Genomic DNA, 111,261 nt, shown 5'->3' with positions numbered 1-111,261 from the left:
ATCCCAGGTTTGATTCCCATCAAAGGCACATGCCTGGGTTTTGGGCTTGCTCCCTCAGTAGGGGGCATGCAGGAGGCAGCCGATCAATGATTCTCTTATCATTGAAGTTTCTTTCTCTCCCTCTCTGAATTCAATAAAAGTATATTTCAAAACCAAACCAAACCAAACCATGCAATTCCTGCTATTTAGTCAGGGAACTGACCTCTTTTCCTTTAGATTGTCAAATTAAAACATGACAAAAGCCAATACTACAATAGCTGTCCAGTGTGAATGAATAAAATTATACATATTTTTTGTCAGATTGGAAAAATATATTTTTTGGTGCGACACAGAATTTTCGTAGTTAATGTGTGCCATGAGATGAAAAAAGTTGAAAATCACTGGATAAATGTAGTGTGGCTTTGTAGGAAATTGCTTTTTACAGATGCATGTTGAAATATTAGGGATGAAATGTCATAATTTGTCTAACTTACTTTAAAATACTTCTCCCAAAATAAATGAATCAATAGATGGAGGAGGGAAGAGGCAGAAGTCCTAGTATGAAGGGTGCAGATCATGACTATTGGTCAGGCAGACTTAGGAAGAAATTTGAACTCCTTTCAGAGGCCTCCTGAGGCCTGACCTGACCTGAACTTGCTTGTGTCTGTCCTCACCTCCCAGCACTCTCCCAGTTACGCTCCATCCACACAGGCCTTCTTTCAATGAGCCAATTGCTTTCCTTCCTCCAGGCCTTTGCACTGCCCATCCCTTTCATCTGGCATGTTGTCTTTTATATATATACGAATTTCGTGCACGAGGGGGGGGGGGTGTCCCTCAGCCCAGCCTGCACCCTCTCCAATCTGGGACCCTTTGAGGGATGTCCGACTGCCTGTTTAGGCCCGATCCCGGTAGGAGATCTCCTGCTCTCTCCAGCTCTGTGGCTGCTGCCATTTTTGTTGGGATTTATTTTTCTTCTATAATTGAAATTTTGTAGCCTTAAGCAGAGGCCTGGGCCGGCAAGGGCAGGCGGAAAGCTTGGCTTCCTCCATCACCGGGGAAACCCAAGCTTCCTTCCTGCTCTCTGTGGCTGCAGCCATCTTGGTTGGGTTTATTTGCATATTCACTCCTGATTGGCTTGTGGGTGTGGCTTGTGACTTGAGCCCAGTAGGATTGGGCCTAAACGGGCAGTCAGACATCCCTCTCACAATCCAGGATTGCTGGCTCCCAACTGCTCGCCTGCCTGCCATCCTGATTGCCCCTAACCACTTCTGCCTGCCAGCCTGATCACCCCTAACCATTCCCCTGCCAGCCTGATTGATGCCTAACTGCTCCCCTGCCAGCCTGATTGCCCCTAACTGCCCTCTCCTTCAGGCCTGGTCACCCCTAACTGCCCTCCCCTGCAGGCCTGGTCACCCCTAACTGCCCTCCCCTGCAGGCCTGGTCACCCCCAACTTCCCTACTCTGCCGGCCTGGTCACCCCTAACTGCACTCCCCTGCAGGCTTGATCACCCCCAACTGTCCTCCCTTGCAGGCCTGGTCCCTCCCAACTGCCCTTCCCTGCTGGCCTGATTGCCCACAACTGCCCTCCCTTGCAGGCCTGGTCCCTCCCAACTGCCCTCCCCTGCTGGCCATCTTGTGGTGGCCATCTTATGTCCACAAGGGGGCAGGATCTTTGACCACATGGGGGCAGCCATCTTGTGTGTTAGAGTGATGGTCAATCTGCATATTACTCTTTTATTAGATAGGATAGAGGCCTGGTGCATGGGTGGGGGCCAGCTGGTTTGCCCTGAAGGGTGTCCCAGATCAGGTGGGGGTTCCCTTGGGGCGTGGGGTGGCCTGGGTGAGGGGCCTGTGGTGGTTTGCAGGCTGGCCACGCCTCCCAGCGACCCAAGCGGAGGCCCTGGTATCTGGGATTTATTTATCTTCTACAATTGAAACTTTGCAGCCTGGAGCGGAGCCAAGCCTTCTGCTTGCTCCATGGCGGCAGCCATTTCTGTTGGGATTTATTTTCTTCTATAATTGAAACTTTGTAGCCTTAAGCAGAGGCCAAGGAAGGCCAGGGTGTGCGGAAAGCTTGGCTTCCTCCATCGCCGGGGGCAACCCTAGCCTCCTGCTCTCTCCAGCTCTGTGGCTGCTGCCATTTTTGTTGGGATTTATTTATCTTCTATAATTGAAACTTTGTAGCCTTAAGCGGAGGCCTGGGCTGGCAAGGGCAGGCGGAAAGCTTGGCTTCCTCTATCGCTGAGGAAACCCAAGCTTCCCTCCTGCTCTCTGTGGCTGCAGCCATCTTGGTTGGGTTTATTTGCATATTCACTCCTGATTGGTTTGTGGGCGTGGCTTGTGGGTGTAGTGGAGGCATGGTCAATTTGCATATTACTCTTTTATTAGATAGTATGGCCCTGGGGAACTGGGCCCATGCCTCTGAGAAGCTACTTCCATAACTCTGTGGCCAGGGGTCAAAGAAGTCCTCACATCCCTAGGGAAGCAGGCTGCATTCCAGGAGGGGACATGCCCACTGAAGTACCTCCTCCAGGAGGATACCATTAGGGGGGCCAGTGAGAAGCCTCATACCAGGAAGTGGGACCATCATGCCTGGAGGGGTGTCCCTCAATCCATAGGTGGGGAAGGACCCCCCCCCCCCCCATGGCCAGGTCTGTACTGGGTCAGGGCCCCATACAATACTGGCAGTGGCAGTAGCTGCAACTGCCTCTTATTTAGAGTTGGGATGGCCCCACGGACTGGCCTGGCATGTCCTGCAGGGACCTGGGGCATGGGAACATCAGCTAGGATTCCTCTGCCAGCAGCCCTACCAATGCCCGGGCCCCCAATAGCTCCAGCAAGTGGCACTAGGGCAATGCCAGCATTTTTGGGAGGAGGTCTCTCTACTGTCACTGAGACCAAGTCCTCCCTTTGAAGCAGCTCCAGAATGAGGACTCACTTCTCTTTTCTTTTTGCTTGACTTATTGAATTCATCTGTCACATAGGATCCAATTCATATGCTTGTCGAAAACCTTGAAGGTGCCAATGAAGATAGTACCATTTTGTAGGGCGCACCTCATCCTGTAGTCCACAGCCGTGTTGGTGGCTCCGATTCCCCTAGCATGTGCCATCCCCTCTTTGCTGGCTACTTCTGAGGTCTCCGCCTGTCACTGCAGAGGCCCTGCCCCCACAGAACCATCTGTCGTGGGTTCTGCTTGCTCGCCTGTTCTTTGTTGCTTGGCTGCATTTCTTACCCACAGGCGGAAATGATTCTGTTTATAAGTTATGTGCACTGGGTCCCCAGGGCCTGCGTTTACCGCGCACCTGCGTGCTCCCTGCGCACATCTGGCAGGAGCCTCTGCTTTGGGACAGGGATGTGTTTCAGGCTGACCTGTCACTAGCCTGGTGACGTCTCCAGCCACAGACAGCTGCGCCGCAGGACCTCGGACCTGATCCCGGATCCCGCAGGCGCCACCCGCCCAGCCAGGTGACTGCCCCAAAGCCTTTCCTACACCCCGACCTCCAGCTCGGGGACCCCAACCCCAACCCCAACCCGAAGGCCTAGGCCCCTGCCCGAGGAACTACATTTCCCAGCGGGCGCTGGAGCAGCAACCAGGTTCGGATGTGCCCTTCAGTACGGCTCCGCCCCTCGACTGAACCCCCGAGGCCGCCGGCTGGCGGAGCGGGGCGCGGGGCGCAGGTACCCCGGCGGGAGACGGCTGGGGGGGGGGGGGGCGGAGTGTACCGCAGATGGAGAGAGGGCGGGATCTGGCGGCTCTGGGGAGGAAGGCAGCCGGGTGCACCGAGGACGGGCGGCGGGAGTGAGCGGTGAGGATGGGGAGCGGGCCACAGAGTGCCGCCCTCAGCGGCATTGGGAATCGGGACCTTCATCTCTTCCAGGCGGGAACCCTCTCGGTGCCCGGCCCCAGGCGGCGTGAAGGTGTGGGAGGGGAGAGGCGTCCGCCTGGCTGAGGGCCCCTCTGCCCGACCACCTCTGCGTCCGGGTGCGGAGGGCAAGCGGCCAGCTCTCCTCCCCAGCCGGGCGGCCGAGGGCGGGGAGAGGAGGGGAGGTCCCCCGGGGGCCAAATGCCGAGCGGGCGTGTCCTGTTCACCCGGACCTTTGGCCTGGAGCTCTGGGAGACCTCCCAGGCGCAGACGGACCCAGACCACCGCATCCCCTCCGTCCTGACGCGCCCTCGGCCCCTGGGCCGCTTCGAACGTGTGTGCCCAGCGCCCAGCGCCCAGCGCCCCGGTGCGGTCCCGCTCATTGCCTCGGGGGCTGTGGCCTCAGAGGAGGGTTCTGAGCGGTGGGCGAACAGGCCTGGCCTTCACTGGAGGAAAGTGGAGGTGGAGGCAGACAGCTGACCGCTTCAGGTCGGAGTGCCACGAAGAAAAGAGAACGGGTCTGGTGGGGGTGGGGAGAGGCTGCTTCGGAGGGTGGCGGGGAGGGTGGCTCAAGTGACTGAAGGGCCAGCAGGGGAAACGGCGGGGATGGAAAGGGCGGTGCGCTTGGAGCAAGTGAGTGAGGGGAGCCTGGGGAGAAATGAGATGACAACACGGGCCCAGGAAGGATCTGGACTTCATTCTAAAGGCGGCGAGGGCTCATGGGAGGTTAATAAAGGCAGCCCTGCTCTCCCAGCCTGGCCTCACCAGTGCCCTGGGCTTTCCAGCATTTTCAGTCGGGGGCCAAGGGCTGTGGCCAGGCCAGCAGAATTTTCTGCCAAACCCAGCTCTCCGTGATCCCCTCTGATCCAGGGTCCTCCTTTGTAAAACGGGGGTGATGAATCCACCTCACAAGGTGCTCACCTGTTCTAACTTGCAGCCACCCTCCCCGCACACAATGCCTGAGGGCCCCGAGCTGCACCTGGCTAGCCGGTTTGTGAACGAGGCGTGCAGGGGGCTGGTGTTCGGAGGGTGTGTGGAGAAGTCACCCATCAGCCGCAACCCTGAGGTGCCCTTTGAGAGCAGTGCCTACTGCATCTCAGCCTCAGCCCGTGGCAAGGAGCTTCGACTGACACTGAGCCCCCTGCCTGGGGCCCAGCCCCCACGCGAGCCACTGGCCCTCATCTTCCACTTCGGCATGTCTGGATCCTTCCAGCTGGCACCTAGCAATGCACTACCACCCCATGCCCATCTGCGCTTTTACACGGCTCCTCCTGGTCCCCAACTCACCCTCTGCTTCGTGGACATCCGCCGCTTTGGCCACTGGGACCTCAGCGGCGAGTGGCAGCCAGGCCGTGGGCCGTGCGTCTTGCTGGAGTATGAACAGTTCAGGTAGGTGAGGGGCAGGTCCCAGACCCTTCTGAGCCTCCATCCCTCCCTCTGTAGACCAACACAGTGTATTTCCCTGGGGCCAGCTCCCGGAGCTAACGGATGTGAAAACCCGAAACTGGTACGGGAAGCGGTAGGGGGGAGGTGAATAGGTAGGCATGCCCTGAAGACATAGTCACTGTGAGGGCTGAGGCTGGATCAGTGCCCACACGGCTTCTTGGTGCCCTCATGAGGCCCTTGGAAAGGTAGAGGTTTTTAACATCAAAGAAGGGAGGCTGACCCGGAAGGAAGGGTTTCAAGGTGGTGGGGAGGGAACTGCCTAATGACATGGTTTCTGAATCCGGTTTTGTGGTCTCCACATTGTCTGCCCACTGGTCTGTGTCCCATGGTCTCCTCACTGTCTTCTGCCTGTGGGAGGGGTAATAGCCCTACCTGGGATGTGAGGCAGGTCACTTAAGATGGCAGTGTCAGCCAACTTTTCTTCCTCTAAAGAGGCAAATGGGTATGAGTCTCTGTTCTGTGCCAGGCCCTGCTATAGGTGTTGGGGGTACAGCAGAGATCAAGGGCTGAAGTTCAGGCAGGGCAGGGAGGACAAGGAAACAAACTAGATTAATTCATATAGACACATTTCTAAAAAAAATCCAAATCCAAGAGGGAGAGAATGACTTCTGGCCAGGAAGGGGGGGAGGGGAGGCCCATTAGGAAAGATCACGTTCTCCGAGGTGACATTGGAGCTGAGAGCCAGCCATGCAAAGCTCCAGAGCAGGGGTTCCCAATGTGGGGCACACAACCCACAGGGGAGCAACTTGATTTTTAAGGGGGGGCAACTTGAGAATGAGTTATTAACAGTGAATCTTTGGCATTTCTTATGGTTCTAGGGGCCTCATATACAACATATAAATATATATTGACACATTTATGCATTTCATTTCTCTATATTTTGAAACGTCATTTGCTATTTTTATATCACTTCATATTATTATTTTTAAAACCATTTCTTAGTGATTTCTTCCTCAGTACTTCAACTGTCGTTTCATTCTTTTATTTTTCTTTCATGGATGCCATGTTCTTTGGAAGCTTATTTAGAACGAGTTAGCGGCCTTTAGGCTTCCTCCACGGGAATACTAAGAATTATGTCACAGGGGAGGTACCAGGATTTGAGGTGCTCAGGTGGGACATGGCTAAAACAAGGTTGGGAAGCCCTGCTCTAGAGGAAGAGCATTCACAGGTGCAAAGGCCTGGAGCACATCTGGTAGATCTCCCTTCCTTGGGGACTGTCCACCTTCACTTGACCCTTAGGAGACTTAGCTGCCCACTGAGGCGGGTCAGGGCATGTCTGGTGCCACAGGAGGCAACTGACTCCCGGCCTTCCTCGGCAGGACCCCAAGTGCTTCCACAGGGAAACATCTGTGGCCCTGGATTCCTCCGCTCACCTCTCCTGGGAGTCATCCCACAGGCTAACTGTCAGCCGGCTGAGGTTTCTCGCACAGAATGAGCATCTTAGTTGTTTTCTTGTCCTATAGCTGGGGAGCCCTCAGGGAGCTGGTCACCCAGGCTAACCTTCTCTTTTCTTTACTCCAGAACTGTCTTCTGGTCCCCTGTTTCATATGCTTCTCAGGCCCATCACTGAGTTAGTCTTGCCATGAGCCTTTTCCACAAAGAAACAAGATACATTTCTCCTTCACAGTGGTGAGGAGAGATCCATGACCCTTAGAGGTGGGACAGGGGTTGCTGGAGCCCTCACTCCCACGCACTTGCTGTGTGAGATAGTACCAGCCTCATTAAAATCTTCAGGTCTTGAGAAGAATTGACCCTTCAGTGTTAACTCTTCATATCTAAACATCCAGAAGTCCTAGCTAGGGAGCTGTAGACTGTAGGCACACCTGAAGTCCTGTGATCACATTGCTTTCAAAAATGCCTGGAGTCTGGTGCACTCTGGTGGCATTCACACAACAGGTAAGACTCATGTGTCCCCTTGAACTCGTTGCTTTTGTAATGAATTAAAATCCCATATTGTTCTCATTTAACAGATAGGGAAACTGAGGTTATCCCTGCCAAAATAGCACTGAGGCTTGGAAAAAGGGAACTGGGACTCCCAATTTCCTTCCCCTTATACCTAGGAGCAGGTTCTCCCAGTTCCTATCCTTTATCCCATGGCAAGGAGGGGGGATGGGAGGGCAGAATGGGTGTCATGTGCCCAGGCTGTGTCCCTCCAGGGAGAATGTGTTACGAAACCTAGCAGACAAGGTCTTTGACCGGCCCATCTGTGAGGCCCTCTTGGACCAGAGGTTCTTCAATGGCATTGGCAACTATCTGCGGGCAGAGATTCTATACAGGTTAGCATGCAGGCCATGGACATGAGGGCTGGGTTAGCTGGGTGCCCACATTCCCCACTGCTTAGCATGGTTCCCTCTTTCTACCCCACTGTAGGCTGAGGATACCCCCCTTTGAGAAGGCCCGCACTGTTCTGGAGGCACTGAAGCAGCACAGGCTGGTGAGGGTGCAGGGGAGGAAGGCACACTCACCTACCAGTGAGGCCTGATAGGGTATGGGCTGGGGCTGGTGTCTCGTGTAACCCAAGCAGGTGTTAGTTTTCCCTTCTTACAATGTGTGTGTGTGCATTGGGGAGGAGGGGGATGAACCATCTCTGAGTCCTGCCAAGCTCAGAGGTCTGCTCCCGATGGATCAGCTGCCTGAGTGGCCCTGCCCCTTTTCCAGAGCCCTAAGTTGACCCTGAGCCAGAAGATCAAGGCCAAGCTGCAGAACCCAGACCTGCTGGAGCTGTGCCACTCAGTGCCCAAGGAAGTGGTCCAGCTGGGTGAGGCCCGGAGCCAAAGATAGCCGACTACCTCTGTGCTGGCATAGTGTACACCCCGGGACGGTTGCTGCCCTTCTCGGGGCCTGGTTCCCTGCCTGGGGAATGGAAGTTTGTAGACCTAGTTGTTGCTAAATGGACTAGGCCTCCTCACTTGTCAGGTGTCTGTCCTCCAAGCTGCCCACGAGGCAGGCAGGGCAAGGATTATGAACCCCACTCCAGGATGAGCAAGCCATGGCCGAGAGGGGAAGAGGTCACACAGCTGGAGAAGGGAGAGCCTTGGCCCCTGACTTAGTCCATCAGGCTCCCTCTCCTCCCAGCCTCAGTCTGCCGTCTAACCTCTGTCTGGCTCCTCTGTCCACAGGCGGCAAGGGCTATGGGCAGGCGAGAGGGGAGGATGATTTTGCACCCTTTCGAGCCTGGCTGCAGTGCTATGGCATGGTGGGCATGCGCTCCCTGCGGGACCGTCACGGCCGTACCATCTGGTTCCAGGTTTGGGTCCTAATGCTCACAGCAGTAAACAGAGATCCCAAAGAAGCAGGTGTGGCGGAGACCTGGGGGTCACAGCCAGGCAGGTGATGGGGTCTTTACCTAGAACCCCACGTGTCACACTGTCCCCGAGGGTCTAAGCCTTCCCTATGTGATGCCCCTCCCCTCTGAATCACAGGGTCCCAGCTGGTAGAGCAGCCCAAGGCAGGGTGGCCTTGATGTTGGCTCTGACCTGGCAGGGAGTGGGCAGTGAGAGGCTTCCTAGGGGAGGATTATACTAATCTGGAAAGATAGGTGTGAGTCCTGCTTCTCCAGGGAAAACAACCCCTGTCCCAACCCGGCTGACTCCTGAATATTCCCTGTTCCATTTTAGGGGGATCCTGGACCTCTGGCACCCAAAGGTAAGGTACTCATAATAAGTTAAGAAAGCAGAAAGGATATGTTGCCTGCAAGGGTTGCAGCCGTCTCTGGTCCCCACTCCAAGAGTCACCCCAAAGTGGGAGTCTGGGGAAAGTGCCCAAGGCCATAGGACCTTGCATCCCCAGCATCAGTGTCCTTCAGGGGGCAAGTCCCATAAGAAGAAATCCAGCGGAGCACAGCGGGGTCCTGAGGACAGCGTGGAGGTATGGCTCCCTGCTCCTAACTCCTCCCTGGAATCTCCCCTGCCCTGGCCAGACCTCCCAAGCCAGACTTTTGGACAACTGCCTTCTGTTGACAATGGGGGGTGATGGTGGGTCCTAACCAACCTCTGAACTGCTCTCTGAGCATCTCAGGAACCTGTCTCTCTATCCAGGACCACCCTCCCCCAAGCAAGGCCCCTTCCGGGACACGAAGGGCATGGAGAGGCCTTCCTGAGCAGACAACAGCTCAGCAGCCTGAGGGGACCAGCCTCCAAGACCCAAAAGTCCCCCCAGTCACCGAGAAAAGGAAGAGGAGAGGTCGAAGGGCCAACTCAGGTGGGCCTTCCTGAGCATTTTCCTCTGGAGATGGAAGGGGCACCACCAAACGGGCTTTCCAGAAGGAAAGGATGGCAGTACGGGCAGAGGTTACTTGTGGACACATGGGGGAAGGAAGGCTGTCTGGGCAATCTTCAGCCTGGGGTCTGAGTTGCCACCTCTCCTGTCCTCCCCACAGGCTGCTGCAGGCCTTAAAAGATACAGACTGACACCCCATCTCTGGAGCCTGAGGAGACCCCAGACTCTTAGCAGGAGGATCTCCTCGCTTGCACCTATCCCTTCCTGCTGCCTCGCCCTGGGTCTGGGCGCTTGTGTGGCTTCTAGAAGCATGCAATAGGTTAGAGGGTCTAGATGCCTGTGACTTTGTGGCTCTTCTCCACAGAACGATGATGTTTTTCATTGTATCCACCACCCCCATTTTTTTTTCCCAGTCCCCCCCCCAGCCCATCCCCACCTCTCCCCCTCCATCCCCATTGTTTAAGCCCATGTGAAAAAGGCTGTATTTTTAAAAATATAAATTGGTAAACTTCTTGGGCTGGCTGCAGAGGGTCTGGGATGGCCAAGTTAGTTAGGCCTGTTGTCTGGCCCTGAGTGTAAGAGGCCAGCTCCTCAGCCAGGCAGACTGGGTCTGTCTCAGTCCTCCAGGCCCTGGCTCTCATAGGATAGTCTGCCTCTTCAGGGACAGCCCCTCAGGGGGGGTGCAGAGACCCGGCTCAGGAAGCCCAGGCTCCATAGCTCCTCCAGTCCAGGATTCCTCAGGGCCTGGGGTTGCTCCCCAGCCTGGCCAGACTAGTTAGTGCTCCCCTCCTGGTGGGGGCTAGTGGAACCCACCCAGACCCGGGCCTTCTTATCTCATGCTCTTATCTTGTGGTCATCCATAACCCCACTCAACCCAGACCCTGCTGCACACACTGATCACCTTAGATTTTGCCTTTGCCCCCAAATGCCCAGGAAAGACCTCTCCTCACAGCCGTAAGGACTGGCCTTAAGGGGAGAGAGCAGGAGTTACCAGCAGGGTTCCTGAGCCAAAGATTTATTGTTGCTTTGGGCTGGAAAGGCAGTCCCCAAAGCCTTCCACACACACACACACACACACACACACACACACACACACACACAAATCCCACCCTCAGAGACTCAGTTCGGTGGAGGTTGCAGCTTGAGCCACAGAGACTGCACTTGGAAGGGAGAAAAGGGGAGTTTCAGGCCAGTGTCCCTAAGGGGAGGTGGCCAGCTCCAGGAGGTCACAGCTGCAGAAAACGAGGGGCCAGGAGGACTCTGAGGGCAGGGCTCCTCTCTCCTGAACTGGCAGTGACATTTGCAGCCAGCAGTCCACAGGGCTGCCGGGCCTCACACAGCCTGACCTCAGCCTGCTGAGGGAAGTGAGCGGTGGGCAGGGCCAAGGGTGGACCCCGCCCTACCCTCTCCCACCCCTTGCCTTCTGGATGGTCTCCAGCACCACCTGGGGGAAGACACAGGGAAGGCACCCCAGGCGGCTGTGGGCGCCCCAGCCTGGCCCGGACAGCAGCGTCAACAGCAGGAAATGGAGGCTGCAGGCTGCTTGGATAGGAGCCTGGGCCAGGGCCGGAAAGGAACCAGTGGTGCAAAAGGGGTTAGGGGCGCGGAGCTGCTGTTTCCCCCACTGACTGTTTGAAAAACCGAGGTTTGGAGAAGAGCAGAAAAGGGGCAAGGCAGCACTCACCCTGGGGCGGCATCATATATGTGAACTCACGGCGCCCCATGTCAGCATGGCATCAGGGCCTCAGGTGCCCACAAGCTGTGGGGAAGGAGGGAATGGGCCGGCTGGAGTGCTGGCCAGGGGAAGACCACACCTCCATGCCGGCTCAGAGCCTGGTGGGCACACCACTCAGCGAGAGGCTGAGGACGCTGCCCGACTGATGCTCTGTACTTGCAGTCATTGAGTAGGCCAGCCCAAAGCTGTGCTCCCACAGGGACATCCAGCTGTGGGCCCATACCTAAGAGCATATCCCAGGCGCCTCTTTTACTCCCATCACTAAAGTGGTAAGCTCTGGGACCCCGGGACTGAATTCCAGTTCTCACAATAGGAGGCCCTGGACACCACCCAAACCGTCTATGCCTCAGTTCCTCATCTGTGAAATGGGGAGAATAGTATTTAGCCCGCCAAACAGGCACAATATCAAACTAAACATAAAGCATTTAGCACAATGCCTGGCACACATGTTAGGAACCAGCAAATATCGCTCCTCCTCAACCCATTCTACACAAAGAGTCTCTCCCCAGCCAGGGAGAATCCAACCCCCTCACCCCACCCATGTCAGACCTCAAATCCAGCCCAGTCCCAAGAGGTGGTATAGTGGGTGGGACGCTGCAGATGCCAAACTGAACCTCATAGGTGGCCTGGGGGTTCTGCATACAGGCAGGGAATCCACCTTCAGAAATGTGTGGGCTTCATGCCAGGGCCCCTGAAGTGGGGGTAAAGGGTGCGGAGAGGGAGACACAGGCCCAGGCTAGCCCCTCCTAACCAGCCACACCCAGGAAAGGCAGCCACACCCTGTCCCCTGCTACTTCGGTGTGGAAGTGGACATGGGGCAACCAACGTCCAGGACCACCTCCTGGCTGAGCTGGCGGAGGGCTGATCTGCAGTAGGAGCCAGGAGCTGCCCCCCACACCGCCCTCAGCACTCACTGCTGGGGTCCCTGCCTGGCTCAGCACTGGCTTCCTGGGGGATATGCGTGGGAGGTGCTGAGCTAGGTCCAGCTGATGGAGCGGCCCAAAGGCCTGTATGCCCACCCCCATCATGTCCCAGGTGGTAATCCATGACGTCCCACGCATCCCAGTACAGGGGGACATCATCAAACAGCACAAACTGGTTTCCCACAGTGCCCTCGGCAACAGCCTCCCTGGAAGGAGATGGGGACTGCAGCTTTACAACATGACCTTGGTTTCTCTAGATGTTCAAGGTGGGGTGGGAGGTGGGTGAGCACGGTTAGGGGACAGGGATGCCCCCAGCCCAGCCTGCCCTGCTCCACGAGTGGGTCCCAGCCCAGAGCCACAGGTGGGCTGTTGAGGACAGTGTTGTGGCCAAGGGGGCAGGGCCTGGGATCCATCTGCCAGACGGGGCGAGGGCAGCGAGGGGCTGGCACCTGCACCAGGGATGTCAGGCAGCCGGGCGGGTCCAGCCTCACCGTCGCCCAGAATCACAGAACCATCAGTCTTGGCAGAAGGGAGCCTTGAAACATTTGGCAGGGTTTCCACAACCAGCCCCGCCTCACCACTTACTCCAGCCTGGGGAGCTCAGAACCGCCATGTTGTTAAGTCCCTTCCCAGCCCTGCCCCACCTGGACATGCCAGCACTCGCCTCTTGCACAACAAACACAGGCTGCAGGGGCTGCAGTGAGGAAGGGGCAGGAGCAGGAGTATAACCCATACTGGGCACTGTCACCAGGGCTAGGGATGAGGCCTGGGCATCAGTGCAGCCTCCCTGAGTTTTCAGGAGCCTCACTCTGGGATGGGGGATACTGCTACTGCTATTCTCCCGCCTGGGGCACCTCAGGGCAGAGATCCCCAGGAGAGTGTCCCCAACTCTCGGTCTGGACTCCTGCTGTGGTAGCGACCCCTCTCCCCAGCTCCCACCCAGGCTGTGGGTCCCGCCAGGCCTGGGCAGGGCCAACACTTCGGTGGGCTTCCAAGGCAGGGTATTTACAATGAGGAGGCCCTTGGCACCTGGCTCCCCAGCTCACAGGGCTGCAGCCAAAGCACTGAGCAGTGTGTTGCCATGGGAACGGATGTCTAAGGAGAAACGGGTTGGTCATGAGTGGGCAATGGGTCTAGGATGACCTGAGTGTCCCATAGGAGAGAGCAGCGGGAATGTTCTCAGCCTAACCTTTGTAGTGGCACATGGCTGCTTCTGCTTCCAGTCACCACATCACGGAACTCGTTCAAGAGCAGGAGTATGCAGGGGCCAAGGGCAGGGATGGGGAAGGCCAGGAAGGTGGGAAGAATGAAGGCTGGGAGGGGCAGCCAGAGGTTTCTCGGGTGAAGTCAGGTATGTGACGGGGGCAAAACCAGGCTGACCTCCAGAGGCCCTGCAGCTGCGCTGCCAGGTATAGAAATTGGACACTGCAGACTAGGGCCAGACTGCTGAGCAGCTCCGTGTCATGCAGGATGCGCTCACACTCCCGATTCCCATTCTTGATCTGAGCCTCAGCCAGCGAGGAGGGTGAGTCTAAAGTCTGCTTAAGTATCCCAGAATACCTTCCAAAGCCCTCCCTGGTTCAGAGCCCCTGATGGCTCCCCAGGGCCCCCTGGATAAAGCCTCTTGTGGATGACATGTCCCAAACACCTCCCTCCCTCAGCGCAAGTCTCCTCTAGGCTCCTGACCCACCCAGCTTTTGCTCTTCTCTCAGCTCCTCCTTAAAGAACAAGCCTCCTCCCCCAGACCTGGGGGTGGGGGTTAGGGGAGGGTCTGTCCTGTTTCCTTTACGGACCCTCTACAGAGCAAGGGCACACTCTCCCTGCTCAGCTGAGTGACCAGCTCCTGACCTGGGCGGGTGGGTGGTGTAGGTGCCATTATGCAGCTCCCAGAAGAGCTCTTGGACGCATGTGCACAGCTGCTTCGAGTCGCTCTCCAGCGCTGAGAACAGCTGCCCCGGAGAAGACAACTGCACCCTGAAGAGAATGTGAGCCTGGGTCTCCCAGTCTTGGGGGGCCACATGACTCACCCTTGACCCACACCAGAGCAGACAAGAGGTCCAGCCCCCAAAGAAAGAAGCACCCCAGAATGTTCAGTTTACAAAGCCAGCTCTGGAAGCCCCAGGAGACTTCTCTCTCCGATGAGTTTAAGCCCCTTCTCCCGCCTCACTCCCAAGGCAGAAGTTGGGAGGAGGCCGTGCACCAGGATTGGGGCAGGACAGGCCCAGTGGAGGGATTGGGCCAAATGGTTGGGCAGAAAGAGGGGCTCAAAGCAAGGGCTAAGTTAGCAGCTCAGCGAGGGCTATTAGTGGGCCAGGCCTTACCTGGGCAGCCATCTGTATTGTATAGCCGCTTTAAGTGGTCCACCATGATCTGAGGGCGCCACCACCTCCATCCCCAAAGCCGAAGAGGAAGGCACTTTGGTTGGTCCGTCCTTTGTCCCGGTTTTTGGCCACTGTCTTTAGTACTGGAGAGACAGGGGCAGAGAGCATGGTTCTGTCTAGGACAGGACACCCAGCCCTCTCCAGCCTACCTCCCTGCCCCACCTTGGTCTCTAGGTACCCTCTCACCTCCTCCACACTGCCCTCCATCCCATCTGAGGTGGGAAGGGGGCCAGCACACGGGAGCCATCCAGCCCTTCCCAGAAAAAGGTAGGGTGCTGCGGGCAGGCAGAGGGGGGCTAGTGGCAGGGCTGAGGCAGAGGTGAGCCTCCCAGTCCTGCCCTGCCCCTTGTGTGACCCTGGAGCAGGCACACTCTATCGGGTGGGGGTTGGGCGATTTGTCCAGGACTCCTGAGTAAGCCTAGGGAGAGAGGAATGGGCCAGGTGGGACCCAGGCCCACTCTAACGTGACCCACTGGGTCTGCTCACCGGGAAGGAGTTCACCAAGTTCCAGTTCCGTTTTGGGGCCAGGACGTGTCTAATGCCACATCTGCGCATGACCTGGGGAAGCTGTGCTGAGCAGCCCAGTGTGTTTGGCAGCCGGAAGTGCAGGAAAGGGCCTCTGAGGCACAGGAGCCAGGGCTTTTGGCAGAGCAGCCCACGCCTCAGTCCCTCACTTCTCCGGGTTAAGCCCATCTGCCTGAAGCATGGCAGCTTCCAGCCTACCTCCGAGCACATCTGCCCAAGCTCCTGCAGGAAGTTCTGGCCCCGCAGGAACTGCCGCACCAACGCCTCTCCACGGGGGAGATTCCCATCCTGGCAGTGAGAGAAGAGGGGTCAGCCAGGGTCAGCACCAGATGGGGAATAGGCAGGTGCTTAGGTCGACCCCATGCCTTAGGAGAAGCCATGGCTCTGACCCAGGAAGTGTCTGTCTCCTGGCTTCAGATCCAACCATTTATGTGCTGCAGGGACTTCTGTGCTGGGTTGTGCAGACAGCCCGTCACAGTGCCTGAGACCCTTCTCCCCCTTGGAGGCCCAGGGTTTGGAATTCCGAGGACTAATAGTGCTGCAGCGGAGAGGTTGTGCAGGGTCTGCAGGAAGCCCTAGGCTGAGGGTATGCAGACTGCTCTGACCATCTCCACCCAGGTGCCTCCAAGGGCACAAACTGCCCATGGCAGGCAAACTCCGGGAGCCAGGCATACAGGGCAGGGTAGTAGTTCTTTACCCACTCAAGCTGCTGCGCCTGTGAGGCAGATGGGGCAGTTGTGCCAGGAGTAACAAGAACCCTACCAAGGGCCAAATATCTGGGGAGCCGTGGGCAGCTGAGTCCGGGGAGACCCTCATAACCTCAGTTAGACCTATTGGGTTTCTGGTGTCTCCACATTACTGTCCCTCTGACCTGGGAGCAGGAAGAGATGACCTTGGGGTTCTGCTCCATAAGTGGCACAGCTGGTACCCAGCTCCGGGCACATTTCTGCAGTCTCTCTGAAGGGCCAAAGCCAGGCTAGATGGAGAGGGGGACAGAGGATGGAGAGGGGGAAGAGGATGGAGGGAGAGCAGCAAGGTCCCCAGCTCCACATAGATCTCCAGCCTCACCTGTCCCCCAGCACCCTGACCAGGCCCAGCCTGGGTCTCTAGGGTCTTCCTAGTCCTCCCATCTCAGGCCCCTTTTCCTGCAAAGCCCTGTGACATCCCTCCTGAGCTATCACTTCAATCAGGCCTGCTGGGTGGCAGTAGGGGTGGGACAGGAAGGCCAGGAGAGCTATCAGGTTAATTTTACAGGTCAGGAAATGGAGGCCCCAGGCCCTACAACAGCCTTGCCCTTGAGGTTTAGACACCCTTAGAGAGGATCCTATAAGAAGCATCAAGAGTTAACCCTTTCCCCAACACACACTGATGGATATCTCAGAATAGAGTGCACAGCTCCCCAGATGGATCGTGCCCGGTCAGCTGTCCTATATGAAGCACTCAGCCTCTCCTTTCTTCCAGTCCAGAGCACCCCCCCGCACCCCCCCTTCCCCACACCTTGGCATGGCAGAGAAAGCCCTTGTTCTGTGGCCCAAAAACATCACAATCAACACCTTAGGGAACTTGTTAAAAAATATGGACTTCCCATACACCTCACAGACACTGAAAACTCACCAGGTTCAGAATTGAACACCTGACCCCACCCAGAAAACCACCCCTACACTTAAGCCCCCACCTCTATTACTTCATCCGAGGCCCAGGAGGGGCAAGAACTTGCTGAGGTTTACACAGTGCTCCCAGGCAATGTCAGGGCTTCAAGGTCACTCCTGCCTACCCCTCAGCCAACCCGACCAGCTATCCCCCTACCTGTATCAATGTGGCAGTGCCCATGGCATGGATGGTATGCTGGCTTTTACCTCCACATTGGACAAAGGACTTGGAGGCCAGATCCTGGGCCATCAGGAAGGTTTCGGGCTGGGCAGGATCACAAACATTCACAATCTGATCGACTGTGTACAGGCCTGGAAGCTGCACTGGCTGTCTTCCCCAAGGCCCTGCAGCAGGGTTGTCGCTTTTTTAAAAAATTTAATAAATCTTTATTGTTCCGATTATTACAATTGTTCCTCTTTTTTCTCCCATAGTTCGCCTCCACCCGGTTCCCACCCCACCCTCTGCCCTTACCTCCCCCCCCCCACTGTCCTCATCCATAGGTGTACAATTTTTGTCCAGTCTCTTCCCGCACCCCCCACACCCCTTTCCCTCCGAGAATTGTCAGTCCACTCCCTTTCTATGCCCCTGATTCTATTATATTCACCAGTTTATTCTGTTCATCAGATTTTTATTCACTTGATTTTTAGATTCACTTGTTGATAGATATGTATTTGTTGTTCATAATTTTTATCTTTACCTTTTTCTTCTTTTTCCTCTTCTTAAAGAATACCTTTCAGCATTTCATATAATGCTGGTTTGGTGGTGATGAACTCCTTTAGCTTTTTCTTATCTGTGAAGCTCTTTATCTGACCTTCAGTTCTGAATGATAACTTTGCTGGGTAGAGTAATCTTGGTTGTAGATTCTTGCTATTCATCACTTTGAATATTTCTTGCCACTCCCTTCTGGCCTGCATAGTTTCTGTTGAGAAATCAGCTGATAATCGTATGGGTGCTCCCTTGTTGGTAACTAACTGTTTTTCTCTTGCTGCTTTTAATATTTCTCTTTGTCTTTTGCTCTTGGCATTTTAATTATGATGTCTTGGTGTGGTCCAATTTGGATTCCTTTTGTTTGGGGTTCTCTGCACTTCTTGGACTTGTAAGTCTATTTCTTTCACCAGGTGGGGGAAGTTTTCGGTCATTATTTCTTCAAATAGGTTTTTAGTATCTTGCTCTCTCTCTTCTTCTGGCACCCCCATAATTCTTATGTTGGTACACTTGAAGTTGTTCCAGAGGCTCCTTACACTATCTTCATATTTTTGGATTCTTTTTTCTTTTCACTTTTCTGGTTGAGTGTTTTTTTGCTTCTTTGTACCTCAAATCTTTGACTTGATTCTTGCGATCCTCTAGTCTGCTGTTGGATCTCTGTATATTATTTTTTATTTCAGTCCGTGTGTGTTTAATTTTCAGTTGGTCCTTTTTCATATCCTCGAGGGTATCGCTAAATTTATCGGCGGTTTCTAGAAAATTCTTGAAAAACCTTATAACCATGGTTTTGAACTCTATATCCAGTCGTTTGCTTTCCCCCATTTCTTCCATTTGTGAGCTGTTTATTTGTCTCCGCATTTTCGCTGCTTCCCTGAGTTGGTAGAGTAGCTTTGTGTGCTAGGTGTCCTATAGGGCTCAGTGGCTCAGCCTCCCCAGTTACCTGAGGTGGACACTCTTGGTGCACCCCTTTGTGGACTGTGTGCACAGCCTTGTTGTAGTTAAGTCTTGATTGTTGTTGGTATCACTGGGAGGAATTGACCTCCAGGCCAATTGGCTGTGAGGATCAGCTGTGTTTATGATGGGAGAACTTCTGTGCTGGAGACACCCTTATGAGATAAGACTTGCAAAATTGCAAAAGCCTCTGTGCTCAGCTTGGATGGGGTGGAATCTCTGGGTGGAGCAGACAGCCTTGGATTCCCGTCAGCCCTGTCCTAATAGGCCCCTGTGTCTCAGTGTACCATGGTACTCGCTGCAAGCCCCTCTGAGAGAAAGCCGCCCTCGAGTTTCGCTTGCTGTCAGACAGTCCAGTTTCTCCCCGAATGAGTCTGGGTTCCCAGAAACTCGCCTGGAAATGGAGTTCAGCGCAGTCAGGAGCTTCCGTCTCCCTCCTGCTTTAGAAAGCCAGCCGCACACTCAGCTGCCTGTGCACTCAGCGGTCAGTGCTCTCTGCACGCGCGCGCCTCTGGACCTCTGCCTTCCACAGCTCCCCCGAGTCTCAGTGTGCTTTTTCTTTTCCTGACAGTCCAGATTCCATCTCCCTCCCGCTTTAGAAAGCCAGCTGCGCACTCAGCCGCCCGTCCTCTCCACACGCGCATTTCTGTACCTCAGCCTTTTGCAGCTCCTGTGAGTCTCAATGTGCTTTCCTCTTTCCTTCTAGTTGTAGAATTTCCACTCAGCCAGCTTACCTGTGGTTCTGGATGGTGTCCGTTTTGTCTTTTAGTTGTAGTTTTGGTATTGTTGTGTGAGGCAGCAGTTTAGGTGTTTACCTATGCCACCATCTTGGTTTCCAGGGTTCTGTCTCTTAATACCTGTCTCAAGCAAGCGGAGTCTCCAGAACTAGGCCCTAGCTAATCTCCCAAGGGTTCTCAGCAGAGCTCTTTCCTTCCTCCAACTCTTTGCCCCTGCTGTTCCCTCTGCTCAGAACTGTTTCCCTCTTCCCCTTTACATAGAGAAACCCTACCAACTCTTGAGCAGGCAGAAACACTCTCCCTATTCTGCATTCCCAGAGTCCCAAGTATTTGACTCAAGAAACAACCTACCTGGAATTCTAGAGAGTGACCAGGTAAGGTGGGGTGTTGAGTACCTTGGCCATGCCCAGCAGCAGTTCCAGATCCACCAGGAGCTTGTGGATATCCCGGTGGAAGGCCAGCTCAGCCTGGCTCACCTGGAACATCTTCTCTGGGTCTGGGTCTGCAATCATGGTGCCCTTCCCGGGCCTCAAGAGCCCAATGCAGACGACTTCCCCATAGAGGGTCGGCCTACAAATATGGGAGGCAATAGTAGGCCAAGGGACTGGCAGAGACCTCTGAGGGCTTGGGGAGGAAGGACAGAGGAGGCATCCAGATGACCCCTCCCCATTTACCTCCAGGATCCCAGAGTATGACAAGTTCATATACGAGAGGGTCACAGAAGCACCAGCCTAAACCCATATGGTGATGAGAGCTCTATTATGGTTAGCAAGAACAAGCAACTCATTCTGGAACTGTGTGATGCTACTGTTTAGCCTTTTGTTACCAAAGCTGTCTTTACATAGCACTGCCGTGGTCTCAGAACCATCTCTGCACATTAAAAACATGTTTTGCCCAGCCAGTGTGGCTCAGTGGTTGAGTGTTGACCCATGAACTAGGAGGTCAAGGTAGATTCCAGTCAGGGCACATGCCCAGGTTTGGGGCTTGATTCCCCATAGGAGGTGTGCTGGAGGCAGCCGATCGATGATTCTTATCATTGATGTTTCTATTTCTCTCTCCATCTCCTTTCCTCTCTCTGAAATAAATAAAAACATATATAAAAAAAAGAGAAAACATGTTTGGATTTCCCAGAGCAAAGACCCATCAGCCAACACAGAGCAGGCTGTTCTTTGTAGCATCATATTGGGCTCTGGCACTGTTCTACTCAGTCTTCAGAGACCACAGATGACTTGTTTGGGGAAGCTCTTCCTATTCCTCCTCCCACTCCTCTCCTAAGTCTAGAACAGAGTTCTCACATTGAGCTCCGAGGGTTTTCTCTCAGAGTCCCCATCAGTTTTGCAATTGTATAAATATGTAGGTGTCCTCTTGCTGTAGAAGACCACATTACTCACCATCATAGTCCCAGTGTCTGGAAGAATCAGACACACAGTATTCAGTAAATATTATAACATGAAATCATAATGTTTAAGAAAGTTTTTAATGGTGTAATAAATGTTAATATGGAATGAAAAAATTTAGGATACAAATATCAAGGAAATATAACCTAAACTAGTAAAATATACACCTGGAAGAATTCCTGAGATAAATACTGAGATATACACTGAGTGGCCAGATTATTATGATCTCTGAACGCATAATAATCTGGCCACTCAATGTATATCCTATATAATAAAAAGCTAATATGCAAATTGTCCCCTCGACCAGGAGTTTGACCAGCAGGCAGGCTGGGCAACCGCCCATGTCCCCTCCCTCTGGCCAGGCTGGCCGGACCCCACCCATGCATGAATTCATGCACCGGGCCTCTAATATATATACACTGAGTGGCCAGATTATTATGTGTTCACAGATCATAATAATCTGGCCACTCAGTGTAAATAATGGTCATTTCTAGGTGAGTGGGATAATGGGAGGTATTTACTTCTTTGTACTTTTCTGTATTTACCACAAGGCGGCAAACATTTTTACAGCCAGAAGAAAACAAATCCTGCTTTAAAAAAACAAACACTGAAGATTTGAGGATGGTTGTGTTGGGAGTAGGTATGTTTCCAAGACCATTCTGGGCTTCAGCTCCCACTAATGTGTCCTCCCCCACTGGTGTCCCACAACCTTGGTCAACCAGTGCAGGGATTCACTCACCTCCACGGGTCTCCTTTTCCTAGCCTCTCAATCAGGACGTAACTGATCTTCTCCCCTTCTTTGGTCAAACGTGGTGGGAGTAGAGTGAAGGAGACAGGGCCTGAGGTTTTTGGACCGTTCATGTTAAACATAAGCTAAGGGAATTCAAGACCCTCCACTCGGTCTCCAGCTTTGGCTTCTTTTCCAAGGCAAGGCCAAGACTGATAAATCAAGGACCCTTGGTAGCAAGTGCCCCATCCCCCATGGCAGCCAGCACCATGACCACGAAACAGCACCAGCAGAAAAGCCCCTGGTCTTATGAGATGGGTCTTGGGCAGGCATCAAGAGACCTGGGTATGGCTCCCAGTGTCCTCTGTACCCTTGAATAAGTATCAGAAGGGAAATTCTAGAAAGTCAGGGACAGGTTTGAATCATTTCCTGCTATGTCCCCATTGTGTAGCATAGGGCCTGGCCCAGAGAGGGCATTCAGGAGACATGTGCTGAGCCAACAGAGGGAGGGAGAGAGGGCTTTGCCATACAGGTAGGAGTCCTACCTGAGACTGAAAGTCCAATTGGAATGGAAGATGTGCAAACTGAACAAGTGAACTAACCTCTATGTATCTCAGCTTAATCTACAAACAGTTATAAAGACCAACCACATAGGATGATAAAGATACTGTTAGATGCATAAGCAAGACAATTAATAGTGGTTATATCTGGGGAATTGGGATGGGGTAGAGGGGAGATATTTAAAAGTTTCCCCTCATCATATTTAATAAAGAGGGAATATGCAAATTGACTGTCACTCATCACAAAGATGGTGGCGCCCAGTCCTCTCAGCCCCACCTGAGTCCCCCAGTCCCGGGGGGGGCGGCCGCTGAGAGCGGGCAGAATGATTGGCCTGGCAGAATACTTGCTTCATCGCCCTGGTGACAAGGCAAGCGTTCCAGCCCAGCTGCAGAGGGTCTCTGGGCAGGCCAGGCCTGGAGCAGCCGGGCTGAATGCTTGCTTCGTCATTGCCGCTGCAGAGACTCTGACAGCAGGGAGGAGGAAGTCCCACCCCCCCAGAATGAGCCAGAATCAGCTGTTGGTCAGACAGCTCTCAGCGGCCTGACAGCCAGGACTCTCATTCACCTGCATCTCAGACCATGACAGAAGGGAGGTGGGACTATGTCTAAAGAGCAACTATTGATACAATATAACTCTGTAGCCGAAAGAAGCCTGTGTTATTGTCAGAAAAATGTCTGAAGACCAACATGTGTCTAGATGTTGAAAGAAGGCGGCGCCTGCGACAGAATGTATCTGAAAAGCTACCATTGGCAAATTGTAGCTCTGAAGATGAAAAAAACCGGTGTCATCCACAGAAAATGTCTAAAGACCAACGTGCCTTTGAAGTTGAAAAAAGAATATGTCTAAAGAACAGTCATCAACAAGTACTACCAGAAACCAAGATGGCGGCACAGGTAAACACCAAAACTGCTGCCTTGCACAACAATTTCAAAACTACAACTACAAGACAAAACGGACACCATCCAGAACCACAGGAAGGCTGGCTGAGTGGAAATTCTACAACTAGAAGGAAAGAGAAAAGCACACTGAGACTCACAGGAGCTGCAGGAGGCAGAGGTACGGAGACGCGCGCGCCGAGAGGGCGGGCAACTGAGTGTGCGGCTGGCTTTCTCAAGCGGGAAGGAGACAAAAGCTCCCGACTGCGCTGAACTCCAGTTCTGGGCGAGACTCTGGGGACCCAGACTCATTCGGGGAGAAACTGGACTATCTGGCATCGGGCGGAACTCGAGGGCGGCTTTCTCTCAGAGGTGCTTGCAGTGGTTACTGCGGAACACTGAGACCCAGGGGCCTATTAGGGCAGGGCTGGTAGGAAGCCAAGACTGTCTGCTTTGCCTGTGGCTCCGCCCCATTCAAGCTGAGTACAGAGGCTTTTGCAATTTTGCAAGTCTTGTCTCATAAGGGTGTCTCCAGCACAGAAGTTCTCCCAGCATAGACACAGCTGATCCTCACAGCCAATTGGCCTGGAGGTCAATTCCTCCCAGTGATACCAACAACAATCAAGGCTTAACCACAATATGACTGTGCACACAGCCCACAAAGGGGTGCACCAATAGTGTCCACCGCAGGTACTGGGGAGGCTGAGCCACTGGGCCCTATAGGACACCTACCACACAAAGCCACTCTATCAACTCAGGGAAGCAGCCAAAATGCAGATAAAGGGCAGATAAAGAGCTTCACAGATAAGAAAAAGCTAAAGGAGTTCATCACCACCAAACCAGCATTATATGAAATGCTGAAAGGTATTCTTTAAGAAGAGGAAAAAGAAGAAAAAGGTAAAGATAAAAGTTATGAACAACAAATACATATCTATCAACAAGTGAATCTAAAAATCAAGTGAATAAAAAGATCTGATGAACAGAATAAACTGGTGAATATAATAGAATCAGGGGCATAGAAAGGGAGTGGACTGACAATTCTCGGAGGGAAAGGGGTGTGGGGGGTGCGGGAAGAGACTGGACAAAAATTGTACACCTATGGATGAGGACAGTGGGGGGGGGGGAGGTAAGGGCAGAGGGTGGGGTGGGAACCGGGTGGAGGGGAGCTATGGGGGAAAAAAGAGGAACAATTAATAATCTGAACAATAAAGATTTATTAAATTAAAAAAAACAACAACTACTACTACCAATACTGGTAGCAACTGCCTTCTCAGCGAAAATGGAGTACATGAGGATGCAATTCTCGAACATAGTTGTGGTGGAATGACTGTTAGTTGTGAATTTTGCCTATCACTAAATTTCTCTGCTGAAAAACCATCTGATGGAAAATTTACTCGATGTTGTAGCAAAGGTAAAGTCTGTCCAAATGATACACATTTTCCAGAATACCCAGCATATTTAAAAAGATTAATGACAAACGAAGATTCTGAGTTAAAATTTCATGGAAAATATTCATTCCATAAATAGTTCTTTTGCTTTTGCCTCCATGGGTGCAAATATTGCATCGCCATCAGGATATGGGCCATACAGTTTTAGAATACACGGACTAGTTTATCACTGTACTGGAACTTTACATCCTTTGGATGGTGTTTCTCGGAAGCAGAGGAGGGCAGTTGCGGGGGACCAGGCCTGCAGGGGAGCAGTTAGGCATCAATCAGGCAGGCAGGTGAGTGGTTGGGAGCCAGCAGTCCTGGATTGTGAGGGATGTCTGACTGCCTGTTTAGGCCCAATCCCTGTGAGACATCCCTCGCGGGGTCCCAGATTGGAGAGGGTGAATGCTGGGTTGAGGGACACCCTCCCACCACCCTCGCCCCCGCCCCCCCGCCGCCATGCATGAAATTTGTGCCTCTAGTTGTATATATTATACATAATAAAGAACTGTTTATTAAGAGCTAAAGAGATGTGGTCTACAAAGCCACTAGTCTGGCACCTAGCAGAGGGTTAATAAATGGAACTGCTATACTTATTATTATGATTAGTAACCACATGCAGCCTAGAATGAGAAGGTGGGCAGCCTGGCTGGTGTGGTTCAGTGGTTGAGCATCAATTCTCAGTCAGAGCACATGTCCAGGTTGTGGGCTGGATTCCCAGGAGGCAACTGACTCATGATTTTCTCTCATCATTGATATTTCTATCTCTATCCTTCTCCCTTCCTCTCTGAAATCAATAAAAATACATTAAAAAAAAAAAAAAAAAAGGTGGGCAGTCAGTGGCAGGGTTGGTTTAGCACTAATGTTGTGACCCAAACACCATCCATTTAATTTCCCCTATATGAAAGGACCTAATCAAGCACAGGGGCCCAAGCAGCAACCTCCCCAGTCCTGAAATCCTTCTACCACTCTGCAGGCAGAGCCACTCAGCCAGCTTTAACTTCTCGAGACCAGAACTGAACGTGGCTATGCCCTCCCTAGGGCAAGGCTCCTTACCTGAACTGGTTCCCCATCACTTTCCCAGCGAAGGTGAACTTCTGACCCACCCATGCCTCCAGGATGGTCAGCTCCACCCGGAACCAGCAGATCCACATCTGCAAGAGAGCCACTTAGATGGGAGCCCTTGTCCTTTTGAAATAGTACTTTCTCGGATTAAGGGTCATTAGGGGCTTGAGGCTTTCTCTATGCATTACAAGGTAATCAGATTTGATGGACAAGAAAGGAGTAAGGTGAGGGAAAGAGGCAGAGCCAGGGGTCTGTGATCCTTCCTTGAGTGCCTTTCCTAAGGGATGTCCAGGGACTGGGAGAAAGGGGGAAATGAACTCTTGCATTAAGTCTGAGGGACCAGGGACAGACAATGGAGGTGTGGCCCTTAGAAGTGAGCCAGCCCAGAGGGGCGCCCACTGGCAGGGCCCTGCCTCTGGGCGTTACCCACGTGGGTCCAAAGCTGTCGCCGACCTGCTTAGGGTGGAAGTCCTGCCGGATCGCCTCCTAGTAGGGAAGCTTCTCAGCGTCAGGAAACTGGAGAGCGTGGCCACCGGGCAGCTGTCCCCGAAGAGCCTGGGCACGGAGGGGCCAGTGGGCAGGCGCTCCAAGTCAGCTTTCCACCTGGCGGGTGGAATGCAGGGTCCTCCGATCCACCTTGGAGATGGCCGTCCCACAGCACAGCCTCCCGTTCCGTCCTCCCGGCCATGCCGTCCACAGGGGGCGGGCACTTGATCCCGCAGTCCGGTGGCTGTAGCTTGGGTTTAACCACAGAAAGGAAGGCTGAGGCCAGCTGGCGGCCTGAGAGAGGGGCCACACCTGCCACAGAGGTTACAGTTGTGGGTAGAGTGGTGACACGAATTCCTCCGCCCGCTCCAGCACAGCGCCAGTGCTTCAGGGTTGGCGCTGCGTCACTGCCGCCCGCGGACGGCTGCAGGCTGCTTCCTTACAACAGCCAGGCTCTCTGGGAAGCCCAGCTGCTCGGAACTCTGAGTGGGGCACTGACAGAAGTGCTTCTTGGGGCTCTCCTCTGTCACGTCTGGACTGGTGGGCCACTTGGCAAATCACTAAATAAAATGGGAAGTCTGGCCCTGACCGGTTTGGCTGGTGGATGGAGCGTCGGCCTGCAGACTGGAGGGTCCCGGGTTTGATTCCGGTCAGGGGCATGTGCCTTGGTTGCGGACACATCCCCAGTGGGGGTTGTGCAGGAGGCAGCTGATGAGTGTTTCTCTCTCATCAATGTTTCTAACTCTCTCTCCCTCTCCCTTCCTCTCTGTAGAGGGTCAGTGAAATATATATTTTTTAAAAAGCGAAGTCTGACGCTTAGATTCTCCAAAAGCTCTGGGACATAGATATGGGGACCATTAGACACAACAGATCACTTGGCATCAGCACCCTTTGGCCCTCCAGTGCCAGCCTGGCCTCTGGCTCCCTAGGGCCACCATGTATGGACATGGTGTTGAGGGCTTTGCATCCCAGTAACATCAGCTTCCTCTATTATCTTATTTTATGTACATGACTGTTGGTCATCACCAGAAACTCTGGAAAAGTTTTGATTTGAGATAGCACGTTAATCATAGCATTCAAGATCCTAATAGAATACTGTATTTCACCACACAGGACTGACGAGTTGAGAGAAGCCATAATGCCAGACACCTAATTTCATTTTCACATTACCCTAGTAGTCCACTGGCAGCTTTTTTTTTTCCTCCTAAGATGGCCAAGGGAGTTCTTGTCTATAACATCATTAAGAAAATATATACACAGCATTAGCCCTGATATTTTAATGGCAATACTGACCAAGTCAAATTTACAACATTTCAAATGCAAACTACACAGAAGGGTGACTGAGTACATAATACCAAACATAATCCTAGATAATAAAAGGCCAATATGCAAATCCACAGAACCGTGTATGACCAGTTGCTATGACAGGCAATGACCACCAGGGGGCAGATGCTCAATGCAAGAGCTGCCCCTGGTGGTCAGTGTGCTCCCACAGGAAGAGCACTGCTCAGCCAGAAGCCGAGCTTGGCTCACTGCTGGTGAGTGCAGTGGTGGTGGCGGGAGCCTCTCCCACCTCCACTGCAGGTGGGCAGTAAGGAGAGAGGGGTCGCGGACTGCGAGAGCCCCAGACTGCGAGAGTGATGTCTGACTGCCAGCTTAGGCCTGATCCCCAGGGTGGGGCGGGGGTGGAGGAGATCAGGCCTAAGCCGGTAGGCGGACATCCCCTGAGGGCTCCTGGACTGCGAGAGGATGCAGGCTGGGCTGAGATCACCCCCCCCCCCAACCCGGCCTCTAGTTTAAAATAAAGATAACTTGCCAGCTATAATACAGGCTGGGTTTAGAACTTGTAGCTCAGATGTCAGAAGACAGAGGGACAAAAATGCTGTTTGTGAAAACCATGTAGTGAAACTCCCCCTTCTTTTTGGTTACACTGGTAGGTTCAAGGTTTTCTCCTGAACTGGCTCTGAAACCTTATTCCCAACCTGCAAGCAAGTGCTCTGGACATAACCCTGTGCCGGGACAGCAACAGCTGGGCCCCATCTATTTCCCCCGTAATTCCAAGTCAACATGATCTTTCTTGAGTGAGCAGAGGGGGACAGGTGTGTTAATTGCTGGGAAAACCTGAAGATTTCCCATCCCCAATCAGTACTTAACATTCCATCTCCAAGTCAGATCCTGCCTCAACTTCATCCTAGAATCTCCTCCCACAAGGCTCTTTTGCTACCAGACATTTCTGGGTTCCACCTCCTGTGTTGTCTCCCCCCTCACCACTCCCCACACACATACACACAAACAAAAAATCAGAGAAGTCTACCATGTATTTTGAAAGTCCAGAAGCCAAAAGTTTGTGGGATGTGGAAGTGTGTGTTGGGGGTGGGGGATGTGGATTTTTAATAAAAAAACAAACAAAAAAACCACTGTTGGTTACTTTGCAACTATGATTAAGGTAAATGGTTGCTGGAGGAAAATCCACCCAGAAGTCCAGGCTGACCACATAAAAATCCTTATCACCCAGGATTAAATGTCTGCCAGTTTAAATTCTATATATTCCATTTTCAGTTTGTAATGAAATGTACCAAATCTCCCTCCCAATCCCACTTATACCACACGCCTTATACACACTTCTTTCAAATACTGATTTGGTATTTAAGTTGTTCACTCTCATTTCTACTAAGGATAAGAAAAAATATAGAGAATTACAAATTATATAGACAACTCACTCAAATATCACACATGTCTAAACAGTTGAAATAAGGGAGGGGGAAAATATGTATTGAAAGAATAAAGTATTCTGCTTCAAAATTTTGGAATATTTTGACTTAAGTGAAATTGATTGCTAACTAGAACAAAAGCCTGTTGGTACCCTGGATAAGGAACTGCGCCTAAATCCCTGCTTCATAATTGTTCTCTGGTGAGGACAAGGGACTTGGGTTGCAAGTTTATTCCTTAAGAACCAAACTTTATTTTTTTTAAAAAAAGTTTTGGGGCAAGGGAAAGACAAGTTTTACACAAAAGTACTACAACCGTAACTCCCTTTGGTAAAAAGTGTAATAAATGTCTTGCACACCTGTTCATAGGTACTAAATCTGAAGTCACACAGAACTATGGTACACAAGAAGCTAGAGCAGTTATGCTAGCACATCAAAGCATATTTCTTTTAATAAAAAATTGACAGTATGTACATTATTTACAAAAAAGAAAATCCCCGTTAAAATTGTGTGTGTTTGAGAGAAAGAGTGAAGCTGGTGGATGGCACTGGGGAGGACCGGTAAAGAAGCAGGTACAAAATAGTTCCTCGGGAGCTAAAAAGAACTGATCGAACTTGTTGAGGTTGATAAACAGAGGACAAAGTAAAAGGGAGGCAACAAGGGATTCATCAGGAATCAAATCCACAAGATGATCAATCCGAAAGCCAAACTGTGGGTCCCACATAAAACCTAGTGGATGCTCTAAATGTGCTTGAGTGATCAGGAAAAAAAAACAAAAAACACATCCAGTTTTGTTCCCCCGCCTTTTTTTGGGGGGGGGGGGGGCGGGGAGAAGAGGAGCATTGACCATCAGAGTTACAACCCATTTGAGCATTGAGTCCTTCCCTAGTTTGTCAACGTATAACCCATCCAGCCAAGGTTTGAATAGCACCTGGTTCCCTCTTTGAAGGTCAGGCCCCAGGAGACTCCAGTCTTAGCTCTGCTGGTGTGTGCAAGCAAGCTGTGTGTTTATGCTTAAGTGGATTTCCTTCCCCTCCAGGATCCTAAACCCTTGGGGAAAAGTTCCAGAGCACAGACAGATCAGGTGGCCATGTCCCAGAGAGGCCCAGTGAGGCTTGAAAGGCATCTTCCTCATTTCTTCAGTGTGTGTGAGGGCACACGAACCGCACCCCCCTCACACACACACCTCCTTCAAGTTATCTACTCTGGTTTCGCAGTTATGGGGTTTTGAACACTGTGCCATATTTGACACGGTACTTGTTAATGTTCACAAAATGCAGAGTCTCTGTGTCACAGGTGGTGGTACAGGGTACCAGGCCCTCCAGCCCCTCACCCATGAGCCACTTGCTGGTCTCCGCTGCCATTTCACGGGGCACGTGCTCCTTGGTCCACTTATCTACCCAGGCCTGGAACCTCTGATGTAGCCTCTTGCTTACACGCTCATGGGACTGCAAAACAGAACAAGTAAAAAAACAAAACAAAACAAACAAAAACACCCATGAACTAGGACCAAAAGAACACAACCCTTCAAATACAAAGCCCAATTTTCTCCTAAAGTAGCAAAGAAAAGATGTGGCCTCAAGTCTCTGATACCACTGGTTAGTGGGGGGAAAAACACACAAAAAAGTAGGAATCTATGTTTAAAGAAGAGAACTGAAAGAGGTTAAGAACACAGAGAACGTAAGGAGTTGGAACCCACTGAGCCGCCAAAGAAATGCCAACACAGGTTCTGGGCAAAACAAGCTCAGTGTTTCTCAATTGTAGCATTCATTAGAATCACCTGGGGAATTTGATAAAAATACAGATTTCCTTGTTTCTCTCAATCTACATTTTAACATCAGCAACCCACCTGATTCTATTTTTTTTTTTTAAATAATTCTCACCTGAGAATATTTTTCCATTGATTTTTTTAGAGAGTGGAAGGGAGGGGGAGAGACAGAGAGATAGAAACATCAATGTGAGAGAGAGAACATCAATTGGTTGCCTCCTGCATGGGTCCGACCAGGGCCAGGGATGGAGCCTGCAACCGAGGTATATGCCTGTATGTGCCCTTGACCAGAATTGAACCAATGACCATTCAGTTCTCAGGCCAACACTTTAGCCACTGAGCCAGGGACCAGCGGATTCTAATATACCCCCAAGTTAGACAGCTGTTGGTTATTTCTATCAGCAGCATGGCAATCCACTTCTAAATAACATGAGGCTTAAAGGGCTTAAAACCCTCACAGTATTACCCCCACCCTGTCCAGCAGAGTACCAAGCATAGCGATCTCCAGTGGATCCTACCTATGCATCCTGTAAATATTTATCAGTGCTCATATAAAAGACAGAGGACAAAAGGATGAATTAGGCCCAGCTCCCCAAATAATTTGAATCAGAGACACAGATACATAGCACACAGTACCATGAGATAAGTATATTAAACTGTCCACCCAGCATCTCCTACTTGAATGTTTTATTGCCCTATCAAACTTAAGCAGTTCAAAACAAAGTGCTTGATCTGCCCCTCAAAAATGGTAATCTCTTCTTAATAACAGATATATTCCTAAACTTCCCACTTATCGAAGCAAAACAAACAAAACCAAGTAACACAAACCACACCAGGCATCATCCTTGATGTTCTTTTTTTTCCTTACCTCAAATGGGAATCTAATCATTACTGTCTGACAACTCTATCTCCAAACTGTATCTCCAGTCTGTTTAATTCTTATAATTCCACTGCCACCTTTCTGCTAGCCCAGGCCACCACTGAATCTCATTTGGACTACAGCAGTCCTTTTGTGTAGTCTCTGCTCTTCCAACTTTGTGCCACTACTTTCCTCATAACAGTCCAAGCCATCTTTGTCACAACAACCCAATGCACTTCAAACAAAATCCAAACCATGGCCTGTAAGACTAAGCAATGTGGCCTCTATTACCCTTCCAACTTTACACATCCCACTTTCCTTATGGCTCAGGCCACACTGATGGTTTTAGTTTTTCACATATTCCTCCCTCTCAGCCTTGGACTTGCTTCCTTTGCCTAGAAATTAGGTCTTAAGCTTCACCTCCTTAGAGAGATCTCTCCCATAAAAGATGGGCACATCACTTACTCTTGGTCACTTCACCTAGCTGCTTTCCTTGATAGTGAATATCACACTGCCTTCCTTATGCACTCTACTTCATGGCTGTAGTCCCAGGGTGTGGCTCAATACCTGGTACATAAGTGTACCAGGAAGCTTTCACTATTGAAGCAGTACATGTAAATGGGTAGCCTTCATATAAGCACTACCACTTGAAAGTAAATGCTGGGAATAGCTTCAATGGAAATGCCACCAGCTGTGTTGGGTTGATTTGTGCCCCACCTCCAAATTCATATGTTCCACTCCTAACCCTCAGTACCTCAGAATGTGCCCTAATTTGGAAATAAGGTTGTTGCAGTTATAATTAGTTAATATGTTAGCAGGGTGAACCCATAATGCAATATGACTGTGGAGGAAAATTTGGACACACACACGCACACGGGGAAAATGCCATGTGAAGATGAAGGCAAGTATCTACAAACCAAGAAATATCAAAGGGTGCCAGTTAACTACCAGAGCCCAGAGGAGGCAAGCAAAGCATTCTCCCTCACAGCCCTCAGAAGGTTTGAACTGCCAACACTTTTAACTTGAACTCTGAGCTTTCAGAACTCTGAGACAACAAATTTCTGTTGTTTAAGTCACACAGTTTGTGTGGTACTTTGTTATAGCATCCTCAACAACCTAATACACCAGTTTACTCAATTCTTAAATCCCAGTGGAGATGTTCATAAAGTTAGAGAAAAAACCAGCAGCCTCTGGGGTAGCGCTGGTCCTGGCTGGGGAGAGGTTCTCACCTGATGAGCCCGGAGCAAGGCAGTCCTCCGATACATGTAGTCCTCAGACTTGATCACATACACCATCTTGTAGGAGTTCAGCTTGAACCTACACTCCAGTTTATCCAGGCTATCCACATTCTCCATGCTCTTCTTGCTGTTTCCTTCCTTCCCTTCCTTTTCTTGCTGCTCTCGACCACGCTGACACTTCCGGATCCGCCGCAGGTTCCTACAAAGCAGAAACCATGAATGATGAGAGCTGGTCCAGACAGATTTCCATGACTCCCCTAAGAGTTTTCCTTATTATATGCCTTCACGGCACTCATCACAATTTTAGTTACGTATCAAAACTGTCCAATGATTTCACTATAAAAAAATATTTCAGCTGCAGGGATAAACAGAAAAGCAGAAATCTTCAACCACCTCCTACCCCTAATTCTTAAAAAATCCCGCTTGCCTTGGCAGAGATAACCTCCGTCAGCAGTTTTGCTTTGAAATCTTCTAGGTCTCCTTGAAATAACATATGTAATCACTTGCTATGGTTCTGCTTTTGGAATTTGTTCAAGACAAAATAGGATCACACTATAAATACTATTCTATTATTCTCAACTTTTCACTGACTCCCATGAAGATTTTTTTTATTTCACTACATACAGAATTGTCTCTCTTTAATGGCTACAGAGAAAATGTGCCTCAATTTACCATTCCTTAACAGAAATCAATCAGGGGTTCCTCATCTGAACCAGAGCACAGAAAATTATTTAAATGCCTACTTTCTCAATTATTCCAAAGATGGAACGTAATTAATACTATTCTACATACCTAGGAAAAGAGATAAACATCAATGGGTGCCTTGGTAGGTAGGTAGAGCTTAATTATCTCCAACAATAAGCAGAAAAAGGTTGTTAACTAGGCAGTTATATTATTTCCAATACTTTATTAAAAGTACCGTTTCAGTGAGTATTTCTGTATACATGTATCTCTGTAGGACAGCAAGTTCTCTGATCCAAGGACCCAAACTCTTTTCAAGAGGTAAGATCAAAGCTTTTTTCATAATACCAAAACATTAACTGCCCCCGTTTACTGCATTAATATCTGGCCTCACAGTGCAAAAGTAATGGTGAGTAAAAATGGTGGCAGCAAACTATTCTTAGAAATCTTGCATTCTTCTCTGGCCATGCACTGGCAATTAAAAAGAAAGATGGCTTAACTTAAGAACGCCCTAATGAAAAGTAACTTTTTAAAAATATGTTTTTATTGATTTCAGAGAGAAAGGGAGAGAAACGTTCATGATGAGAGAGAATCATCAATTGGCTGCCTCCTGCACGCCTCCTAAAAAGGATGAAGCCCGCAATCTTGCATGTGCCCTGACACAAAATCTAATTGTGACCTCCTAGTTCATGGGTTGAAGCTGAGCCTCATTAGCTGGGGGAAGAAATAACATTTTAAAATTAAATCCCAGCCCCTCAATTCACATCATTTTAATATACTGTAGGTAAAATGGGAACTACACAAGAAGCACCTTTGTGTGTGAAGTACAATGAAATCTTTGAAGAAAGGCACTTGAGCTCTGCTGAGTTGCAAATGGATCACCAATTTTACCTGAAAGAACTGACTAGTCAGTCTAAGATATATGCCACATTTTTTTTTCTCATAAATGAACAACGGAGCCTGGCACTTCAGGGAAAACTACTACATGTATTTGTTGTCAGTAAGATTTAAGCTTTCAAGTAAAACTTTGAATTTTGGTAAACTGGTGCTTGCCACCATGAGCTGAAAGCTTCCCATTATTTAAAGAGTAGAGGCCCGATGCACGAAATTCATGCAAGAGTAGGCCTTCCTTCCCCTGGCTGCTGGCACCAGCTTCCCTCCAGCCACCAGCAGACACCCGGGACCCAGGCTTCCCTCTGGCAGGCACCTGGAACTTGGGCTTCCCTCGCAGCCCCAGCTTCATCTGGAAGGTCGTCTGGAAGGACGTCCAGTCTAATTAGCATATTACACTTTTATTATTATAGATGTATTTGATGAGGTCAATGACAATATTACTAAATGTGGTTTTTTTTAATATTGTAAAATGAAAATGTGTAAACGTCTGGTAGGTCTGCATAACTTAGTAAATTACAATTTTCCAAATAACCAATTGCATGAAGTTATAATGCATGAAAAAGAATCAGACTACAAAATAAACCAATGGTTTGACATAACTGTATGAAAAGATCATTGACTTTCATTGATATTGTAACTAATCTTTAAGAAACTACTACCATATTTTCCAGCGTATAAGACGACTGGGCGTATAGAAGATTTTCCTGGGTTAAAAAGTCGTCTTATATGCCAGAAAATACGGTATACAGAAGCAGATCTAAGAATCCAGCATGAAAAAGTTTTGCAAAAATGTAATGCAATGCCACTCTTTCAATAATTTTTGTTTGGAATAGCTTTTCATTATAAAATTACTACTGGCTCGGTTAATGGATTTGTACACATTGAAAGGAAATTAATTAGAAGAAAGATTCATGAGATAATTACATTACTGCAAAAAATTACATGTCAAAATTGTATCTACATATATAAAAGCCTAAGCGAACAAACAACTGAACAACTGGTCGCTGTGATGCACACTGACCACCAGGGGGCAGACACTCAATGCAGGAGCTGCCCCCTGGTGGTCAGTCAGTGTGCTTCCACAGTGGGAGCACCGCTCAGCTGACCAACCCATCCTGGTGGCCCACCAGCCCAGTGGCAGCCACTCACTCCCCAAGTCCTGCAGGTCCAATCTCCAGAGAACGGGCCAGGCACCAATGGACTGGGGCCGCTGGCACGATCCCTACAGCAACGCCAGCCTCCTGGAAGTCGGCCTCAGGCACCGCAGCCACTTCCCCTCCCTAGACACTCCACAAGGAAGAAATGATATAAAAGTGGTCATCAGGTAGCTCCCAACAACCGGCGTGAATGTCAATGAGATGGATCTGGATCCTGGGCAGGCAAGGGTGTACCACTGCCTGCCCGGAGGGCTGATTGCATCCTGCCCCCCTATGCCCTCCTTGGGATGGGTGCCAGATGCAGGGCTCACGGCTGGTAAGCGCTGCTGTGGCCATGCAAGCCTCTCCCAATTGGGACTGACTGGGCGCGAGCCCACGGCAGGTGCAGTGGGGCCAGGATGAGCAGGAGCGGCAGGCAGGAGTGGAAGGCAGTGTTGGACTACCGGTTTCGGCCCAATCCCATAGGCCACCCTGCGGGACCCCACCCGTGCACAAATTCGTGCCCCGGGCCTCTAGTATATAATATAGTATTATAAAATTAAAATACAAAATATTTTAATATCGCTATTTGCCCTTTCTCTATAATAAAAGTAGCAGAGATGAAAAAAAATTAGTAAAATGTATATGAAAATAATATGTAAATTTATTAATAAACAATATTCTGTTGATGACATTGCTTTCTTTCGGCTTCAGAGGCATGTTGTGCCAATAGCTGATCTTCAGATATATTTTGTCAACGCCACCGCTTTCTTTCAGCTTCAGAGGTTCATTGTGCCAATAGCTGGTCTTCAGATACATTATGGCGTCGCATGCAATTGGTGCCAGCGAGAGCTTTATATGTATCGTGCGTGCACAAGTCAATGTTTATTTTTCAATTGCCAGTGCGTGACATATGTACCGGCCAGACGGTCAATCAGTCACTTAGCCTTTTAAATATATAGATTTCTGATAACATAATGTGTTTAGTATTATTGTTTTTAAATGAATTCATTAACTTTTTAAACATTCTCAGTTTTAATTTCTAACGTGGTAAATGTAACTAGATATAATCCATATAAACAAAAGCTTTTGGAGGTACTCAATCTCTAAAAGTGAAGAGATCTCAAAGCCAAAAACACTGAGAATCTTAGCTATTAAGGCAAATTATTAGGAACCAAAGTTCTACGGTAAAGGTCCCATACATGAACAGCTCTGACCCCAGAATGATTGTATCAATTTATATCCTTCCCCATGGAATATGAAAATGCCTCCCTTCCCTGCACCGCCTACAATGTGTGTTACAAATATTTCTAAAATGTTGCTAAACACACGAAATGTTTATTTTCCTGTGTCAGAAGCATGGAAACTAAGTCTGTTTTGTTTGCCTGGCACAGAGCAGCTGCTTGGGGTCTGCTCAATGAATCAATGGAAAAAAGAAACGGGCAGAGCCCTTCTGCTCACACTACCATCCATGTTCTGATTAGGACTAAGCCTGTAATACTGGGATAACATCTTTCTGGAAATGTAAAGCATGAGATTTCAATTAAAATTTTGGGAAGGAAGAAAGCCAGTCTACTACAGCAAAACCTACTTTCTACTTTTGAAACTCTTCTTCAACCTCAGATAGAGGACCAGCATTACAACCTGCCTACATATGGGCAGGGTGAATTAAAAAGATTCTGTGAAGCGAGTTAACAAAGCAGGTCTAAGATCACTATCCTTTGAGAGGCCTGCTTATAAGGTTGTCCCTTGGGATATTGGATTTTGGGAGCGTTTCCACCATTCCCTAAATGATAAGAGTGGCTCTCTCTATATAAGCTGTTTGCTCAAAATATATGGCTTATGCTGAAAATGTGCTTTCCTTCTGGAAATCTGGTACATGCTAGGCAGAGGATGCCTATATGACTAGCACCCAATAAAAAAACTATGGCGCTGAGAGAGAACCTAATGAGCTTCCTGGGTAGACAGAATTTCAAACAGATTGTCACAATTCATTGCTAGAGGAATTCAGTGTCCTGTATGACTCCAATGGAAGAGGATTCTGGGAAGCTTTTGCCTGGCTTCCTCTGACTTTGTCACAGATGACTTTCCCTTTGCTGATTTAGCTTTGTGTCCTTTTACACATTCAACGTAATAAGGGAAGTAAATTGTCACTGATTCTCTAAAACTCTCACTTCTCTGATGCTTTGGCACGAGCTCCAAGTAAGCTTCTGTTTTAACAGCAACACAAACCTTGATTAGTGCCCTCAGCAGAAAGAACAATGAATAGAGTAAGTGAAAAACAAGAATCTGAAAAGACATTTAACTTTCTGTTGTTTAACCAAGCACAAGTGTATCCTGCCAATGTATGACTTGGTTCACTTACCTTGGGAGAAACACTGGTTTCCGTGCCAGATGCTCACGAAGCTCAGGAGAGGTAGTATCAGAATTCATGTATCGCTCCACATAGTCTGACCAGCGCTAGGATTATAAACACAAAATAGGAGTGGGAAGAGAGCAAAAACCTGAGCTCTATCCTCCCTCATCAGCAAATTACATTACTAAAATTTCAAGATCAAAAAAATATGTTCCCATAATGACATGCTTGTTACTTGGTATTGAAACACAGCTTTGAAAGTCTGTTAGATCAGGTATTTTCCACCTTTTTCATTCAGGGCACACATAAGCTAATTACCAAGATTCTGTGGCACATGCCCTGGCAGGGTGGGTGGGTTGGAGCATCATCTTGTACACCAAAAGGTTGTGGGTTCACTCTCCGATTCAGTGCATATGGGAGGAAACCAATTGATGTTTCTCTCACACATCAAAGTTTCGCTCTCTTTATATCCTCCCCCCAAAAAATCAATAAAAAAATATATCCTCAGATGAGGATTAAAATAAAAAAATAAAAATTACAATTCTGTGGCATACCAAATAATGTATTTTTTGCCGATATGACAAAAAAGTTAGGTATAATTTTGATTCACTCACACCAGACAACTATTATTATCTTGGCTGTCATTTTTTAAATTTGACAATCTAAAGGGAGAGGTCAATGCTCCTAACTAAGTAGGTATTGCATGTTTTAAAAAATGTTGTGGCAAACCAGTTGAAAGGCACTGCGATAGATAGCAAAACCCAGTTTCTCTGAGATATTTAAAAGTTACCAGAAGTCATAAATATGTATCAGATGGCTTATTCACAAGTTTTATTTCCTAACAGAGCGTTTTTGTTAAATAAAATATTAGTGGCAAATGTCTGAAAATCAGTATCTTTCACACTAAAATCTGGACTTCTGGCATCTCTTTAAAAAAATTTAATGATTTGGCAACCATGAACCAATATTCCCACAAAACAACAGTCTCCCTTTCATATTCCCCCAACATCATACACGTGGCTTACATCTTCATTAATATTACCAGTTATACCCAGGTATGATAACCAACTCACTCTGTCTACTCTGTGGAGGTTGAGAACTCCTGGCTTCATCTAATCCAATAAAAAGTAAACATGACACAAAAAAATCAAGATGAAACAGGGCAGATGCCACTTCATTTGTTGTTTCTTACATTTTAGGACAAAAACAGGAAAGTTGCCAACCATGAGGTTTCCTCAGAGGAGATGGTTTTACTGAAAGTAGCTGAGACTGCCATCAACCCCAAATAGCTACCTCCAGATAGCCCTTCTCTTCAGCTGAAGACAGGGCTGGAATGATCTGTTCTTTAAAGAGCATCAGGTCCTGACCCTTAAGCAGACCTACGGCTGTCTTGGCCTTCTAGAAGACAATCAATGAGAAGTCTCCCAGGACATGACCGCTCCCTCAGCAAAGCTTCTGCAATATACTTGTCATACCTCAGCTTCTACAGGGTCATCTGAGTTCTCCTCTTCTGTGTCCAAAAGCTCAATAGTCAGCTGAACCTGGCCTTGGCTCTGAATGAACATAAGCTGCAAATAAGAAACCTGAGTGTAAACAAAAGACCATCTCCAAAGCTATAACCTAGTTTCTTAAGGGTTGAGAGGCAATAAAGTCATACAACTCTGTTCCAATGGTAAAAATGAGGAAGACAAAAACTTAGAGGAGACAGGTGACTAAAAAGGCAAAAGTTTAATCTTGCTACCAGCAAAATGAAATGTTAGTGCAAAAAGCACCATTTTATATTTCATACTTCTTAAATTAGCTAGAATAATCAATGTCAATAAGAGTGCTTTAAAGTCAGAACTATACAATGTCAAAGCCATTTCACTTGATAATCCCATTTCTAGGACTTAACACAAAGATGTAAACAAGTCTACAGTATCCTATATAATAAAAGCCTAATATGCTAAGTGTCTAGTCGACCGGTTGGCCGTTCAACCAATCAAAGCGTAATATGCTAATGATATGTTAAGGCCGCTCAACTGCTGGCTATGCACTGACCATCAGGGGGCAGATGCTCCAACTGGTAGGTTAGCTTGCGCTGGGGTCCGGCTGATTGGGACTGAGTGAGATGGGCCAGACAGCGACGCCCTAGAGCCCTCCCGTGGTCCCTCTCCGGCTGGCCAACCTCCCACGTCTCTCCCCAGCCTGCACCCTTTCACAATCCAGGACCCTTCAGGGGATGTTGGAGAGCCGGTTTCAGCACAATCCTGCAGGCCAGGCTGGGGGACCCCACTGGTGCATGAATTATTAATGCACTGGGCCCCTAGTTTTAAAAAAGAAGGAACCTTCTCAAACCAAAGTGAAGATGAAAACATGAACACAACCAAGAGGAGCAACTTCATTTCCATTGCAATGAAGATTACCCGAGGTATCACACACACCACGGGGGTAAGGAACACAAAACATTGATGTATTAAGAAGTGATCTGCTATAATAGTATTAGTCATATTAGAAGTTCTTCAAAAGCAAGTCATGCATTGCACAAAAGAACTATCAAATGATGATGGCACATGAATCTCCCCTTTCAGAACCCTAGGACTCTCACTGTCCTTATTCTAAGGGATTGCTGCAGACAAGGTCTTGATTCAAATCACATCGAAGATCAGCACTTAGAAGGAAGCTTGAGAATAATTTATTTCAACCTCTTTGGTTTAGATAGAAAAAAACCTAAAATTCAGAGAGTAAATAAACAGGACTAGAAGCCAGCTGTGGTTTCTGATTTGTTCTGGAGAAGCTTTAGAAATTCCTATCTTCTAGTAAAACTTAAAACATGACAAGAACATAATATATACACAAATACAAACAAAGTTACTTCTAAAATAGATGTGAGAAAAAAACCTGCCTCCAGGACTATGCTAAACCCCTCTGCCACTAGGATGACCTAGTGTCTAGATTAGTACTATTGCTCTAAGGAAATCACCCTTCAAAGTGATACTGAGTAGGCAGTCTACTCTCTACATGCTTAAAATTGAACTCAATTTCATCCCAAAAGGCTCCTCCACCTGGATCCTGTTTTGCTAGGCCCTTCCCCATGCGTTCACCTGGCTCCCTCACCTCTGTAACCACTCTCCACGCCTTAACTAGCTTCATTATTAGACTGCTCACACCTATTACCCAAATTTGGTTAACTGCCTCCAGGAGTAAACTCGCCTCTGATTCCTCCGCATCTTCTCCCTCAGTGCTACCAAACTGTCTTCCTGAAAACTCAAATCCAGTGGGATGTTTAGTCCTTAATAATGCCTCACTGCTCATCAACCACAAGAAAATCCAAACCATTTACTTACTAAAGATCCTCTACCACTTGGACCCCCTCTGTCTTCATGCCTCTTCCACCAATATCCTCCCTATACTTCATTTACTCAACACACAGTCACTGAACGTGGTTCCATGCTCCAACTCCCTCTCCCACCCTGTGGGAATAACAGTGAAGGCCATCTGTAAGCAGACTGTGAGACCTTGGGAACCTGGCTAGCAACTCAATCTAAGAAAGGTCAAAGAGAAACTGCTTCTGGATGTCAGCCTGGATTGTAAACAGCTAGTGTTTCAATCTCACAAATCTTGTGCATACGTTCCTCCCCGTTGCATGTCCTGTTCCTCTGTTTTCTGTACTCTATGAAAACTGTACTGGGAAAGTCTGGGTGGTGGCAAAACAATAGCACCGACCAGCTACCCCTGGTCGGGATTTCCTGGGACAACTTCTTTGGCAGTAGCCGGTGCAGCAGTAAACTTCACTGGTCAGCCACCACCAGTGGGCACAGAAGTCCTAAATGCCCATGTCTTTCATAGCTAGCCATTTCTTTGGAATCCACAAACAATACCTAAGATTTTCTGGGACTTCAGCACTTTGCATAACACAGGGGCATGCTTAAAAGAGAACATAATTGCTTGTTTGGAGAAGATTAATTTAGTAAAGTAAATAGAAATATAAGCACCTAAGTAACCACAAAGGTACTATTTTAGAGACATGAGCAATATGCTGTGAAAATAAATAATTCCTCTTGAGTGAGCTGAGAAAGATTTCACACTTCACTGAAGTGACCCTCAGCTGGGCACCGAAGGATACAGAAGATCAATCAATTTCAGAGAAATTCTGAGAGACAACTGTATTTTAATAAGTACATAAAAAGAACTACAGCCGAAACCGGTTTGGCTCAGTGGATAGAGCGTCGGCCTGCGGACTCAAGGGTCCCAGGTTCGATTCCGGTCAAGGGCATGTACCTTGGTTGTGGGCACATCCCCAGTGGGGGGTGTGCAGGAGGCAGCTGTTCGATGTTTCTAACTCTCTATCTCTCTCTCTTCCTCTCTGTAAAAAATCAATAAAATATATTTAAAAATAAATAAATAAATAAATAAATAAAAGGAAGCCTCCATATTCTTTAAAAAAAAAAAAAAAGAACTACACCTTCCTCCCCCCCAAAAAAGGTGAAATGTACAAATAAGCAATACATAGTATGGCAACAGTAGGAAACAGGGAAATAAGAATTTAAGTAATTAATTTTCTAACCATCTAACTGGAAAAAAATAAAAGAAGTTTGATAAACCAATTGACCAAGGAAATCAATGCTCTTATGCAAGTGTACACTGGTACAGGCTAACATTTTAGAGAGTGAAATGGCAATATCCATTAAAATAAAAAATTTAAAATATGTATCTCTTTGACCAAGTAATTTCACTTGTTTTGTCTCTACCCTAGGTAAATACTAACACATGCACACAAGGATACAAGTACAAGATAATGCTGTTCAATGTAGCCCTATTTGAGATAGTTAAAAAGAAAACAAACAAACAAACAAACAGTTTAAATGCTCACCCATGAGAGAATGATTTTTTTTAATATGGTACATTTATACTATTAAGTATGATACAGCAATTAAAAAAACTGAGCTAGATCTATATAAACCAAAATAGAGCAATTCAAAGACATATTAAGTGAAAAAAGCAGGATGTAGAATATGCACAGTCTAATATGTTTCTACATATACATACACATGTATGTAAATGCACAGAAAAGGGTCTGAATGAACATAGAGAGAGCTAAAAATGCCTGAATGTAGAATGTACATAGGAAAAATAAAGGGAGAGGAGGCTGAAGGTGGGTGGGAGTGGTGGCAGAGGATTTAAAGGGCTGCTTATGGTAAGCTTACTGCTAACATATTACATTTTATTCTCTATGTACTAGTAAACATTTTAAAGAAGAGGATCACTGTGGTGACACAATTTTCCTGGCTACAAAGCCTTTCTTCCTGCTATTCCCCCTGATAATTATTCTTATCTATAGGTCGAATCTGTCTATTCCTTCATAAGGCTCAGGGAATCTCTTCTGTAATGGGAAAGTCCTCAGGTATTAGAACATCAGATCTGAGGACTGCACTGAAAAACTTGCTCCCAGTTCTTTGATTCTAAATTAAGCTAACATTACTGGTACTGAATTAGAAATGAAAACAACTGAAAGTAGAAGCAGACAACAAAGTAAAACATTTGGGGTCAGATCATCTTTCTTCCCTGTTCAGCCAATCACAAACCTTAATCTAGGTCACCTGACCCTGCTCTTCTTGTGTGTAAATATATATAGGCTTTGCTCAACTATACACATTTATTACATAGCTGCAATCATAATACACATACTTTTATTTGCTTTCAATATTTTTATAATTTATAATGAATTTTAAGGGCTGCAAAATATGCCATCCAAGTATTTATGCAATAGAGTACCATTAACCACTCCCATAGTGGGTTGGACATTTAGGCTGTTTCCAGCAATATACTTTTCAAATCAGCCATTACAATGATGGAAAACTGGAAACAACTCAGGTGTCAAATAAGGCAGGCATGAAATATCAAATAGTCACAAAAATATGCTGAAGACTCACAGGTGTTGCTAATTGCACAAAACAACTTACAGATACTATCTAATAAAGAGGGAATATGCTAATTGACCCTCACTCTGTCACACACATGGTGGCGCCCACAGCCAATAAGGAGGGAATATGCTAATTGATGCCCTGCCCTCAAAGATGGTGGCGCCCAGTCCTCAGCCCTGCTGGGGCGACTGCCTCCGGAGTCCCCCAGCCGCCCAGGGCCAGCCTGAGGCACAGGTAACCAGGACCGGCCATGGCTTGCACTGCAGGCAGTGGCAGCAGCAGAGGTGTGATGGGGCGTCGCCTTCCCGATTGCCAGGTCGCCTCCTGCCTCTGAGGGCTCCCAGACTGTGAGAGGGGGCAGGCCGAGCTGAGGGACCCCCCCCACTCCAGTGCATGGATTTTCATGCACTGGGCCTCTAGTATATATATATATAAAATTCTAGAAACGTAACCAATGATTATTTCTGGGAAGAATTGTGGCCAATTTTTCTTTTCTCTGCGTTTCTTATCTTTTCTACAACAATCAAGGATTACCTTTTTAAACATTTTAAAACAATATACTTACAAAACACTATCATATAAAAAAATATTCAAAGAAAAGCAGAAGATAAAATTATAAAAATCATATAAAACAAGTAATTTTTTATTAAAGTAAGAAAGTAAGACTGTCCATAGGAGACTTTACTTTATTTTTCCATGTTTTCTGTATATTCTCCAGTGAGATCACAGGAACTCTAAGGAGGTTCCAGCAGTGGAATCACAGAGTCAAAACACTCTGCTCTTTGACATCTGTTAGAGACGATCCCAACAACTTTCCCTGTTACCAGCACAGTTATTAACTACATGAGTAACTCTCACCTTAAAGCAGTTCTCCTCTGACATGAGCTGTTCGGCTTTCCGCTGATATGCTGACTCCAAGAGACTCCTCGAAGTCTGTGTGTTCAGCTGGCCTCCAGTAGCCCCATTATTGTTTTCTGCCAGGTAAAGGTCAGTCACTTGTACACAGATCTCATCACTCACAATGTGCTGCAACTGGAATCAAGCAAAGACAAGTAGACAATGAATCAAGAAAATACTTCTTTCTCCTTGTCATACACTCAACCTTCCTTTGATAGTTCCAGTCACTTAGCTCAAAAAGAGGTTTTGGGAATTGGTAATTTTAAAAACCATTTTTTTTTTCTTGGAGAATAAGTAAGCCAAAATCTTCAACCATATCACCAGTCCATGAGTAAAACATTCGTATCTATTTAAAAGCAAAACTACAGACAATGGTTATTAATGTGCTACCTATTTAGTAAAGTTCTGAGGAACTTAAAAAAAATTTTTTTACATGAAAGAAAATTCCCATGGCCTCCTATTTTTAGGGCACTTGTCTACCATTTACAATTTGCTTGGAAGAGTCTGGAGAGTGGTATTCTGTTACATGAGACAAATTTACATGTTTGATAATAAAACTCACTGTGTGCCCAAGGTGAGGAGAGGGACCTTAGAAAACCATGAAAGCAAGATCCATGTCTATATCCCCAGCCCTAATACAAAGTCTGAAACTCATTAAGTATTTAAGAAACTGTTGAGCCGAAACCGGTTTGGCTCAGTGGATAGAGCGTCGGCCTGCGGACTCCAGGGTCCCAGGTTCGATTCCGGTCAAGGGCATGTACCTTGGTTGCGGGCACACCCCCAGGGGGTGTGCAAGAGGCAGCTGATTGATGTTTCTCTCTCATCGATGTTTCTAACTCTCTATCCCTCTCTCTTCCTCTCTGTAAAAAATCAATAAAATATATTTAAAAAAAAAAAAAAAGCTTTCAGCTCTGCCACTCACTAGCTGTGACTTTGGGCAATTAGCCTCTAAAAAAAAAAAAAAAATAAAGAAACTGTTGAATTAACTGCTAAGGGTCTCAGCTGAAGGAGCAGAGTCAGGACCAATATTCAAGTTTTCTGACCCCTAGGGCAGTGGTCGGCAAACTGCCGCTTGCGAGCTACATGCGGATCTTTGGCCCCTTGAGTGTGGCTCGGCTTTAGAACCACTTCTTCAAAATAGACTCGCCCTGATCCAGATGAGGCCTCGTGCACCTAGGTCCGGGTGAGCCCAAGTGGCCCTGGGTCTGGGAGAGGCCAAGCGTCCCTGTGTCCGGGTGAGACCATGTGTCCCTGGATCCAGATGAGGCCTCGTGCACCTAGGTCCGGGTGAGCCCAAGTGGCCCTGGGTCTGGGAGAGGCCAAGCGTCCCTGGGTCCGGGTGAGACCATGTGTTCCTGGATCCAGATGAGGCCTCGTGCACCTAGGTCCGGGTGAGCCCAAGTGGCCCTGGGTCTGGGAGAGGCCAAGCGTCCCTGGGTCCGGGTGCGACCATGTGTCCCTGGATCCGGATGAGGCCTCGTGCACCTAGGCCCGGGTGAGCCCAAGTGGCCCTGGGTCTGGGAGAGGCCAAGCGTCCCTGTGTCCGGGTGAGACCATGTGTCCCTGGATCCGGGTGAGGCCTCGTGCACCTAGGCCCGGGTGAGCCCAAGTGGCCCTGGGTCTGGGAGAGGCCAAGCGTCCCTGGGTCCGGGTGCGACCATGTGTCCCTGGATCCAGATGAGGCCTCGTGCACCTAGGTCCGGGTGAGCCCAAGTGGCCCTGGGTCTGGGAGAGGCCAAGCGTCCCTAGGTCCGGGTGCGACCATGTGTCCCTGGATCCAGATGAGGCCTCGTGCACCTAGGCCCGGGTGAGCCCAAGTGGCCCTGGGTCTGGGAGAGGCCAAGCGTCCCTGGGTCCGGGTGAGACCATGCGTCCCTGGATCCGGATGAGGCCTCGTGCACCTAGGCCCGGGTGAGCCCAAGTGGCCCTGGGTCTGGGAGAGGCCAAGCGTCCCTGGGTCCGGGTGAGACCATGTGTCCCTGGATCCGGGTGAGGCCTCGAGCACCTAGGCCCGGGTGAGCCCAAGTGGCCCTGGGTCTGGGAGAGGCCAAGCGTCCCTGGGTCCGGGTGAGACCATGTGTCCCTGGATCCGGGTGAGGCCTCGAGCACCTAGGCCCGGGTGAGGCCACGTGCCCCTGGGTCTGGAAAAGACCAAGCGCCCCTGGGTCCAGGTGAGACCATGTGTCCCTGGATCCGGGTGAGGCCTCGTGCACCTAGGCCCGGGTGAGCCCAAGTGGCCCTGGGTCTGGGAGAGGCCAAGCGTCCCTGGGTCCGGGTGAGACCATGCGTCCCTGGATCCGGATGAGGCCTCGTGCACCTAGGCCCGGGTGAGCCCAAGTGGCCCTGGGTCTGGGAGAGGCCAAGCGTCCCTGGGTCCGGGTGAGACCATGCGTCCCTGGATCCGGATGAGGCCTCGTGCACCTAGGCCCGGGTGAGCCCAAGTGGCCCTGGGTCTGGGAGAGGCCAAGTGTCCCTGGGTCCGGGTGAGACCATGCGTCCCTGGATCCGGGTGAGGCCTCGTGCACCTAGGCCCGGGTGAGCCCAAGTGGCCCTGGGTCTAGGAGAGGCCAAGCGTCCCTGTGTCCGGGTGAGACCATGTGTCCCTGGATCCGGGTGAGGCCTCGTGCACCTAGGCCCGGGTGAGCCCAAGTGGCCCTGGGTCTGGGAGAGGCCAAGCGTCCCTGGGTCCGGGTGAGACCATGTGTCCCTGGATCCAGATGAGGCCTCGTGCACCTAGGCCCGGGTGAGCCCAAGTGGCCCTGGGTCTGGGAGAGGCCAAGCGTCCCTGGGTCCGGGTGCGACCATGTGTCCCTGGATCCGGATGAGGCCTCGTGCACCTAGGTCCGGGTGAGCCCAAGTGGCCATGGGTCTGGGAGAGGCCAAGCGTCCCTGGGTCCGGGTGCGACCATGTGTCCCTGGATCCAGATGAGGCCTCGTGCACCTAGGTCCGGGTGAGCCCAAGTGGCCCTGGGTCTGGGAGAGGCCAAGCGTCCCTGTGTCCGGGTGAGACCATGTGTCCCTGGATCCAGATGAGGCCTCGTGCACCTAGGTCCGGGTGAGCCCAAGTGGCCCTGGGTCTGGGAGAGGCCAAGCGTCCCTGGGTCCGGGTGAGACCATGTGTTCCTGGATCCAGATGAGGCCTCGTGCACCTAGGCCCGGGTGAGCCCAAGTGGCCCTGGGTCTGGGAGAGGCCAAGCGTCCCTGGGTCCGGGTGCGACCATGTGTCCCTGGATCCGGATGAGGCCTCGTGCACCTAGGCCCGGGTGAGCCCAAGTGGCCCTGGGTCTGGGAGAGGCCAAGCGTCCCTGTGTCCGGGTGAGACCATGTGTCCCTGGATCCGGGTGAGGCCTCGTGCACCTAGGCCCGGGTGAGCCCAAGTGGCCCTGGGTCTGGGAGAGGCCAAGCGTCCCTGGGTCCGGGTGCGACCATGTGTCCCTGGATCCAGATGAGGCCTCGTGCACCTAGGTCCGGGTGAGCCCAAGTGGCCCTGGGTCTGGGAGAGGCCAAGCGTCCCTAGGTCCGGGTGCGACCATGTGTCCCTGGATCCAGATGAGGCCTCGTGCACCTAGGCCCGGGTGAGCCCAAGTGGCCCTGGGTCTGGGAGAGGCCAAGTGTCCCTGGGTCCGGGTGAAGCCAGAGCCTGGGTCCGGGTGAGGCCGTGTGCCCCTGGATCCATCCGGGTGAGGCTGGGTCCCAGGCCCGGGTGAGACCACGCGCCCCTTGGGTATGGGTGAGGCCACGTGCCCCTTAGTCCGGGTGACGCCGTGCCCCTGGGTTCGGCCGAGACCAAACCAGAGGGAGTCGGACCTCCGTTACCGCCATTTGTCCACCATCCAGAGCTGGGGGGTCAGTGCTGACATGTACACATAAGGAACTACTGGACATTGAAATTGAGTCTCAAAAGAACTGTTGGTCCAGGGGGAAGCTCGCTACAGACTGATTCATTTGCCTGTCAGCATAACTATTATTGCTCGTCTCACATTCAGTGCTTATTAGTATATATCTAGTGACATATGATCTCGCTCATCTAGGGGAAATGATGAACAACATAGACTGAGGAACAAGAACAGAACCAGAAGCAAGGAGGCATCGATCGGACTATCGGGCCTCAGAGGGAGGATAGGGGAGGGTAGGGGGAGGGTGGGGGGGAGGGGGAGAGTTCAACCAAAGGACCTGTATGCATGCATATAAGCCTATCCAACGGTTAAGTTCAACAGGGGATTGGGGCATGCGTGGGGAGAGGGGTGGGATGGGAATGGGGGGATGAGGACAAATATGTGACACCTTAATCAATAAAGAAATTTAAAAAAAAAAAAAAAAAAAAAAAAAAAAATAGACTCGCCCAGGTCGAAAACCGACTTCTGTGCACGGGCCACGAAGTTTCAATCGCACTGTACATGCGCGCCCGCACATGGTATTTTGTGGAAGAGCCACACTCAAGGGCCCAAAGAGCCGCATGTGGCTCTCGAGCCGCGGTTTGCCAACCACGGCCCTACGGCCAATATTCTTTCTAACCACCTATTTTTCTACATCTGATAAAGTATAGTACTTAAATTGTATATAATGTTAATTATCTTATTTCAAAACATGTCAATCATGATGGACTATTGCTAACATTTGTGATATCTTATTAAATAATCTGATGACTAGAAAGTTGAATCTTTCAGTTTACATTTCCATGGATCATGACAATCCTTCTATTGTGAAATAAAAATTTCCTCAAATAAAACTACCCATTTCAATGCCAGAGAATGTTAAAAACAAAACAAACAGATAAAGTAGAAAGCAAAAAGTTAACTGCAATATCAGCTTGTCTATTTTATTTTAAAATTCTCATAACCACTAAGCTATTCTATTTTTAGGAAGATATGTTTTTTGAAGTGCTAGTAACTATAACAACTATTTATTTTTAAGTCTTCAATAACAAGTATATGTATTTGTACATAAATGAACACAGTGCCAAGTCAGAGGGTGAATGATTTGAGGGCAGTCTAAAAATCCACAATTAGAGATGATTAAATAAATAACAATTAGTCCAGACAATTGATTCTAATGGAGCATTAAAATAACGCTTATGATAATTTGATAACATAGAGAAAAGCTTAAGATAGTGTTTTAGAGAGGAAAAAAAAGCAGTTTAAAGAAAATATATTCAAAGCATGGTCTCTACCATGTAGACACTTATACTTTACTAGAGGCCCAGTGCACGGATTTGTGAACTGGTGGGGTCCCTCAACCTGGCGTGCGCCCTCTCGCAATCTAGGACCCCTTGGGGGATGTCAGAGGCCCGGTGCATGGATTTGTCCCGGTCCCCACAGGCCAGGCTGAGGGACCCCACTGGGGCACTGGGCCTCTAGTATACACATAAGATTTTTGGTTAATCTCTTCCCACCTTCCCCTTCTCCCTTCCCCCTGAGATTCATTAGTCTGTTTGTTCCATGCCTATGCATTGAGCGTCTGCCCCCTGGGGGTCAGTGCGCATCATAGCTACTGGTCGAACAGTTGAACACTTAGCATATTAACCTTTTGTTATATAGGATACCTTCTTGTTAAAGTAAACCAGGTCACTAACTCCCCACCCCTACTCTGTTCTTGAATATCTGGCCCCTTCTAGAGTCTTCAGAAAGGGCATCACTATAATCCAGGGACAACTAGATAACTCCACACCCAAGCTAGGCTGGTCAGATTCTCACTCTTCCTAATCTGAAACGACAGTGCACGATAGACAGAAGAGCATCTGGATGGAAATATCAGGTAATGTTTGGGTCAGAGGCACTGCCATGGAAAGCCAAGACCGGTAGTAGGGGGTGGGAGTGGGGTTGAGGATTCAATGTTCATTTGCAGAGAAAAGTATTAGAATGAAGCAGATGTCTAGAAAAAAAGCATGCAGGCAAGGGGGAGAAATGTCCCAATCCAATTCCTATGTGATTTGGGCATATACTGAGTTTTGTACTAGCTACCTATTTTATTCCTAAAACAAATCTCTCTTAAATTAGCCTGGAAATGGTAAGATAAATGTATGGATTGACCCTGAAATATATGTTCTCCTCCAGTCAGGAATGAACTTAGGGAGAATACCAAGTGAGATGTGGTGAATGAGAGAAGATATGCCTTCAACTGAGGGGTTAAGATGAGAACCATGAACATAGATTTTCTTTTTTTTTTCTTTTTTTAAATATATTTTATTGATTTTTTTACAGAGAGGAAGGGAGAGAAACAGAGAGCCAGAATCATCGATGAAAGAGAAACATCCACCAGCTGCCTCCCGCATGCCCCCCACTGGGGATGTGCCCGCAACCAACGCACGTGCCCTTGACCGGAATCGAACCCGGAACCCTTGAGTCCGCAGGCTGACGCTCTATCCACTGAGCCAAACTGGTTTTGGCTGAACATAGATTTTCAACATACTGAATTAGGGTTTCTAGATGAAATCTGTTTCCATATAAAAGGACTAAACATTATGTATTATTGACTCAAAATCATAACCTAGTGCTTCTAGTAAATGAACTAATTATATCTATTGTTTCAAAAAAACCAACCTTGGCTTATAAAAAGTTAGTTTTAATGACGTTACTCCTAGCTGTAGCAGCAGCAAACTAACTTGTAAGCAGAAAAATAACTAACAGAGGGCTGAGAGCAAGGCCTGGGCACTCCTGCAGTGCCAGGGAGGGAACACACCATCACCACCACCACCCCACCACCCCACCACCACCACCACCACCAGCACCAGCATACCCACGGTGAGCACAGGACAAGGGGATGTTAACAGGGCTAGTCTCTCAAAAATTATGAACATAGCTAATTTATCCATACAATGATTTCTGCCAGTCATGATATAGACCTCTTAAGGAAAGGCCTAATAACTTCTTAAACTTTCAGGAAAAAACTGTCTGCTTGATAACTTTCATGAAGATGCCAAAATTCAGAGCGTTTTCCCTGACTCTGAGAAGCTGCTATGGGAGGGATGCAGAGCCATGGGTACTCTACAAAGGATTTCATACTTTATCCCAAGAAAACACTTGAGCAACAAACTTTTCTTTCCATAGTGGCAGTGTAGACTATAAAATTAGAATTATCTTTTTGCTTTTTATAAGTTTTCACTTTATTTTTTGTTAATCCTCACCAGAGGATATTTTTTCCATTGATTTTGAGAGAGTGGAAGGGAGGGAGAGAGACACAGAGAGAAACATTGATATGAGAGAGACACATAGATTGGTTGTCTCCCGTACGCATCCCAACCACACCTGGGGATTGAGCAACCGAGGTACGTGCCCTTGACTGGAATCAAACCTGGGACCCTGCAGGAGGGGGTGGGGGGTGGGGGGGCACTGCTCTATACACTGAGCCAAACCGACTAGGGCAAGTTCTCACTTTAAAGAAAGTAGTGCACCAACTACACACTCCCTTTGGAAGTTGACAACTCAAGGCATACTGTATACTATTTGCTATAAAATTATCATTGCAATAGAGGACATCAAACATATTTACAAACACCCAGGGTGCCATAGGAACAAGCCACAAAACCAACGACAAACCTAACTCAGAGAGATGAACTATGAAACCCTTCCTGTAAAAAGAACTTCGAATAGTAAATGAAGAAATAATGTAAAATTACCAACACCCATAGAAGAGAAAAGGCTACCAGCAGAGAGGTCACCCCTGATAGACGAGAACAGAGCTGGGCCAAGAAGGCAGAGATCAGGGTCAGGACCAATGCTGGCTCAACAGGCAGCCAGCAAGAAAGGAGCCAAACATCAGGTGTGAGGCAGGCTCATCCGACTATGAGGGCACACTGAGCAAAGTGAGGAGTTAGTTATGTGGCTGAAGTGCACATTCACTTCCTCCCCTCTATAGAAGCTTCATGCATAAACATCATTATACACCCTTTCTTTGTGCCTGGTCCATCTTTAGGGAAGGCTATCTTCCTGTACCCACCCTCACCCTCACCTGTCTGACGATGCTCTGGATGAGCTTGTCCATGGTGAAGGCAATGTAGGCATGAATGGTGAACATCTCTCGCAGTGAATCTTCATATTGTGATGAGTCAATGTTGCCATCCAGCAGGCTCCGCACCATATCCAGGAAAGCTGGGTAATAATCTTCTACATCAACATCCACTGTGGGAGAGATGGAACAGGTGAGGCTTTACCCTGCTAAGATCAGGAGAGCAGGCAGGGCAGGTCCCAGAGCTGGCCTAAGGAGCATTAAATGAACCAACCCTAGGTACTCAAAGCATGCCTCCTCAATCTGCAGAGACACAATCTGACAGGAGGCTACAATCAGCAGCTCTATCAGAAGACAGTGATTCCACAACTTCACCAGCAGCTTCCAGAACTCTGACCATGCCAGAAAGACACTTAGTGACAGGCTGGGCTCTGCATAAGAGAGCAAAATATCACAGGGAAGAAGTTTCTTCAAAAAGTTGTTGGCTCCCCTGCTGAGAGAAAACTATCACACCTTCCCCGCGGCCCCCCCCCCCCATTTCCTTTTTTAAAATTCCCAGGGTCATTAGCTCTTCAACAGATTGAAGGCTAGGGCCACACATGGGCTTCTTACATTAGCAACAGTTAAAAAAAAAAAAAAAAAAAAAGCTAATTTGCTCCAGATTGTCTATTTCCTCAAGGGCACAGAAGAAAGGCTTCATGAAGAAGATTTTGGCTCAGACCTCAAGTATTTATGAACTGAACAGTTAACTAGAAATAGGTGGCACAGAATTACTTAAAGCACATGATGAATGGCTTCCTTAACCTCTATTTTCCTTTTCTTGGTTCTCGATCTTCATTTCTGTTTTGCCTATTCTGCTGGCTCACACCATCTCTTGAGTTCCAATCTCCTTTCCATACCCCCTTCTCCATTTATTAGGAATGAGCCATGAACCCCTCTGGTTAAAGAGAAGTCCTGCTCAAACACAACAGAAAATTCCCATCTGTCTTAGGCGTGAACCACTAGGAATTTATGTTCTGTCATGCAGTGGAGCAAACTGTGCTGTTTTTGCCTCTCTCTATCCTTTGAAATTCTTTGTAATAACCCAGAGATCTGCCATTTGGGAAACTGATGGCAACTGACACCCCCTCCTGGTGTCAAGTATCCACAATCCAAGCACTGTAAAGGGTGGTTTGCATATTTTCTTCACTTCTCCCAACAACCTCATAAAGTAACAAGTAGCACCTTCATTTTACAGGTAAACAGGTTCAGAGAGTTAAGTAAGGTCACACAACCAGTAAGTTGCAGAACTAGGATTTGAACTTCTCTGAAGCCTGCCTGTGTCCCATGTATAAAAGGAAATAGTCCCAAGTCTAACTAGGCCCCAAGGTCACCAACCCCTCACATCTTCTGTGAACACATCTTCTGTAAACCAGCAGTCTAGGCACTCACTAGGTTCTTTAAGACGGAGCTGGATGGCAGGGCTGTCGCTCTTGTCTCGCTTTATGCCCAGCACTTCCCGCTCCCACTCCCTCTCTCGGTTTTCTTCTTCGATTTGCCGTTCTGCTTGGGAACATATCCGCAGAAGTCTCAAGCAAAGAATCTGGTGCAGTCGCATAAAGATGTACCAGTTGTTATTAACATAGAAGAGGTTGTACACTTCATCCATCCCTCTTAGCTTCTGTGCTGTTGTGTTACTAAACAGTAGCTTGGACTTAGGGGGGCTGCCCCCCACCCCATTGTGCTTCTTAGCCACCCCTGTTGCCTCATCTACATCCATCTCTTCTTCTTCCTCTTCTTCTACATCCGAGAGATCACCCCTCTGAGCAAAGAGCAGATCTGGAATGAAGTGATGCATGATCTGCTTGATTTTGTACTTGTCCTCCTTCTGAATGCCTGCCTGTCTCTTCACGTGGTGGATAATCAGGGCAGCAGCGTCCTCCAGGATCTGCTTGTCTTCATAGGCCAGAGAGAGGTGCGGGCCGGCAGGGACGCTAGCATTTTCTTCAGTAGCCTGCTCTTGCCTCTACCAGGAGAGAAGATACAAAGTAGTAAGTGCCATATCCACAGCAACAACCAACAGACCCATGAGACAACACACCAGTACATTCAATTATTAACCATAGTGACTATTATTTTCCAATCCAAAACTTCCAGAAACATAAGGTAATGTGGAAGATGTGGTTTGAGAACAAAATATTGGTACCTTCTAGACTTTGAAGACTGATAGGGGACAGTGGGACAATCTCCTAAAATTCTGAATGAGCATTTATGGAGGAAGCAGTCAGTATGAGGTCTAGGATTCACTTTAAAGTACTTCTGGGGTGGAAGTGCAGAAAGTGTTAGGTGTAAAAACACTGACAAAATAGGAGTGATTATTTAAATTTACGTAAGAGCTCACTTTATTATTTTCTCCCCTTTCATGTATATTTGACATTTTCACAATAAAAAGCTTTTTCAAATTCAAGATCACATACTTCCAGGAATTCTCAAACAGACTACATTTATGTCTCTATCCATCCCCTAAGACTGTGAATTTAAAGAAAACAGGATTACTTTCTTATTCATCTCTGTATCCTGAACTAGATATAATCTTTGTAAGTATGCTGAATAAACGAGGATTAGAAAGAGTTTGGTATCAGTGAGAAGAATTTAAGCAGTGGGAAGCTGAAGCAGGCCAATCAAATACAAGGTACTCAAGCAGTGAATGGGGAGAAGTGGGGTTGTCAACTGAAACCAGGAGGGTAAACTAGGAAACCAGTAAGACAGCTTAGGTAGAAAGGTAAGGTTAAGAGTTAAAATGGTAGAATCAGTAATAGAAGCTTATGACAGTTATGAAGCAAGAATCAAGAAGTCTTAGAAGGTCTTGCTTTCATATAACAAAGGTAATTTCCAGGAAATCAAAGCTATGCAGAATACAAAGATTGGAGCCCTCTCACAGGTGTAGAAACTTCCAGCTCACCTCATCATAGATACTCTCAATCTCGTTGAGTAAGCTCTTAGACCTTAGGACCTTGGTGTCATTCTGTTTAAAGTTGATACCCTGATGGTCCAGAGACTTCAAGTAGTATTTCTCATTTTGCTCTCTCCACACCTTGTTAAAGCCCCTCTGAGCTTCTCGCCATTCTTCCTCTTTCATCTTCAACCTAGCCGGGTATGGAATGGGGTGGAAACACATGTGGAAGTCAAACTCTTGGAATGGAATCCTGGCTTTGCTGTACCAGTGAAATAGGGATAACAGCACCTAACCCACACCTGAAACCTATATAATCATGTTGACCAATGTCACCCCAATAAATTTAATAAACATATAGATAGGTATGATAGGCCTGTCAAAATTATTGGCGACTTGGGATAAATGTTATTCAAACTGTTACATGAGGAAATTACTCATTCAGGATTTTGGGGAAGTAATTTTTTCCAAAGTCAGAAATCCTACTTAGAACAGTATTTCTCAAATAGCATTCCATGGAATATTCTTAAATATTCTCATCCTTGACCAGCTAACACAAAGTTAAACAAATTTCTTTGATACAGAACCTCTAAGCATGTTTACTATGCAAACATAAATGCACAAGTCCAAGAGTAGAGAGCCTGCACTGTAATGTTCCTTTTGACACAGTTTGGGAAGTTCTGATGAGAACTGATCCTAACCTCCAGAAGAAGAGAGGAGAGTAAAATAAAAAACAACATGGAAACTGAAGAATATTCTACATCTCGAAGCTAAAAGTTAAATGCTTCTGGTAAAGAGAGAAATAATCTGTGGTAGTATCTGAGGGGAAGACTAGGGAGGGACAATAAATTGGGGCACCTGTGCAGCAAAGAATTCCTTTTCACCAGGTAATACTGAGTGAGGAGGACCCAGCTCTTAGCTAGGATCCAGTGTGGTCCAGACTTGGAGGAACCTGGGCTTAGCCCTGGCTCTGGTCCCCTCCTTTGATGGGCACAAAAGCCCCTTTACAACTCAGGCTGAAGGCTTATTAGAAGAAAGAAAAAGATATTCTTGGTAGAAAGGCATTCTTAAGTCTTTTTAAATAATACTTATCAATTTTACAAAGACAAAGGGTGACTCTTTTTAAAAACCAAAGATAAGGGTTAGTACTGAACTGTAGAAACATGGGTGGTAATTTTCTTCTTTGTTCTTTTTTATACTTTAAAGTATGGCCTTAAACATAGAGCATTCCACTATGGATTTTCAAGGTTTGCCCTCTACTGTTGATTACACAGAACCCCATCAAGAAGCTCCACCAGCATGCTCGATTTGGCAGCATATATACTAAAACTGGAACAATACAGAGAAGATTAGCAGGGGCCCTGTGCAAGGATGACACACAAATTCATAAAGTATTCTGTGTGTGTAGTTTTAAGAAGCCCCACTATGCCACACTGTACCTGACTTTCAATAGCCAGGGTGGGGAGAATGGAGGTCTCATGGGATAAGGCAAAAAATGAGCTTTATTTAATGGGACACCAACTATGTCCTGAAGCACAGGAGAGCACGAAGGGCACATTTGCTTGGATACCTTTTAAGTACAATGGGGACAGCAATGGAGGGGTTCTTCCTCAGACCATCAATGATGTCGGCTGCTTTGTCAGCATATATCCTCTGGAGTGCTTTTCGATGGATGACTTCTGATGTGCCCCCAAGGGTGTTGTCCAAGCGAAATTTGGCTTGTTCCTCAGCAGACAAACGGGAAAGCTTCTTCTGTATTGCTTCCAGAACCCGGATTGTTGCCAAATTGGTCTCTAAAACTACATCAAGCTAAAGAAAAAGACAAAGTGTGCTCAGGACCCAAATCAGAATAGAATAGTAGTTAGGTGTATAAGGTGAGAAGTCAAACTCCCTGGCCTGGAATCCTGGCTCTGCCGTAAAAGCCACAGAAGACTGTTTTCTTACCAGTAATGTAGGGATAAGAGCTACTCCTATAAGGTTGTTCTCTGGATCGAACGATACAATCCACATAAATGGTTTTGTGCAATGCCTGGCACATAACATCAATAAATGATGACTAGCCCAAGCCGGTTTGCCTCGGTGGATAGAGCATTAGCTTGCAGACTGAAGGGTTCCGGGTTCGAATCCAGTCAAGGGTACATACCTCGATTGCAGGGTCTTCTCTGGCCAGGGCCCTGGTCAAAGCGAATGCAGGAGGCAACCAATCGATGTGTTTCTCCCACATCGATATTTCTCTCTGTCTTTCCCTCTCTCTCCCACTCTCTCTAAAAATCAATGGAAAAATATCCTCGGGTGAGGATTAAATAAATAAATGATGAATAAGTGGTAGTCATTACTTCTACCACCACCAGTGTGCTTGGCTTAGGACTACTAACCCCAGATTAGAGGGATTTAACAGGAAGCTACCTTACAGACACTTTTCCCTGAAATTTTCTGAATTATTAAGATGCTCCTCCCTTGGCCAGGGCCCAAGTCAGGGCTCGTGCAGGAGCCAACCAATCGATGTGTTTCTTTCACATCAATGTTTCTCTCTCTCCCTCTCTCTTCCACTCTCTAAAATCAATGGAAAAATATCCTCAGGTGAGGATTGAAAAAACACACACTCAGAAAACCACAATTCCAAAAGTAGCCGAAACTGGTTTGGCTCAGTGGATAGAGCGTCGGCCTGCGGACTCAAGGGTCCCAGGTTCGATTCCGGTCAAGGGCATGTACCTTGGTTGTGGGCACATCCCCAGTAGGGGGTGTGCAGGAGGCAGCTGATCGGTGTTTCTCTCTCATCGATGTTTCTAACTCTCTATCTCTCTCTCTTCCTCTCTGTAAAAAATCAGTAAAATATATTAAAAAAAAAAATTCCAAAAGTATCATTCAAGATGACAACTCTCAGTCTCATGAAAAAGGTTTTTCAGGGTAACTTGAAATATTTAAATATTTTATAGCCTTGTTCACATTCAGTAGTAACAGCAGAGACCATCATTCCTTAAGGATTTCAATGTTGTATGTGTAGGTACCCATTTAAATTCTTACTGAAACTCCTGCAACTTATTTTCTGGCAAGGGCCTAGTCTGACCTAGTTTAGGATATGACTGGCATCCTCTGAGTTAACTTTTTTCCTAGTCTTAACACAAGATTCTCTAAATAAGAAACAGAAAGTAAAGGAGCAGTTTCAAAGGCCTATGACAAAATGTCTGCAGAAGTTTCCCTAAGTTTTAAGTCATTTTGTCAAATATTCCTGGTCCCCTCTTCCCCAATTTTGGACAAAAGATGGATTGAAATTCCTGGTTCTCTTAGGATCAGATGGGGCCACATAACTAGTTCTGGCAAATGAGTTATGAACAGGTGGATCAGAATACTTATTACTTCCAGGCTAGAGCATTTAAAGGTGCAAGACCCTTCTGAGCAATCTTTTTCTTTCCAGTGACTGGCAATGTTCAAGATGGTAGCACTCTGTCAGCCTGGGACCCTGAGTAATTCTGATGAGCAGAATACCCCACTAAACATCAATGTACATGTAACAAGATCAAGGAATAAATCTGTTTCTTAAAGCCACCAAGATTCAGGGAAGGAGGGGGTTGTTTGTATTGTAGGATCCCTTACCTATCCTGATGTATAAAAGGAACGCTCCTTGAAAACCTCTGTACTGATAAGAGATTTTCAGAAAGGAGCACTCCTTTTAACTAGCCCATCCCACCCAAGCCTAAACACACACACACAAACTTCTGTCACCTTCATCCCTGTTATCACAAATAGGAAATGAGACTGTTGCCTCTCATTTGCTTGCATACCACTTGAGAATCAAAAAAGATGCTAACCTCTGCTTTCTAACTCATCTCACCTTACTAAACATAGGTAACAAAGAAATGCTTTTTTTAGCCTGATAAAACTTTCCATGGAAGTCACCATCTATCAAGATTTACCGTAGTTCTCTGCAAATGCTTGAAGCTCCTCATAAATTCTGGAGCAGGGGCCAAGCAACACCTGGCTCTTCATTCAAAACATGCCAGAGACAGCTGGAGTGAGTGTGGGGGATAACTGGCAGAGGGATAAACTAGTATGGGACCCATCTACAGGGATAAGCAGGGTAAGTTTTATATAATAAATACATTAAATAGGATACATGTAATTTTACCTCTTTAGACACATTTAACATGCCCTTTTCTCTCTTTTTTAAATTGATTTGAGAGAGAGAGTGAAAAAAAGGGATTGGCTGCCTCTGGCACATGCCCCTACCAGGAATTGAACCCACCACCTTTTGGTGTACGGAACGATGCTCCAACCAACTGAGCTACACTGCCCAGGGAAAAATATTCCCTTTTCTTGTTGAGAATATCAGTGAACATGGGGGATTCAGAACCCATTTTCAGTATTCCCACTTCTAGCATAGGGGCTCTATCAGCTCATTTATTCACTCAAGCCCTTCCTAACTACTTTAAAATAAAATCCCTAATTTAACTTTCTTTCAAAGGGAGCCAACCACATCAATATCAGAACGATGAAAGAAGAATTCCAGTTCCCACAGGAAAGCTGGTTTGCTAACCACCTGCTAAGAAGAACAATACACTTTAAAATAAATAATTTCCAACAGCTTCAAAAAAGCCCAGTAGGCCTTACTACAGTACGAAGTTTTTATATACCTTTGTAAAATATAATAACCTTTAAAATGCCATTAAAAATTCAAATTAGCCCTAGCTGGTTTGGTTCAGTGGAGAGAGCGTTGGCCTGTGGACTGAAGGGTCCCGGGTTTGATTCCAGTCAAGGGCCCATGCCTGGGTTGCGGGCTCGATCCCTAGTAGGGGGCGTGCAGGAGGCAGCTGATCAGTGATTCTCTCCCCTCATTGATGTTTCTATCTCTCTCTCCCTCTCCCTTCCTCTCTGAAATCAATAAAAGCATATTAAAAAAAAAAAAAAAAAGACCTTGCAATTTATTTTTTAAAAAAAGCAAATTATTATTCAGCTATCAATTGATAAATTCAATTAAAAGGGTTAAAGTGGCCTAGATAAGTCACATTTGCCATTAAAATATTACTAACATATTTGACAAACTCTTAAAGTATGGTAAGTACAACAAGCATTTACCACAAAAGAACATGAACCTCTGACTCTTTAGTCTTAAAAGTCAACCCTCACAGATAAATATTTAAGATATCTTATTTAGCATCTCCCATTTTCCCAAACTTCAAATGATCAAGGAGGCTGTACCTCAAAGCGTTCGTCTTCACAACGATAGATATGTTCTTCATACTGAGTTTTCTTGGAACTAACAAAGGTGGAGTCTTCAGACCAGGAAGGGAAGGAAACCCAGGTATCATTTAAAACCTTTGGATAATAGAAGAGAAATTGAAACAAAAGTGTAACAAAGCTTTCTGGCAAGTAAATATTCTCAATAAAAAGACAAAATTCTAGAAGAAGGAAGAATCATTTAACATTACAAGCTTCCCCTTTAGCAAGTTAACAAAATATATTAGAATAAGAAAAAGGTTCTGAATATAAGAGTAAAATATTTTATTTTGAAAATGTTTTGCTCAGTGGATAGAGCCTCAGCCTGCAGACTGGAGGGTCCCGGGTTCGATTCCAGTCAAGGACACATGCTGGGGTTGTGGGCTCGATCTCCAGTAAGGGGCATGCAGGAGGCAGCCAATCAATGATTCTCTCTCATCATTGATGCTTCTATCTTCCTCTCTGACATCAATAAAAATATATTTTTTTAAAAAGAGTAGGGTCTTGATTTCTTCAATGATATAAATTCTTGATCCCTAGGACCATTCCCTTTCAGAGAAAGTTGAGGTTTCAGGGTTGTTCCTTTCTGGGGAAGGCCTTACCTCTTTACAGAGAGGAGTCCGTCCTGTACACTTGGGCTGCTGGTAACTCTTTGGGAGGGCTCGGTAGCTGGAACCCAACCGTTTACAAGAGGCATAATCTATTTCCATGGCAATGCCCTCTGTAGCTCGTTCCTTTGGAAAGGTTTCCAAATGTACAGACTCCTTATAGCCCAGAAAGTTTTTAAACCAATTAAACAATTCAGGGAATTTCCTGAAAAATCAAACCAAAAACTGGTGAGCAATTAGAAGCATTATGCAGTTATTTTGAGATATGAGTACCACTATTTGGTGTTAGGTTAGAACTCTGCTACCAAGAACAAAGTCCAATGGCAATCATTGCTTCTAAGCATTTGGCTTCCCCTTTTCTTACAGAGTGCTCTATAGTCAGATAAGGTGGTGATAGAAGAGTGCACTGAAATCAGACAAAGCCAACTATTATTCTAACCAAGGATATTGCTTCAGTATTAAGATCATTTTTATTTGACAATCATTAAGATGATTGTCAAATACACAATCAAGATTCTAGAACCCTGGAATAGACTGGTCTCTATAACATCCTACACTGATCAGGGTATCAGGAGACTACCACTAGTGCTAGCCAGTGGCATCTCTATTTTTTTTCAGCTCTATAGTTGAAATAGAAGACTTCCCATAAGACTCTTGACATTGTATGAGCCAAATGACCTACCACAATCACATTAATTTTACCTATCACATACTCTCACAAACTAAGTTTATTTCAATTCCGTTTCATGCATCAGAGCTAAGCCCCCTCAACTCTACTTACCCCAGGAAAGGAGAGACTAATTGCACAAGCTCAGCCCGAGAGATCACCTCCTGGTTAAAGATAACAAGACAGCGCAGGAAATTTTCATAGGCCTCTGCATTCCGCAGAGCCTTTCGAACCTTATGAAGACAACCAAAAGAGAATGATTAAGTGGGGAATGAAGAGATCTGGGATCACTTTGAAATGACTAAGGAAATTTCAAGTTATCTGATGATTCTAAGGAATTAACGTTAGTTTTTTTTTTCAGATGTGTTAATGATTATGTTTGAAAACAGGTTTTATTTTAAAAGGAAACAGTAAAATATTTGTGAATGAAATAATATCTGGGTTCTGTCTGCAAGCAATTTGGGGTGAATGAGAGCACACATGAAAGAAGCAATATTGGCTAGCGGCTGGATGATAGGTACATGAGGAGTCAGTTTACTATTCTCTTTAATTAATTTCACCTATGTTTAAAATTTTCCATAATAAAATTTTTTCAAAATGAGATCCTGAAGACATTTACTTTCTCATACTCTTGATTCTCCAAACCAAAATCAGAGTACTTCAAGCTTTTGTTTTCTCTCCTAACAGATGTTTACAGCAAGAGTCTTGTCAACACTGGTTTTGTAATCTTAAATAATGATCTTTTTAAATAAGATACTTGTGTCCTCTGACCCAATTCTTTTCCTTCTTCCATTTATAATATTAAGCATTTTAATATCCAAAAATCTAAAAATGTTCAATGGCATAGACAAAGTAAAACTAGCCTGGCTAGATGAGCAAGCTCAAGTTTTAATTTCAGAAGTAAGTATTTAGCAACTGTGTTCTTTTATTGGGGGATTGCAGACCATGTGGTTTTATCAACCTCTTCTCCAGGCTCCCATATACTTTTCATAACTACCAATCAGTAAACACAATATACAATATCTACTTTCATGCCCTAACTGGTTTGGCTCAGTGGATAGAGCATCAGCCTGCGGACTGAAGGTTCCCAGGTTCAATTCCGGTCAAGGGCACATGCCTGGTTGTGGGCTTGATCTCCAGTAGAGGACGTGCAGGAGGCAGCCAATCAATGATTCTCTCTCATCACTGATGTTTCTCTCTCTCTTTCCCTCTCCCTTCCTCTTGGAAATCAATAAAGACATATTTAAATAAATAAAATAAAATATCTACTTTCAAAGCCAAAGGTGAAAGAGCACTTCACTGTTGTACTCTATACCCTATTTACTGTTAATTTTTATTAGCTTTTAAACATACAGAGTAGACAGAATAGTCTAATGAACCCCATATACTCCCCTAGCCTTAATGATCAACGTATAGTAAATTTGGTTTCATTTAAACCCATTTCCCAACCAATGAGTTTTAAAGTGAATTCCAGACATTTCATCTACACCTAACTCAGTATATATCTCCAAGAAAGAAGTACTCAAAAACAACAACAGCCCTGGCCAGGTAACTTGATTAGAGCATCATCCCAGGTTGTGGGTTTGATCCCTGGTAAGGGTACATGCAAGAACCAACCAATGAATGTACAGGTAAGTCAACAACAAATCAGTATTTTTCTCTCTCTCTCCCTCTCTAAAATCAGTAAGTGAAAAAAACAAAACAACAACCACATTCCTCTTTAAAAATTGAACTCATTTTGTCCCCCACTCCCCCACTTTCCTTGCCATTTGTTGGTTGTGACCTGAACTTCTTCATTTGCCTTAGATTAGAAGCATCAAGTGCCCAGGCAGCCCTCAGAAATGATTCAAGTCAGAGCCTCGACTTTTTGCAGAACAGCTCACACAGGCACAGCAGGCTTGAGAGAGATGAGATCAAGAGGCACCAATCATGGAGATATTAAGTCATTCGCCCTTTTGCAAAAACCCACAATTGCAAGACAGGGTAAATCACCAGCTCCTGCCAGTGAGAAGTCTGACAGTTGCCAGCCATCCTGATGAAAGTAGCCTACTAATCATCAAGTTGACTCCAAGGAGGAAGTCAGACACAGGAAAAAGGTCAAACACACACCCCCTAAAACACCGTTTAAACCAGTGATCACCATTTCAGGCTGTTCATTAGGATCACCTGGGGAGCTCTGAAAACTAAATCAGAATCCCCAGGAATTCTATATGTGATTCTGAAAATAAGTATCACAAGCAATTAGAAGATTACGAGTCATCTTAAGTCTTCCACAACCGGTGCACCTACACTCCCCAATGTACAGACCTGGGCACCTGCCACAGGGGGCTCCAAAAACCTTTTGAGAGTATTTAATATCATGTATTTTATTAAAGCTGTCTTCCACCATGGAAAATGCAGTATTTTGTTGCAAACCATTTCACAAAATCAAAGCAGACAATGCTACAATTTCTCTAGCACTGAAAGGACCTACAACTTATAAACCATGTCAAATAGTAGAAAGCCCTAATCAGCTTGATGCCTCTAAAAAGAAAAAATCCTGAGGATGGTGATTTTCTTTTGGTATTAATGGTCGGTATTAAATCTAATTCATTCATTTACTCACCTTATCAAAAAATAATGATTCCGTTCCTACGCCATGCTTGCTGGCATCTGCCATAGAAGAATCCTTTAGGCTGAGAAGTTTGGGTTTCTTCTGCAAAAATAGGAAAAATACAAACATGCTAAAATTTAAAGGGTGGACTCCTCTATTATTTTCATGTGTTCAATGGTTTCCTTATTAACCAATGCCGATTAATAATTTGCAACAAATGAGAGAATTCAAGTCCTAACTTGCTTTATACCCTACAAGATTTCCACCCGTCTTCTCTATTTGTTTACCGGTCATTTTTTCCCCCCGAGGATCATTCTACTCCTCAAATATTCTCTCTACTTTTCCCATGGGCCAAAAGTATGGAGGCAGAAGAGAATTTGTAAATTCATGAAGAGAATATAGTTAATTTTTCTAATAGGAGGAATAACTATCTTGTCAGCAATATCCATTCAGACCAATTTAAGACTGGCCTTTTTGTTTTTTGTTAATCCTCAATGGAGGATATTTTTTCCAGTGATTCTTAGAGAGAATGGAAGGGAGGGAGGGAAGAAGGAAGGGAAGGAGAAGGATGGATGAGGGGAGAGACGTAGGGATGGAGGGAGGGAGAGAGAGAGGGAGAGAAACATTATGTAGGCTTATCAATTGGTTGCCTCCCGCACGAGCTGGGATGGAACCTGCAATCGAGACATGTGCCCTTGACCGGAATTTGAACCCATGACCCTACAGTCCAAGGCAACCCTCTCACCACTGAGCCAAACAGGCTAGGGCAAGACTGGTTTTTTAAAGGAAACTAATAGGACATGACATAAGTGTCAGGCAAAATTTACTTTTTTTTAAAAAGGAAGGCATTTCCTTTTTTAAATTGAATTTAGAGAGAGCAACGGGGAAAGAAACATCAATGTAAGAGAGAAACATCAATCGGTTGCCTCCCACACTTGCCCCAACAGGGGATCAAACCCACACAGGCACAGCAGGCTTGAGAGAGATGAGATCAAGAGGCACCAATCATGGAGATATTAAGTCATTCGCCCTTTTGCAAAAACCCACAATTGCAAGACAGGGTAAATCACCAGCTCCTGCCAGTGAGAAGTCTGACAGTTGCCAACCTGGGTATGTTCCCTAACCGGGAATCAAATCTACCTTTTGGTGGATGGGACAATGCACCAACCAACTGAGCCACCCAGCCAGGGCAAGAATTTATTTTTAAAAAGCTACATCTCAGCTATCTGTGAAGAAACACACAAACTCTGGGAAAAACAGCACATTTACCTTTGTCATTCCAGAGCTCACTCACTGAGCCACAGCCACTGCTCACACTGCCTAAGCAAAAAGTAGGAAGGGAGTTCTAACCCCAATGTAGTGTTTCCACCTGTGGGTAATCACGTGCAGGAGAAGACCAACTCACAAGTGGAACAGATCTGTTGACCTGCTTGCTACTCATATGACAGCTAATAACAAAGAGAGACAAAATCAATAAAAACTCAAAAAACCATAGTGCCCTGGCCAGTGTTCTCAATGGTTTGAGCATCGGGCTGCTCACCAAAGGGTCTCCCTGATTTGATTCCCAGTCAAGAGCAGGTACCTGGGTTGCAGGTTTGATCCCCGGTTCTTGTCGGGGCATGTGTAGGAGGCAACCGATGTGTCTCTCTCACATCGATGTTTCTTCCCCACTTACTCCACTCTCCACTCTCTCTAAAAAAAAAAAAAAAATCAATGGAAAAAAAAAAATCTATTCTCGGTTGAGGATTAACAACATAAAAGCATATTGATCTGAGTAATTAGTGGTATTCTAACATTTTTTTGCAAAGCCAGGTAAGAAGCTTTGCATTGAGTTTCTATGCCATACACCCTCACTCTGAATATCCAAGATCCAACTGACTACATGCTTAGGATAAAAACACATGATCAACCGTAGGGTTCCTGTCCCCGAGAATGACTCCTGAAAGGCAAACTGAGCGGTGCCGCTCCTTCTCACCTTCACCGGAGGGGTGGCTCCTGTCCCAGAGTGCCTCCGGATCTGGCAGCCATTCTGGCTGGGCCGCTGCGGCTTGTTGTTCAGTTGGGGCTTCTTCACAGTGCCTCCATGGTCATTTCTCACGGAATCAACCTTCTCTGCAGTTGTTTTGCTTAAAAGCTAATTAAAACACATGAAAGAGATTAATGCTGTCATCAAAGCAAGTATCATTTAGAAAAAGTTCCTTTCTGATTCCAGCTTCCTAGTTCATCTAAGAAAATAATTCTAAATAGTGTAGTTCTTCTAAATAAAACTTACCACAGAGCTGTTGGCATCTGGTAAAAACTGTCCAAACTCTGACAACAGATCTTCTTGATTTTTAAAAAGGCGAGCCACCTGGGCATAAACCTCCTGCTCAGTCAATGCTGGAGTGTAGTTTCCTCCAGCTTCCTTGGCATTTCGCTGCTCTTTCTGACAAATTGCAAATGGGAGAGATCATATTGGAGGGGCACTGTTTTGGATGACTCACTTTTGCACATTTTTTGAGACTTTTGACAGGAGCTCTGTATGTCACCTACTTGGGCTATATTTGAAAAAGTCTATACTTTCAGCAACTGTTTTGTCTGCAAACTTTAAGGTGAGAAAGTGTGGAAAATGGTGGCTGACAATTCCTTTTTAAAACATATTTAAAATGTGAATTCGCAGAGGACCACTACCAATTGATAAAACACAAAAAATTATAGAGAAATTTTTCCTTACACAAGTCATCCTATAAACTTCCCACATAAATAAGTATGCATTTCACAGGGCAGTAACTTTAAAAATGCTGACTACCTGCTATATGGCAATTAAAGCCAAGCAATCAAATGCTTTATAAGTACATATTATAGTTTCCAACTGGTTCATTCCCAGTAAAAATTAGGAGACACAATAATATTTATTCAACTTCTTCTTGGACTAGATGCCCTCAGAGGGTGACCTGGTTAAGACAGGATGAAAAGGTAACTCTCTTACCTGATATGTGTGCAAAATTTCCAGGAATGCTTTGTAGATGTCTGGTTGGCCCTGGAACCTGTTCTTGATCTTATTAACATAGTTGATAGCATGATTAAACTCCACAGGCTGATTGTTCTGCAAGGATGGGGCCGTTCCCAACGAGATTGTCACTGGTGTATGAGGTTGGACAGGTGGAGAGCGTGGGGATGCGTATGGTGGGAGTGGGGGGGTCTGCTGGCTGGCGGGAGTATGTGCTTGTAGTTGGGAAGGCTAAAAAAAAAAAAGTCTTTATTCTCCTCAGGAACAGATGGTTTGACATAGGAAAGTTTGAACTAAAGAGAAACAAGGTGTCTGATAAACTTATATCCTTTATTCACTCTGGCCAAGCCATTTCAGCCCAACTCAAATCACATTGGGCAGGGGTGGGAAGTGTAGAGGGCTCACAATTATCATACAAATATTTCAGTCTCAAAATTTCTAAATACAGCCTTAAAAATAGATACAGGGAAGGACTTTTCACATGCAATTTTAAGTATACTAGCTCAACAGGTGCAAGAAGGATAGAAAAAAACCTCATTCTACATGTATCTTTAGTGTCAAAAGAGACAATTTAATGTTACAGTAACTCCACATCAAAGTCTTGTACATCAGCTCTATCCAACAGAACTCTGATGATGGAAATGTTCTTTATTTACACTGTCCTGGATGATACCCACTAGCCACATGAGACTACTGAGTACTTGAAATGCAGGCTAAGTGCAACTGAAAAACTGAATTTATTTTAATTAATTTAAATTTATATATAGCCATGTGTGGCTACTGTATCAAACAATGCAGTTTTAGATAAAGTACACCCATTATTATTATCATTGTCATCAGATTTTTCTGCTTAGCTTGATTATGACCTAGTCTGGTAAATGGAGTAGCCTCTGTAAAATGATGACCATGCAGCCAGTAGTATAATCTGATCATAAGATGACCATTTCTGCCTGTGCTGTCCAAGTACCACTCACTACCCAAGCAAAGTTTCCACCTATTGGGGTGCTCTTGGTTCAATGAGCATAAGCAGGGGGCAAGAGAGTCCTTGTAGAGTGTTCATGTCTTAATTTAAATAGATCTAAATATGTGGTATGTAAATGTGAACCATTTGATAGGGATGTGACTACTGCACCTTCTCTGATGAAATCACTGCAATATGTCTATCTAGTCTTATAGAAAGGGGAAATGTCAAAACAGAATGCTTTCTAGGGATGCATTTCATGTAATGCAAAATAGTCCAAGTGCTCACCTTGCTGACTTTGGCAGGTGGGGGCTGAGGAGCTGGCTGGGCAGGAGCTGGGGCTGACTGGGCTGAAGACTGTGAAGGATGTTGGGGTGGTGGTTGAGGCTGGGGCTGGATGCCATGGGTGGGAATCTGATGGACCTGGCCAGGAGTTGTCACATTCACCATGTCATTGGGGTGCACCTCAATCTTGTAGCCAGGAGGCAAGAAGGTATTGAAGCCCATGATCAGGTCTGGGTGGCCTTTGAAGAGCTGGGACACACGACTTATCACTCCTGGAGTGTCGATGCTGATAAAAAAAATAAAATTGGCAAACTTGAGAAGCACTCTAATAAAAAAAGTAATCACACTGACTACATTCTCTAGACAGGAAAACAGATAAAAATCAATCTGTGTATTACATTTGAAAAAGTCTATACTTTTAGCAATTACAAAATTAAGAACATACAAAGAAATCTGAAATTTCAAAGACAAAATTTGGTCACAATTTTGAACAGAATATACATTCATTAACAGTCCTATCAAGCAGATACTCAGACAGTAAATCTAAAGCTGTAATTTCCAAGCAGTATCCAACACGTGATACACCAGTATAAATTACCATATATCTACATTTTCCCAATTAATTAGCTACACTCTTATAACAATGAACCATGCCAGAATATTAGTGTATCTCAAGTCAAAGAGCAAGTAGCCTAATCATTACCCATCTACTCCCTTGTTTTGCAATGAAATCCTAAGAAAATTTTAGTTAAGAATAGGGAGAAAATAAAGATCTAGGGACTATAATTTTCATCAATAAATCAATACATAAATTAAAGCATTACCCTGAAAATTAAACCCCCCAAAAGGGACATCCATTATCTTTCAGAAGATGAGAATAAGCTATATCCTCCCTCCAAAATCAACATTCTAAGCACAAAGCTTGTGTACAACTATATATATCTTTTACCTCTGTGATTTAAATTCCTTCATGATGTCAAGGAAATCATTGTAGACCTGAGGCTGACTACCAAACTGCAGCTTCACCTGGTCAAGATAGGACAGTGCATCCTCCACCTGAAGCAGGTTATAAAAAGAAAATAAGCCAAGAATTATAAAAAACAAACAAATGATTTATGCCTAAATAAAATTAACATAGCAAATGAAATAGGTATAGAAAAACATGAAAGTATTAAAAATTAGTATGGATATCCTACCTAATAAAAGAGTAACATGCAAATTAACCATCACTCTGCTACACCCACAAGCCACGCCCAAAAGCCAATCAGGAGCAAGTATGCAAATTAACCCCAACCAAGATGGCTGCGGCCACAGAGCAAGCAGAAGGCTTGGGTTTCCCCGGCAATGGAGGAAGCCAAGCTTTCCACACACCCTGGCGGGCCCAGGCCTCTACTCAAGGCTACAAAATTTCAATTATAGAAGATAAATAAATCCCAACAAAAACTGCGGCAGCCATGGAGTGAGCAGGAGGCTTGGCTCTACTCAAGGCTACAAAGTTTCAATTATAGAAGATAAGTAAATCCCAGGTACCAGGGCCTCCGCTTAGGTCGCCGGAGGGCGTGGCCAGCCTGCAAAACACCACAGGCCCCTCGCCCAGGTCGTCCCACACCCCAAGGAAACCCCACCCTGATCCGGGATACCCTTCAGGGCAAACCAGCTGGCCCCCACCTGTGCACCAGGCCTCCACCTGTGCACCAGGCCTCTATCCTATCTAATAAAAGAGAAATATGCAAATTGACCATCACTCCAACACACCACCCCTATGTGGTCAAAGATCCTGCCCCCATGTGGACACAAGATGGCCACCACAAGATGGCCAGCAAGGGAGGGCAGTTGGGAGGGACCAGGCCTGCAAGAAAGGGAAGTTGTGGGCAATCAGGCCAGCAGGGGAGGGCAGTTGGGGGGGGGTTCCCAGGCCTGCAGGGGAGAGCAGTTGGGGGGACCAGACCTGCAGGGGAGGGCAGTTAGGGGTGACCAGGCCTGCAGGGGAGGGCAGTTAGGGGCAAACAGGTTGGCAGGGGAGCAGTTAGGCATCAATCAGGCTGGCAGGGGAGCGGTTAGGGGGTGATCAGGCTGGCAGGCAGAAGCGGTTAGGGGCAATCAGGAAGGCAGGCAGGCGAGCAGTTGGGAGCCAGCAATCCTGGATTGTGAGAGGGATGTCCCGGTAGGTCGGGCCTAAACCGGCAGTCGGACATACCTCGAGGGGTCCCAGATTGGAGAGGGTGCAGGCTGGGCTGAGGGACACACACCCCCATGCACGAATTTCATGCACCGGGCCTCTAGTCATTAATAAAACACAAGCTTCAAATAAAAATCAAGTAGCCTTAAAAAAAAAAAAATCAAGTAGCCTTGCCTTGGATAATTTTGGAAAAAATGATTAGTGAAGCATACATATGAATATCTCATTCACTTATCTGTTCATCTATTCATCTCACAAATATCTACTAAAGCTACAACAGGCTATACTAGGCCCAATGTGGGGTATTAATGAATCAATGACAAATAAGCCACAGTCCTGCTCTACAGAAGTTCTATCACATCTAGCTGGGCATCCTAACACAGTGGTATAAGGGGACAATCTCTAAATACCCAGAGAGAACATGAGAAGAGCACAAAGGCTTTCCCAGGAAGTAATTTGTAAACTGAGTCTTAAGGATGAATACAAGTTAGCAAAAGTGAAGACTCATGAGAAAGTCAGAAGAAACAGCATGGGCAAAATCCCAGACAGGACCCTACCTAGTTCACTTAGAAAACTACAAACAATTTACTTTGCCTGGAGGATTTGTGTTAAGAGGAGGAATGTTGGTGAGAAGAGTGACAAAAGGAGACAAGAGGAAGCAGAACCTGATCCTAAAAGGCCTTTAAAACTTGTTAGAAAGCAATTGAGATTGTTATCTGCATTTTAATGTATTCAATTTGGCTACAGTGCTGAGACAAATTGGTGCAAGGGCAGGATAGATTGAAAGGAGGCAGGAAAACCAGTTATGCTCCAAGGCTAACTCACATGTGAAAAATAGTTGCTCAAACTATAGTCCTGACCAAAGGAACAGGGAGAACTGAACAGATTGAAAAGTTTTGTAGGACTCAGAAATGACAGGGATTGGGGACTGACTGAATAGGGAAAAGAAAGATTCACTAAATTATAAATTATTTGGGCATTCGCAAAGAGAAACAGTTTGAAGGGCTAGAAAGTTATGAGTCTGGTTTAGAACAACTTACTTTTTAGTTACTCAGGAGATATCCAAGGAAATTACCTAATAGGTGCTTCTTATATACTCCGGGATTATTTTAAACTAGAGGCCCAGTGCATGAAATTTGTGCACAGGGGGCATAAGGGGAGGGGGTTCCCCTCAGCCCAGCCTGTACCCTATCCAATCCGGGACCCCTCGGGGAATGTCCAGCTGCCAGTTTAGGCCTCATCACAGATATCGGGCCTAAACCGGCAGTCAGTCATTCCTCTCACAATCCAGGACTGCTGGCTCCTAACTGCACACCTGCCTGCCTGATTGTCCCTAACTGCCCCCCCTGGCAGCCTGATCACCCCTAACCTAAGGTGACTAGACGTCCCGCTTTTTAACAATTTGTCCCGCGTCCCGCGGCGTTTTAAAAAAGTCCCGATATTTGGAAAGAATGCACGACAAGCTAGGGAACGGTGGGAGAACGGGAAAGGAATATATGGTTTTCGGCGGCCATGTGGCTATTTAGCCAGGATATGAGTTTTATATTATTTTTGTTAATTTTATAATGTTAAACTTTAATAATAAAAAATAATTGTTGAGAACTGATTATCGAGAACTGCTTATCAAAGTTCGCATTGTTGATCAGTTGTGAGAATTCGACCACCATTGTTTGGACTTAATGAACAATGGCATTTTTGGGGATTGGCAACGACGAAAACATTTTGTAACTGTCTCTCAGACGATACACATCGTACTGCGTGCTAGTAAGCTAGTTAAACAAGTGATGTCATTACAAATCAGCTATTCAGATAATTTAGGTAAGTAATTTATTTATTTCATAAATACATAAATTTTCTTGAATTTAGCAGACAGTACTCATATTATTTATATTTTATAGTGGCGGCAAAAAGTCTAGCGCCGGCCTTGAAAGTGACACTTACGACTTACGTTACGGCAAATTCATGACCTTTTAAACAACGACAGCAATCTACTAAAAAAAATTCACTCAAATGAGAAATATGCCAAAGAATAAAATAATACTATACATAATTTTTATTTATTATATTTGTAAATTGTACTTATGTTGAAATTTTAAAAAATATATTACAATACTATTTTTGTGTTCAATGAAAATTTTTGTTGCTCCATTATAGACCAAATTTTTAATCAAGAATCCTCCCCCTCCGGTCAATGGTGTCCTGCTTTACCAATGTTAAAATCTGGTCACCTTACCCTAACCGCCCCTGCCTGCCAGCCTGATTGCCCCCAACTGCCCCCGCCCCTGCCAGCCTGCTCACCCCTAACCACCTCTGCCTGCCAGCCTGATTGCCCCTAACTGCCCCCCTCTGTCGGCCTGGTCACCCCTCACTGCTCCCCATGCTGGCCTGGCCGCCCCCAACTGCCCCCCCACCGGCCTGGATGTTCCCAACTGCCCCCCTCCCTCCCGCTGGCCTGGTCTCCCCTCACTGTCCCCCATGCTGGCCTGGTCGCCCCTCACTGCCCACCCTGCCGGCCTGGTTACCACCAACTGCCCCCCCTGCCGGCCTGGTTGCCCCTCAATGCCCCCCCTGCCGGCCTGGTCACCCCTCACTGCCCCCTCCGCCAGCCTGGTCGCCCCACGCAGCCTGCTGTTCAGTCGTTTGGTCGTCTCTCACCCCCCTAGTGGCCTGGTCGTCCCATGCAGCCTGCTGTCAGGTCCTTACTGTGAGGGCGTCCTGACCAATTTGCATATTACCCTTTTATTAGTATAGATTATACAAACTATCAAGTTTAGGAAAGTTTCAAAAATAAACTGATTTGATAAACTCTACTCATGATAAACTTTGTGAAATAGAACATTTATGTTCAAATAAACTATTAAATGACATCTCAAGAGTTGCCCAAACTTTCAAAATGGCCATAGTTAATCAGTGTATTTCAGTGTTGCTAGAGCACAGATTATATGCTTGGTTGATACACACTCATTTGATGGCTGGTTTTTCTTCACATATAACATGACAATTTCTATTGAAATTCAATAAACTAATTCATATTCAGAACTTTCCATATTGAAATGTTTCACTAATAACAAATTGATGGAACACAAAACTCATTAAGTTTGCAGAAGGAACAAAGACTTTGGAAGACATTTTAAAATAGCATTCACAATCATAAGACAAAGGAGAAATTATCAAAAATAAACAAACACCAGCCCTACCCGGTTTGGCTCAGTGGATAGAGCATCGGCCTGTGGACTGAAGGGTCCCAGGTTTGATTCCGGTCAAGGGCACATGCCCGGGTTGTGGGCTCGATCCCCAGTGGGGTCGTGCAGAAGGCAGCCAATCAATGACTCTTACTCATCATTGATGTTTCTATCTCTCTCTCCCTCTTCCTTCCTCTCTGAAATCAATAAAAATATATTTTAAAAAAAATAAACACCAAAAAAGTTAAAGTTAAAAAATAAATAAAGAAGCACACTATGGTATAATGTAATTACAACAGAGAGAAAAAGTGCAGAAACCCAAAGGAAAGAAATTATACATGATATGTATATGTTTGGAAGAAAAGGTATAGGTCATAGTAAACCCCTATTTAAAAATTAGATATAAAATAACACTATGCTTAAAAAAAGAGCTTTGACACCACATTATGAGATAACTGCATGTAAAAGAGTATGGAAATTCTCTCACTACCTAAAATATAGTTCAAAAGCAAGTATGCAGTTCTAGAAACCACAACTTAAAAACACACACACACATTTGGAACTAGTTATTTAGAAGCTACACATTTAAGGAGGCACTAGAGAAGAGACTCTTAAGATTCTTCCTGATTCATTTCAATAGGCATTTATTAAGGTCCCTAACCTTCTGAAGTTCGTAAGTTTATTGGGAGGGGAGAAAACACGAACTGTAAAGAGAGCTCACTAAATATGTGCCAAATATCAATAAAAAACTAAAGCACACCAAGCAAGCCTCAAATTATTCCAATCTTCCATCAATATGCCAAAGACAAAAAAGTAGACAGTGTTGGTGCTTGAAATAGCCTACACTGCCCTAGCTGGTTTGGCTCAGTAGATAGAGCGACAGCCTGTGGACCAAAGGGTCTCGGGTTCAATTCTTCTGATCAAGGGCACATACCTCAGTTGCAGGCTCCTCCCTGTCCCGGCTTGCGCAGGAGGCAACCAATCTGTGTTTCTCTCACATTAATATTTCTCTCTGTCTTTCCCTCTCTCTTCCACTCTCTCTAAAAAATCAATGGAAAAATATCCCCAGGTGAGGATTAAAAATAAAAGAAAAAAAAGAAAAAAAGAAAAACAAACTACTTAAAAATATGTTTAAAATAATTAATTAAAAAAAAAAAAAGAAATCGCCTATGCATTCTCACTGGATACTGCCTTATTACAGAATATAAACTGTTTACTGAAGTGGATTCAAATGCTCATAAAGCTTTTTAAAACTAATCCAAAAATGGCAGGCAATGTGAGAATACTGAATGAAATTACACAAAGGCACAAGAAAGCATTTTATCTCTCATTAAAAAGAAAATGCAACAAGTTACTGTGTTCAGGAATCTCATTCAGGAGCTTGTAGAGGGTGGGGAGAAATGGGAGTCCTAATATATGATGACAGGTGAAGATTTGACTTTGGGTGGTGGGCACACGGTGCAATATATAAATCTTGTAACATAGGAACCCAAACCTGAAACCTATATGTTCATGTTGACCAATGTCACCCCAATAAATTTAATTTAAAAATGCAAAAGTTAAAATAAAATAAAAAGGTAGGTAAATAAAAAAGCTTGTAACTAAAAAAACAGAGCAAAAGTCCTAACTCGACCCATGACCCCAAAGCCCTTTCTTGCTTCCTTTACAGTTTCTGTAAAACAGATAAAGCACAGACTACTTATACCCAGTGAGGAAGGTAAAATAGGTGTTGTGCTTTGATAGAGCTGGCTGACAAAAGCTATAAAAATAAATACATTTTCGTTAGCTTAATAGCAAGTTTATAAGCTCTTTTGCAACATTAGTAATTAACTGCTGGAATTAAGTCACATCAAACCAACTTTTACATAAATATTTTCAGAACTTGGTGAAGTGCTAAGTATAGTAATAATACATTTTGGTACACAGACATCACTCTATAAGCAGAGAGTTACAATGTTATAAGGAAAATAACAGTATAGCTAATAAATATTTCCCCAAAGACAGAGCCCAGAGTGAAGTTTCAGGCCCATAAATAATTTGTACTCTCTTTAAAGACTATGCTTAAATACAGTCAACTCTTCATTACTTAAAGTAATATAGAAAATGTATATTTTACAAAGTCCTTCTATACAGCTCAGCTTTAGTGTGCTTTATGATATTTATGTAGCATTTACTTTCCTTAGGCCAATATTAAACACTAGAGGCCTGGTGCATGAAATTTGTCGGGGGGGCGGGGGGAAGGGTCCCTCAGCTCGGCCTATGTCCTCTCGCAGCCCAGGAGTCCTCGGGGGATGGCCGACTGACACCTTAGGCCCACTCCCTGTGGGCCTAAGCCTTCAGTCGGACATCCTTAGCACTGCTATGGAGGCAGGAGAGACTCCTGCCACCACTGCTGTGCTTGTCAGCCGTGAGCCCAGCTTCTGGCTGAGCAGCGCTCCCCCTGTGGAGCACACTGACCACTAGGGGACAGCTCCTGCGTTGAGTGGGATCGGGCCGAAACCAGCTCTGACATCCCCCTAGGGGTCCCAGATTGCAAGAGGGCGCAGGCCAGGCCGAGGGACCCCACCGGTGCATGATCAGGGACGGGGAGGGACACGGGAGGTTGGCCAGCCAGGGAGGCAGAAGGGTTCCAGGGCATTTCTGGCCCGTCTAGCTCAGTACTAATCGGCTGGATCCCAGCAGAAGCTAACCTACTGGTTGGAGCGTCTGCCCTCTGGTGGTCAGTGCATGTCATAGCAACTGATCGACCAGTCGACTGCCCCCTGGTGGTCAGTACACGTCATAGCAAGCGGTTGAGTGGCTTTAGCATATCATTAGCATATTACGCTTTGATTGGTTGAACAGACGACCAGACACTTAGCTTATTAGGCTTTTACTATATAGGAAGTTCCTGAGAACCTTAACCAAGGAGAACAGGATCAGGGTGAACTTGACTAAGTATCAAGGAAAACAGAAGGCTGAGATATTTGCTAAACATAATGTATCCTTCAAGGGTATACTATACATTCCTACCTGCAAGCTACTTAATATAATAAGACTGATTGGACCAAATAAACATCCCAACATCCAATATTTTTCTTTTCTCTTTATAGTTCTTTCATTTTATATTTCCTGCACTCAAGTTTATGCTTTATATAAATGTAAAAAGAAAAAAACTGAAATACGGAACATTTGCAGCAACAATCACACACATTCTAAAAAATAACACTCAAGCAGAGAGTGAAAATTAGCTGGGAACACAAACTTCACTCCTCCACAGATGCCTCATAAATTTCAAAGCACTGAAAACCTATGGCACATACCCTGGCCAACGGTGTATCTCGGTTGGGCCTCATCCCACACAATGAAAGACTGCTAGTTGATTCTGGGTCAGGGCACATTCCCAGGTTCTAGGTTCAATCCTTGGTAGGGGGCATGCAGGAGGTAGCCAACCAATGTTTCAATGTTTCCCTTTCACATGGATATTTCTCTTCCTCTCTCTCTCTCTTTTACTCTCTCTCTAAAAAAACAATAAAAATATTTTTTTTAAAAAGAACTAAAGAGTTCAAAATGAGACTTCTAAAAAATGGACTTTGCTGATTTCGTATAAAAATGGCCCCTCGATCCTGATCTGTCTGAGTGCCATGCATTCATAAATTCCAGAAATGTTTGTTGCCTGCTATGAGAGAAACTTTTTGATAGAAGGAAAAGAGCTGAATACCACCTTGAGCCTCTGAAATTGCTGCTGTCCCTGTACTGGTGCAACTGGTGGGGCTGGATGAGCATGACTCTGGACCACCTGGCCTCCGTGGGGCTGCACAGCTGCTGGGTGATGATGGCTGCTATGAACCGCTGTTATGGTGGGTCCATGACTGCCACCAGAGCCCTGTGGCACAGCTGAAACCTGGGGTGGACAAAATAGATACAGGAAAGGTCAAGGCTTGTGTATCCTTGCCCAAATGTGTCTAAAGAACATACATACACTAGAAAGATAACTAGAAATTCAAATTTTTCACAAGATGAAATTGGTGAAATAAATTATAGCACACTCATTATAAAATCCTATGCATTCTGTAAGGTATTACACAACTCAGTACTTCTCAAACTATCTGTGGTTAAGTACCAGTTTTCCTTTTTTCTTAAATTACAATCCATCATGGGCTGCTACTTTTACAAAATACAGTAAAAATGGCCCTGGCCGGTATTGCCTAATGGTTAGAGCATCGGCCTGTGCTCTGAAGGGTTGCAGGTTTGATTCCTGGTCAGGGGCACGTATGTACCTAGGTTGCAGGTCCAATCCCTGCCCCTAGTCAGGGCATGTGTGGGAGGCAACCAATCGATGTGTCTCTGTCACATAGATGTTTTTCTCTCCCCATCCCTTCCACTCTCTCTCTTAAAATCAAGGGAAAAATATCTTCACTCTTCAGGTGAGGATTAAAAATAAATAAGTAAATAATAAAAAATAAAGTAAAAATGGATTACCGGAAAAGTGAGATAAAAAATACACCAGCCCACAATTTTCACTATTGGATTTTACAGACATAAAATTACAATGTCTAGTTGCTATAAAAGTTTCTAAACACTAAATTTCTACTTACACAGGAGCTGCCCCCAGTGCAGGCTCTGATCACCTGATCGGGGCCTGCCGGCCAACCTCTTGGTCCCTCCCCCTGGCCGGCAGGCTCTGATCGCCCAATGGGGTATGGGGAACTGGGAGTGGGTGGCTGTGGACGGGACGTGGGCAGCGCCAGGCCAAGGTGGATGTGAGTGAGCGGGGCCTGACTGCCCCACCGGTCACCCCCCACAAAGAAGGCAACCAGTGTTGGCGGTGGGGGGCTGCCGGGGAAGATCGGCCCTGATCGCAGGCCAGGCCTAGGGACCCCACCCGTGCACGAATTTTGTGCACCGGGCCTCTAGTATTTTATAACATTAAAAAATGTTCACAATCTAGTAGAGGATAAAGGAAATCAAATATATGGTTGCCGAAACCGGTTTGGCTCAGTGGATAGAGCGTCGGCCTGCGGACTGAAAGGTCCCAGGTTCGATTCCAGTCGGGGGCATGTACCTTGGTTGCAGGCACATCCCCGGTAGGGGGTGTGCAGGAGGCAGCTGGTAGATGTTTCTCTCTCATCGATGTTTCTAGCTCTCTATCCTTCTCCCTTCCTCTCTGTAAAAAAAAATTAATAAAAATATTAAAAACAACAACAACAAAAAACAAAAACAAATATATGGTGACAAAAGATTTGACTTTGGATGATGGGCACACAATGCAATATACAGATGATGTATCATAGAATTGTATAGCTGAATCCTATATAATTTAATTAGCCAATGTTACCTCAATAAATTTAATTAAAAGAAAAAAATGTCGCCCTGACCGGTTTGGCTCAGTGGATAAAGCGTCGGCCTGCGGACTGAAGAGTCCCAGGTTCGATTCCAGTCAAGGGCATGTACCTTGGTTGCGGGCACATCCCCAGTAGGAGGTGTGCAGGAGACAGCTGATCGATGTTTCTCTCTCATCGATGTTTCTAACTCTCTATTCTCTCCCTTCCTCTCTGTAAAAAATCAATAAAATATATTTTTAAAAATAATACCTTAAAAAAAAAATGTTCACAATCCATAAGTTGACTGTATTTGTGTTCCCATTTAATATGAATTTAAACTTTTAAATAATTTTATAAAGCACATTACAAAGCAGTATATAAAATACAATAAAAAGATTTTAAACCCTAGACAACAAAATATACATCAAAATGTTAGCATTTTATCTTGTGGTGGTGGGGTTAGAAAAGAATTTTACTTTGTTTTATTTTTCTTATCCTTATTTGCTTCTAAAATAAAACATAATTTTTTTCTAAATTGTTGGTTTGACCTCAGACATCTTTCTTTTCTATTTTCTCATTCACATTCTCTTATAAGTTTAGGGGTGACTTAAAAGCACAAGCTGCTTTCCTCCCATTTCTATTACAAGAAATGCAATGTAACATTTACAAAACTTTTAAAAGTTTTCCTATTTCAGAACTGTTAATCACTACAGAAGCCAACTAAAGACAAATATACCTGATTTGCCACATCTCCAAAATAAGGAAAGTAAATATCATGAAACTTTCTCTAAACAATGTTGTGTCCTACAACTAAAGAGAAGATATGTGTGGGTTTTTTCCAGAGTCTCCACAAATTTATAAAGATTAACCTGGGTAGAAATAATAAAAATACACAGAAATAATACAATATACATTAAGAGTTAAAAAAAAATACTTAAGACAATTCTACAAGCTCTAATATATCTCACAAGTGTTATCATTTTGAGCTTCTAATTCCAATATGAATAAATTGGACAGGTTTAGTTTATAATTCTTGGAGATGGCTAGTTTTCTATGAACACATTAGTTTCTAGTATAAAAATAGATATAACGTTATCACAAGTGTAGGAAACAATCATGAACATGTTCAGATAAAAATAATCAGCCAAGGAAAACAAGCAACCTTTTTTTCTTCCAAGTCCTAACTTAAAGATTTGATTTGTAGCAGTCCCCTGTACTTGAAGTTTATAAAGGCATTATACTGCTTCAAGGGGGACTCCTGAGAAAGAGTGGCACACTTAAGGAATCACCATATCCTACTTCACCTGGTTTCTCTCTCCTTTGATTGCTTTCTTTTTTTCTTAATATATTTTATTGATTTTCTTTTTTTTTTTTCAGAGAGGAAGAGAGAGGATAGAGAGCTAGAAACATCAATGAGAGAGAAACATTGATCAGCTGCCTCCCACACACTCCTCACTGGGGATGTGCCAGCAACCAAGGTACATGCCCTTGACCAGAATCGAACCTGGGACCCTTGAGTCCACAGGCCGACGCTCTATCCACGGAGCCAAACCGGCCAGGGCTGATTGCTTTCTTATAATAACTCCAGAATCTGACACAATTGTCAAACTGTTCTCAAGGTAAATTATACCAATTTATATTCCCAGCACCAGTCATAGCTTTTTTTTTTTAATATATTTTTACTAGAGGCCCGGTGCACGAATTTGTGCACAGATGGGGTCTGGCTGGCCCACGCCCTAGTCGAACTCCCAATCAAGGAGATAATTTGCATATTAGCCTTTTATTATATAGGATTGATTTCAGAGAGGAAAGAAGAGGGGGAGAGGGAGATAGAAACATCAATGATGAGAATCATTGATCAGCTGTTTCCTGCACGCCCCCCACTAGGGATTGAGCCCACAACCCGGGCATTGTGCCCTTGACCAGAATCAAACCCAGGACCCTTCAGTCCACAGGCAGACACACTCTAGCCACTGAGCCAAACCAGCTAGGGCACTAGTCATATCTTTTATTTATATATATACTAGAGGTCCAGTGCATGACATTCATGCACTGGGGGATAAGGGGGTGGGTTCCCTCAGCCCAGCCTGCACCCGTTAGCAGTCCGGGAACCCTTGGGGGATGTCTGACAGCTTAGGCCCGCTCCCCACCACTGCCACTGCTCTCACCAGCCCGGTGCTGGCTTGTGGCTGAGCTGTGCTCCCCCTGTTGGAGCGCACTGACCACCAGGGGGCACCTCCTGCATTGAGCATCTGCCCCCTGGTGGTCAGTGAACATTATAGCAACCGGTGGTTCCACTGTTCAGTTGATTTGCATATTATCCTTTTATTATATAGGATTTTTATTTCTTTATTGACTTCAGAGAGGAAGGGGAAAGGAGAGAGAGAAACATCAATGATGAGAGAGAATCACTGATCGGCTGCCTCCTGCACACCCCCTTACTTGGGATCAAGCCCGTAACCCAGGCATGTACCCTTGGCTGGAATCGAACCTGGGACCCTTCAGTCCACAGGCTGATGCTCTATCCACTGAGCCAAGCCAGCTAGGGCTAGTCATATCTTTTAAAAATCACTTACAAGTTAGGTTGAAGAAGGCCTCTCCAGACCAGTTAAATAAGTTATGGTTCGAATGACCTGGGATGGAATATTACATATGCAGTAATTCTTTAAAAAAATTACTTGGGTCTCTACATATATTCAAGTGGAAAGTTGTCTACTATATAATAAGTGAAAAGAGCAAATAGCAGAACAGTATATACTATATGATCCAAATTGTGTAAAAAGAGGAGTGTATCTAGAGAGGTAGGCAGATAAATATAGATATGTTTGTATATGCATACAAAATGTTGGAAACCCAAGAAATACACCAGTGAGATAAAGTCGAGGGGTAATTAGAAAAGGTAATCTTTTTTTTTTTGTAATGATGATATTTACTTTCATAATTTAAAAAGATTAAAAAAATTAAATTTCTTCTTTTTTGGCAAAATAGATGAAGTTGGTCAGGATGTAGAACAATAGGAATATACAACGTTGGTGGAAGTATAAATTCGTACAACTCTGAAAGCCAATCTGGCATCACCTGCTAAAGTGAAGATGTGCACACCCTAGGACTCGGCAATCCCTCCCCTATAGACTGGAGCAACGCTTCCTCATGTGCCCTCTTACCTGCTGAGTGGTCTGCAAGAAGATAAAAAGTTTGCACCAAAATGTAAACCAACTACTTACTAATAAGCACACTATTTAATTCAGCTGCCTTTTTGTACTCAAGTAAGACGCTCTTGATAAAAGTAGTGTGTTCCTTTAGATTCTGGTACAAGTTTACTTTGTCACAGGGTCACCACTGTGAGTACCACTGCACTAGAGAACCACCTAGAACATTAACAGTAGCGCCTTTATAAAAAAGCATAAATATGGAAATAGACTGATTGTCCATTAACAGAATAAACTGGATATATTTACATAATTCATAACAGTGAAAATGACTCAGTTACTCATAAAAATATGGCTATGTCTTGGGAATCACACCAAGTGAAAAAAGAGCCAAAGAATAAAGTATTCATGTTTTCATTTATATCAAAGTTAAAAAATACCCAAACCAAACAATTTTAGTGTCTATAGCAGTGGTTCTCAACCTTTCTAATGCCGCAACCCTTTAATACAGTTCCTCATGTTGTGGTGACCCCCAACCATAAAATTATTTTCGCTGCTACTTCATAACTGTAATTTTGCTATTGTTAAGAATCATAATGTAAATATCTGTGTTTTCCGATGGTCTTAGGCTCTACAGCAGCGGTTCACAGGTTGAGAACCACTAGCAGGGTCACCTAAGACCATCGGAAAACACAGATATTTACATTACGATTCATGACAGTAGCAAAATTACAGTTATGAAGTAGCAGCGAAAATAATTTGTTTAGAGATATAAACCACTGGTCTAGAGATATAAACAAAATGACTTAAAAAAAAAATAAAGCCAAGGAAATGATAAATGCAAACAAAGTTCAGATCAGTGACTACCTCTGAAGTGATGAAAAAAGAAAAGGGGTCAGGAAAAAAAAACCGGGGAACACCAAGGTCATAACAACCTTCTTCTTTATAAACTCACGTGGTGAGTACACATCTGTACATTATTTTCATTAATTGTATAACTTACACATATCTCATAAATACTTTATATCTCACTGAATGCTTAATAAAAACTTCTAACTGGCCTGCCAGTGTGGCTCAGTAGTTGAGCATTGACCTATGAACCAGGAAGTCACAGTTAAATTCCCAGTCAGGGCATATGCCCGGATTGTGGGCTCGTTCCCCTGTAAGGTGCATGCAGGAGGCAGCTGATCAATGATTCTCTCTGATCATTGATGTTTCTATCTCTCTCTCCCTCTCCTTTCCTCTCTCTAAAATTAATAAAAACATATTTTAAAAAAATAAACAAAAACTTATAGCTGGATGAAACCATCATACTGGCCTTGGCGCAGCGCCTTGCAGTACCAGCTCACCTGATAACTGGGAGTAACGGAGTACTGAATGCCCGTGGCTGACTGCATAGTCTCGGCCACAGCTTCATACACAGGAGGGGCAGGGGCGAGCACTCGGTGCTGATGAGGAAAAGCCTCTGTGTTACCAGGGATCCGCCGCTGCTGAGCCGCATACACCGATGATTCTTGATCATCCAAACGTCGCTTCATTCTGCATTCATGCTCAGGGATGCACTAATAACCTGCAGAAACCACAAGTACAACATATACACCAATTCATGCTCCATACCACGTGTACAATTTAGGATCAGTACCCAGATTTAATATAAGCTCCCCCCTTTGAACCAATTATCTATTTCATCCTAGGGATGATCACTGGGTAGTTTAAGTACATGCTTGTGCACAGACACCCCACATCAACAGGTTATCATAACTGAAAGACAAAATATAAATAATAATTTAAATTAGTTTGGTACTATAGAGTTGAAAAATAACCTCCAATTTAAAAACACAAATATAGCACTAGTCAGTTTGGCTCAGTGGATAGAGCACTGGCCTGCGGACCAAAGGGTCCTGGGTTTGATTCCGGTCAAGGGCACGTACTTTGGTTTCAGGCTCCTCGCCAGCAGGAGGCAACCAATCGATGTATTTCTCTCACATCGATTATTTCTCTGTCTTTCCCTCTCTCTTCTACTTTCCCTAAAAATCAATGGAAAAATATCCTTGGGTGAGGATTAACAACAACAACAAAAAAGACCCTCCACAAAATAAAAACACAAATATACCTTTTTCTTTATTCTCTAGTTTTCTCTTCAAATGCAATCATTCCTAATATTGTGAACTACTTACACACTACAAAAACACTGAAGTGTTTTTTGTAGTTCTTCCTAACTCCTCTCAAAACCTAGTACTATAACTGTGGTCTAATTTTCAAAGTATCAGTGGTATCATGAAAAGAGTACTGGGCCAGGACTCATGGACCTATGGTTCTAGACTTGCCAATGTAAGTTGTTTCAACAAGTTTCTCATTTTATGAGTTTGTTTCTCCAGCTATAAAATAAGAAGGTTGAAATAGGTAATTCCTAAGATTTCTTCTGATTCTAACATTCTTTTTTAAATCTATCTATCGATCTACCTATATTTTAAAATATATTTTTATTGACTTCAAAGAGGAGAGATAGAAACATCAATGATGACAATCATCCATCGGCTGCCTCCTGCATGCCCCCTACTGGGGATCAAGCCCCAAAGCCGGGCATATGTCCTGATGGGGAATCAAACTAGTGACCTCCTAGTTCATAGGTTGATGCTCAACCACTGACCCACACTGGCCAGGCTGACTCTAACATTCTTGAACACTAAAGAGGTTCCAGAACCCCTTAATTTTTTTCTTTATTTCTTCATCAATATTTATTCTACCATACCTTAATTTAATAATCCCTCTGTGGGAGGTACTTTCTTGCAGGACACTAAAGTTTAGTAACACTGGCCAGGAATCTGGTAGGGTCTTTTCAGCTTAACTATAACCCACAACCGTCGGACCAACTTGGTAGGGTCTTTTCAGAGCTATTTCAACACAGTATCACTAACACAAGCATATCAATAAGAATACTCCAAACTGGCTGGGTAACTCAGTTGGTTAGAATATGCCCTAATATGCCAAGGTTGCAAGTTCAATCTCTGGTCAGGCACACACAAGAATCAACCAATGGTCCTGGCTGGTATTTCTCAGTGGTTAGAGCTTTGGCATGGCACTGAAAGGTCATGGGTTTGATTCCCTGTCCCGGTTGGGACGTGTGGCGGAGGCAACCAATTTGCCTCTTTCACATTGGTGTTTCTCTCTCTCTCTCTCTCTCTCTCTCTCTCTCTCTCTCTCTCTCTCTCTCTCTGTCTCTCCCTCCCTCCCTCCCTCCCTCCCTTCTACTCTTTCTAAAAGTCAATGGAAAAAATATCCTAGGGTGAGGATTAACAAAAATAACAACAAAACAAGAATCAACCAATGAATGCATGAATAAGTATAATAACAAAGTGATGTTTCTCTCAAATCAATAAATTAAAAAAAAATTTAAAAGAATGTTCCAGCCCTAACTGGTTTGGCTCAGTGGATAGAGAGATGGCCCACAGACTGAAGGGTCCCGGATTCGATTCCAATCAAGGGCATGTACCTTGGTTGTGGGCTCGATCCCCAGTAGGGGTTGTGCAGGAGGCAGCTCATGTTTCTCTCTTTCAATGTTTCTAACTCTCTATCCCGCTCCCATCCTCTCTGTAAAAATCAGTAACATATATTAAAAAACAAAACAAAACAAAAAGAATGGTCCAACAATCAAAAGACAAAATGGGGCCAAGTCCCAACTACTTTTTCAATCACAAAAAATACCTTTAAAAAGACATTACTCCTGCCCTGGCCAGTTTGGCTCAGTGGAGAAGAGCGTCAGCCTGCAGACTAAAGGGTCTCAAGTTCAATTCCAGTCAAGGGCACATGCCCGTGTTGTGGGTTCGATCCCCAGTGGGAAGCGTGCAGGAGGCAGCCAATCAATGATTCTCTCTCATCGTTGATGTTTCTATTTCTCTCTCCCTCTTCCTTCCTATCTAAAATTAATAAAAATATATTTTTAAAAAAGACACCATTCCTGTGGTAAGAAGATAAAAAATACAGTAATTGTAGATCTCACAAACCACCACCTCCATCTGAAGCAAAGCTCTTTTTGTAATTAGAAAAGAAAAAAAAAGCCTCTACCTAATTTTGTAAATCACCCTTCCCTCTTTTCTTCATTCCCTGGAAGCATGAAAAGCCCTGAAGGTGCAGCAATCCTCACAAAGCCTCCCCAGGGTCCTCACTGACATGCGCACCCTGCCTGTCACTCTAACCCTCAGCCTTAAAATAGGGTCTTGTTCTTCTGACACCTCACAACCTAAGTTAGCCCTGACACAGTAGCACAACTGTTTCATATGCAACACTCTAACCACTGAACAAACTGGCTAGGGCTGCAGGCTGGCCATTTAGTATCTTTCTGTAAATCTCAAACCACAAATAACCTCTTTCTGTTGACTCTAACTTTAGATCAAAGGACTAAGTCTTCAAAACTTATGTATGATAATACGTTGAATTCAATTAACTTAAGAGTTGAAAACAATGCTGCCATGCTGAAGGAAAATAATTTATATGTCTTAACTACTTATGTTTTCCTAGGCTTTTGTAGTAAGTAGTATATTTAGCTTAATATTTCAAAACTTTTCAGATATAGTAAGCGATTGGAAATATAGACTTACCCATGCTATTGATACTTATGAGCCACCAGTCAATTGACTATGAACATTCAATCTCAACCTATTTTGGGATGAGGAAACAGGTCTAATAAATGGACAGAGAAAAAAGTCTTAAAGACCTATGTACACAGATGACCTAGACCAGCGGTCGCCAACCTTCTGGAACTCACGGACCACCGGTGGTCACCGATTGGCGACCGCTTCTCCAAAGGTTTCCTTAAACTAGTGGTCGCCAACCTTTCTAACCTCACGGACCACCAACGTTCTGCGGACCACCAGTTGGTGACCGCTAACTAGACCATAGTTTGGACTTGGGTTGTTGATTTGAAACCTAGATGCTTAAACTCACCTGAAATTAATATTTTTAACCAAAAGCCAAGTCAACGCTTCATAAATGGAAAGTTAAATTTAGATCAAGAGGAGCACAGCATAGGACTATGGAAAAAAAGACTAGAGTGTATCTGTGAAGACCTGGATTCTACCCTAGTATACTGCTAGTGGGAATGCACAATGGTGTAGCCATTATGGGAAACAGTATGGAGTTTCCTCAAAAAATTAAATATGGATCTGCCATTTGTCCCAGTGATCCCACTTCTAGGAATATATCCTAAGAAACCTGAAGCACCGATCAGAAAGAATGTATGCACCCCTATGTTCACGGAAGCACAATTTACAATAGCTAAGATCTGCAAACAGTCCAAGTGCCCATCAACAGATGAGTGGATAAAAAAGCGGTGGGACATTTATACCATGGAATACTATGCAGCAGTAAAAAAGAAGGATCTCTTACCCTTTAAAACAGTGTGTAGGAACCTGGATAGTATTATGCTAAGTGAAATAAGCCAGTCAGAGAAAGACAAGTATCACATGATCTCACTCAAATGTGGAATCTAATGAGCAAAATAAACTGATGAGCAAAACAGATCCAGAGACACAGAAGCATGGAACAGACTGTGGAATCTCTGAGGTAAGGTGAGGATGGGTGGGAAGAGATCAACCAAAGAACTTGTATGCATATAGGCATAACCCATGGACACAGACAACAGGGTGGTGACGGCCTGGGGTAGGGAAAGGCGGGGGGCTAAAAGAGGTCAATAAAGGGGACATATATAATACTCTGAAAAATAAAGATTTAATAATAATTAAAGAAAGAACTGCTCTCTAACTTTGGTCCTGTTTCTGATCTGCAAAGGGAGGTGATTAGACTAAACCAGTGGTCCTCAAATGCTGGTATATGGACCATCTACAAGAAAATAAAAAAGGGAGAAAAAAAGAATTGTGGTGAGTTTTTCGTGGGTTAAGTATTAAAACACTATATTGCACCCTGGCCGGAGTGGCTCAGTTGGCTGAGCGTTGTCCCATGCACCCAAGGGTCGCTGGTTCGATTCCTGGTCAGGGCACATACCCAGGTTTGAGCTGGATCCAGGTCAGGGAGTGTATGGGAGGCAACCAGTGAATGTTTCTCTTTCTCTCCCTCTCCCTTCCTCTCTCTCAAAAAACAATAAAATAAAATGTTTTATTCTGAAATCATACTCTATCCTTTTGCTATTAAAATAAGTCATTTCTTTTATAGAATGATTGTGATTTTTATAAAGTATTTTAATTTCATTCATCTCTAAAGTGTTTTGCAATCCAGACCATCTCCGTGACAATGAAGAGGCTGCCCAGGGTCTGTACTTCCTCTGAACCATACTTTACTCCTTTAATAATCACCACTCTTAATTCTATTTCCTGAACGGTTCTCAGATAAATTGTTTCTTTTCTAATCATACAGCCACTCCTTGATTTCAGGCCCTCATCATCCCTTACCTCAATTGTTGCGAACACCCTCCAGCCTCCCTCCAGTCTAGTCTACTCTCTAGGCTGTTTTCAAATTGGTCAACCCCAAATGCAAGTACAATCCAGTTGCAAATTCATCACTGGCTTCTCATCACTTAACAATACAAATTCCTTACTTTTGCCTATAAAATTCTTCCTTACTGACTGGGGCGGGGGGAGGGGAGTGGGTGGGTAATTTAACTTACTAATTATCTCTTTCCAGTCCCCACACTATGGTCCATTCCTGTCAAATGTCTTTCCATTACCTAAATAAGCCTCAAGTCTATAAGCTTCTTCAAGGTAGCATCCATCCTTTTCAAATTTGTCTGCATTCCCCAAAGTACTAACACATCAGACACTCAAACACTGTAACATAATAGTTAACATAACAATAGTTAGCATATAGAATGCCAAGCACCATTCTACACAATTTCCAAATATTAGTTTAATCCCATTACAAGGTTCTGTTATTCTCTAGTTTGTAAATGAGGAAACTGAAATACAACGATTAAGTGAAATGCCCAAGGTTGCACAGCTAACAGGCAAAGCTGAGATAGGAATCCATGAAATCTGCATCAGAGCCTGGATTCTTAACCTACCTATAACAGAAAAATAAAATGAAGAGTCCCCTTTCACTTAGTTAAGGCACACATGCTCAAAGCAACTTTAGCTTTTTATTTTTTGAAATATATTTTATTGATTTTTTTAGAGAGAGGAAGGGAGAGGGATAGAGAGTTAGAAACATCGATCAACTGCCTCCTGCACACTCCCTACTGGGGATGTGTCCGAAACCAAGGTACATGCCCTTGACCAGAATTAAACCTGGGACCCTTCAGTCTTCAGGCCAACGCTCTGTACACTGAGCCAAACCGGTTAGGGCAACTTTAGCTTTTTTTAACCTCTCACACACTTAGCTCATTCATCCTTCTTCAGCCTCAACCCAATAAAGCAGGAATGCTTTGGCAGAATTCATTCATTCAATTAGCAAATATTCAGTGAGGAGATGTGAAGGTGGTAGATGATCTTGGCCATTGCCCTATAAAAGCTTAAAAACTAGTTGGGAATACACTACACAGCCTCACTAGTAATCAAAGAAATATAAAACGAAATGATACCCCAAAGGAATTGGCTAAAGAGAATGATGATGTTCAGTGTGGGTGAGTGTGTAGGTATTTGCTGAAGTTTTAATTGGTACAATTTGATTGTTGGCTTGCAGGCATATATTAAATTTTATAAATTAAATTTAAAATGTGCAAACCTTTAATCCAGCCATATAACTTCTAGGTTTCTATCCTACACATATGCCAAGTATATTTATTATAGTAAAGTATGAAAAAATGTAAATGTCTATCAATCCTCCTATATAATAAAAGCATAGTATGCAAATTGTCCCCTCAACAGGGAATTGTCCAAGAGTTCGACCAGGGGGCAGGAGGGAGGCCCCTAGGGACCCTACCAGTACCCTGGGCCTCTAGTAGCTAAATAAAGTTGATACATTCATATTAGGAAAACTATATAGCAATTAGAAGGATTAGGGTTCATCTACAAGGAAAGCACTCTAACACATACTATTAGTAAAAAGAACAAGCTACAGAATATATACAATGTGATCTGAACACAACACAATGTACTCTTAAGAACTGTGCATTTCAGCCAAAACAGGTTTGGCTCAGTGGATAGAGCGTCAGCCTGCGGACTGAAGTGTCCCAGGTTCGATTCCGGTTAAGGGCATGTACCTTGGTTGCGGGCACATCCCCACTAGGGGGTGTGCAGGAGGCAGCTGATCGATGTTTCTCTCTCATTGATGTTTCTAACTCTCTATCCCTCTCCTTTCCAAATTATAATATTACAGTAACAATAGACTTATATATGATAGTTATTCACAATCTTTGCTAATTCATCTATCTGACATACAGGGTAGTAGGTTTACATTGTGAATACACAAAACACGAAGTTAATTCTTATTCTTATAGTATTTATTATTATATTATTTTCTATATAAACAACTGTAAACCTATTTTTTGCCCCACACTGTATAATTCCAGTGTCTACACATGCAGGCCCTGTGCTTGGTGTCGGGGCTCTAGCACCGAACAGGACAGACTTACTGCCCCAAAACAACAATGCTGACATGACTCAAGTCAGTTGATGTACTCCTCACAACAGTCCTGTTGGATGGGGCACACCCAGAACCTTAGAGAGAAACTGACACTCAAAAGAAATTAAATTAAGGTCACATAGCTGGCTAAAGGAGGAAGAGGCTATTCAAAAGGGTCTTTTAAACTCGTGTGGTCAAAAAAATACTGCTTACTCTAAGCTGTTATCTACAGACCATTTTGCCTTTATCTTCCAAAGAATAATCACTTTGGGCAAACTGAGACAATAGAACAAAATCAATAGAGAGTTTATAAATCGCTTTCATTTTATTGTATGCGTATATATGTGTGTGCTGAAATAGGGATATATTTCTAGTAATATATCCTAAGAAATCCGAAACACCAATCAGAAAGAATGTATGCACACCTATGTTCATAACAGCATAATTTACAATAGCTAAGATATGGAGACAGCCCAAGTGCCCACCAGCAGATGAGTGGATAAAAAAGACGTGGTACAATTATACCATGGAATACTATGCAGCAGTAAAAAAGAAGGATCTCTTATCCTTTGAGACAGCATGGGTAGTATTATGTCAAGCGAAATAAGCCAGTCAGAGAAAGACAAGTACCACATGATCTCACTCATATGCAAAAACTAATGAACAAAATAAACTGATGAACAAAACAGATCCAGAGGCACAGCATAGAACAGACTGCGGAACCTCAGGGGGAAGGTGGGGTAGGGTGGGTGGGTGGGAAGTGATCAACCAAAACACTTGTATGTATGTGTGTGTGTGTGTGTGTATTTATATATTTACACACACACACACACACACACACACACACACACACACATGTACAGTGCTCAAATTAGTGCACATTGAAAGGAAATTAATTAGAAGAAATATTTTAATGTTGCTATTCACCCTTTCTCTATAATAGAAGTGTCAACCAAATTCACACATGCATGCAATGGTGCCAGTGAGAGCTTTATATGTATTGCACATGCGTGAGTGAACTTAGCCTTTTATAGATATAGAATAAACTTGCTTAATTAGACCTGCTTTCTGATTTAGCTAAACTTTTTCCAGCCCAGTGAAGCACCCCAACTTCTCTTTCAGGTAACTGTCAACAACACAGCAGTAAATATCAACACAAAGCAGATTATTATTGTAGATCATGCAGGGAGAACAAAGGGTAAAATATTTAACTGCAGCAGTATTTGACTATATTCTGCGCAATGAGAAAACCTGAAGTCATTTTCAAGTTTCACCAATTCTTACTTCTTTTCAGTCGGGTCAATTTCTAAGCTTTCTAAATTTCCGTTTTCCGGCTAATGAAAAGAAAATAGGATTCCACCGAGTCTCCTATCTAACTACTCCAGGACTTCTGTGAGGATCAAATGAGATGAGGCATGGGAAAATGCTTCACAGACATTTGGTTAAAGTGTAAAATGTTTCCACCTGGCTATAATATAAAGCAAGTCGTGTTCCTGGACTGAAGAAACTGCAAGGAGGCTAGTCACTAGGGAGAGGAAGCTGGGCATTGCTATGTGACACCATTACCTGGAGCCCACAGCCATTTTTTCCGGGCTGGGTTGTAGGCTGCATTTTGCACCATGGGGTCTCGACAACGTCAGCTGTGATTTGATGGGGTGTTGGGGCCTATGTCCCACTTGTGGGAAGCCGAGTGTTGCTTTGTGGGCGCCAAGTCTGCGGTGCTGTTTCTCTGTAAATGGCCAGTGCGCATCACGTTGAGCGTCTGCCCCTGGTGGTCAGTGCGCATCATAGTGACCGGTTGGACGGTCAGACACTTAGCATATTAGCCATATATATATATATATATATATATATATATAGAGAGAGAGAGAGAGAGAGAGAGAGAGAGAGAGAGAGAGGGGGGGGGGGGGCCTGGTGCATGAAATTCGTGCACTGGGGTGGGGGGGGGGTGTCCCTCAGCCCAGCCTGCACCCTCTCCAATCCCTTGAGGGATGTCCGACTGCCCGTGTAGGCCCGATCCACACGGGCAGTCAGACATCCCTCTCACAATCCAGGACTGCTGGCTCCCAACTGCTCGCCTTCCTGCCTTCCTGATTGCCCCTAACCACTTCTGCCTGCCAGCCTGATCACCCCCTAACCACTCCCCTGCCAGCCTGATTGATGCCCAACTGCCCTCCCCTGCAGGCCTGGTCCCACCCACCCAACTGCTCTCCCCTGCAGGCCTGGGTCCCCCCCAACTGCCCTTCCCTGCAGGCCCAGTTGCCCCCAACCTCCCTCCTCTGCCGGCCTGGTCACCCCTAACTGCCCTCCCCTGTAGACTTGATCGCCCCCAACTGCCCTTCCTTGCAGGCCTGGTCCCTCCCAAATGCCCTCCCCTGCTGGCCTGATGGCTCAACAACTGCCCTCCCCTACTGGCCTGGTCCCTCCCAACTACCCTCCCATGCTGGCCATCTTGTGGCGGCCATCTTGTGTCCACATGGGGGCAGCCATCTTGTGTGTTGGAGTGATGGTCAATTTGCATATTACTCTTTTATTAGATAGGATATATACATATATCCCATGGACACAGACAACAGGGTGGTGAAGGCCTGGGGCGGGGCAGGGGGGAATGGGGGGAAAAAAGAGGACATATGTAATACTTTCAACACTAAAGATTTAAAAATTAAAAAAAAGAATAAAGGAGCAAGAGGCTAGACTCTCCTTAGAATACATAATCAATCTGGAGTAAAAATATTGGACAGACTATAGTATTCTGCTTGCTATCCTGCTTACAGAGAGGTACAGTGTAATTCCAGATTGTAAAGTATTCGAATGTCAGCTGAAATGATTTTCATGTGCCACTGTGGTCTCCAACTGTTTCAGATTTGGAGCTTACACTGTTACCAGAGCTCATCTATGAAGACAATTTTAAAAAAACAAGCACTTTGAGTGATTTTGAAGGATGGAAACTAGTGAAAAAGATTTATGTGAACAACAAACAATGTCAGCAGAACACTAAAAAATCACCTGGCCAAGTGTGATAATATATCACCCTGCCATGTGTGATAATATAAAGTGGGAACAGCTTCAAAGTCATCATGCAAAAGAATCATAATGCCCAAGTAAAGCAAGCAGAGAAGGGTAATTCTTAACATTGCAGAGGAGACGTCTGGAATGGGGTTGAACTTGGAAGCAAATGTGACAGATTTCAGTCAAATGTTAGAAGGGAAGAGGTAAAAGCTAACTTTTTCAGAATAAGAAAAATAAAAACTGGTTTTCTAGTTCTACAACCTTCAATGTCTTTAACCACCATCAAGTGTTTCCCTCCTAGAAACACATTTTCCCATGATCCTTAAAATCCAAATGGAAAAATGCAACTTTAAAGAATCTTATCTTTTCGGGCCAAGAGACATATGAAAAAAATGCTCCAAGTCACTGATCATCAGAGAGATGCAAATTAAAACGACAATGAGGTATCACCTCACACCTGCCAGAATGGCTACCATTAACAAATCAACAAATGACAAGCTGGCAAGTACACTACTGGTGGGAATGTAGACTGATGCAGCCATTATGGGAAACAGTATGGTTTCCTCAAAAAAAAAATTAAACATGGAACTGCCATTTGACCCAGTGATCTCACTTCTAGGACTATATCCTAAGAAACCCAAAACACCAATCAGAAAGAATGTATGTACCACTATGTTCATAGCAGCACAATTTACAACAGCTAAGATCTGGAAACAGCCCAAGTGCCCATCAGCAGATGAGTGGATAAAAAGCTGTGGGACATTTATACCATGGAATACTATGCACAGTAAAAAAGAAGAATCTCTTACCCTTTGAGACAGCATGGAGGGAACTGGAGAGTATCATGCTAAGTGAAATAAGTCAGCCAGAGAAAAACAAGTATCACATGATCTCTCACTCATATGTGGAATCTAAGTAACAAAATAAACTGATGAACAGAGTGGGTCCAGAGGCATGGAAGCATGGAACAGAGTACGGAATCTTGGAGGGGAGGTGGATGGGAGGTAATCAACCAATGACCTTGTATGCATATAGGCAAAACCCACGGACACAGACAATGGGGTGGTGAGAGCGGGGGGGGGGGGGGGGGGGGGGGATGGATGGATGGAGAGGGTCAATGGGGAGCAAAGAGGACACATGTAATACTTTCAATAATAAATTATGTAAAAAATTAAAAAAATAATCTCATCTTCTCATTTAGATTAAATTTCATAAACTGGCTTAAATGGAGACAATAGTTGACCCTTTAATGCCTCTTAGTTTTTTACCGAAATCAACATGAATTAGATGTATTTTTGAGTTCCTTTATTTATATAATAAAAAATTCCTCTGAAATTATTCTCTTATTGGTGATCAGCATCACATAAAATCGCATAAAATGTGTCCTAATCAGTTTTCTTCAATAAATACACTTGGGGGAAAAAAGAAAAGTTTCTCTTTAAAAGCTAAGGAAATTTTATCAAAGCATTAAGTGAATGTAATTACTTCAACCCAGTACAACTGCCCATCAAAGTCTACTTCAAAACCTATCTAAAACTTCACTTCTGGATTTAACTCTGCTAGAATATGAAAAGTAGTCCAGAATAAATAAAAAAGGCAATATATTTACATTTCCCATGCTACAACAAAAGTAACCCATTCTTCTTAAAACACCACAAGACCTAACACCAAGGCCTGCCCTGAACTCAGTTTTATACCCTTCTAATGAGATGGTCTTCAACCAGGGGAGATTTCTGCTCCAAGGCACACTTGGCAATGAAGAAGTCATTTTGGGTTATCACATTTGGGGAAAGAGGGGTGCTACTGACATTTCATGGATAAAGATCAGGGATGTTGCCAACATCCTACAATTCAGAGGACAGCTCCCTACAAAGAATTATTCAGCCCAAAGTATTAATAGTGCCAAGGTTGAGAAACCTCAATTTAATATAATGATAACTCATTGGCATATACCTTTTGTGAGCTTTGGTGGGATTATGTAATACTGTGGTGTGAAAATTTTTACCAAGGTGGCTGAGGACAATCATCTTGGTCGTGTAAAAGATATCACTGCTTTCTTTATGACAGGTGATTCACTGTTAAACCTCAGCATACCAAAAAAACACATCATTCTCACTTACCATTTGGGTGAAAAAAACTTCATTAAACCTTAGTAAGCCCTGGCCAGGTAGCTCATTTGGTTAAGGCATTGTCCCACTACGCCAAAGTTGCCAGTTGATTCTAGGTCAGGGCACATACAAGAATCAACCAATGAATGAACAAACGAGTGGAACAACAAATCAATGTGTATCTCTAGCTCTCTCTCCTCCTCCCTTCCTCCCCTCTTCCTCTCTCTCTCTCATATTAATAATTAAAAAAACACAAAAATTTAGTAAGAATTTAAACAGCAAATTCTTATTCCATGTTTTCCTGGTTTTAAAGATATAGACACCCCAAATAGGCAATATCCATTAAAATGCAACTAACTAGTCATCAACTGTGATCCCATTCTGTAAATTTTGATTCCAAATTTCAGTACATCTGTAATAAAATTCTAACTTACCATCACTTTTGGGATTATATTTTTTCCTTTGCCTTTGCATCAATCAAAAAATATATATTAAAAACTCAGTTCTTATTTTGGTTAAAATGAGATAATCATCTTCTTCACTTAACAATACAAGCATTGTTTTAGACAATACCAATTCAAACAATCAATCCAATGATTATTTTTTCATTTCTACGTCATGTTCCCTTCCAATCATCTCTGTACACACACCTATGTCCACTTTTGGTACACGAACATCTTAAAAGATGAAAGCAGCCGAAACCGGTTTGGCTCTATCGGTTTGGCTCAGTGGATAGAGCGTCCGCCTGCAGACTCAAGGGTCCCGGGTTCGATTCTGGTCAGGGGCATGTGCCTTGGTTGCGGGCACATCCCCAGTGGGGGGTGTGCAGGAGGCGGCTGATCGATGTTTCTCTCTCATTGATGTTTCTAGCTCTCTATCCCTCTCTCTTCCTCTCTGTAAAAAAATCAATAAAAAATATATTAAAAAAAAAAAGATGAAATATTATTGCAATCCTGTTAACAAATTGAAATGGTTTTGCTTTTTGTTGAAAATACTGCATTCTGAAGTCCTTCCTATTGAATGACTACCTAGATGAGTCATTCATGAAGAAATATGAAGATGCCATTCTTCTTTTTTCCCCTCTCAGAAATATATTGTCGACTCATAAATTCTTCAGTTTGAGAAAATTAATCTGGGATATCCTTATCTGAAGACTCAGTCTGTGACTTAGCTTATAGAATCACTCTATCATCATCATTACAGTCTACAGTGTCTATTAGTTCCTCTAATAATTGTGAAATGTCTTCCTGTTAGTTTTCCTCTCTTTGCCATTATAGGAGGAAAATGAAAAATTATGGATTATCAAATATGTTCAATGAAAGCTTTAAAAAGTTACAGTAGTATAAAGAAGTATCATATACCTTTCACCAGATCTCCCAAAGGTTAACATCCTATATAATGTTTAAGATGTTACACCCGAACTTCTTTTATACTTTCTTGAAAGATGCTGCAATGCATCTTCCATTTTTCTTATTATTTTAGTCTTTTTAGCATAGTTGGGAATAATGATGAGAAATGATGAAATACCATAATGTTTCAAGATATAGGAAAACTAAGATCATTAAGATCCCATAATATAGATCAGATGTACAAATGATAACTAAAATGAGTTTTACATTAAAAAGGAAGTCAATTTTATCTTTGTTCTTTTAAATACCTTCAATAAAAAAAGTAGTACTGCTCAAAAAGAAACTCAAAACTAAAACTGGGTCCAACTGACACTGATATTATAGGTAGAAAATGAACAGAAAACTATGTAGCTTAATGTAAAAGGTATTAATTGTATCAAGGTTAACTTCCTGATTTAAATCAGTATACTACAGTTTTGTAAGATGCATTTGAGAAATCTGGGTGAAGGTTACATAGCAATTCTTTTTATTATTTTTGCAACTTTTTTGAAGTCTAAAATTCTTTCAAAATGAAAAGTTAAAAAATAAGTAACAATCATAAGGGATTATAAAAGGAGCAAATCATAGTGTATTACTATTCCCAAAGACATTAACATTTAGTTTGTGTGACAAGGTTTCGATAAATTAATTGAGAATGACATAAAAGACTAAGTGTAACAGAAAATATACTGGCTAAAGCTATAAAAAAAGCATTATAAAAACAGGACTTGAGAAAGTTCTTAAGAGGCCAGGTACATGTGTCACTCACTTCATACTGCCTTTATCCTATTAGTTATGTTTTTGCCCTACACAGACATGGGTACACACACCTTTCACCATCTTTGCATCCTCCACTCTGCTCAGCACACTGCCTTGTTTGTGGTGGAAACCAATCTTTCATGCATCCTATAATATTTACTGAGCACATACTATGGGTCAAGCATTGTTCCACAAGCTAGAGCTATAGCAGTAAAAAAAACTTCTTCCCTCATGAAGTTTACATTTTAGTGAGAGAAACAGACAATAAATAAGATAATTTTAAAAAAGCATTCGGAATATTGGACAATGACAAATGTTAAGAAGAAAAACACAGAAGGATTTTGAAACGTTACATAAGAGTGACCAAAGAACACCTCACTGGCCAAAGCCGGTTTGGCTCAGTGGATAGAGCGTCGGCCTGTGGACTGAAGGGTCCCGGGTTCGATTCCGGTCAAGGGCACGTACCTTGGCTGCGGGCACATCCCCAGTGGGAGGTGCACAGGAGGCAGCTGATCGATGTTTCTCTCTCATCGATGTTTCTAACTCTCTATCCCTCTCCCTTCCTCTCTGTGAAAAATCAATAAAATATATTAAAAAAAAAAAAAAAAAAGAACACCTCACTGATAAGGTAACTTGAATAAAGGCAGTAAGGAGCTAGCCATGTGGGAATCAGTGGAGTAAGTATTATAGGTAGTGGGTCCAGCAAATGCAATGATCCTGATGCACACTTGCTTGATATTTTCCAAGAATAACAAAAAGACTGTGTAGCCAACAGAATGGGAGAGACTAGTAAAAACTGATGTAAGAGAGGTAATGGGGTTAGGGGTAATAGGAAGGAAACATATCATATGTTTGTTCTCAATAAGTCATAATAAGGACTCTGATTTAAGACTCAGACTGAAATGGGAAGCCATTGGAGAATTTAAAGCAGGGAAGTGACACGGTCTGACTTAGGTTTTATAAGAATCACTTGGGCCCAGCCTGTGTGGCTCAACGGTTGAGTGTCAACCCAGGAACCAAAGAGATTACATCTGGTTCGATACCCAGCCAGGGCACATGCCTGGGTTGCAGGCTCAAACCCCAATATGGGGTGTGCAGGAGGCAGCCGATAGATGATGTTTTGCTCTCATCGGTGTTTCTATCTCTCTCTCTAAAAAAAATAAAAAAATAACATATTTTAAAAAGAATCACTTGGAATGCTGTGTTAACGGACTGAAGAAAATAGTATTGAATGTAAACTGTGAGTGAAAAATAAAAATTTTAAAAATAGACTGAAGAGGGGCAATAACAAAGCAGAGAGAATAGTTAAGGTGCTACAAAATAATCCAACCTAGAGGTATTAGTCATTGCTGTAGTTAGGGCGTAGAAGGAATTAAGTGGTCAAATTCTGGATAGTATTTTGAATACAGAGCAAATAAGGTTAGTCAACTGACCACATATGAAAAAGATAGAAAGAGAAAAGTCAAAGATGTCTAGTAGATATCCAAGAGGAAATATGAAGAAAGGGGCAGGGGGCCTAGCTGGTTTCACTCAGTGGATAGAGCATCAGCCTGTGGACTGAAGGGTCCCGGTCTCCATTCTGGTCAAGGGCACATGCCCAGGTTGTGGGCTTGATCCCCAGTGGGGCATGCAGGAGGCAGCCAATCAATGATTCTCTCTCATCATTGATGTTTCTATCTCTTTCTCCCTCTCCCTTCCTCTCTGAAATCAATAAAAATATATTAAAATGGGGGTACTAGATGTTAGTCTATAATACAGGGAAGAGGTTCTTAGTTAAAGATAGAAATTTGAGTTATCAGCATTGCTTGGATTTCAGAAAGCGCCTATGGCAGCTCCAAAATCAAGCACATTCACATTTCTGCACCAAGTGGAACAGCTTAGACAGGTCAGGTTGTGCTCCTAAATTGGTTGTGGAACCAAACTTACCATCAGTAATAAATTATTGCATTTCCGAGTTGCAGATAAGGGATTGTGGACCTGTATATGCTTCAACAGTCTGCAAATTAGCAAGCCTAGCCCTGGAGGGTACCAGCAGGACTGGAGAAGTACCCACTGCCAAGATGCCGGTAAATACAAATGTAGGCACATATGCCAGAAAGGAGTGGAGAATACAAAAGCAAACAGAGAGAAAAAGATCTATCTGTTAGAAATTGCTACCAATTAATGCCTAACTAACTCTGAATCCAATTGCAACTGAACAGAAGCAGCCTCTGGATAGCAAACTTTAAAATCCCATTCGAGTTCAGTTAGTAAACCAGTTATTTATCACCTACTGTGTCCCAGCACTGTGGCTATCAAGAAAGTTAACTCTCAATCTAGGCGGACTCTGCACCACTGGTGCAGCACTCCCTGAGGATAATCAGTATCAGGTAGTTGCCCTGAAAATTTATGAGGAGAAAAACTCTATGCATTTGGTTATAACCAACAACAAATTCCACTGGGCATGTCTTGGAAGAAGAGACCTAAAAAGGAAGTTACATAATTAAAGAAGGCCAAGGTTGTGTGTGTGTGTGTGTGTGTGTGTGTGTTAAGGTGCTGTTAAAAGAACATTAGATCATTGTCTAGAAACAATTAGAATTCACATTTTTTAAAAAATGCCAGGAAGCCTGGCTGGTGTGGCTCAGTGGTTGAGCACTGACTGTGTACCAGGGGGTCACAGTCCAATTCCAGGTCAGGGCACATGCCCAGGTTTTAGGCTCGATCCCCAGTGGGGGCTATGTAGGAGGCAGCTGATCAATGATTCCCTCTCATCACTGATGTTTCTATTTCTCTCCCTCTCCCTGAAATCAATTAAAAATTTTATTTAAAATGCCAGCAAGCCGAAACCGGTTTGGCTCAGTGGATAGAGCGTCAGCCTGTGGACTGAAAGGTCCCAGGTTGGATCCCGGTCAAGGGCATGTACCTTGGTTGCGGGCACATCCCCAGTAGGTGGTGTGCAGGAGGCAGCTGATTGATGTTTCTAACTCTCTATCTCTCTCCCTTCCTCTCTGTAAAGAAATCAATAAAATATATTAAAAAAAAATAAAATAAAATAAAAATAAAATGCCAGCAAAATAAAAATTCTCAAAATATTTGGAAATATGTAATTTAATGGCAAAACCCAGATTCACAGACTACCCAAGTATGCTGCATTAGATGGGTTTCATTATTTGACCTTAACTTCAATAAAAAACTAATACCCAGAATTATTTACTTAAACTGTAACAACAAAAAGATAAAAACCCCAAGCTATTTATGCTACTACTCATTTGTTAGCAGAAATATAAACCCATGTGAAGGAAAAGAAGATTTAAGAAATAACAGTTGAGCCCTAGCTGGTTTGGCTCAGTGGATAAAGCGTCAGCCTGTGGACTGAAGGGTCCCGAGTTCGATTCCGGTCAAGGGCACATGCCTGGGTTTCGGGCTCAATCCCCAGTAAGGGGCGTGCAGGAGGCAACCAATCAATGATTCTCTCTCATCATTGATGTTTCTATCTCTCTCTCCCTCTCACTTCCTCTCTGAAATCAATAAAAATATATTTTAAAAAAATAACAGTTGACCATATTAACAATATTATATTGAGCTTGACATGATAGCAATAACATATATGCCAATTTCTTCATTGTGATTCTTAACCTTCCAACAGTAGAAACAATCAGGTCTGCAAACTGAAGAGAACAGTATTCACAAACTCTGGAAGAGAGACTACAATCCACTTGCCAATTCCAACATGATGCCATCCATACTTTCTAACATTCCAAAGCATTCTCTAGCGTACTTTGTGTGAGTGATGTCTAAAATCATGTTACCACTCAATTCAACTGGATCTAAGACTTCAGACTCCACCCTATACACTGTCCCCTCTCCCTCCACCCAAAGGTGGGCTCCTCTTCCTCCAAATCCCTTACAGCTCTTTGTATTTGACTCTTATGGCCTCAACCTACAATGACATATAGTAAAATCATAACGTGTATATTTGCCTTTTCTTCTAACAATGTAAACTTCTATAGGACTAAGATTCTTCCTGTGTCAGCCTAGAAGTATTTAAGAAGATGGTCAATAAATGAATGTTGACGCAATTCACCTTTAGAATCTGAGTCCCAATCTTTTCCTTCAAAGCTGCTTTCAAAAACAAACTGCTGGTTCCTCGAAAAATTAAACATAAAATTTCCATATGATCCAGCAACTCCACTTCTGGGTATATACCCCAAAGAATTCAAAGCAGATACTTGAATAGATATTTATACACTCATTTTCACAGCAGCATTATTCACAATAACCAAAAGGTGGAAACAACCCAAATGTCCATCCATACATGAATAAACAAAATATGGTATATACATACATACAATAGAATATTATTCACCATCAAAAAGGTAATTCTGGCTCTGGCCAATGTGACTCAGTCAGTTGAGCTTCGTCCTTTGCACTAAAAGATCGCTATTTTGGGGTGAAAAAAGGGGACATATGTAATACTTCAACAATGAAGAATTATTTTTTAAAAATGTAAAGAAAAAAAAGGTCACTGGTTTGATGCCTGGTCAGGGCATATGGCCAGATTTTGGGTTGGGGTGTGTATGGGAGGCAACCAGTCAATGTTTCTCACATTGATGTTTTTCTCTCTAAAAAAAAAAAAAAAATCAATAAAAACATTTAAAAAATATATATTTTATTGATTTTTTACAGAGAGGAAGGGAAAGGGATAGAGAGTTAGAAACATCAATGAGAGAGAAACATTGATCACCTGCCTCCTGCACACCCCCTACTGGGGATGTGCCCGCAACCAAGGCACATGCCCTTGACCAGAATCGAACCTGGGACCTTTCAGTCCACAGGCCAACGCTCTATCCACTGAGCCAAACCGGTTAAGGCTAAAAATATTTTTTAAAAAGGTATTTCTGACACATGATATCACATAGATAACCTTGAAGACATTATTCTAAGTGAAATAAGCCAGACACGACTGAAAAATACTGTATGAGTTCACTTCTATGATGTACTTAATAGTAGTCACATTCAGAGAGAAAGAGAAAGTACAGCAGTGGTTGACAGGGGCTGGGGGGAGATTTTTGTTATTGTTTAATGGGCACAGAATTTGAGAAAATGAAAAAGTTCTGGAAATGGATGGTGGTGATGGTTAACAGTATGAATGTACTTACTGCTACTAAACTGTACACTTTAGATGCGCTGGCCAGGGTGGCCCAGTTGGTTGGAACATCTTCCCTGTACACCAAAAGGTCATGGGTTTGATTCCCTGTCAGGGCACATACCAAGGTTGTGGGCTTGGTCCCCAATTGGGGCACATAAGGGAGGTGACCGATTAATGTTTCTCTCACATCGATGTTTCTCTTTCCCCCCACTTTCCTCCTTTCCTTACTCTCTCTCTAAAATTAATAAACATATCCTTGTGTGAGGATTTAAAAAAAAAAAAAAAAGCACACTGTTCCTTCTGTTTACTTTCCTTAGACCAGAGACAGCTGAAGTATAAAGAGCATGAACTCTGGAAACAGAATGCCTGGATCCAGATCCTGGCTTGACCACTTATTATATGTCTAACCTCACTGGGTTACCATGAAGATTAAATGGGTTAATAAATGTATAGTGCCTAACTCAGTGCTGGGACATAGTAAGGGCTTCATAAATGTTGAATTCTTATTATTACTCAAGGAGGCAGAGAAGTTAGAAAAAGCATGTAACTATCATTTTTGCAAGAACTACAGAAAGTAACCTAAACTCTTGGTTGGGGAGTTAATGAAACCTTTTACAGCACTGCACTAAATTACTGAATGCTGTGAACATAATCTTTCAATTCCAACTAAAATTCACAGCCATTAACATCAGCTTTGCACAGTTCTCCAGTATCCTGTCTGCTTGCACTGAAGATGTAAATAGGACTATGCTTTGCCAGGAATCTTATCAAATTACTATATACCTCCTTCCTTAATATCTTTAATTACAAATCTTATCTTCTTAATTACAAAATGCCAATCTATCTAAGATCTTTAATTCTGACAAACTACATAGTATATAATAGTGACTTTTGGATACGTAAGAAACATTTATGAAAACTTTCCTAAGACGGTATATCCAAGTTCTTACTTACCTTTTTGTTGTTGTTGTTAATTCTCACCCAAAGATATTTTCCCATTGATTTTTAGAGAGAGTGGAAGAGAGAGGGAGAGACAGAGAGAAACATCGATGTGAGACAGACACATCGATTGGTTGCCTCCTGCACACACCCCGACCAGGGCCAGGGAACCTGCCCTTGACCAGAACTGAACCTGGGACCCTTCAGTCCGAGGGCTGACTCTCTATCCACTGAACCAAACCGGCGAAGGCTCTTATTTGAATTCTTAACGCCTATGTGGGGATTTGTGACCTTGCCACACCAATAGACAACATTCTCAAAAGGCAAGAATTAGGTGTTCCATTTCCCAGCACACAGCATTGCAAATAGTGGGAACAACCATGTGTTGACCAATCCTGAGTAGTAAGTTCTCCACTACTTCACTATCTTTGTCAGTTTATAGTCAGTAGGTCATCGGGTTACGTCGGAGATCCGTTCCTACCGAAATTTTCACCGAAAGTCGGAACCCACCTACACAGGTACCTACATCACTCACATGGAGCACATACACAGCAGTAATAAAGTGAAACGGTAAAAAAAAAATTTAGCCCTAACCGGTTTGGCTCAGTGGATAGAGCGTCGGCCTGTGGACTGAAGGGTCCCAGGTTCGATTCTGGTCAAGGGCATGTACCTTGGTTGCGGGCGCATCTCCAGTACGGGGTGTGCAGGAGGCAGCTGATCGATGTTTCTCTCTCATCGATGTTTCCAACTCTCTATCCCTCTCCCTTCCTCTCTGTAAAAAAAAAAAAAAAAAAATCAATAAAATATATTTAAAAAAGTTTAAAAAGATAACAATTCCTGACCTTTACTTGTGGTAAATAAATAATAATAAAAAAGTAAAGCACATATGTACATACGTCAAAATGACGGAACTTTTTAAAAATATAAATGAATGGGAGATGGCGACTAAATGATGAACGTGGAGTCCGACGTAACCCGAGGACTGCCTGTATCAGGAAAACATCCAGGTTTTCATCTCCAAACCAATTATATTACAGCCACCGTTAAATCAAACTAAAAAGCTACTGTTGCCACTCCTATTTCTTTAGCTGAGAATGTGGGGCTTATCTCTCCACATGTGTCTAGCCCAAGGTACCAAGCTCTCAGTCCTAACTGAGCAGAGCACAAATCTAGAATTTAACTTCAGTTCAGCCAATTAGCCAGAGGGCTTGCTCGGATGTTAGTAAATTAAAAAACAAAAAAAACCCCACATTCATTCAATCTTTATTTTCTCATGAAAACTATCAAAAACTTAACTTCTCATAAGAAAAGAGAATGTATCATGTCAGAGCAAAATCTCAACTGAAATGTTTTATTAAACCTGAAGGGTCCTAAGGCAAATCCCCAATTCACGTTGTAGGGGCAACGTTACATGTCACAAACAACTCTGCACTAGTCCTCGACTTCACCCTACTTTCTATAATAAAACAGGGCATAAAAATGTATTTTATAGACTATAACAGAAATTGGTCTAGATGTTCTAACATAAAACCAGACTTTTCAAGAACACCTATTGTTACTTAAATTGCAACTTATTTCTTTGTAAAATTAAGCAGAAGAACCACCTGTATAAAGAATGCATTAACAAATTTAAGGGTTGAAGAAACCAAAGTATTATATGCAAAATGTGAGTTTTTAAATAAACCACCATCTTTTATAAACAGATCATTTTAATATAAAACGTAAATCTAACCTTTCCTTTTCGAAATCTGAGCCTTATGAAGAGCAGGAGCTTCCACAGCCTTTTCATGGCTGTGTGAAGTCCTAAGGAACTGAAACAGTGGCAAAGTTTAACTACTATACCCACCACCCCATTGGCTCAAAGGAAAGCCCGCCCCATATAACCACGGTAACTGAACATCCAGTGAACTACAGAAAAGGTTGTCCCTGGCTACACTTCTAATCTCTGACAATTCTCTCGGTCCTTCCCCCAACTATGATCACAGCACGAGCAGAGTTCGACCGCAGACTTCAATCAAAGAAACTCATCCCCCAAAGTACAACCAAGAGGGGAATGGTGACGACCACGCTCCCATTCTCCAAGATGTGCGGTGCCATCCTCACTGCAAGGACCAAGACAGAGACAACAGCTCCAGCACGGGATCCTCGTGCCCCATGCAACAGGCACCGCAGAGCACAGATCAGTTGATGACACCGCCCACCTCTCGGGTGGGACAGGACCCCTTCCACTCCCGGAGAGATAGGGCGGGGCAAATCTAGGCGGCGAGACTCCAGACAGCGGGGTCCTCCGAGCCCGGCTTCGCGTGCCCAGGAGGAGGGAACCTGGGGCAGCGGGTGGGAGAGGCTCAGGAGAGCCAGGGGGCGTGGCATCATCTGTCCATACAGCCACCCGGGCCAACCGGATCCCAAGAAGGCGGACCTCACGCACACTCCCGGCCTCGCTCCCAGCCCCACGCGGGAGACCCGCTCTCGTCCCACACCCCAGCAGACCCGCGCACCGCCCCCAGCCGAGGCCCCGCCTACCCCGGGAGGACCGGAGCAGGAGGTCAGCCACAGACAGCACACAGCGCAGGCCGGACCCGCCCCTTTCTCCGCTACCGCACGCGCGCCGACCCCGCCCCTGAGCAGCGGCGCGAGAGCCCGCCCTCGCCGCGCGCACCGGGACTACGCTCTCCTCCCCCTCCCGCTCGAAGCTAACCCGCTCCGCCCACCCCACCCCCTCACACAACCACACACCTCCCGTCCGCCGGCTCTACGGGAAGCCGAGGAGGTCAGTCACCCCCTTAAAAATACACACCCTCGAGTGCCGCGTTACCCGCCACCAGGATCCCCGGCCCAGCGTGCTCTCACCGCAAAGCTGCTACGGCCGCTTCTTACTGCGTGTCCCTCTCAGCATGAGGCCCCGCGAACGGCGCAGGGCACAGGCCCGCCGAAGAGGACTGGCAGCTTCCTCTCCGCTAACGAGGCGGTCACAGGCCCCGAGGCCCAGACTAGGAAGGAGGGAGGGAGGGAAACTCTGAGGGGGAAGGGGAGGGGGGGTAGATGGAGAAACCGTCTCCGCCGCCTCTACCGCCGCGGCCGCTTCTCTGTTACCCGGGAAATCCCGCCCACTCCGCCGGCCCGCCCCGCATAGGAAAGACTCAGCTTCGCTCTGCCACAGGTCGCATAATCTGTCTGTCAAAGGTTTAGCCAATCGCTGTGCCCTGTCTACAGTATGCCCGCCCCCTCCCCCTCTGCAGGGAGAGGAGGGGGAATCGCTCACCTTCTCCACGCCCCTATTGGCGGGGAGCTACCCAAACTCAACCCCGCCTATTGGAGATGAATTGCTGAATCCCACCCCCAAGCCGCAACACTATTGGAGGAAGCGTAAAAGCTCTTTTACGTCTCATTGGAGGATTCCACATATCACGCCCCATGCCGTCTCAGCTTCAGACCCAACAAGTCGGCTCTCGCCCTCGCCGATCCTCTCATTGGAAGGCTCTCCCACAGCCCTAGGAAGGTAAGTAATCGATGTGGGATAAAATGTCCGTGAGACAAGCTCCTCCTATCACACTGCCGGGCCATGCCCCGCCCCCAACCATCGTATTGGAAGGCTCGCGCCCGAGAGAAGCCCCCACTGGCCAGGACGCCCGTCTAAGAAGGAGCTGACTCCGCCCCGCGCGAGGAGGCTGAACCTTAGCAGTCCTTTTGTGGAATGTTTACACTAGAGACTGGACGCAGAGTTCCAGGGCCGAAACAGGAGGTGCCGCCCTCCATAGCCGAGATTCTATCCTTGGGATTAGGGGAGAGGCAGCGGCAGGCACAACCACCTTGGATAAACCCCGCCCCCTATACAGAGAAAGAGAACCTCATCCTTCCTATCCCATTCGCTCTTTATAATTTACATTTCTGCACGCTGCCTCTTCGTAAACACTAATATCCGGAGCAGCCGACAACTCCTTTTAGTAAGCAGGGTGCAGAATAAGGACTGGAGACCAAAGCCGAGAAATAGCCCCAGGGGTTGCCAATCCGCAGCACACTTCTAACACCGACACTCCATAAACCAGAAAAAGCAGTCTTAAGAGGGCGGGGATAATAAAAATGAAGGCAGGGCTCTAACAGCCATGGCCCTGGGAGGCGGAGCGTGAAGCAAAAGGCACTCGCGATCTCCAGGTTAGGTCTAGAGGCATCCTCAGACTGAAAGAACTGAGGAAGTAGACCAAACAGGCCATGGCATAAATAAACCTTCACTCAAACTTCAGAAAAAGGATAAAAATTAGAACTGGGGACAAAAGATAGTAAGAACGGCTGTTCACCTCCTCCTTTGAAAGCGAGCGTTAATGGCAGTCCTTAGGCCCTCTCTTTGCCATAGTGCTTCGAACACACAAAGAGCTTTAAGTCTTGGGGTTGCTTTTATTTATTCACCAAATAGGGCGCAGAACTGATGCTAGCCATGTTTTGGAGGGTGCTTCCAGAGCGCCAGGAGAGGAGGGGGCGGGACTCGAGTTTTCCCGCCCTCTCCAGCCACTGCACAGCGTGCCCTCCTTACCCGATCGGGCGGAGACGGCAAGGAGTGAGCGCCGGCAACAGGTGGGCCTGAGTCGAAGGACGGCTTCAAGCCGCAAGGACAAGGTAGCTAATTCTGAACCCCAGGAACAGCCGACAAATGGAAGCAGCCAAGCCCTGCCCAATACAGAGTTCTAAAAATAAGTCACACCGAGGAAAGGGAACCCCGGACCAAACCCTTCGGTTTCGAAGAAGCGGCATTTCCGAGGGCTGTTAACTCTAGGTCGACCCCGCTGCCTGCACTGTATGCCACACTGCACTCCCACCTGACCACTTCGAACCCAAGCAGGATTGGGGACGAGCTGCTCTGGGTCTTGCCTGAGGCCTCCAGACAAACACACTTCGGTTGCTTAGTGTTTAGATAAGCACAACTAGGGACTCCGGCTGCCTCACGCTGGGAAGAAAACAGCGTCCGCAGGGTTTTCAAGTTAAACAGAGGACGATCTTTGAAAAGTCCAAGGGCGCAGGAATAAGCCAGCCGCGGGGTCAGTACTTGGCCCGGAAGGGCAGATCCCACTCCCTCCTTCCAACTCATTCAGATCCCCCTGAGCTAAGGCCTCCCCGCCCCCCCCCCCCCCCCGAATTCTCTTCGCACCGTCAACCCCTGACTTTATCGCAAAGGCTACTAGATATCGAGCCTTGGTGGAGTGAATCATTGTGTGTCTTCTTGGTTCGCCCCGCCTTGCCACAGGCTCCAACTCCAAAGCCGGGACTTCCGGGCGGGAGACACTGCTAAGGAGCAAGGCGGGCCTCACCCGGGTGCCGGCGCGCACACCGCCCCAGAGAAGGGGCGGGGAGCAGGGTGGACTTCCTCCTCCTGGCTAGGACGCCGGAGGCGGGACCACCCACCCCACCAATCAGGGGTGGGGGCGGGGCCTTGGCCTCGCGCTAGGCCGTAGGAATCCCTCCTCCGCCGTTCACGGGGAAAAAATCCTCCAACTTAAACTCCAGCCCAGTGTCCCATAGGCGGAGCTCGGAAGTAGGTTATCCAATCACTAACCGAGAAGGAAAAAGGGCGGCTCACCGCCCCTCCAGTGGAAGACAAGAGAAGGCGGGCCCCTCCGGAGGAGCCCGAAAGGGGTGGAGGGCGGGGGAAAGGCCCGCCCCCGTCCTCCTCCGGTGCGCAGCCAGGCGGTCGTCGGGGTAGATAGTAAACAGGCCCGAAGCGGGCCCGGCCTCGGCGCTTCCTCCCCGGGACGCTCCAGCCGACCGCGGCGGTTCCCGCCAACGCCCCGCCTACCAGTCGGCGGCCGCCATTCCGGCTGACAGGCGCGCCCCCCGGGCCCCTCCCCGCCCGCTGATGCATTTCCTTTTCCCGAGTCTGAGCGTGGAGACTGTTTTCCCAGTTTCCGACCTTCACTGCTCCTCTCCACGAACCCCCGTGGGTGCGATCATAAGCCGCGCCCCCGCCCCTTGGGCTGCTGCCTTGGGTGGGCGGGGAAGGAGGCAGCCTTGTTTGTGGGATCAGCTGGCGCTCGGGTCGAAGCCACCGAGTTGTGGGAGGTTTTCCACAGCTACCGACCGAGTTGGCGCGAGCTCGCGGCCTGGCGGGTTCCAGCGCCGAGTGCCGGTCCTGCCATGACCCGGGAATCCCGAGCGCCTAGGCAGCGCGGGGGGCCCTTTCCGGCGGCCTTCCCGCCCCCGGCCGCCCCTCCCGCTAGGCCCGCGTTGCCCCCGCCCCCAGAGTCCATAACAACCGTGGGCCCGCGGCTCTCGTGCCTCTCCGGAGCGCGCCCTCCGTCCCTCCTCCGGTCTGCGGACAGGAGCGGAACCCGCCGGGCGCCGGGCGTACTCGCCGGCGTGCTCAGTGGCGGAAGCCGCGGGCCTCGGCTCGCCCCCAAACTCCAGCTCTGACCCACTCGGGCGCCGCGGCTCAGGCCTCCGCCCCTGCTGAGCCCGCGCGCCGCAGCCCGGGCCCAGCGCGGTCGGTGTGCAGAATCACCCTGCTCTTCTACACTAATTTGTTTAATGCTTTCAAGGGAGGCCCTCCTGCCCGCCCCTTAGCCCAGTCCCCGCCGCAACCAACCGAAACCGACGGCTCAGGGAAACAAACTAGGCAGCACACCGGCGAGCTAGCGACCCGGGCCGGGCCGACCCCTCCCCGCGAAGCCGGCCAGGCGGGGGAACACTGGCGAGCGACGACGCGGGGATCGCTTTCCTGGCCTGCCCCTCGCCTCTCTCGGACCCCAAGCCTCTCCTAGTTTCGTCCCGAGGCCCCGGGCGCCCGCACCGTGGCGGACAGGCCAAAGCGATCGCCCAGCTAACTAGCCCCCCAAACGCTTGAGATTGGGGGGAACAAATTAAAAGCAGCTGTTTAACATACCTTGGGAGCCAGGCGAGGAGTCCTGAATGGGGAGAACGCCCCCCACGGGCCATTGGCTCCCCGGCGCTGGCGTCAATCACCCTCGGTCCGCCCCCTCCGTTTGCCCCACCTCTTCTCTTCATTGATCGCCTCCTCCCTCCAAAATAAATACAAATTAATAGATAAACTAGCCTCGCGTGGGAGGCGCTTCTGTGGCCGAGGCCCCTCTCTCCGACACTGTTAACTAGGTCGACCCCGCTCCCTGCACTGGATGCCACACCGCACTGGAGTTTCCTGAGGCCTTTGGACCGAAAGCAGACATTCTGGAACTTGACCCGCGCGGGGCGGGGGCGGAGGAGGAGCCAGCAGGGCGCTACAGCCCCACTTCCCTCACACACGCACCTCATCGGAACTGGGCAGAGGGGGCGATAGGGACACCCTAGGGTTTGGCTGGGAGCGTCCCGACTCCCT

The 111,261-nt window shown here is 45.6% G+C and overlaps 3 protein-coding genes, 1 non-coding gene and 1 pseudogene across 11 annotated transcripts; 2 read left to right on the top strand and 3 right to left on the bottom strand.

Moving 5' to 3' along the window:
* Positions 1-2,447: 2,447 nt before the first annotated feature.
* LOC114228216 (small nuclear ribonucleoprotein-associated protein B-like) lies at positions 2,448-3,089 on the bottom strand (annotated as a pseudogene).
* A 535-nt stretch (positions 3,090-3,624) lies between these two features.
* On the top strand, positions 3,625-9,908 carry NEIL1 (nei like DNA glycosylase 1). Of its 5 annotated transcripts, none has more exons than XM_008157053.3 (10): positions 3,625-3,658; positions 4,781-5,232; positions 7,446-7,565; positions 7,660-7,723; positions 7,948-8,047; positions 8,409-8,536; positions 8,907-8,934; positions 9,095-9,156; positions 9,327-9,489; positions 9,668-9,737. In XM_008157053.3, exons 2-10 carry the CDS (start codon positions 4,799-4,801, stop codon positions 9,682-9,684), a joined length of 1,116 nt encoding a protein of 371 aa, XP_008155275.1. In that variant the 5' UTR covers positions 3,625-3,658; positions 4,781-4,798; the 3' UTR covers positions 9,685-9,737. The 5 variants fall into 5 exon arrangements, with proteins under 5 accessions (XP_008155275.1, XP_027989182.1, XP_027989183.2 ...); XM_028133381.2 differs by having other exon boundaries at positions 7,431-7,565; XM_028133382.2 differs by lacking the exon at positions 7,948-8,047 and having other exon boundaries at positions 7,431-7,565; positions 9,668-9,908.
* A 718-nt stretch (positions 9,909-10,626) lies between these two features.
* MAN2C1 (mannosidase alpha class 2C member 1) lies at positions 10,627-26,603 on the bottom strand. The gene is given in 44 exon segments (XM_054715661.1): positions 10,627-10,739; positions 10,921-10,953; positions 10,956-11,013; positions 11,015-11,135; positions 11,341-11,382; positions 11,384-11,417; positions 11,420-11,465; positions 11,792-11,847; positions 11,850-11,897; positions 11,900-11,933; positions 12,037-12,056; positions 12,059-12,099; positions 12,101-12,200; positions 12,277-12,394; positions 12,615-12,654; positions 12,656-12,684; positions 12,830-12,918; positions 13,105-13,260; positions 13,355-13,383; positions 13,385-13,423; positions 13,546-13,673; positions 14,022-14,142; positions 14,489-14,543; positions 14,546-14,629; positions 14,725-14,821; positions 15,033-15,185; positions 15,270-15,359; positions 15,677-15,699; positions 15,702-15,786; positions 15,943-16,021; positions 16,023-16,047; positions 16,878-16,901; positions 16,904-17,032; positions 17,035-17,065; positions 19,510-19,684; positions 21,251-21,320; positions 25,160-25,204; positions 25,207-25,258; positions 25,596-25,675; positions 25,678-25,724; positions 25,968-25,991; positions 25,993-26,031; positions 26,033-26,093; positions 26,531-26,603. Coding segments are annotated over 44 exon segments (3,036 nt in total).
* A 2,193-nt stretch (positions 26,604-28,796) lies between these two features.
* On the bottom strand, positions 28,797-110,834 carry SIN3A (SIN3 transcription regulator family member A). Of its 4 annotated transcripts, none has more exons than XM_054716672.1 (21): positions 110,812-110,834; positions 83,451-83,671; positions 77,353-77,532; positions 69,238-69,344; positions 68,292-68,574; positions 67,022-67,273; positions 66,326-66,478; positions 66,029-66,187; positions 64,066-64,155; positions 61,575-61,693; positions 60,788-60,998; positions 60,168-60,284; positions 56,542-56,780; positions 54,981-55,164; positions 53,471-54,044; positions 52,043-52,212; positions 44,057-44,230; positions 38,771-38,863; positions 37,305-37,399; positions 32,220-32,427; positions 28,797-29,811 (listed from the first exon to the last, which is right to left on the bottom strand). In XM_054716672.1, exons 2-21 carry the CDS (start codon positions 83,637-83,639, stop codon positions 29,581-29,583), a joined length of 3,828 nt encoding a protein of 1,275 aa, XP_054572647.1. In that variant the 5' UTR covers positions 83,640-83,671; positions 110,812-110,834; the 3' UTR covers positions 28,797-29,580. The 4 variants fall into 4 exon arrangements, with proteins under 4 accessions (XP_054572647.1, XP_027989194.1, XP_054572648.1 ...); XM_028133393.2 differs by lacking the exon at positions 110,812-110,834 and adding an exon at positions 106,794-106,962; XM_054716673.1 differs by lacking the exon at positions 110,812-110,834 and adding an exon at positions 106,794-106,962 and having other exon boundaries at positions 67,022-67,138.
* Positions 56,271-56,377, top strand: LOC114228223 (U6 spliceosomal RNA). Its single transcript, XR_003614363.1, has one exon. It is a non-coding gene; the product is annotated as a U6 spliceosomal RNA (small nuclear RNA).
* Positions 110,835-111,261: the final 427 nt, after the last annotated feature.

This window comes from Eptesicus fuscus, chromosome 5, assembly GCF_027574615.1.
Source record: "Eptesicus fuscus isolate TK198812 chromosome 5, DD_ASM_mEF_20220401, whole genome shotgun sequence".
Taxonomy (NCBI): Eukaryota; Metazoa; Chordata; class Mammalia; order Chiroptera; family Vespertilionidae; genus Eptesicus; species Eptesicus fuscus.
Note: the sequence above shows the minus strand (reverse complement) of the source record. Positions and strands in the feature narration are given on the sequence as shown.

Bases quoted from the DNA above. Each gene is read 5' to 3' on its own strand.
- NEIL1 (XM_028133382.2), top strand. From the start codon at position 4,799: ATGCCTGAGGGCCCCGAGCTGCACCTGGCTAGCCGGTTTGTGAACGAG. The intron at 7,566-7,659 runs GTTAGCATGCAG...ACCCCACTGTAG, and splicing joins CGGGCAGAGATTCTATACAG to GCTGAGGATACCCCCCTTTG. The intron at 9,157-9,326 runs GTATGGCTCCCT...CTCTCTATCCAG, and splicing joins GTCCTGAGGACAGCGTGGAG to GACCACCCTCCCCCAAGCAA.
- SIN3A (XM_054716672.1), bottom strand. From the start codon at position 83,639: ATGAAGCGACGTTTGGATGATCAAGAATCATCGGTGTATGCGGCTCAG. The intron at 67,274-68,291 runs GTGAGCACTTGG...TTTTTTTTTTAG, and splicing joins CACCTGCCAAAGTCAGCAAG to CCTTCCCAACTACAAGCACA. The intron at 56,781-60,167 runs GTACAGCCTCCT...CTTTTTCTTTAG, and splicing joins GTGAAGACGAACGCTTTGAG to CTTGATGTAGTTTTAGAGAC.